The sequence below is a fragment of the Phaseolus vulgaris genome, chromosome 8 (assembly GCF_000499845.2).
Source record: "Phaseolus vulgaris cultivar G19833 chromosome 8, P. vulgaris v2.0, whole genome shotgun sequence".
Classification (NCBI taxonomy): Eukaryota; Viridiplantae; Streptophyta; class Magnoliopsida; order Fabales; family Fabaceae; genus Phaseolus; species Phaseolus vulgaris.
The window spans coordinates 55,463,304-55,604,850 of NC_023752.2; the positions used below are offsets into that span (position 1 = coordinate 55,463,304).

Sequence of the window (141,547 nt, forward strand, 5' to 3'; positions counted from 1 at the left end):
CGTCATTTTTTTAAATTATATTTTTTTTTTCAAAAACATTTATGTTAAGGGGTATCCTAGTTTTGCTACTTGTGAATGTATTTTTCGTGGGAGTATAAGGGAGTTTATTGGTGATTTTTTTGCGTGTTTTGAAGTTCAAACAACTATGATTGTTGAGTTTTATGGAGTTATACATGCTATGGAGGAAGCTCAAAAGATTAGGCTTACTAATGTCTGATTTGAATGTGATTCTACATTGGTTTGTGTTGCGTTTTCTTTTAGGACTAATGTTTTGTTGATGCTTCGTAATCGATGGTATACTTGTCTTAATGACTGTGAGAAAATCAGGTTTAAGGTTACTCATATTTTTCGTGAAGAAAATGAATGTGCTGATAAGTTGGCTAATTTAAGATTTATTCATAGATAACCATTTCATTAGTATAATAGGTTTCCATATAGTTTGTTCCTAAAATTATTTATGAATATGTATAGTCTACCTATGTATAGTTTTTGTTAGCATATGAATTTTGGTATAATCCCCCCATAGTTTTGTATTTTTTTTAATAATATTTTTTTCATGTGATGACAGATGATTGTTGTTATTTGAGGTGTCAACTTAGTTGAGATGTTAAGTTGCATAGTGATGCCTAACATGAAAGCTTTTATAAAAAATTGTATTTTAAAAATTTATTATTAATATATATATATATATTAAAAGTACATTTAATCATATAAATGTTTTCTAAGCTTTTAATTGATTAATTAATGTTTCTCATCAAATAAATCAAAGTAGTTATTAGTTTTACATGTTAAATTATTTAATTATTTTATAATTTATTTTGTAAGTGTTGATGATTTAAGTTACAACAATGTTGTATATATTGCATTCTTTGAGTAATATAATACAAAAAAAAATTAATCTTTTAAAATATTTTTTATTTTAATTTTTAATAAATAAAGATTGACACACTAGTTCATTCCATCTCTAACCAGTGGTGAATTAGACCATGTGGACCAAAACGGACTAACTGACTAAGAATACCAATCAAATCCACCAATTTTTTGCGGACAAATTAACCCACTTTACCACACACAGAAATGTGCATGATATGAGGCTACTTAAACACTAATGCATGTAATGATTACTCTTCACTAATCATATCCCATATCAATATCAAGTGGTATATATTTAATTAATCAAAAAAGTTCTTTAACGATTCACAAAACACCAGTTATACACAATTACACCTTAACTTCAAACAATCTAAATCAGTTTTAAAAAAAAATGTAACTATATCAGCTCCCCCTTGCTTGGAAGTTTTGTGTCCTAATAGCTAAATAGTTTCAAAATATCACAAAAAGTTTAAATTGAACTTGTGGTACTTCCAAGGTTTTAACCTTATAAATCGGTATCTCCCTCAAGAAGAAAGTATGGCTTCGCAATCAATAGTGAGAGCGAATTGGTTGAATAAAAAACGTATTATAATTGAAATGTCTTCTTAAAGCTTTTTTAAAGATAAGTAATGACAAGAATTACAATAAAGTAAGAAAAATAAATAATATTGTCAAATGAAAAAAAAATGCACATAAAATCCACATCGAGTTAAATTCAAGCAATCTTAAATGGATTGTTTCAGAATATTTTTGAACTATTTAGTTGCAATAATTCTTATGCAACTAGAAGAAGAACAATTTATAACCTTTTTAAAAAAATCATTTATGAAGGAACACAAGATATTAAAAGTACTCAAATAGATATAAACATAACACACTTATATCAATACGGAAGAATATAAAGAAAGAAAATATTCCACCCGTTCTTCAAAATAATTTCTATCTTAACAATATATTTTATCGCGAAATATTTTAATTATTTAATAAAAATATTTTTTTTTTAAAATTGTTCCATACAAATGCATTATAATAATGTTTTGTAAGAAAATTATCTCTTATCGTACAAAAGGGATTGATACCCTCCTACCGGTTGAATAATTTATTCATTGTTTTGATTAAATCCGTTTTGGTGAGTCGGTACACACTCTTTCTTTTATTCCTTAGACTTGTTTGGCTTGTCTTTTCTTCCTCTCCTCTTGTTCCTCTACTTCATTCCAACTTTATTTTCTTTATACGTTTTCTTGGTCGGGAGAACACCTGCAAAACATGCTCCGACACTTAAGTGAGTATTCGGTGCTCGATGCAATAAATGCTTAATGACTTATCTTTTTTTTTATTGAAAGTTATACTTATTTATATGTTTGTAACGAGTCTCGTTATTGTGGGACTAAGATTAATGTATGGATCATAATTAGGAGTATACGGCCTAATTTTTTTTTGGTACGATTTAGTCTTAATAATCATCTCTTAATTTTAATACATTTTAAACGTATCGATCGAGGATAATGGATATCAAACCCTATATAACTTGTAAGTTCTCACCTATACGTTATCTTACATCTCCAATTCTACTGTATAAAAAAAACGTGAAAAAAAGGTTAGTTCACATAAGTAATAATTTCTTACAATAATCTGTATATTTCTAACGTGATAAACACTTCTTACACATTACTTCATGTATTTATACCCATTTTAAGCAATAGATTTGAGAAATAAAAATGGTATTTGGACAAGATTAGAAGATGACGATCCTTCTACCAAAACTAGTGGATGGATCCGTTGACGAAAGTCAGTATGTGCAGTGCAGCAGCACCACAGCCATAAATTATTAAACCATTTTGGATACTCCCAACCACTTTAGGTGGTGCCAATAATGGTGGTTGCACAGACTTGGCATTATCACACAGCATACGCCACTCACCAAATATACTCAACTTTGCACACACAATACACCACTTACCATTTTATTTTTCACATTTATATCATTATTTATTGTAATTAATTAAATAAGAAAATTTATGTTTCAATGTAACAACAAGACGTAGAAATTTAATATAAGAGAATTTAGTCTCTTTTATCAAGTCATTAGGTTTTTAGAGAAACAATTATTGTTTCCTCTCTTCAGTGCGTGACATCCGCTAATGACTAAGTACAGAAAATTGTCCATAAAGGGAACATCAAAAGTCAACATAGAAACAGAAGAAAAACACAAAGATAATGTGAAAATAAAGAGTAAAAAAATTAAAATTTAATTAAAATAGTAATTTCTTTTACACCATCGTATGTAGTAAAATTACTAATTTTATAATAATTACTTTTAAAATTATAGCTAATATATACAGAAGTAACATATTTTGTTAAACTAAACAAAATTAGTGGCAAAACAATGGAACTTTTTTTAAAATACCATAAAAAAATACAAGTTGTAATAAATGGTAAATTTTATTTTTGGCCACTGTAAATTTTTTTTCTTTTATTTTTCTCGTTCTAAATCTGGAAATGACTATTTTTTTTATTTCAATATTAGAAGCTAACTGCTCATTTATTAAAAAAAGTGATTATTTTAAATCAGATAGACTAATGTGGTAACATAATAAGAATATGTGACACCTAATAGTTAGCAAGGAGGAAAGCAATGGCTTAAGATTTTATAGCAACAAAAGGAAATTATAAAAATCAAAATTAAAAGATATTAATTTGTTTTTTATAGCTGTAATAAATAAAACTTATTTGAAAAACTAAACACTAATGATAACTATATAGTATATTATAAAACCGAAGCTCGCCATGTTTTACTGCTCTGTGTTATTCCCAAAGCCGATACTTCCTTTTCAAGTCTTTTCTCTCTCTCACACACGAGATTCTTCCCTCTTCCTTCCTCTCTCTCTAGAACTTCGTCTTCTACTTCCTTCTTCTTCTCTGCGCGGTTGTTGCGAACCTACGAATAAGACCGAGAACCCTAACAAGGCGAGGAGAGGTGTTCGGTTGAAGCTCAGATCAACCATGGCAGCAGCAACTTGCACTTCCATGCGTTTCCTCCTCTCCGTTTCCGTAACCCTAACTCTGCTCCGCCTCGGCGCCTCCAATTCCGAAGGCGACGCGCTCTACACGCTCAAACGGAGCCTCTCGGACCCGGACAACGTCCTCCAGAGTTGGGATCCCACGCTCGTGAGTCCTTGTACTTGGTTCCACGTCACCTGCAACCAGGACAACCGAGTCACTCGAGTGTATTCTCTCTCTATCTCTCTCTGTTTTGTCTGTTTCTGTGTTGCTAAGACTAGTTAGTTCCGTTTCCGTGCCCGATTCTTCTTAATTGTTAGCGTTTGTTGCGTTAATGAACTCTACTGCTACTGCCTGTTTTATCTCGCGGTGTTGATTTTTGCCGATTTTTGTTATTTTGTTAATTGTTTTATGAAGTCGAGGGATCCTCCGTGAGGTTGCAGGATTCACTGTTTGCGGTTGGATTCGTTTGTTTTTATATTCACGAAACAGACAAAGCCGTGTTTTCGTCGAATTACTTCCTGTTAATAGTTAGCTTTCCAGACTTGCTTGCTGACTTACCTGTTTGTTGTTGTGGTGTTTATGTGTTTGGAATTTTTTTTATGTAGTTTAATTAGATGCCTTTCGTTGCTGTTTTACTTTATGGGCGCGGGATTATTGTTGCCTATGATGCATAAATATTATACATTATACATGTATAAGTTCGTGTTGAGTAAATAATCTATGTATTGGCAGTGTAAATTTGGCGTCATCCAATCGCAAATTGAAAAGTTTGTTGGCTTTTATAATAATTAGCTTAAAAGTTATATTAGTGATGATTTCTGATTGATATATGGTGTTGAAGTTTAAAATATGTTGGATACAATATATGTAAAGTGCGCATTTAGACGCGTACAAATTCATAAAACATAATAGATATGTATTGCAATTCATGCTTCTATGTGTCATATGTAGCTGTATTAAATTAAATTTTCTTGTTCTTTTATTAGTAGTTTAGATACTTCTTGTTTCACTTGTACGAATTGGTAAAATATTGATGTCTATTGGAGAAGATAGGAGAAGAAAAGGAAAGTATTGTTCTTCATAGATTGTTGCTGTTATAATGGATAATATCGCAAATCTAACTAAAATATGTTGGATTGACTGAATCTGTTAATATTTTCTCCACATTTATGGTGATAATTAAGGTGCTTTCTACAGGGATCTTGGTAACTCTAACCTATCTGGACATTTGGTACCTGAACTTGGGAAGCTCGAGCATCTGCAGTATCTGTATGTTTTCTATTTTTTGCTTAATATTTTTTGGCTATCGTAACTCAGTTGTCTAGGTGTGCTCGTATGATGGATAGATACAATATATGTATTAGATATGATACATATTTGATATTAGATTCGTGATATAGTTAGTCTAAAAACATATTGGCGATATATGTGTGATACCTGTCAACGAAATATGTGCTATGAATCATTATCATCATAAATCATGTTCTATTTTCAAATTGGAAAAAGAGAGGACTTTGAGTCTATTTAATGTGCTCTTATGATGTATAGATACAATACATGTATCAGATACTGTGTGCATCTCACAATACAAATATTTTATAAATCTATCTGGCATATCTGACACATCTAGATATGTATAAAAATATAAAAAATAAATAATAAATATAATTCCAATCATGCAAATCCAATAGAAGACTTCTAGGACATACTATGAACAAAATAAAAGTATAAATTATCGTAATCATAAATTATTTCGTATTGTCTTCAAGTATGAATAATATCAATATCATTTCTCCCTTGAGATCATTCATAGAGGACAATTTCCATTTTTTGGTTCATTAAGGAACGATGCTTTCTTGTTTCTATTTCTATATTATACATTGTTCATATATATGATATGTGGCTATTTAGATTTTCTTGACTTTTTAAAAAAGGCTTGTGTACTTCATAGATATGTTTCATATTGTGCTCATATTTTACTAAAATGACTGATCTATTGGCATTTGCTGTGAACTATAGCACTTCATATTTGTTTGTGTTTTATATGTTTTTATTTTAATTCGATGCAGTGAGTTGTACAAGAACAACATTCAAGGAACTATTCCTCCAGAACTTGGAAACCTGAAGAGTCTAGTTAGCTTGGACTTGTACAACAACAACATATCAGGCACCATTCCGTCTTCATTGGGGAAATTGAAGAATCTTGTATTTTTGTAAGTCTGTAATAGCATGTTAAGCATGACTGGTCTGATCTGTGGCCTTTGCTTCCATTATCCTTTCATTTGAATTTCTCACAAGAGTTTGAATGATGCAGGAGAATTACAAGAACATTTGGATAGCTACTCATGGACTTTGGTGTTTTTCAGTTATACATTTTATGTAAAGTTTGGACATGGATAGTTGTGGGCTTTGTGGTAGATGTTAAGATGTTGAGCAGTAGGGCATATATTTGATGTTAAGACATCTGAATTGAGACAGTAGATATAAAATAAATTGCTTCCAAAATTCACATGCTCATATCGAAATTTATTTAAACCTCACTCATAGGAGGAATATTAACAGAGTGTTTAGTTCAAAGGAAGGGAGAGAAGGGAAAATAAATTTATTATCTTATACTTATAATAGACAAATAAAGCCATTAAGTAAGCATAATTTAGTCCAATCAGTAAAGAAACAAAATCTCCCCCTTAAAAAGAAGGACGGGGATTCATATATATGACTCATGACTGAGTGAAGAGAGGCTTTAGTATGACTCACTCTGATTAGATAGAGATGATTTCAGTCCCAACATTGAGTGGTATGATTCAATCTATAAACAAACTAAGTAACTTAAAGGGTTCCTGTGTAATATCAAAATTCTCAGTCTATAAATTTTGATGGACCATGTCTGAGTAACATCCAAAATTCCTTCATAAATCAAACTATTAGTCAGTGCATGACCTATTGAAAACCTTGAAAACTATTTGCTTTCCCAGATTCTGAAAGGAAGCTAAGTTAAAATCTAAAATATGTAACAACCTTAGTAATTCCATTTTTGAAGTGTTGGAAGCGGTTAGTCTTTCAATATGATATGGTTTATGTTACCAGTTTCTTAACTGGTGAAACCTTTGATTTTTATTTTGTGGAATAAAAGATTCAGCACTTGCATGTCACTCATTTGTGTTTTCTTTGCAGACGACTAAATGACAACCGACTCACTGGCCCTATCCCCAAGGAACTTGCTGCTGTTTCGAGCCTTAAAGTAGTGTAAGTAAAAATGTTGTATTTACATGTTGATCATGATAGTATTATTTGGTGGTATGATGAAGATGTGGGCTTTCAAAGAGACTAACCATTAACTTATTTTCAGGGATGTCTCCAACAATGATTTATGCGGTACAATTCCTACCTCTGGGCCATTCGAGCATATTCCATTGAATAAGTAGGTCCCAAAACATCTGTCCTGTGCCTTTTTTTTTGTTTATTGTTTTGTTTTTGTGTTGGGGTGAGGGAGGGGGAGGGGGACAACGACGAGAAATTTAGTAACCTTTTGTGCCATACACTGCTATATTAATCACTCGGGTGCAATATTTGCTGCTTAATGAGTAGGATGTTAAAGATGTCTTGTTCCCATTCTATTCATGAAGGTCCTGTTAAACTGTTATTCACATTCTATTTATGGACCTGTTAACTTGTGGTGGTAATATTTGATTGTTATTTATTGTTGTGTTATAATGATATATCTGCATGTAATACATTCTCCAATCATTTTATTGGATAATAGGAATGCAAAATTTTGATTTAATTAAATCCGCTGCCCTGTAACAATCAATGTTTTGTGCATAGTGATGGCAGTGAATCTGATTGCATTTATCTGTTCTTTTAGTTAATTATAGTCAGTTTTCCTGCATTTTTCTGGGGCACTGATTCTGAAATCATTTCAAAGTTTGCACTCTAGATTCTAGCTAGAACATGTTTTCTGCTACCTGGTTATCTTTCCTGTTACCCGTTGAATAAGCATTTTTTTTGTTTCAATGCTGTAGCTTTGAGAATAACCCTCGTTTGGAAGGTCCAGAGTTGTTGGGTCTTGTAAGTTACGATACAAACTGCTCGTGAATAACGTGATGTGGTAGGATCTCAATATATATATTCTAAAATTTAAGTGTATTACCTCATAGTGTAATGGGCAGTGGTAAATGTGATCTCTGGTATATGTAAATTTACATACTGAAGAGCATTGGCATCTGTAACAATATTATGATCTGACAATGATGTTGAGACTTGAATATCTATTGATGTAATACTAGAAAAAAGTCGACTTGGTTACTCTGAAAATATCTGATACGCATTCCTCTCCACTGTAAAGCAATACTTTTTGTCAGTTCCTATTGCAAGCCCTGTTATTGTTTCTTTGTCGCCGTGGTCCACTTTTGCTGGGTGACAGGGAATATCTTTTGCACGGCAAAAAACTTTCTTCAAAGATGGTTTACTCTTTAGGATTTGATGCGGTTACTGGATAATGGTACTAGGAATATTCTCTTGTTCTGCTTTTCTTACAAAGGTGACGCTTATTAAGCAAAGGATGCAATGAAAATGGTTAACAGTTGGATGGTTCGAGTTAACCTCTCAGAATTTTAAATATCATATTTAGATGTTTGGGGAAATTAAAATTGCGTGCAGATAGAAGTGGAGGCGTAATAATGGACAATTTAATTTAGGGAGTGATTTACAGGTTTTTAAATAAATGGCTCCTTCCTTCTACATTGGATTTAATTGGTAATTAACTACGAAACAAGGAAACTAATTTGTTTTAGCGAGAAAACATGGTATTCTATCCTTTTTAAACTCACCATCAGTGCACTCATTGTTTGAATTCGTCGTTTCGAGAGTTGGGGTCATTTATCATGCTGAAATCATTCACGTCTCTATAGGGAAGTCATGGCAAGCGCTGGTAATGAGTTGCAATGCAACAACTCAATTGTTATAACATCTTGTTTGGTTACGTTATGCATTTTGTTTGAGTTCTTCCATATGCTTCCTTTATTATTTAAAATAAAAATATCATATTTTGTTTGGTAAGTTGAACCCTTTAAAGTTTAATTCCACTTTATTGGATAATAAGTTGAAAATATACCGGCGTCCTTTTTATTCACTGCTCTTCTAAGTGAAGGCTCGGGTCTCTCTTTTAAAACCATGTTTGGTATTGCAGCATTCAGAATTGTCGCGTTGTGCAAACAAAATTCTGGACCCTGATACAGTAACACCGGTGTGTGTATTTCACTGTTTACTGTGTCAAAGAAAAGTTTTCCGCAAATTTATGAACGCTTTTAGAACGTCGGATTCAAACGTTTTTATTATACAATTCCACTCATGATTCTATCTAAGCTTGAATAAATAAAGTTAATTACAACATTCTAATATTAGAATATAATTAGTTTTAATAAATAGATAAGCTCAACACTATCAATAAGATGTCAGGATGGCCGAGTGGTCTAAGGCGCCAGACTCAAGTTCTGGTCTTCGAAAGAGGGCGTGGGTTCAAATCCCACTTCTGACAATTTTACTTACATTTTGATTTTTATTATTATTTTCATAAAATTTAGTTAAACCCTTTTAAAGTTTAATTCCACTTGAATCAAGTGTTTGTTAGTAATTGGGTAACAAACTTTTAACATTAAGGTTAGGTTCGGTTGAAAAATATTAAACTTACAAATAAATGCTAACCATTAAGAGAATTCTTTTAATAACACCATTAAAAGAATTTTTTAATGCCACCATTTAGAGAAAGTCAATTGAATGCAAAAATGGTGAAACATAGTTTCTTACATTGTTGTGAAGTTAGATAAAATTTAACAAGTATAAATAAAAAAAATTTAAAATAAGAGAGCACATTTAACAAGTGGCTTTGCATATCTTTATTTCCCATCTGAAAATCGTGGCTCATGAATGAAGTGTTGAAGTTTAAGTTTTCAAAATGCATTATAATTTTAATACTTTTGAAAATTAGTTTTAGGATATAATAAATGACGGATTTTATTTTCTAAGTGTTATTTTCTCTTTTATATTAAGAAATCATTTGATAATTAAAGTTATACCAAACAGTTCCTCCAATTTTTTATTTTTTATTTTCAAACTAGTTCCTGAGTGGTAATAAATATATCATTGTATAATCTAAATTTATGAATATTCAATATTTTAAAAACTACTTGTATAATTTTATTATTTTAAGGCCTATTTAGGAGAACATGCCATACTTGATGAAAATTTGATAGTTTTCTCTTTTGGATTATATAAAATATATTTTAAAAACTAAATTATCATATATCTACCAATTAGTTTTCTCTGTTCTTAGTTTGGAGCAAATAACTTGTATTTCGGAGAAGAAAAAAAAGTACATTATGTATGTCTGAATAACTTTACATTATATTATAAGCGTTATCACATTATAAGAGAAACTGCTAGTTTTAGCCTTTACAGAAGAAGAAGATTAACAAATTTGAGAATCTACAATAACTTGTGAAATAAGTTAAAAGAATGTAGTTCAATTAGTTTAACACGATTCATGAATGATGATGTGTTAAATTCTCCTACATATAAAAAATGACATTTTATAGCATTTTTCTGTCATATTAATAAATAATTTTAAAATAAAATAATTAATCGTAAAAGAATGATTAATTTTAATAAAAAACAACACCAGGCTTTTAAAAACGCATTCATAATTATCTCGTCTAAAGACGTAATATCTCTGACCATACATGAAAGCCAACCTACATAGCATGATCAAACCCTTTTCAACTCTCACTTTTTTGAGTTCATTTGTTGCAAGTTCATCAATTGTTGATAATATATCCAAGCAAAAAGCAACATCATTGTGATCTTAAAAGGTCTCACAAGCATTTGGCCGAACTTGTTGTTGTGAGGCATTACAAGTTTGATGTGGAGTACATGATTCAGAAACCAGATTGCATTGAGCACATTGTGATGGGAATCAATGCCCAATTTCCAGGCCCCACTATGTTGGTCACATTATGAGTAAAATATACTATTAAACCTAACTACATTCTGAGTTTATATGTATAATGAATAAACAGTGCATGTATGTTTATAATACTTATAGATGTATCTTTATAACACTTAGGCCTCAACAGGGTCAATAGTAGGATGGGATGTGACCCACATAAATAAAATATATTTATTTTAATTTTTATATAAAAAAATATATTCTACTCATTTATTGTTGTGCCGGTGTATGTGCACTTTTTATTGTGTATCCACACTTTTTATTTTTATCATTATAACACATTTGATACTATTAAGCAATAAACCAGAATTTCATCCTCAATTGTTCAATCAACATTAATCATGAGAAATGTTATATACAAAAGAAGAAAATATAATGAAATATGCTTCTCTTTTATTTGTCTTGGACCCGTAGAGAAACTTAGTCAAATCGTTCCTATCCTTTACCACCACGGTCAACCACTTCCCCTCCATATCCTCCATCACTGTCACCCCCTTATTCTTAATCCTCCCAATCAAATCCCAAAACGTAAGCGTTTTGCTTGTTTGTTCTCCTCTCTCCCGATCCAAATTCTCACTCCTTTCACTCTTAGACTAATGCGCCTCCCCTTTTCTCCTTAAGCCCTCTCTTTCTCATAGACTAACCACTCTCACTCCGACCGACGCACTTTTATCTGGTATTTTTTTTTCCCTTTCAATTTTTTATTCAATGAACAAAATCCTACTATTCTTTAATAGTTTTGTTATAAGTTTGATTAAATTGTTGTATTCGTGTATTTTATGGCACTATTTGCGTCAGCACAATAATAACAATATTGTCATCATACAATACCAAAGACACGCATAAATGAATAAAAAAGAAAAATAAATTCAGACATTGCATTTCCATCTTTATAATTGGTTTAGTAGTTTTGGAAAGAAATTACGACTTCTCATATTTTGAATTTTAAATATAAAAATAGAAAACAAAAAAGGTGTTTAAATGGATAAAAATGAAGATGAATGGGAAAAGAAAAGATGCAATTGGGAAATGCGCAAGCCTCACTTTTGCAATGTTTAGTTTTGAATTTAAAAATAGTGTTATCTCTTCTGTTATGCTTTTGAGATATAAAATTAAACTACTCACAAAATGACAAATATTTCCTCTCATATATTTTTTAAATAATAAAATAAAATTATATAAAATTGGAATAAAATAAAATGGCAGTTAAGAGGAAAATCTCTTTTATATATAAACTAGTGGGCATTTTTCATTTTTACTATTTATATATTCATATAATTTTAATAAATATTAAATTATATGAGAAGATATGTAAATTATCTAAATGCAACATTGATAATAGTTTTATTAAGATTTTATGTTAATTTTTTTATATTTTCATTTTATTGTTTTTGAATATTAAATTTTGATTTAACTTGGGTGTAATCTTGAACTTTGTAAGGTTATCAAGATTAAAATTAAGGTTTAAAAAAATGGACCAGCAAACAATGTCAAAACATAATGCCAATGGTTGTATGTTGGAAGTTGTAGAATATATCACCATATCAATTGAATCTACATCTTTCATGACAAAGAAGTTGAAAAAAATAAAATAATAAACTAAATACAAATTACCAAACTTCCAACTTATGTAATATCTAATAGATCAAAGTATCAGTAGACATAAAAACTTTGCCCGCAAAGCTGGGCTTAGGATTCATACAAAAATATAAAAAAAAATTAAGAAAGCAATAGAAACAAAAATTTTCAAATCCTATAACAATGAGACACGTCTCTGCTTCGAACGCTTTGGGAAATGCGAGAAGGAGGAAACAATGGTGGTTGTTGTTGTACAGTGGTGATTGAAGAGGAAACAATGGTGGTTGTTGTTGTACAATGGTGATTGAAGAGGGACTAAGATGGGTGAGAGTAGGAGAAGAACATGGAGCGTGAAGGAAGAGGGTCAAAATGTGTCAAAATTTATGAGCATTTTTTTTCTTTGGATGCAACTGGTGAAAACTACTCCTTATAAGGAAGTGAAAGAAAGTGGTAACCGCTCAGCTACTCCTTATAAGGGAGTGGATGTAGCTGGTGAAAACTACTCATTCGTAACCATAATCAAATTGTTCACGTTTGGTCACTACTCACATTTCCTAATATTTAACACTCCCTTCTCATTATGCAATTAATTTTCAAAATAAATTATCTCTTTCAATTCAAATGGTTGCTCCATTTATTTTAAATATTTTATTAAATTTATTTCTCTCTCATACAAAAGACACTCTCTCATTATGCAATTAATTCTCAAAATAAATTATCTCTTTCCATTCATAACCATTCCTCCACCTCTCTTTCAATTCATAACCGTTCCTCCACCTCTCTTTCAATTCATAATCGTTCCTCCACCTCACTTTCAATTCATAACCGTTCTTCCACCTCACTTTCAATTCAAAACCGCTTTTCCACCTCTCTTTCAATTCAAAATCGCCCCACTACGTATACCAAATATGGTAGAAAAAATGAGAAAGGGCACAGGGACCATAATACAATAATAAAATATTAATATAAGGATAAAATGGGGAAAAAATTAAGAGCAGTTAAGAGGGGAATAAGAAATCACACGATGACCATAATACAATAATAAAATTAAATATTAATATAAGGATAAAATAGAAAAAAAAAATTAAGAGTAGTTAAGAGGGGAATTCCCTTTATATATAGAAGATATAAATATAGATATTATATTTAAAAATTATAACTTAGATGTTAATCAAATATTAAATATAGAAATTGTTTTTTTAAAGAAGTAAAAATAAATCCACTTATATATATATATATATACATATATATATATATATATTTATTTATTGTATATAGATTATGTTTATACATAGAGAAAACAAATTAGAAAATATGGGTTAAGTCATTATATATATATATATATATATAGAAATGTTTAATAATATATAATATTATTAAAAATATATCATAATATATAATAACATATAATACTATATAAAAATATATCATAATATATAATAACATATAATACTATATAAAAATATATCATAATATATAATAACATATAATAATATATAATAACATATAATAACATATAATAATATATAATAACATATAATAATATATAATAACATATAATAATATATAATAACATATAATAATATATAATAACATATAATAATATATAATAACATATAATAATAATATAATATACAATTATATATTATATATAATATATAAATAATATATAATAAGATCTAATAATATATAATAGAATGTAATAATATATAATAATATACAATAATATATAATAATAAGATATAATAATATCTAATAATATATAATAATATGTAATATATCTAATAATATAAAATATATAATACATAATATATCTATAATATTTAATAATATGTAATATATCTAATAATATATTATATATTATTAGACTTGATCTCCAAATATGAGTGAACTAAGCCAAAAGAAGATGAACATATTGTGAAACACTAATATGAAAAGAACTACGAATGTGTTTACATAACTCGTACAATAAACTTGATAAAATAGACAAATTTGGAACACGCTACTGCATCTTAACAAGTCTAGAATGATCCAACTGAGTATGAATAAGAGATGGAGAATCCATAATTGTGTCAACATCTGCAGAGATATGTAGGTGATAAAGACCATGTCACTCGGTGTCAATAATTCGTCCCGAACTCCAATACTGTAAACAAATAGGATCTTTGGTAAGATAAATAACATCAAGGGAACATGTTAGACGAATAACTAATAATAAGTTGAAGAGAGACTTAGGAACATAAAAAAAATTATCAATAGATAAAGAAGGAAGAAGATGAATAATACCAACATCCTATGATGACACCCTAGAGTCATTAACCATGGTAACATATGGTAAATAACATGAGGTAGACATGGAAGAGAAAAAAAGATTTATTACTAGTAATGTGAAAAGTGGCATTAGAGTCAATAACCCAAGGACCAATAAGATTTGAGTGATTGAGGCTAGATAAAGATGTACCTGAATGTGCAACAGAAGCTGTGGGACTAGAGTTCTGACGATTCTCATACCATTTAAGAAATTTATTGAAAATAGCAAGTTGTCCTGTAGTATCAAATGAAGTAGGATCCATAGTAGAAGGTTGCACATGAGAAGTTTGGGCACTTGAAACAGATCTAGGAGGACGACCATGTAAGATATAACACCTGTCAATTTTGTGGCCAAGTTTGCCACAATGGTCACACTTGTGACAAACTCTTCCTGTCGGCTTATGAGGGCGAGTGCGATCATTATGATGAGAGACTAAAGTTGAAGAGTCATCAACAAAAGGAGGTATATCAGTAGTGGTGTGTTTATCTAACACATGCAGAAGGGTAGAACAAGTTGAAGTAAAATTGGGCGCAAGAGATCCCAAAATTTGATCGCGAACATGAGAATAATCATTAGGAAGGCCGTGTAAGCATAATAACATGAAGAACTTGGACCTTTGCTCTAGTTCTTGAGAAGGAGTGGAGGCAGGAGGCAATAACTCATTAAAATCATGAAGGAGAGCATGAAGTTTACCCACATATTCAACCATTGTACCGTTAAGACGTTTGGAAGCAACAACGGTGATGAGATCTTGACACACTTCATAAAGACGTAATAATTTTGTTTGTTCCCAAACTTCTGAACATGTCTCACATGTATGAAATTTTTTTTTTAAAGATGAATCAATGGTAGATTTGATCATAATGCATAATTGAGCATCAATTTTCAACCAAAGGGAAATCTCGTTTTCATCAACATTAGGACAAGTGAGATGATCAACATAACCTTGACTCTTAAGCCATAATTTGATATTTGATGCCCAAGTGTTATAATTAGTTCCATCCAGTTTGTCAATAGAAAGATGAATATTGACATAATTAGTATAAATAGATGAATCACGCACAATAGGAGAAAAATCCATAGATGACAGGAAAAATTCAATTGCCGACCAATTAGCGGCAACAATAACAATAGCTTTGACGAGGATTCGACTCCAACAGTAAGAAAAAAATTAAACCTAACCCAATGATCTAGATACCTATTAAAATAGAGAAAAAAATAAAACAAATTATATTAAACATATATTATAAAGATAAAATATATAAAAAGATATGGACTAAGTCCATTAAATAGATAGATTATCTAAGTATAATAATATATGATAAAATCTAGCATTTGTTAAATATAGAAATTATTTTTTAAATATGCCAAAATAAATCTGTTAAAATAGAAACGTGATATACAACATGTGCTTAGAAGAATGAAATTAAATATAGCAATTATAATATAATAAAATAATTATTTAACACAATATTAATCATACGTGTGAAAAATAACTCTTAGAAAAGTTTGGAGAAAACTCTGAAAGAGTTATTTTATTATGAAAAAAGAGTGCATCTCTGTCCCTTATTTATATCTATAATATTGTTCCAAAGCAGGTACAACAGGAAATTAAATATTTACAGAATATAATACAATTTTCATCTGATTATATGCGTAATTGACGTTGTATTTTAAATTTTGAAAATTTCTTTTAATTTACATATATTCTAAGCCTTTGAATGAATTCTTAAATTTATTATCAAAATTTTGGCTTGACTAAGGTTAGGAATATAGTAAAATTTAAAAACAATCTTTTACATTTGTACGAAAATATTATTTTCTCACCTCCTTAATAAAAAATATAAAAATATATGAAAAACATTTTGTTTCGATGAATAATAAGGTGTGAGAGTTGTTGTAAAGTATAATGTTTAATTCTTATTGATAAAAGATAATTTATTTTTGTAATATTTCAAAAAGAAAGAAAATAAAATCCGTTATAAAACATATATTTTGTTCATTGCCCAACACATGCGTTAATCACTTAAAACTTGTTGATGGGCCTGGGCCTGGCCTTGGACAAATTTACGTGAAACAATACAATGTCCTTATTTATACAGAGTTTAATAAATATCACATTAGATTAAAAATAATTAATACAAAATTCGAAAACATTTTGAAATATATTGTTCTCTTTAAGAATTAAAGAACTTTCCTACAAATTAAAAAGTTCAAAAAAGTTTTATAAAGTCTTATTTCAATTTAAAGAATATACATTATTATTTAACCATACTATTGATTTCAGTAACGTTTTCTTATTTATGTAATCAAATTAAAATAAAACAATAATTTTTAACGTTCTAAGAAATGATTTAAAACCAATCAAGACCTAAAAAAGAAATAAATATATTTAATTTGTGAAAATTATTGAATAAAAAAAATCAATAAAGCACTCATAAATTAGGACAGTGAAGAATAAAAATGGTGTTATTTTAGATTGAGTTGAGATTTGAAGAGATGAATAAGCTAATATAAAATGTGAAAAAGCTCTTCCTACTGCCCTAATTAAAACTTTGTTTTTAAACTATTTTTCTTATAAGAATAAGTTATTTATCTTTTACGAGTAACTTTTTTTAAATAGACCAATTTCTTCTTTCAAAGAGAATATAAATAAACATAAACACATTATAACTATTAACTTATGATTCGATTTAGTTTCGTCATTGAAAAATATAATCATTAGGGATCGGATAGAAGATATATTTGGGGAATTCTGGTTCTTTGTGTATATATATATATATATATATATATATATATATATATATATATATATATATATATATTATGAAGTAATTGAGATCCTTTTAATTTTCTGTTCGAATTTTCTAAAAGAAATTCCCCTTTAAGTAATCATTCTGTTTTTATTATGATAAGTATTAAAAAACATTATTAAATAAAAATTAATTTAAAATGTTATTTTATATACTAAAAAATTATTGATGTATAAGATAAATTCTGTTATTAGTATAAATTTAATTTCTATTATTTTTAAATAGTTTATAAATTAATATTTAATTAACTATGAAGATTTTTTTATCAAATTTAAAATCTAAATAATTTTGGTAGTTAAAACGTTAGTAATTAATTAAATATTAATTTAAAAATTATTTAACAATAATATAAATTAATTTAAAAATTAATATTTTTTAATTTTTAAAATAATCTCTAATTTAGTTAATATAATAACTATTTTTTTTAAAATTAGTTTTTATTTAATGATTTTATTGTAGACTACTTTAAATATAAATATTTTTTTAATTTATAAAATAATATTTAACTTAATTAATATAATAATAAATTATTTTTTATTATTAAAATTAGATATTATTTAATAATTTTCTTGTAATCTATTAAAATATAAGACTTAAAAGATCAAATTAAAGTAAAACGAAGGTAAGAGAACAGAATTTACTTTATCCAAGATATTTAATGTTTTATTTACTTTTTTTTCTATTTTAACAAATAATGAAATACTTCAAAGGCTAAGCAACTATAGAAGAACTATAGAAGAATGATTTTTTTTAATCTGCAAGAAAGAATTTATACTGAGAGAAGAATGATTCTTACAATGGAAGCACAAAAGTTAAAATAGCTATAACTTTTTTCTGAATGACTTTTTTATACACTTCTCTGTGACTTTATAACCAGCAACTACTATTTTTTTTGTGGACGAAATCAAATACATTTTACCTGCTTCACCACCCCAAGCCAATACAAAAATTTCATTAATATTACCCACTCAATTTCTATGTTCATATACTCCCAAATTTAAATAAAAATAAATAATCTAAATTCGGAAAAAATAGGGTATTTTAAAAAAAATATTTAATAATACAAATATCTAGATACCAATTTAAAACTAGTTTATAAATTTTTATTAATAATAAAAATCATTTTAAATATTAATAATTTTTTAATTGTTTTAAAATAGTATCTAACAACTAACATAAGAATAAATTTTTTATTTTTAAAATTAATTTTATTTAGTGATTTTTTTTAGTGATGGAATGATTTGAATATTTTTAAACTTATAAAATTCTAAATAATATATAAAAGGGTACAGTAAAGACAGCTAGTGTTATATTATTCATCTACCACTATTTTATTTTTACTTTTATGATGTTATTTGTTCTCTTTATAATTTCTCTAAGATATATATTTACACCAAGAAAAGTAAAAATTTGTGCCACAAAAGTTGATTAAGAGGGTGTTTTTTTAAAGTAAACATATTTTTCATAATAAAAGTAAAATAATAAAGGACAGAATCGATTTCTCTATATATTAAAAAAAAAAAGTACATGCTATGCCCTATAATGCAAAAGTTATGCAGTAGATGAATAATTAAGTTGTAATAGATATATGAGAAATTTCCTCTATGAGCAAAAGCAACACAACAATGAGCTTAAGAGGTGTAATCTTGTGGTGTGTTTGGTTGTGTTTGTTGCAACTATCACTGGGAGCTGTGAGGCACTACAAGTTAGATGTGAAGTACAGATATGGTGAGCCAGATTGCAAAGAGCAAGTTGTGATGGGAATCAATGGTCAGTTTCCAGGCCCAACCATAAGAGCAAAAGCTGGAGACACCCTTCATATTGCTGTCACCAATAAGCTTGTCACAGAGGGAACAGTTATTCACTGGCATGGAATTAGACAGGTTTTCATACTATTTTTCTCACTCTCTTCATGCATATACAAAGATGATTTCGACAAAATGTAAACGTGCTTTTTTCCATATCTTCTTTAAAACAAATTCTTGTAAAAAGTTTGTTTTACTACATATTCATGTTTTTTTTTTGGATGTTTTGTGTTGCAGTATGGAACGCCTTGGGCAGATGGAACTGCTTCCATTTCTCAGTGTGCTATATCCCCCGGAGAAACTTTTCATTACAGATTCACAGTTGACAAGGTATGTATATACAACATTTTTTGACAGTTTTTTTGTTGAATAAATGTTGGACCAACATAAACATGGGTAATTTTTATTACATTTTTGTATGAACAAAACTTACATGTGCATATAAGTGTTACATTTTGGTACAACATAAGTTTTCTGTCTCTTTTTTATTTGATTTGCATATGATGTTGAATGTACAAAGTATGAGTATTAGGTGAAATATGGTGCAGGCTGGTACATACTTCTACCATGGACACTATGGTATGCAGAGAACAGCAGGGTTGTATGGTTTTCTAATAGTGGATTTAGCAAAGGGAAAGAAAGAAGCATTTGATTATGATGGTGAGTTCAACCTTCTTTTGAGTGATTGGTGGCACCAAAGCACACATGAACAGCAGCTTGCTCTCTCCTCCATTCCTTTCAGATGGATTAATGAACCTCAGGTAAATCAACCCAAATATATATATATATATATATATATATATATATATATATATTAACTAGTTTACTTTCTATCCAAAAAAATATAGTTTAAAATATTTTTAAATAAATTAAAAAAAAATCTTTAAGTGTATTTAAGTTTCACAAAATTTGTACTTATTTTTTGATTAACTTCATTATTATATATATTTATGGATAATTTGATAATAAGAATCATAAAATCAACAAGTTATAATAAATTTTAAATAATTTTGATATAAACAAATATTTAAGTACTAACTCAACTTATTAAATTTATAAGAAGAAGTTTGTATTCATTTATATACTGTGATATTAAAGAAAATCTAAACTAATAAGATGTAAATAAATTTGAAATGACTGTAATTATTGCTTTTAATTATGATTAACAAAAATTAATTGTGATAGATGGAGAAGGAGACTCTAAGAGTGCCGTGCTTATTCAAATAACACCTTTTTGATTTTTTATGAAGTGGTCCAAGTTCTCCCATAGTACTTTTTAATATTTAATTGATTCCATAGTTTGAAGGTAGGTTAACTCTAAAAGTAGAAGAAAAAGGGAAAATAAAAACTCTACCTATACACTACTTAATTAATTATGAGTTTCAGCTTAGAAAAGGCATCTGAATTGAAATAATTTTGTGACAGTTTGAAACATTTTGCCTTTCAGTCTCTGCTTATGAATGGAAGAGGACAATACAATTGTTCCTTGGCAGCTAATGTTATGAACACCTCCTTGTCCCAATGTAAGTTCAAAGGCAATGAAGAATGTGCACCCCAGATTTTTCATGTTCATCCAAACAAGACCTACAGAATTAGAATTGCTAGTGCAACTTCCTTAGCATCTCTCAACTTGGCCATTGGGGTAAGTTTATATTATTGCTCCATCAATTTTTATATATCTATATCATCATAGTAGTTTTATATATATTTTAATTATTTTTTAAATTTGTTAGTGATAAAGAGTACATTCTCTTGGACAATTTTATTATGAGCTAAATATCCAATATTACTATTTTATTTATTTATTTTAATAATAGATATCACGTCAGGAGAAATATATTATAAATGTGCTATATATAGTATGGTACTAGCTTGCACTCTTTTGCTGATAATATAAATGTATATGATATAAAACAAGATTTGTTTGCTTCAAAAGCACTTACAAGTAATATTCAACATAATAATATCGGTAATAAATTCCTAATAGTTAAATTATTATATTTCAGTTAGATCACCCAAATTTGGATTATATGATTGGATTCCAAATTTAGAAAATTAACCGAATTAAATTTTTTAAAGATGTTGCAAAAAGTTATTTTAATAAAAAAAATAAAATAAAAATAACAACAACGTGATAATACAATAGAGATACGATAGAGATGAAACTTCCTTTATAAGTTTGCGGAATGTCATTATAGTATATAGTAGGGATGTAAAAAGAAAACAAGATGTAAGACAAAAATAAAATTTACTTCTTGTCATTGCTTCCTCTTATTTTGATTTTTAATAAGACATTCTCCTTATCTCTCGACCTATTTTACTTTTGTCAGACACAAGGTTGATAGTGTATTGATAACAAACAAAGTGGTAAATGAGGTTAAAAAAAAAGTTGTCTGATTATAAATGTTGACTATGAAAAAACATACAATTAGTTAAATGAGACTTCTTACAATATATGATGAAAATATTAGGATCTTGTAAGCGGTGGATTAGTTGGATAATAGAACGTGTTACAATTTCAATTTTAGTTAATGACAATCCAACTAAGGAAATAAAATCATCTAAAGGTTTACGATAAGGTGATCCTCTAGCACCCTTTCTATTCTAATTATGGCTGAGGGGATGATAGGAATTGTAAGGCAAACAGTCAAAGCATTGACAAGAATTAAGGTGGGAACTAAGAAACTTGAGATTAACTTCTTATAATTTATAGGTGACACATTATTTGTGAGACACAAATTCATAATATATTGGTCCTAAAAACACGCTAATATGTTTTGAAATGACATCAAGACTCAAGGTAAACTTCCAAAAGACTAAGATAGGAGGGATTGGAGTGCAATGTTCTAACTTAGAAAGATTCTCATCCATTCTTAATTATAGTATTATGCATTTTCCTTCTACTTACCTAGGTATTAGCATGGAGGGAAATCCAAGTACGTATTATTTTGGCAGCCAATAAACTCAAGAAAAAACTTTCAAAATGGAATGAAAAATATTTGACATTTGCAGGAAGGGTATGCCTGCTAAAATTAGTACTTACAACTTTACTTGTCTTCTACCTATCACTTTTTAAGCTTCCAGCAAGGTAGGAAAGAAAATTAGGAAATTGCAATGTACTTTTTTGTAGGGGAGAATAAGAAGATAGCTTGGGTCAAGTGGGAGAAGGTGTGTAAATCAAAACAAAAGGGTGATCTTGGCATTAAAGATTTAAAATAGTTCAATAAAGCTCTCATAGCTAAATGAAAATGGAGATTAGAAAACAAAAAAAAAGGGTTTTGAAAAGAAGTTTTAGAGTCAAGATATGAAGAACAAGACATAGATAAAACCAACAAATAGTTTAGATGGTGGAAGGATCTACAAGAGGTATGTAAAAGAGGAAATGGAAATGAGTGGTTTGAGAAAAATAGAGTCATATATATTTTTTGTTATTCTATAGTGAATCAGGTATGAAATATGTGTTATAAGTGGTTAGACACAAAAATAGTTTCACACTGCCATCAACATATCATTTTCAAAACTTTAATGATCGAAAGTTCAATAAGAAAGGAAACAAAGTGTGGAAAGGAATGTCAATAACACTTATTTGGGGATTATGGAATCAGAGAAATTATTTAACACTCCAAAATGAGAAGGTTGATTTAAAAGAAATATTTAGCGTGGCATAACAGAAAACATGAGAATGGATAAAAAATAAATATTCTAAAGTGAATTTCTCTTATTCAAGCTGCTACTTTGATCCATCGTATTGTATATAGTCCTTGAATAAAAATCATAAATAAAAAAGACTTACTAAATTAATGGGGTACTGTAATACAAAGCAAGGAACAAAACAAGAGGGACTGGATATGGTTAAGGAGGTTTGTTGATACCATAGGTTTTTAGGTCAATGGGGGTAGAGTAAGTTAGAGGAATGTAAGGAAGGTTGCTATCAAAAAATAGACTGACTGATTTTTTTTATAGGATAAGGATGTGCCGAGAACACGAAGAAGTCAATACACAAACAAGAAAAAAACATTGGACGAACATAAATAATGACAATGCAACAAGGAGTACAAAAATAGGGACAATTGCAAGATGATAAAAATATACACATGTCTATTATGCTATTGTGTAAGTCATGTAAGGGTAGAAGATAGAAGGGACTTTTGTTAGGGAATGGACAAATGCGATAAGCAAAATATGTACTTTAATATAGCAAGAGATGAACGCTTTGTAGGGGGAAGAGAAACAATGTTATAAGTTATGAGATGTTAAAGTTTATTTTGTATATATTATGTAAAAAGGTTGGAACATCCACATGTGCCTCACTTATGCATATAATTCATTCTTTTATTGATATAAAAAAACAACATCATTCATCATTCTAAGCTATTATTGTAAATAATTTTATATATCTCACATCAATTTTTTTTATAAAAAACCAAAATTATCCATTTGCTTTGAATTTCATCCCTTTTTAATCTCTAATTTAATAATTTTTAGTGATATGTAACAAAATTCTTTGTATCAATATGCAAAATAAAAATTAATGTCATTGATCATTGTCCATACTCTTATAATGTATTTTTATAGTGTATGTAATATGATTTATACCTATAAATTCATAATCTTTGTGAAAAGTTTACTTCAACATGTATGTCTAATTTCAACATGAGTGATTTGTAGTTAATATTTGATTTTCTTTTGCTTGAAGAATCACAAATTGGTGGTGGTGGAAGCTGATGGAAACTATGTGAAACCATTTACTGTTAATGACATAGATATATATTCTGGTGAATCCTATTCAGTCCTCCTCACAACAAATCAAGATCCAAAGAAGAACTATTGGATTTCAATTGGTGTTAGAGGAAGAAAACCTAACACTCCACAAGGGTTAACTATACTAAACTACAAAACAATATCTGCTTCAATTTTCCCCACTTCTCCACCACCAATCACACCTCAATGGGATGATTACAATCATAGCAAGACATTCACATACAAAATTATTGCACGAAAGGGAACCAGAAAACCTCCTCAACACTATGATCGTAGGCTTCTCCTTCTTAATACACAAAACCTTGTCGGTGGATACACTAAATGGGCCATCAACAATGTCTCCTTAGTATTGCCATCAACTCCATACCTAGGCTCTATTAAGTTTAATGTCAATGGTTCCTTTGACACAAAAAGCCCCCCAGACACTTTCTCAGAGGATCACGACATCTACAAGCCTCCCTTGAATCCTAATTCAAACATTGGTAATGGGGTTTACATGTTCCAGTTAAACCAAGTGGTGGATGTGATACTCCAAAATGCTAATGTAATGAAGGGGCAAAATAGTGAGATTCACCCTTGGCATTTGCATGGGCATAACTTTTGGGTTTTGGGGTATGGAGATGGGAAGTTTCAACAGGGTGATGAGAGGAAATTCAACTTGAAGAACCCACCATTGAGGAACACTGCAGTGATATTCCCGTATGGTTGGACTGCTTTGAGGTTCAAGGCAGATAATCCTGGTGTTTGGGCCTTCCATTGTCACATTCAACCTCATTTGTACATGGGAATGGGTGTAATTTTTGCTGAGGCTGTTCTAAATGTTAAGAAAATACCTCGTGAAGCTCTAGCATGTGGCCTTCTAAGGAAGGTGTTAATAAATAAAAAGCACAACTAAAGTTAGTTTTGTCTCTCATGTTTGTCCTTAGTTAGTTTAGTTTGTCTTTCTTTTGTGTTTTAGTTTGTTATTTTCTTCATCATTTTTGGTGGTATATATTGTGCTTTTATTAAAGGTTAGGTTGATCTTTTGACTAACTTTTGTTGTCTTGTTTTTTATTTTTTTCTCTGCTAATTTGTTTTTGTTATTTTAATTCAAAATGTATTATTCTTACTATATAATTTTTATAATGTACTCTTTATAACATGTTGTTGTGCGAGTGAAATGATTATATTTCAACACAAAACTAGATACAACTTATTTTAAACATAGTCATGTTAGATATGATTAGAATGATGTTAGATAATAAAGTAAAAATGAGTTTTCAAAATAATTTTATACAAAAGAGACTAATTTAAAAATTTATGAGAGGGGCAATACAAAATATATTGTAGAACAATTAAACCAATTAAATAGTATTAATTACAAATATTAGCTTTTTTTTTTACAAATATTTATACAAAACAAATTCTCATCTGAGTGAAAATTTAGTGTCATCTCTACAACATAATTACAATCCTCCATAACACTTTTACTTGGTGGCTTGCACAATTATATTACTAGCTTCCTCTTTGATCGTTTTCACTAAATCCTCATACAACTCATTACCAAAAAATCAGAATTTTGAAACATTAGATGCAAATCCTCAAGTATATTTAGTGTTATTCTCTAATTATTAAAGTAAAACTTTAATTATGATCAATGAGCAACGCAAATAAGTACTAAAGAAATTGCATGTAATTTTTTTTTTTACTATATGATAATAAAAGAAACTGGAAGTGGAATGGTTGCTTTATAATGTTATTTTTTTATCAACAAAAATAATAAATTAAATTAAATATTTATTAGATACTCCAATTCATATAAAAAAACACTATAGACATATTTCTCTCTTAAATAACAAAAAAAAAACATTTCTAACTAACATATCTCTATAAGATAACAAAACACATGTAAGAGTTATATCTTATCAAAACAAAAAACTATTGCAGCTTTATAATGATACTTGTGCACTAATCGATTTTAGAGTTGTAGCAAGAATCAAATTCAAGTTTCATTACAAGAAAATCATGAAATAGAAACTAATTTGTAGAAACCAAAATAATTAGTTGCAATAAAAACTAAATTAGAGACCATTTTAGAAACTAAAAAGAAATTTGGTTTCTAAATTAGTTTCTATTATTTTCTATTATTGTTAAACAATTTTTAAATTGGTATCTAATTAGCAACCAAAGTTTTATTTTGGTGTCTAAAAATTAGTTTCTATTTCATGATTTTCTTGTAGTGTTTAACCTCTTATGAAAAATTAACACCTATAAATAATACGTAACATTCTCATTCTCACTTATATATAATACGTAACATTCTCATTCTCACTTATATAGGACTTTCAAAATTTGTATTAAAAAACACAAACAATGTGATTGATAGTAAAGTAAACTGAAAACTTGTGAGGGATCTTAGTCTCATTTGTCACAAAAGTTTTGTTGTTTAGAATGACATTAGATCATCAATTTTTATGTCTAAGTAGTTGGATAATAACTAGAGAATTAGTCTCTAGAAAATGAATTATTTTATTAAAACTATTTTAAATATTAATACTTTTTTAATTTATTAAATAATATTTAACTTAATCAATATAATGAATATTCTTTTTAAAATTAATTACTATATAATATTTTTTTAGTTACTTCACGACAACAGTTTTTCTAGAGTATATGTTTAGAGTTTAATTTTAAAGGAAAAAATTAAATACGATTTTTAATAAATAGTCTAATTAATAATTTTAAAAATGTAATCATAAATCAATCTACATTTAATAATTTAATTTTAATAAATAGTCTACGTGTACTGAAAGATTTTTATATTTTCGTTTAATTACATGTTATAATAAAAGTTTAATAGTTACCATAAAATTACTTCAGGAGTTATAGTAACGAATTCAAACTGATAAAGTATTTTTACTTATTTTGAGAGAACGTAAATTTATCCTTTAATACTTTGTTTTTTGTAATATTATATAATTATATTCTCTTAATTTCTAAATAGAACGTTATCAGGCCAAATTCTTCCTACAATCCAATATTTTTAACCTGCATTCAACACAATTTTAAAATTCCAAAAATACTCTTTATTTCAAAAATTAAAATTAAAATTTAAAAATAATATATTCCGAAAAAGTATATCAGAAGAGCTTTTTGTGTTTTGAAATAAAAAATCCGAAAAAAAATCAAAAGCCCATTCCAGATAAGAAAATTAATACAAAAATAATATATCAAAGAGCATTTTTGTCTTTTTACTGAAATTGAGTGCAGTGATATGGTACAAGAAGCAATTGTCTCATTATGGTTCTAACAATATTTACAAGGGTCCAACATTATCAACAAAAATGGGCCCATAAATATAAAACCCAACAGCATATATACAACCTTAGGTTAATATGTTTTAAGTTTTTAATTTATAGGTAAATAGTTAAATTGGTTCCGAACGTGGATCTTGCTGATAGTTTCCATTTTTAATGGACAAAAATATAAAATTCATCTTGAAAAATGTTCTTACCAAAGGAAAATTCATGTATACTTCTTTATCAATTTCTAATTTATCCAAGGTATATATGTCAAGACATTTTAACTCTCAAATAAATAAATAAAATTGATCTATTCATTGCATTAATAATGTTAACTCTAAAGTTTGTACCTATTAATGATTTAGTTTTTTAAATCTAAAAAGTGTATACTTTTATTAAACTTTTAAAAATAAATTCCTAAAGAATTAGAAGCCGAGGAACCACCAATTTTGCATTGCTATTTATCCATTCCATAGATAATAAGGTATAAGATGATAGCATTTTGGATCACTGTTAGTCTTTTTTAAAAGTATTTTTAGATTAAAAATATAAAGGGGATCTGTATTTAAAAGTATTTATTAATACTTAAAAGTGCATTTTAGACAAAGTTTATGTAATATCTTCTTATTGGGCCTGGACTGGATCTGAATTCTTGATCCAAAACTTCACAGGCTGCTTCTTCCTGCACCTCTACACCTTCTTGTACCACCCCATAAGTTTTTGTATTTCAAAAATATCCTTCTTTAATATTTCGGATAACATAATCCAGAAGTCTTTTTCTAGATTCAAAATTAGCTTTATGTAATCCGAAAGTCTTTTGTAATTAGATTCTAGATTATATAATTTGAAAGTATTTTCTATACATAAGATTAGCTTCCGAATTATATAATCCATAAAATTTTTTTTTAGATGTATGACGGATCCAAAATTTATTTTAAATTATATAAGAAGATGGTAAAAAAAATAAAAATATATTTTCTATTACTAAGAAGAAAGAGTCACTTCACATCATCAATTTGTAGTATGAAGAAAAAGGGAAACATTATTACGTTTCTTCTCTTCCTTCTCCTCTTACCATGATTATGACATATCCTATTTTATTATTTTATATTAAAAATATCTTATAATTATTTTACTATTTTATTAATATCCTTTTGACTAGGACATTGATGATAATATACCATCCGTGATGTTAACAGTGAATTAATGATAGAGACGTGACTCAATGTTCTAGTTTTGACTTTTTCAATAATAACTATTATTATATAAATCGCACATGTTTTGTATATTTTATTGCACTATGTGTGTTTCACATTAGTTGGCATTTATTTACTTCAATTATGTTATTCATTCAAACAGTTTATACAATAATTTTTTTTCTCTCCAACCCTTCAAATAATAATTTTAAATTGCATCTTCTACTCTTTTTGTCTCTCTCTTGCATTATTATAAAATAGTATTTTTTTATTGAAGTTTTCATCATCAAAATTCAAAAGCATAGGTCCAGAAGCATAATAATATAATATTCCTCTGTGCTTTACTCTCACTTCAACTTGTTATCTTTTCTTGTTCATTATAATTATACCTAACTATCTTTTCAACTTTTATTTTGTTTAAAAAAATTCTCCTTCAACTTCTTCATATTGAAGATACCTTTCAGCTGCAGAAGAATAATCGATAAAACTAGGCTACCTTATGGAGTGTTGGTAGGTTGCATCTACATTTCTTTTAGGACCAAAATTAAGAAAGTAGGAATATTTTTTAGCAGTATAACTTTTTTTCCGTTTATGTATTTTTTTATGTGAAATTGAAAGAATAAAAAACATATTTAATATAATTATTTATTTTAAGTTTAAAATCACTAATTAAATTAAAACAAATCCATACTAGTCATTCTACACATTCAAAAGTGGGGGTGGCTTCAAAATGAAGTTCATATTCATTTGGGTAGTAGGTATGTGTTCCAAACTTACATGACACATAAAATTAAGTGTTAACTGTTTTGTAAGATTCTGAATTTTCTTTTTTTCTTTTTTAATTAAAGACTCAAACTATTTTTAATTATTTTAAACAAAAGAAAAGAATTTACTTGTAAGCTATGAGGTTCAAATATTTTTTTTTAAATAGCGTGTTTGACACACGTATCAGTATCGACACTCGTACGACATTCGTATGACACTTAATAGTGAAGTATTCAATTCAAAAAATATTTATTGGATTTCTAACAATTCTAACACGGTTATAACACAATTTTAAAAGAACAAATACAATAATTTCTAAATCTCAAATTTATTGTATAAATATTTATTATGATTATAAAAATAAGAAACAAATTCTTTTGAACCAATAATGAAAAACATCTTCATGCTTCCAAAATAATATAAACATACTTGTGCACATAAATATTCATTATCAATTTTTATGATATATATTTGTGTTCTCGTGTCCTACATTTTAGAAATTATATGTATTTTCGTATTTGTGTTCGTATCGTATCAGTGTCCGCATTCATGTCTAAATAACTTGTAAGTATCTAAAATTTAAATTTATAAAACTAATTCACACAGTTAGAAAAAAAAAAGTAAGCAGTTTTTAGCAAACTACATAGCAAGTTGATCTAAATTTAATTCATTGACCCTAATTAAAATTTTATCAAAGGAAAAAAAAGTTTGTAATTAATTAAGTTGTTTGATAATCTATTATCTTGATGAAAATCCACAAATGCTTCTAATCAATTAACATAAGTTATTAACTAAATACATGTTTGGAATAATCAATTATATAATTAACTAAATACATTGTACAAGGTGCAGTTAAAGTAAACACTACCGATAAAAAAGTTTCTATTGTGAAATCAATAATTGGCAGAGAAAAATTAATTATACACACCCCTAAATGATTGACACATTATTTAGTGGGAGATTTATTAATTTTGATAATCTAACATTTTTACTATTTTTGGTACAATCTACTTTAATTTTTTTCAATAAAGAACTCAAAAGTTAACTTTACTAATGATACAATGACTTGTAAATGTAGAAAAAGGCAAGACAGTGTTTACTAAATAATTGAGTTTCAAGATAATTTTGTCCTTAAGCTAATTAAGTCAAAAAAAATATTGGTTCTTAGATTTCACACATAATAAAATTGGAATCCTTGATCATTTCAAAGAAAAATATGATACAATTTGTTTTTTAATAACACTTATATCCGATTTTGTTTCCATACAATACAAGAAAATAAATAAAAATTCATTTTTTTTAAAATATAATTAATTGTTATAGTAACTAAATTAGATACTATTTTAGAGACTAAAATAATTTTTGGTTTCTAAATTAGTTTATATTATTGTTAAATAATTTTTAAATTGTTATCTAATTAGCTACCAATATTTTAACTACCAATTATTTAGATTCTAAATTTGGTAACAAAAATCTTGTAGCTAATTAGATATCTTTAGAAACTATTTACTAATTTAGAAACCAACAATTTTTTTAGTCTCTAAAATAATATCTAATTTGGTTATTATAGCAACTAGTTATTTTTTATCTCTAAAATTATTTTCTATTAAATGATTTCTTGTAGTGATAAATCTCCTCAACATTTCAATACAACATTTCTCAAGGTGTGAAAGTTTGAATTTTGTGTTGGTAGGAAAATGTTAATCATCTCCTAGTGTGTATCTAGGGTGCACCTAACAAGATTTAGGATTAAAGCATTTTTGGAGGAATTTTCCTTTTCTATTTTTCAATTTTATTATATTTCTCATGAATTTATAAATATGATTATATTAAATGTTATTATATTTTTCTTAGTTTAAAAATAAAAACCACTATTCTAGCTAACCAACTTCTATTCTAACATTGTTCAAAGTTTCAAGTGAAGTTGGATCAAGAAATATAGATCTTTCCATAAAATGGGTAAATTCTCCTGTCTTCTTTCACTTTTATATTAATGGTAAAAACTTGGATTTAATTTTGTAAAATAAATTTAAATAAAGCATAACATCATTTTTTTTAATAATTATAGTTGTAATTCCACATCTTCATACTTCTTTTTTAGCCGCATACTTATTTTCTAACTGCAATACTTTCATTATTTTTTACTTGTTACATTTGATAGAACAATTTCATTATTTTAACGTGTGAGAGAGTTAAAAAAAGATTAGTTGTATTTGATGTTTTTTTAGTGCTAAAATATTTTTTTTGAGTTTTGTGCTTCATTTTTACACATTTGATTTTTTATTTTTTTTTATCTTATGACTTCTAAAAAAATAAATAAAATAAAAACACAACCACCACTAATAAAAACACTACAAAACTTATTTTAACCATACTAACTTTTACCACCAATCACCACAAAGACGCTCACCACTTAAAAAAAAAAAGACATCACATTGTTCAACACAAGCTATTATATATATATATATGAAAGAGCTGGAAGAGATATGAAGGTGGAGGAGAATTTGTCATAAAATGTTTACACAGTCTTCTCGAAAATGTTCTTCTTATTGGGCCTGGTCCCACTCCCAATTCCTTGTCAGCCATCACAAAGCTTGAATTTGAGATTTTGATTAATAAAAATGATTTTATAGTACCAATGGATAACTGAAAAGATGGTAGAGGGTGATGTGTGAAAAGAGAGAGTGAAAAAGCTTTTTAACTGGAATTTATCTTTTTTCCCTTTGGTTACAGCCAATCCTCAAAATGAATCTAGAAGCAACTCCTGCTCATAAGAGGTCTCTCTAGAAAACTGACATTTTTTACACTTTTGGAATCTCCACAGACCATTTTGATGCCTGATAGAACTTTTTAAATATATATAGTTTAGGTTAAAAGAGAAGAATGAGTGAGGAAGTGAGTAACTCAAAAGGTGAAAGAAAAAGAATTACATCTTTGATATAAAAAGGAGTTTACACTTTATATAAGCATCTGTGGTGGAATTTAAGCTATGATGGTGGCAGTAGCTAGGGAGCCATGATTTTGGGAAAGGTGGGGTTCATCACTGCTTATTCTACAATCTCACTTCTCTAACTTCCTGTTGTCACAATGTGTAGAAAAAACACACCTGCTGCTACACCACCCCCACTTCACTTTCTTTATGCCAAAGTCTATTTCATGCTTTCAATAATTCAGTGAAAAGCTTTATCATCAAAATTTGCTTTCTTTCATCTACACCCTTTTGTCATTTTAGTATGACTTTAATTTCTCTGCATTCAAACTTTATAGGATAAAACAGTTCAAAATTTACAACCATTAATTTCTCAAGTATATAATAAATGAAAATTTATATTAGTCAGAACCATAAATAAGAGAAACAGAAGGTAAGCTTGCCTTTTAGAATATTGTTTAACCTTTGATTAAACTCAACAAGTTTGCTATGTATTACAACTTGAAATTATGCCATGTAAATTATTAGAAGTGCTATATACCTTATCTTTAAAACAGAAGAGATTTCTACACGACCAAACAACAATTAATCGTGCACTGTGTAGGTTTCCCCATATGCAATGATGAATACGTAGTACAATTAGTTATACCACCCTTTCAGTCACTGAATTTGGTGACAATTATGCCACTGAACATGATATTTAGCAACAGATGCTTCTGATATATAAGAAATGAAGGTACAGTTTGCAAAAGAAAGGTGGCATTGGCACGTAAACTAACCAAGCACAGGTATAGAAGCTTAACACTGACAAGTGATGTGGTCCTTTCCCTGTCTCACAAATAGGCAATTTCCCTTTCAGCATTGAAGAGTGAGTGAAGAGGAACCATTGCAATGCACGCCTAAGGATTTGACTGGCGACTACTAAAAGACAAAGACACCGTGTCCCTTTGAAAAGACCCCACCACACATACAAGTCCATCACGCAATTGAACAGCCGTAGCCATCTAAATTGGCATCTGCCAAACAATCTCTGATGGGACCATTTTTACTGTGCAATGCTGGAAAGAAAAGCACATTGAGATGAGAAAGATGCACTCTTCTCATCCCACCTAACTAACTTTTGTTCCCATGATAATTGAGCCATATATTCAGATTCCTTAACTACGAATGTAGAGCATTGAAACTGAATAAAAGACTTTATTTATATGACAGTCGAACTTAAAATAATAAGTAGCATCTTAGGGCTATTACATAAAAACACACATAAAAGGGTTACAATATGGGAACACCAGTGATGTTTTTTTTTTAATCCATAACACCACCTGAGAAAGCATACAAGTGTCTGGACCTAAATATTCAATTACATATATGAAGTAAAAATGCAGCAACTACTTTTGGGTCAAGAGACTTTAGTGTAACCGATTCACACAATGAAAGTCCTAGGAATACTTGTTTCCTCTTCTCATTTTCACTGGAACCAAATGGAAACCTCTTGCTGTTTGTGAACAGGGTCCATTCCTACCCCTTGTATATCCTTCAAATCAAAAGATGACAAATCACACTGTGGGTTAAACATCATGTGGTTGGTATCAAAAGGGGCGTTCATGTTCATGTTCATGTTCATGGTTTTGAACCTCTCAAATTGTCCTTCCTCTCGCGCAAAGAAGTTCCCTTCCGTCACCATTCCCTGGCCAGCGAAAAAACTGTCACGACTGTCCTGTTGGTGTTGCTGTAAGATGGTCTGAGAAAAGTTATGATTTTCTGCAGGTACAAAGTTGTTGGAACTTAAGTTATTGTTTCCTACAACATTTGTATCATAGACTGTCATAAGGTCATTTATCATTTTTTGGCCATCCTCCGGAACTCCGAGCCCAGACACACTAAATGAAGGTTGAACCACACTTGCAGCCTGAGATGTAGTGCTGGGTTGAACAAAAGAGTGGGGGAATATGACTGGCTTAACCTCAGCATCATGGAAGTTGGAACCACCACCATAATCTGCAGCTCTGTTTCTACAAGCACAATTCAATTGATGATTGTCCCTAGCCGACCTGTCAGTGAAACCAAGGCGAGGTTCATTGTAAGGGCATTGAGGATGCTCGCAAGTGTAGATTTTCGGATCCATCATGAGGTTGAAGTCACCAGGAATCTTCCTCTTCCGGATGAAATCAAGGTTTGTGACAACATCTCCCTTAAATGGATGAGAAACTTGTTGTAGCGGTAGTCTTCCAGTGATTCTCTCCATCCCAAGATTAGATGGATGAAGATGGTCTGGCTTCCGGTCCTCCACATCAAAGTTTGGTTCCTCCTCTGCCCCATCAACATCATACTCACTGCAATCATTGAGGACCATGGACCCATTACCTCCACCTGAGGAAAATGGGGGGCAATAGTCAGGATACAGCTCTCGAGCCAAGGCTTCCTCTTGGTTGACGATGGCAAGCCATGTTGCACTCTCCTTCGCTGTCATTTTGTCCTGAAGGCATTTAGACTGTCTTACAAGCTTCCGAATCTTGGCAATATCAGGAGACATGTGCTTGATGACAGCAGTAAGAACACCAACCTTCCATGCCTTCTTGAGGTCATGAGGTTTCTTGTAAGGCGGTGGGCCTTGATCTTTGGGAAGACCGATTTGAGGCCACCATTCTTCATTCCCAGTTGGCCACCATGGTGGAGGAACACCCTTCTCTAATGGGAACCTCCTCTGAGGGGGATCACAGTGCTGCATAAGTGCCGACAGAAGAGAACCCAGTGTTGTGTCCTGTAACTCCTGCAATGTGTGTGGAGTTGGACCAATGGATTTGCAACCATCATTCTTTCCTTCAATTGCATTATCAGTCTGATACTTTGCTATAGCAGCAGGACCATTTCGATCAAACCTAACCTTGTCCTTCCACCATTCACGAAGATTGTCGGATGCTCCAGTCACTGGCTTCCCTTTCTCAGGAATGATCCCATAAACAAACCCTTGTGCTTTGCAGACCTCCATCATTTTCAGCATGTACTTCAGTATTCCATCCTGAGCTCTTGACATCTTTTTCCTCCTAGCTTGCTCTTGAGATTGCCTTTGCCTCACTGCATCTGTCCCTTCCTTGGCCTTGATTTGTTCTTTCAATCGCTTGTGGCGCACTTTGTCCCTCCACATTCGCTTCTCCAGCTCATCCATATCAATTTCTTCATCACTATAATCTTCCTCAACAACAGGATCTGGTTCTATTTGTCTCACAGCAACATCCTCCTCTCCAAGGGGGCAACTTAACAAATCCAAATCGCCACAAAATCCAATGTCCTCGAACATCATCATCTTTTTCCAGACAAAGAAAACAGCCCAAAGATAGACCAAGTCTCCAGGAAAATAGGTTAAATTCAACCAGCAGCTTCAGATGAAGTGAATAATAAACTGACTTTACAACTGTCAAAAGCCAAAAACAAGGAATAATTGTCAATTGATACTGTTCAAAGATCAAATGATACTTTCCAGATGAAGTGAATATCAAAAGCATCAAATATGTAGCAATATCTTATAAGATTCATCAAGCATGTATTTTTGACCAGCAAATTCTTCTCTCCTACTCATCCATTATATTAAACATACAAGCAAAAATTCGATAGTTGAATTGTCACCTACGCTGAATTGATACGAGTATTGAGTTCGGTTCACATATAGGTCATCAATTCTAAAGTATTATTCACCAATAAAATATATTCATATCTGTGAACTATCCGCACAACATGTAAAAAGTACTAATATTAAAAATATAAAAGTAAACTTGAATTTAGATAAATAAAAAAGAGAGATGAGGAGTAAGATGGGAGAGTTTGGGACATGCCTTACTGGATTTGAAAGAAGGAGGAGAGTGATAAATTTTGAAAATTAAACTATTTGAGAGGGATTTCAAACAGAGCATGTTACTGAATATAGATTGGAATCCCCTTAAAAATCACACCACTCTCTTCAAGTGTTTAATCCAAACACAAGTTAAATGCAATATCAAAATTCTGGTTTATATGAAAAACCTAATTCATCAAAAGAAAAACTAGATCAGGACTACCCTGATTGAACAGATCCAAATCAACCACAAAATAAGAATGAAAGTAGAGAAAATATAAACACCAAAAACACATAGCATAGTTCAACAATGATTTCTAAAAAGAAAAAAAAAATCCTTCATCAGCTATAATCAAACAGATGTGGATTGACATGTTATATAGAAAAATATAACTTTCCCAAAACACAAGAGGAAACAAATCAAACCAGTCATGAACACAGGATCTAAGGCCAAATTAATCGCTAGGAAACCCCCTCAACACCATAAAGAGCAACACAAAACAGAACAGAACAGAACATATATTTGGGAAGATCAGAAAGCTATGAAATATTAAAACATAACAACCCAATAGCGTAAAAACATAGTACCAACAAAGAAAGATAAACACAGAACAAGAAAGAGCAGGAAATTGATTGACCAAGCAGAGATCAAGAAGGAGGTGAATTGTGAAAGAAAAAAAAACAGTTTTTTTTGTATGGGGAGAAGGTTACCAGAAGAGGGTGTAGTTGAGAGATGAGCACAGGTGAATTTGTAAAGAAAAAAGAGAGAATTTTGATAGAGCAGAAGCAGGAAGAGAAGAAGAAAGAAGAACAGAGTATAGGGAGAAGAAAGGTGGGAGAAGAGTGAGTAAGAAAAAGGAAGAGGGTTGTGAGCATTATCTTCCTTTTATTTATTATGGAAGATGGTGGTGCTATTGGTGAATGTGAAGTGGGGTGTCATTCATTATTGGTAAGATTAAAACATTGATAAAAAGCCTCAATTGAAGGAAAAAGTGAAGTTCCACATGTATTTATAACAGATGTTAGAGGTTAGGTTAATCCCATCAGAATCATTTTTTATTAATTCATTTATTGTGAGTGACATAATGTATAATGTGTGTGAATATGATTAATGAAGTTGATGTTTTTTATCAGTTACACAATTTTATTTATTTTTAAACAAAATACAAACTTTCTTTTTATTAGTAAAAATATCTAACATTCTTATAACTTCTATTCTCATTCTCCTTCCTCTTCATACATTTACAATTTTTTATCATCATTAATAATTTGTTGTAAGAGTTATTTGAGATTTTCAATCTCAATTTAATCAATGATTTCACTAAGACGATAATCTCAATTTTATAATAGGTGTACAGTTGTGTGTATTTTTTTATTGTTTCCATAAAAATAAAATAATTTATTATATTTTTTCAATATAGTCAAGAAATGTTAATGTTATTATCATTAAACTGTAATTTTTATATTGACTAAATTATTTTAAGATTATTCAAAACATCAAACTTTATAAATATAATTTAAATGTGTATTTTATTAATAAATTTGATTTTTCTAATATCAAAATAAAATAAGCATTTCATATTTCCATATTTTGGAAACTGATTGTGTGAAAACATTAAATAAAGGAAGATCACACAATTTAACTTGTCTTGTGAGTTAAATTAGTACAAGTAACCTCTTGGATGGTTTTCTAAATAAATTTGGAACAAGTAATCTCTGAATCCAGTGTTTAATTAAATAATTTTTTCTCTATTAAATAATATAATCTCAATAATTATATTATAGTAAGAGTAATAGTAATTTACACTAATTAATTATTTTTAATTTTTTAGCATGAATAATATTAACTTTACTATTTTTAAAATGGAAGGAATTACTCAATCTGACAATTTTTTAACACATATAAACCTTGGAACCCTTCCAATCTTTCAAGTGAATATTAGTACTTTAATTTTACAGTATCCCTTTCAATTTATTGAAAAAGGAAATTGTACCTGTATGGATATTGGGGACTGAGTAATGTTGATCCACGTCGATACAAGGTGTCTTCTTCACTCTTGGTTGTCCTATTCTTCAAGTCTTCTTTCTCTTCGCGTGCTTCGGTCGGCCGGCGGGGGTACCTGCGATTGCACTCCGACGCTCAAGTCAGCGATGGTGCTCAAGTGTGAATTCTCTGATAGTATGGAAAACGTACCTTTTCCCCCTTTTCAGAAGTCCCTTTAGTAGGTTGACCTGGGCCTTGGCCATGTGGGCCAATCAGTTGATGGTTAGAGACATGCTTAGTGGTCTTTGGGTCGTGCCTGGTGGTTTCCTGAAAACCAGGGGAGTAGTCTAGAGAACGTGTTTTTACTTCGTCAATGGTTGTCATAACTGCTCTTTTCTACACGTGTAACCACGTTCTGGATTAAATTAGATTTAATCGACATAAACCATTCGGTCGTCCGGCTAGAGGTCATGGAAGGATGAAGAGTCGTATAAGACGCAGGGTTTTGTGATGATTTTACCATGAGTATACTGCGGTCGTCCGGTGCCGACCGGTACACTTGCCCCCCAGGCTCGAGGTCATGGAAGGACGAAGAGTCGTATGAGACGCAGGGGTTTTTGTGATAATTTTACCATGAGTACCCTGGGGTCGTCCAGTGCCGACCGGTACACTTGCCCCCCAGGCTCGAGGTCATGGAAGGACGAAGAGTCGTATGAGACGCAGGGGTTTTTGTGATAATTTTACCATGAGTACCCTGGGGTCGTCCGGTGCACAAAATCTATTCTATAATGCCGCTGGAAGCACAAAATTTCCATTCTATTGGACGGAGAATCCCACCTCTCTTGACCATCGGCTTTGGGAATCTTTGTCTCCCATCGACCAAGAAATTTTGATGGTCGTGAATCAACTACCGTGTAGGCTCCCTACGCGGGAACTGATAGCTCTTTATGGGTCGTCCAAGCAGTAGGCGGAACTAAAAGGTGAGCACCTTCTTCTTGCGGTCGTTCGGCTAATAGCGTATCTGTTTCTTACTTTCGTGTTTATGTTGCAGAGATTGTTGTGAGCATAGATCCGGGTTTGAAGAAGTATATGATTCGGAGAGCCGTAGTTATATAATCTCGACCGAATGAACGGTTAATTAATAAATTGATTGAATTTCTGACCAAGGTTGATGAATAATTGTAATGATATAATTCTGATGCCGGACGAGGCATAAATAATTCGGATTACCTTAAAGTAATAAGATAATTCTGATGCCGGACGAGGCATAAATAATTCGCATTACCTTAAAGTAATAAGATAATTCTGATGCCGGACGAGGCATAAATAATTCTGATTACATTAAAGTAATAAGATAATTCTGATGCCGGACGGGGCATAAATAATTCTGAATAATTCTGATGCCGAACGAGGCATAAATAATTTCGATTTCTGACCAAGGTTGGTGAATAACGTTCAAGTTATAATTCGTTATATATTCTGGCCGAACGAACGGTTAACGAGGCATAAATAATTTCGATTTCTGACCAAGGTTGGTGAATAACGTTGAAGTTATAATTCGTTATATATTCTGGCCGAACGACCGGTTAATGAATTAATAGATAATTCGGATGCCGGACGAGGCATAAATAATTCGGATTACCTGAAAGTAATAAGATAATTCTGATGCCGGACGAGGCATAAATAATTCGGATTACCTTAAAGTAATAAGATAATTCTGATGCCGGACGAGGCATAAATAATTCTGATTACATTAAAGTAATAAGATAATTCTGATGCCGGACGGGGCATAAATAATTCTGAATAATTCTGATGCCGAACGAGGCATAAATAATTTTGATTTCTGACCAAGGTTGGTGAATAACGTTGAAGTTATAATTCGTTATATATTCTGGCCGAACGACCGGTTAATGAATTAATAGATAATTCGGATGCCGGACGAGGCATAAATAATTCGGATTACCTGAAAGTAATAAGATAATTCTGATGCCGGACGAGGCATAAATAATTCTGATTACATTAAAGTAATAAGATAATTCTGATGCCGGACGAGGCATAAATAATTCTGAATAATTCTGATGCCGAACGCGCACTTTTCCGGATTTAAACGCATGCGGTATTGACGCAAGGCTTGAAAAACCTCTTTTAGGTCAGAAACATGTTGTTCGCAAGAGTCTGATTTGACGACGATGTCGTCAACGTATACCTCCACATTCCGACCAATCATGTCGTGGAACACGTGGTCCATGAGTCGCTGGTATGTGGCTCCTGCGTTCTTGAGACCGAACGGCAAGTGTAGCTGTGCAAACGGGGACCCCTATTGGGGCGATGTCGCTCTCGGTCGGTCGGTACTGTGGGGGGACGAATCCCTTTGCCTTTGTTTGTGTTCTCAGCATAAGTTTTTCGATGATAGTCAATATGTTCTTCTATCTGCATGAACTTTGTTGCTCTTGTTCTTAATTCGTCCATATCGCATGGAGGCCGTTTGATAAGGCTTTCTGTGAACCTCCCCGGCAGTATGGCTGAGACCAAATGATGCATGGCTATTTCTGGATTAAGATTACGAATGCTCGTACACACTTTACTAAATCTGTTCATGAATGTTCTCAACGATTCCCCCCTCTCTTGTTTGACATTTAGAAGGGACATGGAGGACGTCCGATGAGGTCTACTTGTGGCATATTGCGTTGTGAACTTCAATTCCAAGGCGTCGAAGCTTGTGATGGAATTGGGTGGAAGGTCAGAAAACCATCCAAGGGGGCCTTCCCTGAGAGAGGTGGGGAAGACTTTACGCCATACCGTTCGGTCGGTTGTGTAAAGGGTCATTTGAGTTCTAAAGATATTCAGATGTTCGTCTGGATCTGTAGAGCCGTCATAAAGATTTATCGTTAAGCCCCTCCACTTGTCAGGGAGAGGAGTGACTATGATGTTGTCAGCGAACGGATGGCCTCTCGGGTTTGTTACCTTGTTTGGAGTTACTGGCTTTACACTCTGATGGGTGTTTTGAATGAGTGACATGTGAGGTGTAGTCTGGGCTATTGTTTTTGTTCTTGATTGGAACGGTGGTGGGGAAGGTGCACGCGAATGCGCTTCGCGTTCAGATTGTTCAAGTCTGTCCAGCAATCTCTTGTTCTGTTCTTTCAATTGGGCTATCTCTTCTGCGTGTTGCTGACGCTCTTCTTCTCGCCTTTTCGTTTCTTCATCCTGGCGAAGTTGGTCGATAACTCCTTTTTGGAGTAACTCCTGTATCTGAATCTGGAGGGTTTGGAGTATGGTCCTATGCTCTTCGGAGATATCATTGTTGTTTGCCGTTGAGTCCATCTTCAAGCGTTGGGATCCTTGGGTCTGGGAATAATGATTACTCGGGCCCCACGGTGGGCGCCAATTGTACCTGTATGGATATTGGGGACTGAGTAATGTTGATCCACGTCGATACAAGGTGTCTTCTTCACTCTTGGTTGTCCTATTCTTCAAGTCTTCTTTCTCTTCGCGTGCTTCGGTCGGCCGGCGGGGGTACCTGCGATTGCACTCCGACGCTCAAGTCAGCGATGGTGCTCAAGTGTGAATTCTCTGATAGTATGGAAAACGTACCTTTTCCCCCTTTTCAGAAGTCCCTTTAGTAGGTTGACCTGGGCCTTGGCCATGTGGGCCAATCAGTTGATGGTTAGAGACATGCTTAGTGGTCTTTGGGTCGTGCCTGGTGGTTTCCTGAAAACCAGGGGAGTGGTCTAGAGAACGTGTTTTTACTTCGTCAATGGTTGTCATAACTGCTCTTTTCTACACGTGTAACCACGTTCTGGATTAAATTAGATTTAATCGACATAAACCATTCGGTCGTCCGGCTAGAGGTCATGGAAGGATGAAGAGTCGTATAAGACGCAGGGTTTTGTGATGATTTTACCATGAGTATACTGCGGTCGTCCGGTGCCGACCGGTACAGAAACAAATATAGAAACAATGCGTTATCCATACTATATAATAATTATAATAATAATAATAATAATTATTATTATAATAATAATAATAAAAGCATGTTAAATTATAATGATCCTTTTCATTTTGCTTAGTTGTATTTGGAGGTTACTTTCAATGGAAGATTGATGTCGAATAGACTAGTATGAATTCGCATTTGATGGGAATATATTTTATAGACATTGTGTAATGTTAATAAATATTGAACTTATTATAAATTTAATGTTTAAAAAATACATGATCTTATGATTGACTAAAACATATTTAATTAGGACTAAAAAATATTTATTTAATTGATTTTTTGAATCTTTATATACTTAATTTCTTTCGACTTTGATAATGACATTAAAATGAAATTTAAAAGCTTACACGACTTTTATTTAATGCTACGGGTCATCTTTTAAAAACGTTCAAGTAAACATGAGGGGAGAAAAAAGTTTTTTTTTATTAAAAAATATTATTTATACTGTTCTCCAGTCACAAATAATTTTTTTTTAAAATTTTAAATATAATCAAATAAAAATTTCACACTAATTCTGAAAGTCAAATAACATTATTTAATTTTACCAAACTCAATTGAAAATGATTAATGAAATATTATGATTTATGTAAGAATGTTGGAGGTTTATGATATACAAAACTATTGGAATTCCTCCTTTAACTACAGAAGTATTTGTTACGAAAGAGTTATTTATTTCTTAATGAATGAAAAGTCACATCTCTTTATAAGAATCACATGTATTTATGAATAAAGAGTCATTTTTATATCTTTAAGTACAAGGGTTACATCTCTTCATAAAGACTCACATTCTTTTCATGAATTACTCCTTTTTTATCCTAAATAAATATTGGTCTATACCATGTAAGCATTAAACCAGATATCATGGTCAATAAACAATATATAGTAGCTGAGAACAATTGAACACACCTAAAATTTCAGTTCAAATAAAATAATAACCAAGTCTTTTAACTAGGTATATTATATTAAAAAAAAAGCTTCTAATAGAATCATATATTTCTTTTAATGATTTTCTATAGAATGAATTTTTACCAGGATGAAAATTTTCTGATGCAGATATGCTGCATAATTGATCATTTCTATCCCTTGAAGATGTTTTTACTTGGTGGCCTGGGCAATTATATTACTCAATGAACTTGCTTCCTCTTTTGCAACTTCCACCAAATCTTCCTGCAACACATTGTCATAGGATCAAAATAAATGAGGATTAAAAACTTGTTATATAATTTCCTAAGTATTTTTAATGTTATTGGCCAATTGCAGTTGGACTTTTCCTTGGGTAACTTTGGTTGATTTTTAATGTAATTTTTTATGATGCAAATTATTAAAATAAATCTTTAATTGTGTGATAGAAAAAAGAACATTAAAAAATGCAGGTGAAATATTTGTGGAAAACATAGAAGAGGATTTGTACCTGTGCACCTATGAGTCTCAAAGTTGTTCTCTTGCTAGTCTCCTGCATGGCTCCAGCTAGCAAAATTTCGTCCAGTATAAAATATGCCTACCAACATCATGTGCAATTTTAACCACATATGCAACATAGTGATTCTAATTTTAATGTTCAATTGTTATGTTTTTTTTCTAAGCAAAAATTCTTGTTGTGTAAATTTTTTTTTGTCTATAAAAAGAGAAGAAACAAAATACCTTATGGAAATTAAAGATCAAATCGAGTTCACAGACCTGATAGGAAAAGTGGGAGAGAAACAAAACCAGGGTATGAGTAAAATTTATGAAGAGTTTTAGAATTCAACAGTATCTGATACTAACACTGCCAAAATAGCGATCCAATGTCTCAACAAAGTGATGAATAATGGCCAAGGTCTCCAATTCATTGTCTTCCTCATCATTGCAGATGCAAAAGTAGAGACTAGCATATCTGATCAATAACCAAAACTAAGTGACTCACAATTTTTACTGTTCAATGTATTTTGTTAACCGTGCATTAAAAAACAATGAAGGTAACAATCTTGATCCACCTTTTATAAACAACTTTGAGTCCCTTCCACTCCACAAAGTTGCACAGCTTTGGAGCTCTAGAGATAATTAACCCACATAGCTCTCTAATTATCTTCCAAAACAATTAAGAAATAGATCAAACAAAAGAAGAAACAAGTTAAACAATGATGTTGTATACACCTAATTTCAATAGAAGAAAAATATGTGTCAGAAGGCAACAAACTACCATAAAAGGTTAAAGTCTTGGCATAAGAGTCATTGCTATTAGATGTTTCATACCTATTATATCAAATAGATTCAATATCTCTTTCGTTTGTTTTTGTCTTATAGTGGAATTGTGGAGATTCAACATGCAGTTTCAGTGATAAAACTACATTGATGACTCATATCTAAATATTGGAGTAATTGTAATTGCCATGAATCATCATTATAATTGGTGACAGACAGGTACCTTGGATCTCTCCTTTTGAGAGTATGGTGAATACCATTTTGTGAGCCTCACTTTTCCTTGTCGACTGATAAGAAGCACAAAGTGGATCTGTAACAAAAAGAAAATATTATTTTTGACATCACTAAGTTATAATATGCATATACGCAAACACATGATCTGCATCACTTCAAATCAAACCCATCTGCACAGGAATGAGATGTGGTGGATATTAAGCCAACAACACCAAACACAAAATGAGGTTAGGTTCATAGGAGGAATCACAAGATGTGTTTTCTACAAATATGTAACATGATTTCACTCATTGAAGGAAAACAAATGAATTGTAAATAATTAAAAGATCACCAACTACAAGAAAAAACATTTACCATTGATGGTTGATTTTGAGATTGGTTTGAGTCTATCACAGATAAAATCTATTTGGGATTGTTGTTTTTCACTTTTCAGAAAGGCACAAGGTATTTTGTGTTATTTAATCCTAGTTTTGTTGCTGAAGTTGAGGGTCAAAGTTAATTACACATTTGATTAGTAACCAAAATTAAGTTTTCAAATATAGATTGGTCATTTACGCAAATGATTTGTTAGTTAGACGTATACAATGGAAGCCTAACCATGTTTTGTTGTAGGATATTTTTATGTGTGTAACTTTTTGTCTGGTTTCTCCTAAATGATAAATGATGTTAATTATGACATTAAAAACAATCTAAGAGAATGTGATTATGCAATCTTTCATATTATAAGATTTTTTTGTATCCAACCACATGTTTTCTCTTGATCCACTCAATCAAAAACAGATTATATTTGAAAATTTGTAACTTCTGTTAATTGGTCAAGTTCTTGCACTCAGAAATTGAATACAATTTTTTTTATGACAGATAATTCCTTAAAAGATGTGGGCATAAATTGTTTGATTACAACCAGCTATATATATATAAGAGGATAATTGATGCACTAAACAAGATATTAAAATCTATTGATGTTATTGACGTGTACTAAACTTGCCACCTAAATGGTTGGCCAACAAAACATGCTATCACACGTTTTATTTCCATTTTTATTGTATATTTATAATAGAATAGGTACGAATAAGAAAAAAATAATAATAAAATGAGTACAAAAAATGATATTATATATATATGATTAACTCTAATACAATATTCATGATAATTATATGTAAATTAACAAGCACATAGGACTAATGAAATACCAATGAAAAAATTGCATGTGACAAATTAAGAATTAGGACCACTTTTAATTAAAGATGAACTGATTCTCCTTGCACCCAATCAATTTAGACTAACTCTCAATTGTTTATGCGAAAATACTAAAATATCTTTAATGAAATTGAAATTAGGTTAACTGAAATCTGCACCCAATCACAACACACCCAATCACAACACCCAACCCCCTTCATTTACCCAGGCAATGCAGTAGCCACCACCGCCTCCTTCGTTCTTCCATTCTTCTGTTTGCATTTCTCCTCAGAGTCAGCGGAAGGTTCACTTGAACGAGCCCTTCAACAAACACAAACCTAGGAGCGAAGGACGTCCATTGTTGTGGTCATTGAAGCATCGTCTGTGAGGGAGTTCGACAACGATAGAGAACGAAGCCATCGGAGAAGACAAGATGAGTTTTAACATGCCATGTGTGTTCCGAATACTTTTATGCGCAAGTGATTTTTGACTTCTAGATTTTCTTATCCGAAAGTGATTTATGTGCTGCGGATGGCTTTGTCCAAAAGATTGTGTGTATATTTCCACATCTCCATATCCAGAACACATTTAACTCTTCCGGATATGTATATCCGGGATACAGAACCCTATATTTTGGATGATCATATCTGTAAACCATTTTCCTTTTACGGACATGAGCGTCCAGAAACTTCTACTGCAAATATTAAAGAAGATAAAGACAAAATGGGATTTTAAAAAATTTATCAAGTACAGTAAGCAATTAATTGGGTGTAGGAAGTAATTGACTTAAACATACTCTACATGCCCGATTAGATAACGTTAATTATAAAAATTTTAAATAAAACCTAATTAACTGTCGACAATAGTGATTTAACAGTACATTTACATAATTATAATTTTGAATTAAAAATCTTATAAGAAAAATGCTTATTACTTTTTAAATTAAAAATTAAATCCGTGATACCTATAATTCAATTATTTTTATTGTATTGTATAGATCAGTGCATATATATATATAAAATTTTCTATTAAGATTATTTTTACTTTGTGTATTTTTATTTTTATTATTATTATATATATATATATATATATATATTAGTATTTTTATAATAAAAAGTATATTAAACAAATTTAAATTTATAAGATAATGTATATAATTATATTAGAACGATTATGTCATCTGTTTCGTTTTTAATAATTGTAAATATTAATTTTGATTTGTTATTAATATAAAACTAAAAAAAATATAATAATGAAAAAAAATGAAAAACTCAAGTAAAATATTTTCTAAAATGTTGGTGGAAAAAATTAAACAAGTATATTTAGTAGAGTTTATGAGTGCATTGTTAGCCACAAACCAGCTAGGTGGAGAGACTATTACACAACAATCATTAACGTATTGCCAACTGCAAACCAATCACTTGTGAGAGCAACCATTAAGATATCATATGTATTTCTAAGAAATGTATATTAGTTATTGAGTGTAAAAGAATCTGATATATATTATAATTTCAAAATTATTTATCTCTTTATATTTTTCTTTTTACTTATAATTAAAAAAAATATTGAGTAAAAACTAAGTTTAGAGAGAAAAAATAATTAATTGTTATTCACTAAATTAGATTTAAGGACTACAAGTTTATTAGTTTAAATTAGTTTGATAAATAATTTTTAAATTGGTATCTAATTAACTGTGGTACCAAATTTAATAATAAAAACTAACTTAGAAATCAATAATTTTTTTAATTTCTAAAATAATATTTAATTTAATCAATATAATAACTAATTATTTTTAATTTTTAAAATTAATTTTTATTTAATAATTTTTTAATATTGAATACAGCGGAGAGTTCTCAATATATTCATCCCACAACTCATACTAAGTTACATTTATTACATTAAAAATAATCTCAATGTAATATGTATTTACTATTATACACATTAATCCACAATTATTATAAATAAATGAAAAATAGTATAATATTTGAGATTTTAGTATTATAAATTAAAAATTGTAATACTTGATATTTCAATGTACATCTATTTTAAATAAATAAATAATAATAAATCTGTAAATAATGTATAATTATTTATTATTGTTAATAATAGATTAATTTGTCTCATTTTGTATGTCTTTTTCCACTGTGCCATGCAATTTTTATTTTTTCCATACTTAGTTTAATTGTTTATTTATTTTTATAAAATTTTCGTGTTAGGCATCATTATGCAACTTGACATCTCAGCTAAGCTGACACCTCAAGTAACAACAATCATCTGCCATCACATGAAAAAAAATATTATTAAAAAAAAAGAAAAAAAAAGAAAAAAAAATATGGGGGGACTAGACCAAAACCCATATGTTAACACAAACGATACATAGGTAGATTATACCTATTCACAAAGAATTCTAAGAACAGACTAGCTGGGAGTCTATTATACCAATGAAAAGATTCTCTATGAATAAATCCTAAATTAGCCAACTTATCAGCACACGCATTCCTTTCATGAAAAATATGAGTTACCCTAAACCTGATTGTCCCACAAAAATTAAGACAAGTATTCCATCGATTCTGAAGCATCCACGAAACATTAGTCCTAGCAGTAAACGCAGCACAAACCAAGGCATAATCACATTCAAGCCAGACATTAGTAAGTCCCATTTTTTGAGCTTCCTCCATAGCATGTATAACTCCATAAAACTCAGCAACCAAAGCAGTTTGAACTTCAAGAAACGCTGAAAAAGCACCAATAAATTCTCCCATACTCCCACGAAAAATACCTCTACAAGTAGCAAGACCAGGATACCCCCTAGCAGCCCCATCAGTATTAATTTTGACCCAGCCTGGTGAAGGAAATTCCCATCTAATAGGAAGAGGACGAAGAACTTTACCACTACGAGTCTTAATACCGAAAAACTTAATCACGTTGAAGTCCAACATATCATTCTTCATTGAAGCTTTAGACGAATTTCCCACTAGACAAGTTAAATCTTTAATTATCGAAATAGCCTTAGAAACCCCAATCTTATCCTGAAATCTAGCATAATTCCTCATACGTCATATCATCCATATAGAAAAGGTTATCACCGCAAGCTTAATCAATTTAACCAAAGGAGTACCATCACTCTTAATAAAAGAAAGTAGATCATCCTTATTAGAGAAATGAGAAGTAAGAAAAATTTGTCGTACCCAACTCCAAATATGCAATGCGTTAGAACATTCAAAAAATAGATGTTGAATAGATTCCTCTTGCTTTTCACAAAGCGAACACATAGAACATATATGCAAACCCTTATTCTGAATATGTTGATATGTAGGAAGTCGCCCATGAAAATTTTTCCTGAGTACTAGAGTTTTGGAAGACGGAATAGATGAAGACCAAATGAATTTACCCCAACCACCTGGAACTCCTGGTTCCAAGAAATAAGTCCTAGCCGATTTAAGAGTGAAACGACCAGACTCATTTAGAATCCAATTAGGAATATCCTGTTCCTCTCTAATCATGATATGATTAAAAAAAAGAGGCATCTGCTGTAAAGAGAAGGGAATATTCCAATCACAACCTGTCCAAAATTGAGAGATTGTATCCGGAATGCTAACACCATCAGATAACCCCTGCAATATTTGCTAAAGAAGTAGTAGAGCACCATTTATCATTCCAGAAATTAATAAAAGAACTTGTACCAACAGTCCAATAAGTATAGTCAAGTATGGTAGAATAAAATTGCTTAATTCCAGGCCAGAGAGAGGAAGATCTATAAACCGTTCGAAATTCATATTTTGATTTAAGAACCCTGGCTTTCAAGAGTAAAGACCAAGGTTTGTCGCTATAAGCAAAGTTCCAAGCAAGCTTAAGAAGATATGCATTATTTTCATGATGAAGATTAATGATATTCAAGCCTCCATCCTCGAGAGGTGAACAAATTTTCCCCCAATTAACGGTAGCAATACCTTTTTTTCAGAATATCACCAGTCCAAATAAAATTCTGACACCACTGATCAACTTGCTTAATAAGTGAAACAGACCACTTATACATATTAAAGCTATAAGTTAGAGATCAAGTAATCACTGTATTGACCAGCTGAATTCGACCCATCATGCTAAGAGATTTACCTTTCCAAGATGCTAGCTTCAATTTAACTTTATCAGCCAAAGGTTGAAGAAACTGACACTTTGGAGCACCAACAAAGATAGGTACTCCTAAATAATGGAAAGGCAAACAACCATGACTACAGGAAAGAATATTTTGAATTTTGGTGACAAATCTTGGAGAATTATCCATGGTGAAGAAACTACTTTTAGAGTTATTAATATATTGACCAGAAAAATCACCATATGTTTTAAGAAAAGAACTCAAATTTCTAAGAGACTTAACATCCCCCCTACAAAAAATAAATATGTCATCAGCATACAAAATATGAGAGGGAGTGAGATAACCGTGCGGACTGGCCATATTTAAAATCTTCTTATCATTCACAAGCTTAGAGAGACCTCTACTAAGAACTTCCTCTGCAAGACAGAAAAGTAAAGGAGACAATGGATCACCTTGTCTTACCCCTCGACTGCAAGGAAAAAAACCCACCAAACTACCACTTATTCTTATAGAAAGCATTTATAAAGTGGGATTTGTATTTTTGATATAATTTGATTTCATCTGTTATATAGAACATTCAATAAACATATATTTAAAATATTAAAAAAAAAGAAATTTAATAAATTAGTATTTTATGATTAAATGAAAGAACAGTGAGAGTGGGAACAAAAAAATCTTCTTTCTTGTGTATTTTTTTTGCTATGATAAAAGATGGGGCACAAAATAGTTAGAGTTGAAAATGACAATACGCGTTTTTGCATTGGATGCTTAGGAAGTAGAAAGTTGTGGTTAAAAGTGATTGTGATGTACTCCTGTAATAACACTAACACGTCTAATTCCTTACGTTTTCTATAAAATTTCACATTGCCAAAACCTTCGGAACAAAACCAAACTCATTCATAGAGTCAAAGGTGCAGCTAACGAGGTCTACTACTTCATTGTATCTGGGACAACAACACACCTTGTCTCTCACAAACCCTTTCTTCCCTAAAAAGTTTCTTCTTCTGAATTCACTTTTCTTATACAAAACAATATGAGAGAAAAAAAAAGAGAAAAATAATTATTACCAAAAAAGTTATAAAAAAAGGAAAAAGCAATTATATATATGACTTTTTTTCAGATATTATAATATTTTCTGTATATGATTTTGTTAATCATGACATGATAAAACAGCAACCTACCTACCATGTTTCTCAGTTAATGTTTTCCTCACTCTTCTTCTTTCATCACTCTATTCTGCTTCTACCCTTCTCTCAAAATCATTACTTTCTCTCAATCATTTGTTTGCCACATTGCATTTCACCTCACTCACCCCCTTGTTCAGATTTATAACCTCATCTTCTCAGAACCATTGGTTTTCCAACAGCAGAAACTTACTGGGGTTTTTTGTTCTGAATTTGTTCTTCTACTCACCTTGGTTAGCATTGTTGCTTCTGTTAGGCGTATATGCTTCATTTACTTCTTGTGAATTACGAGGTAAGAAGGTGAGAATGCATCATTGTTTACTTTTTTGCCTTTTTTGTGGGGCGGGGATTATGAATGTGCAGCAAGAAGCATAGGTTCCTTGTCTAATAATTCTTACATTATCGTTAGTGTTGTTGCATTTAAGGTTTTTGTTTCTCTCTTTTTTACCCGAGATTCGTAATTGTAGTAACAAGAAGTGATTTTCAATTTGCGTTACATTATTATAGAATAATATGCTCTAAAATTAATTTTTTGCCTTCAAATTTCTGTTTACAGTTGCCCCTTTGCTCTCACTTCCAGTGGCACATTCCCTCATACAGTCATATGTATTTGTGTTGTTGATTGATGGTTGGAGTAGGAGCTACAAGGAAAGGCATGCAGGCTATCTGGTTGATGCTATTGCTGTTGGTGTCTATTGCATTGGGGAATTCAGATATTGATGCTCTCCTTGAATTTAAGAAAAGTATTCAGAATGACCCTTCTGGATTTGTTTTTAATTCTTGGAATTCCAAGTCTTTAGATTCGGATGGATGTCCTAGGAACTGGTATGGAATATGGTGTAGTGAAGGCAGTGTTATATCAATCACTCTGGATAATGCTGGTTTGGTTGGTGAGTTTAATTTCCCGGCAATTAGTGGCCTTGCAATGCTTCGCAATTTGTCAGCTGTGAACAACCAGTTCACAGGAGAGCTCACACATGCTGCTACAATGGAATCACTTGAATATCTTGATTTGTCCCTCAACAAGTTTAATGGACCGTTACTCTCTAACTTCGTTCAGTTGCGCAAGTTAGTATATCTGAATCTTTCTTCTAATGAACTTGGAGGCACTCTTACTATTGAGTTTCACAAACTTGAGCAGTTGAAGTATTTAGATATGCACATGAATAACTTTTCTGGGGATATTATGCATATCTTTTATCAGATGAGCAGTGTGCTATATGTTGACTTAAGCAGCAACAGCTTCTCTGGTGCACTGGACTTGGGACTTGTAGATGAATCTTTTCTCTCCTCAATTCAATATTTAAATGTTAGCCACAATTCCTTGAAAGGTGAGTTATTTGCTCATGATGGTATGCCATACCTTGACAGTTTAGAGGTCTTTGATGCTAGTAATAATCAGTTAGAGGGTAATATACCTTCCTTTACTTTTGTGGTATCTCTTCGGATTCTTCGACTTGCCTTCAACCAGCTGACTGGTTTGCTGCCAGAAGCCCTATTGAAGGAAAGTTCAATGATGTTGTCTGAACTTGATCTTAGTCAAAACAAGCTTGAAGGTACCATCTATCTTTTCTGGGTAAATTGTGTTTGTGTTCTTTCTTTAAAGTAAAACATTTTTTATTTAAATGTTAGTTTGTAAACCTAAACGTAAGATGCAATTGAACTGGTAGTCTACTCCCATTGTGTTTCTATCAGTTTTGCTAACTCATTCATAAATGAAGTTTTGGGTGTGAAAAACTACTGCCAATAACCCATATCAAGCTTCTGTATAGTTACTGAAATATGAAACTGCAACTATCTTTCTAATGCCATTTTCTACTATTTTGTTATTTTGATAGACCCATTAGGGGATTATTCTTCTATGGAATAAATAAGATATTTTCCATATCCTCGATGGCTCCATTTGTTCTAGGAAGAAGGTTGTAGAAGAAAGTACTATACGATCACTAAACTGAAATAAAAGTCTATTCTTGATCAATATTGACTGAAATAAAAGATCATTAGTGGACTTCTCAAATTCTTAATATTTCTTCAATTTGAAGTTTCTATACCAGGTTCCACCTATTGATAGATAAGTTAAGTTCAAACGTCACTCTCTGAGCCAATTAAGTACTAACGAAGGCTGCATTGATTACAAAAGACACAGTATGTTAAAAAATTAACTCAAGTATTTTGGTTGCATATCATCAGCATCAGTCTATTATGTTGATGTTAAACCTTCTTTTAAGGGGAACCTTGTGGATAGTATGCCGCCAGGTATGCAACTGTCATCAGACCTTTAGATCTTTAAGAAATTTCATGTGGTAACATATATCTGCAGTGAATTTGGTGTCCAGGTTTTACAGTTTTTATGTAGTCATCCCTTAATCCTTGTAGAGGTCATTTTATTTTGTATAGATATAGACTTTGGAAGTGCTTTCAAATCTGGCCAAACATATGCAACACGTGGTAAACAATCTATTGTACACTTAGAAATCTTGGTCTACTTTGTCTCTACCACATTATTGTGCATTTAACTTATTCATCAATTTTAGTCATAATATTTTAAAATCACACATGGCTATGCCATGCCATGGCTTCCAAAATGTCTTATTCAATGAGTTTCTGCTTACCCTTTTCTTTACAATTTAAACTTTCTTTGTAGGTCCCATTGGAATTATTACCTCGGTGACTCTGAGGAAGCTTAATTTATCTTCAAACAAGTTGTATGGCCCCTTACCTCTCAGGGTAGGCCATTGTGCTGTCATAGATTTGAGTAATAACACACTGTCAGGTAATTTCTCAAGGATTGGATATTGGGGTAACTATGTGGAAGTTGTTCAGCTAAGTACCAACACATTGATAGGAATGCTTCCAAACGAAACTTCTCAATTTTTAAGGTTAACTGAACTTAAGGCATCCAATAACTTATTGGAGGGCTTTCTCCCACCAATTTTGGGAACATATCCAGAACTAAAGGAGATCGATCTTAGCCTCAACCAGCTTTCTGGGGTCCTCCTGCCAAGCTTTTTTTACTCAACCAAATTGATTAATCTTAATCTCTCCAACAATAAGTTTTCTGGATTAATTCCTATTCAAGTTCAACCTCCTAATACTCCACTAGTTTCTACTGAAAATATTAGTCTGGTGTTTCTTGATCTTTCACACAACAACTTGAGTGGGACTCTTCCTTCAAATATGAGCAGCCTTCACAATTTATCATATCTCAATTTATGCAACAACAAATTGGAAGGTACTATTCCTGATGACCTTCCAGATGAGTTGAGAGTATTAAATGTGTCCTTCAATAATTTTTCCGGTGTTGTACCTGAAAACATAAAGCATTTTCCTGAATCGGCATTTCATCCAGGAAATCCTATGCTGGTGTTTCCTCTTTTGCAATCATCACCAAAAGATACTTCCAACCTAGGTTTGAGGGAACATCGGTTACATAAAAGGTCTGCCACTAGAATTGCCCTGATTGCATCTTTGGTTGCTGGTGCTTTTGTGATGGCTTTTGTGGGCATAATAATTTATTATAAGGTTCATCATGAAAAAGAAATTACTTCTAAACAAAATGAAGCAAGAGGCATCACTCAAGAGAGTACTTTCACATCAAATATAGAGGCAGCTTACAGAAATTTGGAAGCATTACCACCTTCTCAAAGGGGCTCTTCTGATGCTGCAAGCAATATTCATCCAGTGGGAGAGAAGCCTATGAATCTTGGCCGTAGTGAGTTAGGTAAGAAGGCGGAAGGAATGTATTCCCCAATGTCTATTTTATCACCTTCAAATCCTTCATCTTCTAAAAGCCATCAGTTTGAGAATCCTGGTTCCCTCCAAGTATCCTCTCCAGATAAACTGGTTGGAGACTTGCATATATTTGATGGGTCCTTGGTACTAACTGCGGAAGAACTTTCATGTGCTCCAGCAGAAGTTATTGGCAGGAGTTGCCATGGAACACTTTACAAAGCGACACTTGACTCTGGTCATCATGCATTGGCTATCAAATGGTTAAGAGAAGGAATAACCAAAGGAAAAAAGGAGTTGGCAAGGGAAATAAAGAAACTAGGGACTATCAAGCATCCAAACCTGGTTTCTATTCAGGGTTACTATCTGGGGCCAAAGGAACATGAAAAACTGATCATATCAAATTACATGAATGCACAATCTTTGGACATTTATCTCCATGGTGAGATTATAGCTTCATGTTTGATTGCAGCATTAAACCTAGGCTTTCTAGTTATTATACTTCTCATGATATTTTTGGGTGTTGAAGGGCGAATAGCCACATAGAATTTGATTTCTCTGCATGGAGCCAGTTTTGTTTAACTGTTTCTTCTATTTTTATTTTTATGCAGAAGTAGATAAAACAAATCTCCATCCTTTGACTCTTGATGAAAGGCTGAGGGTGGCTACAGAGGTGGCGCTATGTCTACATTTCTTACACGATGAGAAAGCCATACCTCATGGCAATCTCAAATCCACAAACATTTTGCTAGAAACTCCCAACAGAAATGTCCTCCTCACAGACTACAGCCTGCACAGGATACTCACTGCAGCAGGTACTACCGAGCAAGTTCTGAATGCCGGTGCACTCGGTTACCGGCCTCCGGAGTTTGCTAGATCAAGCAAGCCATGCCCTTCTTTGACAAGTGATGTTTATGCATTTGGAGTGGTCTTGTTAGAGCTCCTAACAGGAAGAAATTCTGGAGAAATAGTTTCTGGGATTCCTGGGGTGGTTGACCTCACTGACTGGGTGAGGTTTTTGGCTGAACAAGACCGTTCAAGCCAGTGCTTTGATAGGTCTCTAGTGGACAAGCATAATGGGGAAAAATCCTCAAAAGTTCTTGATGACATGCTAAAGGTGGCTCTTAGATGCATCCTTCCAGCATCTGATAGGCCTGACATGAAAACCGTCTTTGATGATCTCTCAACAATAAGGTAGAGTTGCTGATCATATCATAGCCTTAACCACTAACATCATCATCATCATCCTCATTATCTACATAGTTGCTTAATTTGTTCAAGTTGCTTTTCAATTTTGTTGAATTTTGGTCCCTTGATGACAGCACTCAACAGGCATTATAACAAACAAGTCAGGATATGAAACGAAATTCTTTATCAAAGGACATTCATTCTTTTCAACCCTTCAATGGGCAGGTTGTGTATATTGATCATTTTTGCTGTACTGTTCTGTGTAATAACTGATAATGCTAGAAGACGTTAATCCACCATTTTGCCATCACTGCAATCAATGGAGTAATGCTGTGATCCAAACTCAGTAAAATCTCTTCCTTTTCTTCCTTTTCTGCTCATACTTTTGAATTCATTTAAAAGGGCTGCTACATGTTTAATGACTTAACTGATAAAAAAAACTGGAATGTGGTTGAAAATTCATGCATATTAATTAACAATGATTATGTCTTAATTCATGTAATATGATAGTATTCATATACATATACATATACCTATATACACATATGTCCTTTTTTATGCATGTTCAGCCTTGCTTATGTGTTTGTAAATGACTAAATCGTACATGATCCAAAAACATTTTTATCTTTATTTTTTTTTTTAATGTAGTATAACTCGTATATTATTATATCTATGAGTAGTATAGTAGTAATTTTTTTTTACTTGAAATAAAGTTCTATCTAGTTAAGTTAGACACACTCCTACCTGTTTCTTAACTTTTAACAAAAATGAAGAAAATAATTATAAAAAAAGCAATTAAAGAATATAAACAAGTTAAAAATAAATACAAATAATTGAAATTTTAGAGACATACTAATTTTAAAAAAATATATATTTAATTTCCTATTTATAGCTTTTAAAATTTAATTTAAAAACGCAATTATCATTCTTAGTCACCTTTAAATCTCCTAATCCTAAAAAAAAAACAGTTACTCACAATTATTTTAATTATTAACGTCACATTTATGTAATAATTGCGTTACTGAAAACAGATTTGTTGAATGTAATCTCCATATAAAAAAAAATCATAGAAATATTTTGAAGGAAAACAGTGTTTTTTTGGTTGTGTAAACTACCTAACTGTTCTCTATGTGGAACATGAAAGTTAATTTTATTTTGCAAGACAATTAATTTTTTTGGTGAAGTTTTCTCAGTTCCACTTTTTTATATTTTTCTTATTCAATGGATAATTTGAAATGCAAATATTAAAGTTGAATTGATTATAAATTTAACTTCTTAATTGTTATCAAATTAATTATAACGTACATAAACTTTTTAAATTGACGTTGATTTAATAATAATTGAATCAATTATTATGTAAAGTATTAGGAAAAAACACTTGCGGAGAATTGACCCCTGAGACCATTTCAAGAAAAGGGAAAATAAACAAATAAGATTAAAATAATAAAGCATATAAATCTGGTGTAGAATATAAAGGAAATAATCCATAAGAAAAAAACAAAACCGCGTTTGGCAAAGTGCCAACTAGCAAGTACCCAAAAGGAATCCCACTAAAGAAGGTTAACTATCCATTTGGAACATCCAAATACACCTTTTGCTTCTTCTTTCTTCCAAACTTCCCAACTGTGATTGATTCATCACACCGTGAACTGTACTCCATTTCCCCTCTTTTTTTTTATCAATCTTAATTTAAATTACATTTTTAAACTTTTTAAGTTCCACATGTCAAATGAAAAAAAAAAATTTATGTATTTTCTTTTACAATAATTTATTTTCATAATTTAAATTTGGTCTCATACAATTAAAAACTCTATTAATAATCACCGCTCACGGTTTTATTAATTATTTTTGCGAGATTTGAAAAATAAATAGGTCTTTGTGGGTTATCTAAAATAATAAATTAATAATTAATAATTAATGGTGCTTTCAACGTGCAATGCAACATTATGATCTGTGTGTTCTTTTTTACTATCATCATCATCAAACAAAAAACTGTTTCGTTATTAATTAATTTTTTTAATAACTTTTTTTTATATAATATTACTTAAATTTCACATATTAATATCCCTAAACCGCGTGGATATTCCATTGCACGCGTAAACCGTTTGATTCATATACAGTCAAACACAAGCACCTAAACACCGCTGCAACCCTCACTCATTCTTCTCTCTTCGATTCGAAATTCTGATTTCATTTGCATTTACGTTTCCTTTTCAATTGCATTTGCATTTGCAGATAGTTTATTGACTCGTCACTGACTCACTCAATGGCTGACCGAGTTCACCCCCGCGATTCGCCTCCTGTTTCCGCCGAATCACAACCAGCTTCACCTCAGGACTCCTCCGTCGTTCCACAACCGATTCGGCCACCGCCGCCGGAGAAGCCGGTGCCTTCACCTGGAACCTACGTCATCAAGATCCCCAAGGATCAAGTCTACCGCGTTCCTCCGGCGGAGAACGCCCGCCGCTACGACCAATACACTCGCCGGAAGCACAGCCGGAGCCGATTCTGCTGCTGCTGCTGCTGGCTCATCGGACTCCTCTTTATTTTCGTCGTGCTCCTAGGCATCGCCGCTGGCATCTTCTATCTCGTTTTCCGTCCAGAGGCGCCGAAGTACTCCATCGAAAACATCGCCGTCAGAGGAATTAACGTCACGTCGCCGTCGTTCGATGCGGCGATCTCGCCGGAGTTCAATGTCACCGTCAAGGCCGATAACCCCAACGACAAGATCGGAATCTATTATCTGAAGGATAGCTCCGCCGAAGTATTTTACAACGACGCGAGGCTCTGTAACGGCGCACTTCCGGCGTTTCACCAGCCGTCAAATAACGTGACAGTGTTCGGGATGGTTTTAAAGGGTAACGGAATCGAGCTGAGCAGCGAGGACCAAAGGTCGTTGGTGGGTTCGCAGACCAAACGGAAAGTGCCGTTGACCGTTAGTATCAGGGCGCCTGTGAGAATAAAAGTGGGGTCCGTTAAGACGTGGAAGATTACCGTTAAGGTGGACTGCGATGTGACGGTGAACGAGTTAACGGCGCAAGCGAAGATTGTTTCTAAACGTTGTGACTATAAGGTGGACCTTTGGTGATGAAAAGATGGACAACAGAGACCGTTGTTATTATTATTATTAGGACCGAAACATCCTACAGACTATACATTCTTTATATTTCAAATAATATAGTGATTATAAATTGCAGAAATTATAAAAAAAAGTCGTAAATTACGTATATAGTTGCATTTATTGATACCCATGAGTCTGAGATTTTGATTTGGTTTTGCAGAAGAGATTCGATTTTATTGAATAAATAGAGTGATTTGATTGTTCATTCTTCTTGAAAGAGAATTTTTGTTGAGATTAAACGCAGGTTCCTCTACCCACCAAATGAAACCTTCTTTTGCTGACATTTTACAATGCTTTCTCTTTTTTTGCATTATAACATCACCACTAAATTATTTTAAATAAAAAAAAAGTGAAACTTTAACTTCTCCTTTTAATATGCTTTAGTTTAAAACAAAACATCATCTTTTTATTATTGACTAAAAATTATATATTTTGGTGAATTTTTTTATAATTTTACAACTTTTAATAAATTTTAAGTAAATATTACATTGTGTTAAATAACATGTTTTTTACGTCACTCAATTTAATATAGATATCAAATATTTTGATTCATTATTTTATGCAATACAATTCTTTTTTTCATGGTCATTTTCCAAAGTAGAGTAGTTAACCTTTTTTTTTCTATTAATTTAACAATCATGCTACTTACTAAATGCTTAACGATTATTTATGATTAAAAAAAGAACAAAAAACATATAATTTTAATGAAAATGTAATATTTGTTTTATTCGTAACTGAAACGCGCTCGTATTTTTAGTATTCCTCCCAAAGACATAATTCTATGAAAAAACACAAGAGTACTACTAGTCTAGACATACCAATACATTTGAGTTCAATACATTTCTAGATCAACAAAAATACGTATTTCATATTATTTATTGTTTTCAATAACTTGACTTATATAAGAACATTGTTTTTATTATTAACTTCCATATATATGCACATACAAACAACGAAATTAATGAATTGTTTTTAGTATTAAGGGCAATCTAACAAATGAAGGTAATTTTTATTTCTTATTAAACGTGATTGTGCAACCAAAGCCCAACCCTAGTTAATCGTGTATATATATATATATATATATATATATATATATATATATATATATATATAAACAAATCTGATTTTTCATATTTTTCATCAACAACTAAAAGCTAAAATCACTTGTTTTACCTCATTCAGTTTAGAAAAAGAACTACATTCAATTAATAACGTTTCTTGTTTTTACTAATGGGTCAATATTCATGAATGGGAAGAAGTTCAGACTTTGCGTAATAAAGTAGTGGAATTTATGTGCACAAAGAAATGGTTGAATTGAATATACTTTTCATTAGGTGGATGGTTCAGAAATAAGTACTAGACTTATATATTTGAGACAAATTAATTAATGTCTTAAAAATAGTTTAAATTTTTTATGAACATGAATTGTGGGACTCTAAGCCAATAATGATTAATTGTCTCTGTCTTGTTCTATGTTTTCTCTTTTTATAATTTTTTGTTTTTTTTTATATGTCCATCTTATAGTCAGTTGTTTTTTATTATCCAAAATATATTCTACATTCTTTAAAATGTGTAATATATCATATTATTAATGATATACAATTTATTTATAATATTAAAACAATTATAATAAATTATTCTAAGATGTCGATTCTCGGAGACATTCGTCGCATAAGCATTCTTAGTCATGAGCATAGCCGTCCCTACATTCGGAACACATTATTAATACATCCCACCGTAATTTTGGGTGCATCTTTATGAGTCTAAATATTGCAGCATTTACTGTTTCCATGTTTATGTTGTACAAGTGATTGCAGTTTTTCTTCTTCTTTTCTTCCACAACGGCGTATGAAGTTCTAAGTATTAGGTGCAACAAGCTTGGGTTAGCTTGGTTTATTAAAGGATGTTACATACGAAATTTAAAATTATATAAAATAGTTTCTCTTCTCGAACGGGTTTGGGGTCTAGAGAACGATTTCTTCTATATTTTGGTCGGTCACTGACGCTCCAAGCTTCTCGCTTTGCCTTCCTTCTCTCAATCGTCTGACTCCACAGGTGGGAGTGATACCTGCAGAAGACACTCCAACGCTCAAGTTAGTCAAGGTGTCGGCACTCGGGTGTCAGAGTACTGTCGATAATGACGTACCTAGTTTTTGGAATGTGTGCTATTTATATTACCTTAATGAGCCTTTGTCGGTGGGCCGAATTAGGGGGTTGGTTCATGGTTAGGGTTGTACTAAACAACCCTTAATTGTGGATTAATCCTGCTGCCTTGGTCAACCCATAACTCGCTGTCATGGGTCGGTCGGTCACGTGCTCTTCTCATTGTGGTTATGCAGCCGAATGGTCTAGTTCTTGACCGTCCCATTCACACTGTCTTGGTCGTCCAAATACAGTTTCATTCATAATATATTAATATATTTTGTCACTAGTATATATATAATGATAAATATATAATTATATAATAAAAATTCTACATTATAAACTTCTTTTCATAATAATTTATAAATAAAAATATTTTTTATTTTAAAAAATAAGATAAAGTTTGCTGCTCATAATATATTAAAAAATGTTTGTAAGGACTCGTGCTTTTAGTGTCTTAATTAAGAGTGTGTAATAATTCAAAAAGTGGTAATTATTAGATCTATATTATACTTAATTTTTAACTTATTTAATGCAGTGTATTTGTTGTATGAGTGGTATAGATAGTATATGATTTTAGACCTTTAATCGTAGAGTTTGTTTCTGTATTTGGTCTGTGGTTGATTTGAGAATGAAAATAGTTAAACAAATAAAAAAAAGTGAGAGTTGAACTTTTATTTTATTTGGACTAAGAGCAGTTGGAAAACCAAATAGAAAGAAAAAGACGAAATACAAAGAAAAAAATAAAGGGTTTGGTTAAAATGAGCTAGAGTGTTAATACATACAATCACTTTCATTTTTTTTTTCTCTCGTTAAGTTGTTAAAGATTTTAGATATAAGGTCAATTGATAGTATATAAGTGAGTGTAAATCTTATCTTATAAGTTAATTGTATAAAACTGAGTTAGATTTAAAATTTATTTCTTAAAATTATTAGAGTTATATTTAAAATCTATTAGAATGAAAATTTGTTAGATATAGTGCTTAATAGGCATATCAAATTCCTTACTTCAATATTATGAAATTCAAAAGCTAAATGTCATGTTTAGTTTTGTTCTTATTTAATAATTTATAGATATTTGTAAATGTTTGTTTGTTGATATTACATCTTTAACTCAAATGAGGGTGATTTCGCTCAAACAAGCAAAATAATCAAAAATATATTTTTTCTTTAAAGTTTGTGGTTCGAGTGATCTCTTATTAAATGATACATCTCTTGTTATAGTGAGAAAAAAAAAATCTTATTGAATTGAATATATTTTAATTAAGTAATATTTCTATATTTTGTAAGAAATATTTTATTAGTGTAAGTTGGTTTTAAATGCTAAATGATTATATCTATAATTCAAATGTATATTATTACACTTACAACTCTATCTATTCATTAAATTATTTTTTACAAGAGAGGCATAAATGTTTAGTTGAAATATAATATTTACTATATCCATGTATTTAGAATCTAACTTGTGAGGTATTGATAGATATGTATGTAGTTTTAAAATTAAGATAAATATTCATAATATGTTTTATGTGAGATAGAAGTTATCACAAAGCTAATACTATTTTTTGTAAGCATATATTAAATATTGAGTCTAGAGTATTATAGATGGATATCCCAACTTTAAGATAAAGGTATCATATAATATAATATAATGAAAAAACTAATGGAAATTACTTTCATATATTTGTGGATGAGGGTGGAGAATCTACTTCATCTATGTTGGATATTATTTTTACAACTTATCTAAAAATTAAATATATCCTATTGAGTTGTTCCTGTCTTCTCTTTAGTTCCAGTTGTCTTCCTTCGAGGTCCGAGAGGGTGGGGTACCTGCAATGACATTCCGACACTCAAGCCAGACGAGGTATAATCAATTGGTTCAATTTAGAGTTCAAAAACCATTACCTTTCACTATGAGGGTCCCCTCTTATTTATACTTTTCCATTGGACTTTATTCTCTCAAAAGGATTAGCGTAGGCCCCAGTTTCAGTTGTCTTCCTTCGAGGTCCGAGAGGGTGGGGTACCTGCAATGACATTTCGACGCTCAAGTCAGACGAGGTATGATCAATTGGTTCAGTTTAGAATTCAAAAACCATTACCTTTCACCATGAGGGTCCCCTCTTATTTATACTTTTCCATTGAACTTTATTCTCTTAGAAGGATTAGCGTAGGCCCAATGAATATTTAATTACGCTTTGTAACCTTAATTAAGATTAGTGCTCTTAACCTATGATTTGACGTGACTTTGACTAAAAGACCATGTCCGGATTGACCAGTCACTTGACCTTTTGATTAATAATAGAATAAACATTATATGAATAAAATTAAGACCAGAAAATTAGTAATTTGTTCCTATAAAGAATTAAGGACCAATTACATTATATAGATCCAATAATGATAAGAAAACAAAAGGATTTTTCTATAGACAATTTGAAGCTCATATACTATTTTCATGTGAAATATGAAAATATCAAAATTCGTATTCAATTGTAATTAATAGTACTTAATAGCCTTCTCGAAGTTGCAAAATTTAAAAAATATTTGTCTAACTTCTTGGTGTGATTTTTAATATTGTGAAAAAAAAATCTATATAATTATAATTAATATTTATATATTATTTTTATTAGACTTAATTTACTTTGTATGTTAGGTTTCATTTTGAAACTATGATACATACATGAACAATGATGATAATAATATAATTTTAGAATAAAATTTTAAGATATAGTAATAATAATAATGACATATATATTAATTTTTTTTTCAATTTTGAAATACATCAATCTATGTTTCTTTATATCTATTATAACAACAATAAAGCCTAAATCATATATATATGAAAATGTACGTTTGCTATGGTCAGTTTTGAAGACGTTACATATACATTATTTATTTATAAAAATGTTAGATATATTATTTAATCGAATTATGTATTTAAAAATAATTTAATTGTTTTATATTTGTATACTACATTAATTATAATAAATAATAAGAACTAAAAAAAGTTAAAGAGTTAGAAGTAACGAAAAATTTACAGAACCTAAAATATAATAAGATAAAAATTTAAGCTAATTATTAATTTTTACATTACGTATAATTTTAGTATGTTTTAAGGATTAATTCTATATATATATATATATATATGTATATATATATAGTATTACTTTTATCTTTAGAAATAAAATTAAAATATCAAAATAAATTATAAGCACTAACTAAAACATGATTATTTTAAACTAAAAATATACTATTAAAATAAATTTATTAAAAAATAAATTAATATAATTATATTTTTATATTAAATAATAAATATATTACTTGATTAAATTATGTGTCAAAAAACATAATTATTTTCATTTGAAAGCTTTTCTCGTTACCTTAATAATACTAATTAGTATTTTATACTTTTAGCATTGAACTAACTATAGTTAAAGACTAAAGAAAAGATAGTAAGAAAATATCAAGAATTTAAAAATTAATAAATATCTTTGTTAGACACTAAAACAGACTGAATAAAATTTCATTACTTAACTATCCTATTATGTCCATGTAAAAAAAATCGATGTACTTAAAATAATAAATATATTTGATAAAGCAAAAAATATTTAACATTAAAATTAATGATTAAAAAATGGATCAAATTATAATTTATTCAATCGTATTAGATGCTATTGATTAATCGTTGCAAAATTAAAATTAATAAAATGTTCCAAAAAAGATTAAACAAAATGGGTTAGATATTGATTAAAAAAAGAAACACTTTGTCACCCAAAATTGCTGCATCAATGCAGAGATAAAGGATGTTATTCTTTTGATAACTATTTTAATATTTTGTGCCTAAAAAGAAGATTTAATGGTCTTAAAAGCAGCTAGGGGTCAAAATTATAAACACTTTTTGAGACAAAAAGTTGAATGAACAATTTATAAATGCAAGTTGTTCAAAATGACAATGTGAACTGTTACAGGTCTTGGTTATTTGAGTGTTTTATAAAATTCAAATAAATATTGATAACTAATAATTATATACACATAACATAATTGAAAAAATGACAGTAGCAGTGAAAATGAAGGAGAGCACATGTGATGGTAAAAAACCTTTATCACCCAAATCTTCACCATCAGAACCTTGTGATCACTGCTCTTACTGAATCCTTAATCACTCATTCACAATCTCTGCAGATCAATCTATCAGCTCCCTTATCTTCATTCATAAACTAAGGTACTCCAATGCCATAAGGCTCCTTGATATGTGAAAGTATGCATGAGAGAGTCATTGTACACAATATTTTCATTGCATTTGCATATACAAAGAGATTGTTTCTTGATTTGAACCCCAAAAGGACTAAATGGACAGTAAGTGTGGCAATGAATAGGGTCTTTATCACATCCTACCATGCACAAATGCTCCATCCTGTGGACTTGTATGCTAAACACAAACCTATAATTCTGCAATTCCACAATGTTTCATTGCAAATTATCATGTGGATGCTTATTTTCAGACTTGACCACTTGTGATTGTGACTCTGATGGATCAACTTTGGGATTCAGAATTATGTTGTTGACCATCCTGAAACTGAGAATTCAAATTACCGTTTTGAGACTGGGAATTCCAACCCTGATACTTTTTTACCTCCTTAATGCTTTGCCTAAGTTCTGTGTACATTTTGACAGAACAACCAGACAAATTATTTAATTGACTAAGAAATCGAATCAAGCTTCGTCGAAATTGATCAAAGCCTGTTACCCAGTCCTCTGATACGTCATCTGCTAGTAAACCATCAGCTGATTCGCCACCAATATCAGCCTTCCATGTTGACATATGAGGATGAGCACCTTTTCCTTGATTCTTGTCTTGGTGTGGTAAAAACTGGGCAGTATCTGCAGCCAAACTCTTAATGGAGTCTGCAACATCCTTTACAGGTAAGGTATTAAGTTTACTCAACCAGAACTCGCAGGTGACATATATTGGAGGACCATAACGGATAAGAAGGTCAGGTTGATGCCTCTTTTTTCTCTTGGATGATTTTTCTTGAAGAAGAACACATTTGTTAAGCCATCCGCGTATAGCCTCCAGGTAGAATTTCTGAGCTCCCATCCACTTGGTAAAGCTTGATGACAGAAATTGGAGTTCATTTTCAAGATAGGCAGTAATCTGTCTACGTAATTCAGAATCCATGGTGATTCTAGCATGGCTGTTGTTATACGCTGCTGACATGATTTGAAACTGAAGTTTGTGGCATTCATGCATCACTTCCCACATCCTATACAACCTGTCAACAAAGCATAACAGAAACTGATGAAATACACAAGAAAGAGGTTAATATCAATCAACAAAAGTAAATTTACATGTGTGGACCATCCATCTCTGTGACTATGAAAACATAAGTTGCTTACAGATCCAATCTCAATAAACAATTACTAAAAGTTAAGTATAATGTTACTCCAAATTACGAAAAAGGGTTTCGATGTTATAGTCTTCTGGTAGAAAATTCTATACTGTTTAGCAAGCAGAAAAGCCACTATAGGGATTGATATACATCAGTCGTTAAGTTCAAAGAGACATGACCCATAGTAGAAAGGATCTTCTGATTATGCCCTATTGATAAGAATTTAAACAAGGGTGTAATTCAGTCACCTGAGCTAGATATAGAATGACTTTCACATAAGCAAAACAATGTATTTATGTAATGGAGCTTTTGATTATTGACTATTTTTTTTTTTGGTTAAGTAAATTCATAGCTTCAAATGAATTTATCAAATACAGCAACTTTTACTAAGATATAAACAGAAACTTGCTAATAAAATTTCTCATGGTATTTCGTGTTTGGTCTTCTTGGTGCATCTTTTATTCACTCTGGTATTTATTGTATTATCGAGGCAATGCATGTCAGCACGGATTAGATAGTAAATAAAACAACAAAAAGCTACAGAATCATACCCTTCAATCAACTCCTCAAGCTGTGGTTGAAGCTCTTTGTCCCGTAACTCTTCAATCCTCTTCGATATAGAGTCTATCCTGTGAATTGCAACTCTGATTCTTGAGTGCAGATCCTTGACTGTTGCACGTGTTTTATCAACCTTAGAGGTTTTTTCTCCTTTTGATTCCAGTTGTCTTAAGATTTTACATTTCATGTCGTATTCTTTTCTGACAATCTCACTAGCCTGCTCACAGGAAAAACAATGATATTAGCAAACAGACAGAGAATACGACATGTACCAATGTATTCAAAATATTTTACTGTCAACAGATAACTTCAGGATTTGGTCTAAGATCCAAAACAAGACTTCTGGACATACTATTGCCGAAATATAACATTGAGAAAATATACAAAGGTTGACAAAGTTGTTGATAAGAAGTACAGTGTACCTTTACTTCATCATAGAGTTTCCTTTCCCAAGCATATAGCCTATCCAAGGTAGATGCATGGCTTCCAGAGATCATACAAGAACTATCAAAGAGATTATTTGTATGGTCCTCAACATTGTCAATTGAATTTGCTGCTCCTAAAGGGTTTCTGGATGAGGAGGAACGGGATGATGCCGTCCTGTGCCAAGTTAAGTACTTAACCGAGTTTTGAGCAGGTTCTAGGAAGATTTAAAAAAAAGGGAAAGTTAGATGTTGAATTCAAAATCTATGTTTTGAAAACACAGCAATGAACATTGAATTTAGAAAGAAAATAGATAGGAAAACTTTATCACATGGTCTGGTATATCATAAAAGCCAATTCTCTATGCCACAGAATACACAAGAATCAACAATTTCTTGACCAACACCAACAATAGGCAGATTTAATAATAGGATTGGCAATTCGAATCACTCCTGCTGAGGTAAATGTGTACTCTTAGGGAATACTTTCAGTTTCATAACTAAAAGATTAGTTCAACCCCACAAGATGAGCAATGTTAAGCAAAATAAAAAGATAAACCGTAAAAATGGCTCAAATTACCTTCTGGAACCTGGCCTGGGTCTTCTCCACATGAGAAACACGCCTTAAATAACGAGGATACCACAGAACCATCTGTTACAAATAAGAATTCTCTGGTTTAAATCTTAAAACATTTCATTTTGTAATAAACATCCAAATGCTTCTTTAAAACAGAAAGTGAAGTTTTATCTCAACTCAAGGATATCACCAAGATATTTTAGTAAAATATGTAATGTACCATAATCTTAGTTAATGGACATTCATGCAAGGAGTGGCTGCCCGTGGCCTATAGGGTATATTCTTTTTCTATTTTTGGCTAAGTGTCTAGAGAGTATCTTAAGTAGTAGCATGAATATGGGGAAAAATTGCATTCCAAATCTCATCTATATATTCTACTTGTACTAAAAAGTAAGAGCTGCTAATATTTAATATTCCCAGATGAAAACTGATTAACAGCCAGACAGAAAGAAAAGAAGAGAGACAACAAGATTACTTTCTTTTCCTGGGAATATTGGACGAAAGTGAAATTTGTTTGCTTCAAGCATCCTTGGAACCTCTTTGCCAGATTCTGAAGCTTTATTAAAGAGCAGTTCAATATCTCCCACGCTTGAAAAGAAATTCTTAGGGGTGATTTTATTTTCACTATGACTTTCCTTCTCCATTGGTTTATTTGTTTCAGGTGGAGGCAAAGCTGCCATAGGTGCTGTCTTTAATGTAGATAAATTAGCAGAGTTCCCTTTTTCTCCATTTACTGATTCAACTTCAGAAGCTGAATGTCCCGACAGAGGCCTAGTGGTGACAGGTACAGCATCTGCTTGAACATGACTTGAATTAGCTCTATTTAGATTTTCAAATCTTTGGACTAGAGTTTCTGCAGTAAGCTCTTCATCAAATTCATCTTCAGAGTCCCTAGAGTGTTCCCTTCCATGAGATGAAGACTTATCTTCATCATCTTCTAATTCAGGAATTCCCTCCTCCTCCCTTAGTCTCTGTATATCATCAGCATTCCCAATATCTTGATGCATACCCTTCCCATCTTGAAAAGAAAATTGATGGTCAATGGGATGAAAGAGACCAAAAAAGTCCCATTGTGGAGTTCCAGCTGGAAGAGAGGAATCTTCAAATGCTACACTGGCATTTTGTGTAGTAGTACCTGAGGATGTTAGTATTCCAATAACAGGTACAGGTGGTCTTTCTTCAACTTTCTTAGAAGAAATAGTGCTATGTTTCATATGATTTGCTCGGACCTTACTAGAAGAACTAGGAGGGGAAGAAGTTGGGGAGAATGTTTCATGTTCAGCTGCATCTATGTGATGTGACACAGATGGCGAAGAGAATGAGAGGGTCCTTCCAGTTAAAGCAAGTGGTTGCTCTGGCGTTGCATTAGTGTACAAAGAAGGCTCAATTGGTCCCTCAGGTTCTGTGAATTTTCTCAGAGCTGTTCCTGTATTTTTGAGTGATTGAATATATGAAACATGAGCTGCTGCTAGTGAGCAACGCCCATCGAGTGCTTGTCTCACAAACTTCTTTCTATCACGGCATAGCTGCAGTGCCTTGTCATCCTCCATTTTGGAGCTTGAGGCCCCCATTATGCCAAATCTAGCTGAATTTAGCTTTTCCTTAATGGAAATCCTTCACTGAAGTTCTATCTGTAAATTCATCAAACATTGAATAAGCATAATAAACCAGATCACAAATGTCTTTTTAGGTACACAGAAACATGGTTTTATTTGTAACACATTAAGAAACCGGACATTCTAATAAACAGCTGGTGGAGATGATAACCGTGAAATCGAAACAATGAAATGTCACCATCAATTTTCTTCTGGACACACAAGCAAACAAATATTGCTTCTGATCTGAAGAAAACAATGCTAGTGAAACCACAGCAAGCAGAGGCAACAATTGAAGAGGGAAAATCAGCTCAAACTCCAAAAAAAATCAAAGAGAAAGAGCATCCATTATCCAAAAAGACAGCAATTTTGAAAGTTGAAGTTGAAAGCCAAAAGACAGTGTTCAAAACCCAATGAGAGACAGACAGTGAGTGAGTGCGTGGGGATGCAGAAAGCACCCAAATTTACAGCAAAGGAGACAAATTTCAAGGAAGGGATAAATCATCCAACTACAAAATAGAAAGTGGGAATTTTTTGAGTAATTAGCCAAAAGAAAAGTCGAATCAAACCCACAAAAAAAATCATGTAGCAGGAACAAGGAGGGTACCCATAAAGCAGAAATCACAGTGAAAGAGCAAGAAAGAAAATTGGAATTTGCAAAAAGATGAAAAATTTGGTGGGTACCAACTACCAAGGCTGCAGGGTAGCAAAGCTGCAGGATATGAACTTGGATTTCAGCAAAGACCCATGTAAGAGAATCCTTGACAGAAACTGGATTTAAGAATTTTCAGAGAAGGGAGAGAGAATAATGTTATGAATCTTAATACCATTGCTGCTTCCATGCAAAAGAAACATAAGAGACACATTGAATCAGTGATGCCACCTCCACGCGGGTCCCACTGTCTGCCGAAAGTAGAGCGTGGAAACACGCGCCTGGAGCATTCACAACACTTCAATGCACAAGAAAGCAAATGGTACTATCTTTCTTTTCAAAGGCATCTAATTTTCCATCGTTCATTTTCCATCTCAAAAAAGTGTCTAACTTCTTATATCTATTAAGGAACCAAGAGAGAAAAAAAAAAACACAAAACTTTGATAATAAAGTTACATAAGTGTTGTTTCTTCAGTTTAATATTCAGTGTCTAATACAGTTCAGTTCTGTTATCACAAAAGTATTGTGTGTGACTGTCTAACACGTACATGTTTACTTATTTGTCTGTTTAAAAGATTAAAGAAACACATGCAAAGCTTTAATTATGAACAACATATATACTTATAAAGAAAGAGGCAAAAGATCTTGATTTTTAAACAAGCACATGCACACTATTTGCACATATATGACTGTGATTTATAAAACTAGTAACATTAAAATGATATCATAAATTAAGGTATAAAATACTCAACATTTGCAAAAGGGTGAGAGGAGCTTAATGTGGTAAAGTGAAAGATGATGAGAAGAGGAGAAAAAGAAAAGTGTATGAAATGTGGACATGTGATTAGTTTATTTGGCTTGATGATCTTTTTTGGGTCATGCCTCTAATCGATGCATTACTTTTTTCTGCATCCCTAACTCCAAATTCTTCCTTCCATATTGTAGGGTCACAATAAATGTCACCACATTCTTCAAGCATTGTGTCAGCTTCTTCCTTACATTTAATAAAAGGTAATAATGTAACCTATAAGTTTGATACTTTAATTTTTTTAAATAATAATGTGGTAAAAAACATAACTTTCAACCAGTCAAATCAAAAATCAAACCTTAATTCGGTTGAAACATCAACCTAACTATCATGAAGTGTGTGAATCAGAAAAAAAAATATCTTTTACAATAATTCTACTCAACTACACTAAAATTACCACCTTTTATTTTGTCCTTGTCCTCATGAAAAAAAGAAAAACATCAACCTAACAATACTTTGAAAAATTATTATTAAAGAAATATTAATGATACTAAAACTTTTTGTCTTGTACCAATCATGATTACAGTCAGAAATGATGTAAAAAAAGATAATTATAAAAAAATGACATTTCCATCTTTCACCATGTCAAGTTATTTTTAAGAAATTAAAAAAAAAATTAATTTATATTACATAATTTATCAATTTGTTAACTATATAATGTAATAAGAGTTGATGTTCTTCTTCACATTGGTTTAGTTGGTATTATAAATTCATTCTTTTATACATTTGTTTCTATCTATTTCTTTATATTAACGTGATGTTCTTTTTTTTAATCGCTCCTTAATTTAGTGGGACACCATAACCAATGAATATTGGTAATTGATTTATTGGGTATATTCAATGATGGACATTCCAAAGTCTTGGAATTGTGTCTCTCTTGAAAACTTTGAAGTTCAACCTAAACAATTGAAGATAGTATTTCCAATGTATCAATGTGATAAACATTAATTATCCATTATCTCTTTATGAAGAAGTTTTCCTCTCATTCTCTATATAGAGAGAACTTGTGCGAAAGAAAAAATGTAAGCAAAGGAGAAGAGTAACATAGAGAGAAATGAGATAATAGATATCCACTATAATGTGAGATTAAAAATCCTAGTGAGAAACTAGAGATACATTGTATTTCATCCTTGTGGGGTGAGATTAAGTGTTATTCTTATAGAATGAGAGAAAACAATGTTATAATTCTACTTTCATAAACTAGGAGTACATTGACAATCCATTTTCAACTATAACTAAACCAAAGAGGAGTGAGTCATGATAATATAGTTGGTCATGACTACTCCTCATTACACTCATAACGAGAAGTTCCTTACTAGAAAATCCTCTCGGTCAAGATAGAAAACTATAAAAATCCTCCTATATAGACCTAATAAAGTATGAATGATTGAAACATATATATCCAAAGACATTACTTGTATATCTTAAATGACTAATCATTACTTGAATTTGGATTTTCAAGTTGTTAAGTCATTGTTCGGCTTCTTAAATAATGAAGCATAACTTGAATTTTTACGTTGTTAAGTCAGACGGAGACTTTTCATGTCTTATAACATAATTTACATAATAACATCTTATAACTTGCAAGACATGTAAGTTTATCAATAAAAATAGTTTAAAACCTATTTTACCATAATGAAACATATCATTCATCATCACATATATCAATATTTATACACAAAAATCACAACTATATCTCAATTTTTTGAGTATTATTTAACTTATTTTCTACTATATTTTCATAACTTTGATTTTCAAGTTGTTAAGCCGTTGTCTAGGTTTCTCAAATAACTATACATAACTTGAATTTTCATATTGTTAAGTCACAACTTAGACTTTTCATATCACACAATAATTTGTATAACATAATATCTCATAACTTTCAACACATGTATAACATAATATCTCATAGCTTTCAACACATATAACATAATATCTCATAACTTTCAACACACATAAGTTCATCAATAAAAATAGTTTAAAACTTGTATTATCATAATAAACATATCATTCATCATCACATATATCAATATTTACACACGAAAAATAACAATTATATTTTAATTTTTTGGGCATTATCCCATTTTTTTTTATTATGCTTTCATTTCTTAGACTTCTTAAGCAACAAAACATAATTTGAATTTTCATGTTAAGAAGAAAGTATCTTAAAACGACGTCTTCTCCTTATAGATATTTTTTAAAACTAAATTAAATGTCACTAAGTGAGAAAATATATTTCAAACATATTTTCCTATTTCAAGAAAATATTTTCTTTATTTTATTTTAAGATAATGTTATTGTTTGCAAATGTTGTATACTACATTATAACGAAACTTTTCTATAAATAATGGTTATGTTTATTAGTGTATCTTTATGAAATATGATTAATAAATATTGAATATTTGAATAAGATGAAATCATTGATACAATTGTGTAGGAGTTGAGTAATACAAAAATAATTTTATTTAGAATGAATATATTATAAGTATCAAGTTATAAAATATATAGATGAGATATCAAACTTTACTGAAAACCTAAATTATAAATTATACAAATATTTTAAATGGCAAAAGGTAAATAAATTTTTATGCTATTTATTTAAAAAATAAAATTATTGAAATTTAATATATATATATATATATATAAATAAATAAAAGAAATTACCTTAGCATATGTAAATTAGCAGTTGAGATTAGAATTATGGTACAATGTGATGATCAAAAGATATAATAAATGTTAATATCATATGTTAAAACACGACATTTTCTGGAAACTATGTAATTTTATAAATATTTATATAATTTTTTATAATTGTAGTAAATAAAAAATATATACAAATTAAATATTATAATGTATAATTTCCTCCAATCAATTATATTATATTATATTAAATTACTTAACTCTTATATATACTTAGCTTGAGGTGGTTACAAATATAATTTTATATTAATTATGAATAAAAAACAGAAAAATATTTATATTAAATATATTTCAATTTTTTCAAACAATAATAGAACTAATTAAAATTTGAGAAGATATATATACAATAATTTAATTTTTTAATAATATATATATAAGAAATTATCATTATATTTAATAATGTATTAATATCTTTAATAATATATTAATATCGTAATTAATTACACATAATTCTTAATTATATAATACAAAGTTAAAAATAAATATATTTAATGTACAAAATTGTCATTATATTTATTAAATTAAATAAATATTATATTTAATGATAATAACTAATATTATTAATTATAAGCATATATTTATATAGGTAATTAACATAAGGTTTTTGGACATGGACGTAACCAGAAAATATGTATTTATAATTTTTTTTATTAAGTATAAATTAATGGATGAGTATCCAATGTTACACGTGGAAAACAGTTAGTAGATTTTTATGAATAAAATAAATTCAAATGTAATTGGTTAAGAACAGGAATGATTCAAGTTTAATTTACTTTAATTACTTTTTAACAATATATTTAACATATTATAGATATAAAAGTATATACACGATAATATATATTTATATATATATATATATATATTTTTTTTTTGTGTAATATAATTTTATATACATTTTCGAAAATTTATTTAATAAATATATGTTATATTTATTAAAATTAATAGTACATTTCATTTAACAATATTAATAATGCTAATTTTAACAATACAATATAAAAGCAATACTCTCTATATATATTGATTATCAAACAATACAAAATTATTTAAAAATATTTAATGTATATAAATTTTGTATGATTAGTTTATCTTTAATAAAAGATTTAAAATAAAGATGTATATTAATAAATAAAAATATACATACTTATTATTTGTCTATGAAAATATTTACTACCTACACTAATATCTGCTCACCTGTTAAACACATGATTATCATTCATAATATAATATAATAAAAGTAAAACATAAAGGTAAATTAATATTTAAATAAAAAATTATGACTTTAAGAAGATATATTGAACACGTAGAATTTATTTAAGTTATTTGAAAGTTAACAAAATTTAGATGTCTTATTTTATTGATGACTTTATTACTTAACATACATTAAACTTTATTTAGATTCAATTACGATGTACGTAATTATCGTTCACATAAATCCAAAATATTTTATTAAACAACTCAATTCTCACAGATTTTCCAATTTTAAGCATTAAAAAAAACATTCAAATATACATATAAATTTATTAAAATATATTAAAATCATAAATATTAAAATTATTTAAATAATACGTAAATGATTGTTATTATTTTAAATGTAAACCTAATTCAAATATTAAATTTCATAATAACACCTTACACGAAGCTCTTATCTTTTAATTTTTAATAAACATAAGTATTTTTAAATCTCCCTAACTCAACATAAAACTGGTATTCACTGAATAAAAATTTTAGTCAAATGATTTCAGATTCCTTTTACTTTTACCGACATTAAATTTTTTTCACGTGTGAAACATATTTTTAATGTAATTATAAAATATTATATTATTATAATATAATTTAAAAATTAATTTATTATGTAAAAAAATATTAATAAGAATTTATTTTAATAACTTCTTTATTATAAATTAGAAGATCTAAAATTTGAATGAAAAATTAAAATTAATTTTATATCTATGTTTAAGCAAAATATATATATATATATATATATATATTATATTGGTTGAGTCGAGTGAACCCCATCATTTGATATTAATAGTCGACCAATCGAATTAATTTGTTACACTAATAAAAAATAAGAAGATATGTGATAGGTAATATCTTATAAATCCGGTAGACATACGATAAATGAAGTATTTTTTATTTTTATTAAAGATACTTATTAGATACGACTCATAAACAAAATAAAATAACTTACTATTAACACTATAAAGAATCATAGTTATATAAGATTAATGTACGTTTTTTTTATCAATATATCATTTACTTTTATACAGAACACTTACTTTCATCGATCGGGTTAACTCTTGATCAAGTATCAGAGAGCAAGTTCGAAGGAGAAAGAAGAGCAACTGAGGAACCACAAACAATTATTCAAGCCAGTAACAAATACTATATAGGCTATATACAAATACAATATATATATATATATATATATATATATATATAATTGAAACAAAAAACAACAAAACATTCGTTAACTAGATGAGAAGTAGATAAAGAGAAATGCATAGAGAGATACATTACTATTGAGAATTACAAACATAGATATTGGAAAGTGAATTTTAAGCCTAATTCTATTTTATCAAACCGACTCATAAAATAATGTTACACACATTTAAATACTATAAAATTGTTGGATTCCAATAGTAAAAGATGAATTAAAAACATTATTTAACAATTAAACTAAAGAAAGATGTACAACATATAGCATTCAAATGCATAGTGAAAGATCTAATTTTTTCACATCTTCATTCTCTTTTGAATGAGTTTTACTCTTGAATGAAGAAAGTGGATGCTCCCCATCCTTAAAAAGAAGCGACTCTTGCAATTGATTTTCTTCATAATAATTAGTTGAGTCAAAACTCATCCTTGGCCTTTTTGAAGCACTTGCTATGATGTCAATGTCACACAAGGGACGTTTCATTGCCCTCCTAAGAGTTAAATCCTTAGGAGAAAGTAACTCCAAATGTTGAACTCCAATTGGAGGCACAAAAGTTGGCTTAGCAATATCCTTCATGCCATGAAAATTGTTTGTGTCAACCCTATGAGGGTTTAAATAGTTGAACATTAAGGGGTTATTCCTTTGATGAGGGTGACTTGGAAAACCACTTATTTGACCTTGAAAACCAACATCATTGAATGAGAAATTCTTATTTGAGTGTGATGGAAGGCTCAAAAGATCCATTTTAGAGTAACCATTTTTCTCACTTGGAAAAGCTAAAGGCCACATTTTACCATATGGAGTTGCAGCCATTAATGATGCATTGGTGGTGGTGTTGAAGGAGCAACCATAAGGTGCCATGGATTGAGTCTTCACATCTACAATTCAAATGAAATGGTAATTTAATAAAAACAACAAGACTTTAATGAAGGTTTAAATATATTTTAATCTATATAAAAAAGTTTGGAGTGAATTTGGTTTTATCTCTGAAAATTTTAAAACTATTTTTTCTAGTTCATGTAATTTGAAAAAAAAATATATTATAAATCATCTACCAACAAACATTTTATTATGTGCTTGGATAACAATGATTTGGATGAGGTTGTAACAAGGTTTTTCTTTTATATTTCAAAAACTAAAAATACAGATTTTAAATTTGAAGAATGAAAAGACAAATTTAACCAAAATTGGAGAATTAAAAACATATTGATACCTTGCATGAAATTTTGAATTGGGTCTATTTGTGAAGAAGAAGAACCCAGAAGATCAATATTATGATGATAACCAAATTTATCTGAAGGCAACACTTGATCATATCTTGTTCTTGATGCATGAATGTTGATGTTGTTGCTTGAAGAAGAAGATGCATAAGGCATTGTAGATTGAGTCTTCACATCTTCAACACAGGAAAAAAAACAAATTTATAATCAATCACTTATCTTCAACACAAGACTCATGAACTTTATAAAAATATGAAAATTCATAAAAATTGATACCTTGCATGAAGTTGATGAGATGAGGATAATTCTTAGATCTGTGTTTCATATCTTGAAGTGTCTCTGAGTTAACTCCAAGTGATTGATACTTTCTGGATATTTCATTGTAACAATTATCCTTATGAATGCTTCCATTCTTTTGAATCATTTCTCTCTTCGGAGACAAAAAGTGATTCATCATGAATGTGAAAAAAAATAAAATTCTTAGAGAAAACTCAGAAAGAATTATGATACAGAATATTTTGCATCATTATCACCTATTTATAGTACAATATTCTTTCAAAACATGTACAAAAGGAAATTAAATTCTGAGTCATTACTCATTTATTTGCTTATTTCATATAAAAATGATCAAACCAGGAGTAAAACGCGTACCTTAATTAATCTCGAATTTAATAGCGTTAACATTAATTACAATAAAAGCAGAAAAACACCAGAGAATAATTAACTAATTGTCGATTTATATTTTTACATAACTTCAAATATACTTAATTTTTGTCACAACTTCAATATATAATTTGGTAATTAATAGTTGTAACTAAACTTTGTTCCATATAATCCATTTCTTCATTTTACATGAGTTAGATCCAATATCGTGATATTAGATTCTTTCTGAATTAGGATGCAAAATAAATAAATAAATAAATAAATAGAGAAAAAAATTAAAGAATATTATGAGTACATGCATTTCAAAGTTTTGTTTATTATATATTTAATTATATTTTATGTGGAAAATGTTGAGTCTTTTTAAAGGGGAAAAACAATTTTTTTTGGAAATAACAGTAAAAATTTAAAATTTACTATATAAAAAATATACAAAATATGCATATATACAAGAAGAAAAATAAAATTTTAATAATTTTTTAAATTTTGTTTAAATTCTGTTAATTATTGAGGTAATTAGACTTATCTTTAATAAGTGACATATGTTCATTAAAAAGGATAACCTTAATCTACTATCAACCTAGAAGATCGATTTTAAATTTTAAAGTAAAGAGTAAAAGGTCTTCTAATTAGTTAATTACATGTTATTGTTATTTTTTTTAACAAATACACGTGACATTTATTAATTAAATATCAAACACATTTTATATTAAAATTATTTTTTATTTATTTCACTAAATCACTAATTACCGTTTTTGCCTACATATACTATCAATTACACAAAACTTAGTTTCAATTATTTATTTGAGTATTTATAGTAAAAAATCAACTTCCTATGCCATTTGCATTAATAAAATATATTAATAAAGTGATCATATTAGATTAAATGTTAGCATATTTATTTAATAATACTATTAATGTTGATTTTATATCATATTTAATCATACTTCAATTAATAACACAGCAAATTATTCATATGAAAAATACATTAAACACTGTATTAATATTTGTCCTCAAGACTATTCTTTTATTCACTGCTTTAAAATATATTTTAAAGCAATAAAAAAGTTCATGAATATGTTTGATGAATAATAAATAGAACTAACGATTTTTTAAATTTATAATTAAATTTAAAATATAACATAACAGTTTATATAAAACAATATAGAATTTAGTAAAACTATACTGCTCTCAAAACTTTTTGCAAATTTGTTTTATAATAATAATAATAATAACCATAATATGGATATGGATATGGATATGAATGAATATATATTGGTATTAAGTTTTGTAATAACTATATGTATTTTCTAATATATATATATATAGAGATTACACTAATATATATTTCAACTTTTATATTTTAAAACACGTTCGATTATAATAAATTTATAAATTTATATTACATTAAATTTCATTTCGATTAAAAATCACAGTTTATAAATATTTTTAAAATAGTAGAAAGTACTTCATATTTTTAGTGTATAATTTGATTTACATACACGTATTAAATCCTGTAACACTGATTACATTTTTCATATACATATAATCATATAAAAGTCATAAATTTAATTACATACTAAATTAAGTTAATCAAAATATTTGACTTTATAATAATACAAAATAATTATGTATCATGTTTAATAAATATAAAAATTAATCAAATATAACAAAAATATTAATTTATGTACATACTGAATTTATTAATATTAACTAATCCTATGATGTCTGGATTAATAGAATTAATTATATATAATATTTAATTAATATAACAATTAATAAATAGACAAAATATTAATTTATATAAATAATGATTTAATAACATTAACTACTACAATGATATCCGCGGCGTCATTCTGTGTGCTCTATCCAACACAAAGGCAATATCAATTTCCACAGTATTTTATGCTTAGGATTTTAGTTCTTTAAAATATTTTATTAATAATAAAGATAAAAAAATATTTTTTTTCAATATAAATATATCTGTAAAATAATTTATAGAAATTTATTTTAAATAAAAATTAAGAATGTAAATTAAGAGAATATAGGTACACATTTTTACATTTATATTCATATATATTTCAAATTTTCTAGTATAAAATATGATCAAAATAATAATTTATCAATAGAAATATGAATATATTATATTAAAATACATTTCACATTTTCAATTTTAAAATCCACTTTATAGACTACTTTTAAAACAATAATAAAATAAAAAAAACCTTTTAATGTGTCATTTAAAATAAAATAAATAGGTATTAAATTATTTAATATTATATTTATTTAAACATAATAATTTAATATAGATGGACTCAAAAAGTAATAAATTTAATGAGTACATTTAAAATTTATTAAAATTAATCAATATATTCTATTTATAAATATTATTAAAGTTAATTATCAATAATATTTAGGAAATACAATAATTAATTCAATAAACATATTCTTAATTTTATGTATACTACATTAAATAGCACTAGAGAATACATGTATAGAATAAAATAGATTGAGTGCTTCATTTAAATAGACTTGACCAATTTAAAAAATAATAAAACTCAAACTTAGTCTATTTGGTGTCTTAGACTAATTTTTAATATTTGGTCAGACTTTTATTTATTTATTTTGACTTTAATTATTAGTTTCCTTAGCAACCTATTTAATATTAAGTTTTTTACCTAGGTATGTCATATTTATAAATATACTAATTTTCTAATAGGTCAATGGATTTTCATATAACTGAATTAAAAACTACAAAAATTAAAACTACTACTACTCAAGTTATGTTTTATAAGTATTGAGTTTAACTTTTTTACATGTTAAACTTGCTTTACTACTACTCAAGTTTCACAGTAACTTCTTTAAAATGAAAATCAATTTTGGATACAAATTTGTAAATAGAGTTATCCCTCAGTAAAATATAATCTTATAGACTTGTTATTTTTTTTTTATAATGCTATCCTACTTAATATTTAAATACTAAATAATCACAAATATAATGTATTATGAAATTTCTTCTATTAATAATACTATAGAAATTTCTTCTATTTCTTTATAATCAAACATCATTTATTTTTATTATATTTCTCACTTATTTCTCTTATTTTTTCTCACTATTTTTCCTCCATCTATTTTTTTTCTTCCCAACTAAGCACTAAACTTTAGCTTCTCTACATTAAGATTGTGAATAATTTATTTACTTGCATAAATAAATAATCATTTTCTTTATTACACTAAATCAGACAGAATTGGCATATTTGGTGAGGTAAAATAATAGTTTAATTATGTTTTTTTAAAATTTAGGATAAATATTTTTTTAATCCCTCAAATTATAAAAAAATATTCTATCTAATTAAATTTAGTAAAATGTGATTTTAGTTCTTAATACTAAATATGACTAAAATTAGTTTTAAAATATTTTATTTTTCAAATTTAATGTTTATAATTGAAAACATTTTTTTTATCGAGGGACGATAGCAAATATTTACAAATTGGGGACTAAAACCAGAATCATACTAAAATTTCAGGATCTGGAAGCGCTTAAAGTAAGATCTAAATATAATAAGGTATGTGATTACTTATTTATGTAGAGAAGAGGCGCTAAAATAGCGTTGACGATTTATTATTTTAATATTACAAAACTAGTAACTTGTTTAGTTATCCGCTCCAAAGAATTTGTTGAAAAAAAATATAGATTATAAAGATTTAATAAAAATGTCTATCTCAATTGAAAAAAATAGTGGCACACTCCCTTAACACAACAAAGTTTAATAGCACAATAATATGTTAGAATAAAGTGAAATTAGGAAGTGGTCATTCTTTCAGAACGAGACTAAATTAATTGGTAATATGAATATTCATTAACTTCTCACTGTAAACTCCGTATACAAGCACTTAAACTTGACCAAGATGGTCAATTCTCCTGACAGAAACATCTGTTTTCCTTCTTTTCTTTTCTTTCCACTACAAGATGAGAACACCACCTCGGCATGCTCAAAAACATGTAATTACAAAACATTTATAGATCTCAAAAGGAAATAATCTTCCTATGTGAGTGCTGATCTCCAATCGAAATCACGTCTCCATGATCATGATCATGAAAAAGTAGGGTCAAGACTCCAACTAAACACAGCACTGAACCAACAAGAAGTTTGTCATACCGCTCCACCCAGTGAAACTTCAGCTGACTGGCTCCATAAAACGACAGTGCTACCAGCGAAGTCATCACAGTTATTGTGCTGTAAATGAGACAAGTGTGAAGCTTGGTAAAAAGTGATGAATATCTGAATGAACAGTTTTTTAAAACTTAATTGGCATCTAAACCAAACTAGCATCAAACCAGATTAAGAAATTCTGGGCCCTAAAAGATTTTTATTGCAGAACAGCATTCAAAATTAAAATACAAGAAGGAAATCAGGATTCTTACATATTCCATCAAACAACCAGCATTTCAAAAAAAGTAGTCAAGGATGTAGCTACATTGTTAACCATCTTGGTTCAGCTTGGATGGCATGGCATCTCTAATGCAAATAATTTTAGTACCAAATATAGAGGTTCGTCAGACGTGATGTCTTGTTAGAAGCCTTAGTATAAGTTGTTATAAAACATGGTTTGCAGGATGACATGTCATTACAACTTGGTATTCCATGTATTTCCATGCACACTGTAAGCAAATGTTCAAGCCATGGAGAAATTGTTGTCGGAATCCAGACTAACGAGTCCAACCAGTTTTAACCATAAATTGGACACTTGTCCAATTATAATTCAATCTCAACTGATTTGGCAGTCAAACATCTTATGTTATGACCTGTTCAAAACATTCAACATGGTATAACCCGTTCATATGTACTGAAACGTTATATAAATTTGATTTTTTCATGGGAATTACAAGTTGTAGGAAAATGTATTTCCTAACATTGTAATGTAGGCAAATGTTCAAGCAATAGTCACTGTTGTCGGGACCAATAAGATTAGGTGGCCCACTTGGTCTAACCATGAATTATCACTTGTCTCTGATTATAATTCAATCTCAAAACTGAGGAGATGGTCAAACAACTTCAGACAAGTTTAAATCACTCGACCTGGTTTAATCAATATACTTTTTCTAAAAGTTTTAGTGAATTTCATAATGTTTCATGTAAATTATTCTAACGATATCCTAAAGAACTCAACCAGCTAGTTAAAAAGATCAACATGAACTGGAATCTCCCTAATCCCTACCTAGTTTCACTTTTTGGTTCAGTTTTATTGAATAAAATGAATTTCATTAGCTTCTCAATTGAAAAAACACATTTTCATGATCACGTAGTAAAAGATTTCTTAGGGGCTTTTGCTTTATTCGTTGTCAAAATCAATATCAGAATTTTTAATATTGATAATCATTGATACTGTTTTCCAACACATAACATATCACTTTAAATCACAGGCCAACAAAGATCCACGAAACATGCACATGGAAACAGAAGACAAGTATACACATTTGAAAACAAAGCATAAAATAGCAGGAGGGAAAAAATCCTATTGTTTAAGGCAACTGACTCATACCTGAACAATAGTACTATGATGGCAAGCACCATCATGGAAGATGAATTTCCAACAGCGAGAAATACTGGGAGAGTTGTAGCACAAGGAGACAAAGCGGGAACAAGTATAAGTCCAGCTACAGCCATTTTCTCCATTGGTTGGTTGTGTGAATGACTATGGCCACCCTTTCCCATTAGAAACAACAGAATATAACTACCACCCAGAAATACAAGCAAAAGTGAAGCAACCTTATGTACTGTTTCTTCACCAGCAATGGTGTTCGCCATGGTAATTGCCGTTATACCAAGTAGTGAAGTGGATATTACATGCAAAATTGCTCCAAGAGCAGCTGCATGAAATAAAATGAATGGTTAAAAAGCTTTGCAGTCATCTGAATCTTACTATAAATATAAAGGTAAAGTTAAACACCATAATAAGCTACTCAAAAGTTTATTGTCATCCTTAATTGCGGTAGCTGAGTTGATAGTGCCAGAAGTAAGAAGACCACTATGCCAATTGCTCTAGAAGTCCAGATATGAAATGCATTTGGATGGTATTCCAAAACAATTCTCCAATTCTTATATTTAGAAATAACATGACAAGGAAAACGACCATTTCAAGTCATTTAAGCACAATGATCCAGCATCAAATGCAGCCCTAGACAAAAATATAATTGGATGACCTCATGCCTGACCCAGCCTTCGCACCTGCATTTTCCAGACAGCAAGCCAGATTCTTCTGAACCCAACCTCTATTGCACCGTTTTCCCCTTTTGTTGCTTCTCCTCTATTGCTCTGTTTACCCACTCACTGTCCACCAGGCTGGGAAATGAGAACCAACTCTTTTGTCCTGTACGTTCTCTTTTCTTATCATTTTTTTGTGTTTTGTTGTGATTAATTCACGTAAAAAAAATCCTGTTGATTTGGTTTATAGTGTTTTTGCTCACTTTTTTTGTGTGCTCTGTTTTTCTTTATATATAAAAAGAGCAGCAGTTTTTGTTTCTGAATTCACATTTGTTTTTTTCTGTTCTTGTGATTTCTAGCATTCTTGTTCATTCCTTCTTTGCACTCGGTTTTTTTTAAAGCATTTATAATTCAAAGTGCTTTCAACAGTAATGAAGACAGGTACAAAGAAATTTTTGCAATCACTGGTTGAAGATGAGAGTGTCAGCTTTACCATCCATTAGATCCAGCAAGTCATTTCTAAATCCTTAGTTCTGTTATAGCTATCCAATAATTGATCTTGATATTGAAGCAACAGAAGGCACTTTATAAATACAATGGTAAGTTTAGTTAAAATGGAGAAATCATAGGTAAAACTTTAAAGAGCTGGTAATGTATAAGATAGCCAATTGCAAGTAGTCATAAGGTAAATGGAATAAAATGGCTCCTCGTAAGTGAATGTTCATTTTTTAGAATTTAAGCAATAAGAAAAAAATCCATGTAAATACTAATGCAAATAACATTTGTACTACAGTTGAGTAGCAGAGGATGTACGGACCACATATACCAAATTTGTAAAGACTTATTATTGAGCTTGACTTGTAGTTTGCCATAATGTGAGCATGTAGGTTAATATTAAATTATTTAAATTTGTAAAGTTTCATATAACATTACGAAACTAACTTTTATTTTTTCTTTTCAAAACTATAATATAGTTTATTTATTCAAATAAGAGAGGTAAGCATAAAAGGTTGCAAGACTTGTGTAAGAGATCTATTAAGGATACCACAAACTCCAGGTAAAAATCAATCAGTATTTGCTAACAGCGTGACAACAACAATTACAACACTGAATAAGAAATATGGAATCTAATCCATTTGGGAAAAATCAGAATAAAAGTGACTGAGAATGACGTTGGCAGCTCAGAGAAAGGAGTAAAGTGTCAATGTCCGCCTGTCCTTTTCCCCAACCTTATATTTCTAAAATTCTAATACATCACACACAGGCAGCAGCATATTTTCAGTTAGTCTTTCTCCTCTCTATTGCTCCTTTTTAATCCCTGATTATTTGGATCAGTAACCACGCATCCCATTGCTTCAATCGAATCATACTTGCCACCTGTATTGCTGTAGTTGCTGCTATTTTTTGTCATAACAACTTGCTTTGTATTGAGTATGGTATAACCAAGCTAAAGAACACTTTGAATGTCATGATGTAATTGATCTCATTCTCTTAAATGATATTGATGATAGTAACAAGTGGTCAGTGAGAGAAATGGGTGGAGATGGCAAAGATGCTGAAGATGATTTGATCTTTAATGATGATACCTCGACTTGGAAAGAATCTGCAAATGCAGCTGGGGCTGGTAAGCCTTTAACCTACCCTAGGCAGCAAACAAGATTGAAGCGGGCAGCTACATTTAAGCTTGCAAGCACTAGGGTAAAGGGAAAAGAGGTGATAGCAGTGGATGACGAAGAACTAAAAATAAGGAAGACGAAGATATCTACAACTCCAGCAGCAGTAATGAAAACGATAATAAAACAGGCTTAAATCTTTAAGAGGAAGATTGAAGCTTCCTATTAACAATTTTTATTTCAATGTAATGTTTTAATTACTTTAAAACTTGGAACTTTCTTATTACCTTGTTTTTGTTGGTATACTTGTATATTTTTCTTAAAACGTACAACTCTTATTATTAATTATGAATTATGAATATTTCATACTATTTTTTTACTTTATTTTCCAGCAGTGGTACATATGTATAGTATTAATTAATTAACTAATATCGATGTAAAAATACGACAACATTCATCTCTATAGCATTTCTGTGGTCGACCACTTCAAACCGCTATCTGAGATTGAATAGTTGATAATTAAGTACTTGACACAGATAAGACGAGGAAAAGGACAAAGACACACACACGCACACAAAAGTGGGAAAATATGTAGCAATTCAGCAAGCTGTATGCATTCAGATTCCAGATAATACCATCCAAAGGGAAAAGAGTACATGGAAACTCATAATCGCATCACTGGATTTCATCTTTATACAACTAACTCATTTATGAGAACAATTTATTCTTGTCCCACTCTCTTTACTCGCATCCAAGCAAGCAACAGCCGCAACAGAAGAATGCTGAAGAGAACCGCAATACCTAAACCCTAACGAAGATTCGCGCACCATACACAACAATAAACATGCCAAAAGCAAAAAATAAACTAAAACAAAAATGTCGGTGACCTAAGTTGCGCAATTATAGAGAAGAGTGGTGAAAGGAAGAACTTACTGACGATGAGAGTTGTGGAGAGAGTCCATTTCTGTGCGCGACCGACAATGGAGAAAGGAAGCCAGTGAGTAGGGATGAATGAATGGAGGAGAGAGACGGTGGCGATTCCGCCGATGGTGGACAGATCTTCAGCGGTGAAGCCACCCATTGCCCACGAAAATGGAGAATCTATCGTTCAGATCTGTTATGGAACTCCACAAACATGCAAACACTGTTTCCGATTGGGACGAGAAGAACCAAATCTGAATAAAATAGAGAAAAAAAGGTGGGAAAATGTATTCTATGTAACAAAATAAAATATTGCGGGTAATTTTGAAAAATAAATCATATATTTAAATAGTAGTATACCCATAGCAATATATTAAAATAATTCACTTTTATTTTACACAATTTTTACAATGTTATTAATGTATGTTGTTAGTTTTTAAATATTTTTAAGAGTTTTTTTGTTTTTATTATAAATATTATATTATAAATTAATAATATATATATATATATATATTTATACACATTTTAGAGAAAACACTAATTTAAATTCTCATGTTTTCTTAAATAAAGGAAAAACAAAAATTAGTCTTAAGCATCTAAAACTTTTATGTAATTCATAAAAAGTAAATTTTTTGTTAATAAATTTATATATTATATTATAATAATAATTTAATAAATTTATATTTTTTAAGTAGAAAACATAAAATTATAATTACTTTTTTTTATAAATGTTTGAATGTTTTCTTTCTTTATCTTGTCTTTATTGAATTGTAAGGTTTTATTGTATTTTATGTTATTTTTAATATAAGTATAATAAAATTTAGTAATTATTTTGTAATATGATATATAATTAAGTTGAATATTAAAATATACATAATTTCATATGTCACACATAAATAAAAAGGATTATAATTGATTTTAAGATAACAAAAATTATTTATAATTGATTTTAAGATAACAAATTTTTTTATAAATAACATTTTCTTTTGATAAAATTTTCATCTTTTATTTTAAGAAATTATTCTTTAATAAAGAATTTTTGAAAGTTTAAGAAACATTTCTTGATAAAACAATATATAGTGGATTATGACTAAAAACATGAAGTGGAAGATAAATTTTAATGTTGGCTATAATTTGTACATGTGATTTTTTTTTATAGGAATTGTAAAAAATTAGCTTTACGATAAATTATTTCTTAATAAGTTTAATAGGGTGATCGACATCTTCTATTGTTTTATGTTTAATTACAGGTAAGAAATATATTTTTTCAACATTATCGGTTAAGATTTTAACATCCAACATGTTCACGTAGAATTCACAACACATTAATTTTGTCCCATTACATAACCCATGTTTATGGTTTATGTTTTGCAACAATAATAATGGTATACTTTTTTTAACCTTTAAATATGAGGTGGCTTGCCACCTAGAACAATGGAGTGCAAGTACTCTTGTTGATATAAATTATGTGTATCCCCTTCAACTTCATCAAATGAAAGCAAATTATGTTGTTCACCTGGAAAATAATTGATAATAATGTCATTAAGTTTTTCAACATCTTCATTTTTTTGGGTCAATATATGGTTATGCGAACCACTTAAGATGCATTCCATTTATGAAATTCCAATTGTATATATGTTTGTTGTATAAGTTGTTGCATTGAACCATGTCCTTTAGTTGATAGGGTATTTTTACCATGTCCTTCGACAAACGATTAAAATACCATAAATTAAATTTGGTGATAAAGGTGTACAATTACAATTGACATGAATTTAGTCTTAGAGCAATTATTTGGGATGAAACACCCTCCCTTTAAGTAACAAATATGTTGCTTTAGAGACATTAGATCAATCGTTAAAGGACATTCGAGATTGTGATGTTCCATTTAGAAGAAAAAGTGATGATAATAAGAGGAGATTTTTGTCAGATATTGTCAATTGTTTAAAAAGGTACAAATAATTTTTGCATGTATTATTAAGTCTCCTTTATAGAGTAACACAAAGGTATTGCAATTACAACAAAACATTCAATCATTACAAGATCATAGTTTTGCATAATATCTCATGTCCATCCGAGATGAGATTGAAGCTACAAATTTTGATGACATGGTAAAAATACTCTAAAACTAGCAATATCATGGGAAGGACAATGTTCAATACAAAAACATAAACAACAAACATCTTCCCAATTAGAATTTTATAAATGGGATGCATCTTATGTGACTCAAAATGAATCCAGGTCGACTTGGCTCCACTTAAGAAATTTAAATACATTAAATTTAATTAATCTTATTTGAAATGGTTTTCTGTTTTAAATATTTTGTTTAGACAGGAAAATTTAAATTTAATGAATTTTATTTTTTTCATTTAGATACATTATTTCAATTACTAATATAAAATTTATTTAAACATAAAATAATTATTTATAATTCAAAAATATTTGATTCTTTTAGTTGATCTTAGTTCATTTTATTTTCCTATCAAATTTCATAAAAAAATTTCAATTGATAAATTTTTTCCTAATTAACGTCAATTGATTTTTCTTTTTTAATTTTATCTGGTTTAGAAATATTGGAATCCTAAATAAGAATATTCAATCTGTCATTTTTTTTTCTAATGGTTTCTTTTAATATAATATTTGTCTGTTTCTTACTCTTCACCGTATCAGACTATTTTTGGTTTCGGTTCATTATATATTTATTATTAGTTATGCCTCTTAATATTATTATTCGAATTAAAGTATTTTTTATTGTTTTATCTATATTATTAAAATTTACTTATTAAATAGATTTAATTATCGTATCTCCTCTTACAAGTGACTTACCAAAATATAACCCTTTAAATTTTGATTTGAATCATAGTTATTTAAGTTGATGTGAATCAATATTATTGTACAATGTTCATGACAGGGTTAGTAATTGTTACAAAGACCAAAAAGTATTAATTAAATATTATTTAATAAATTATTAAAGATATTCTATATTTAATTAGGAATCTAAAATATAAATTAAATAATTCATTCAGGGACTTTATATTTAATAATGACTTTATGTTTAATTGGGAAATTATACAGAAAACTTTACTATTTTTACTTATAAATAATTTTGGTATGTTATGAAAAAGAGGTTTTTCAATATTTAATAATTAATAATTTTTTTAAAAATTATCTCGGACTTGGTTTCTAATATATCATTTAGATTTAATAATTTATTTAAGAAAATTCATGCTTAGTAAGAATGTTTTGGGATGTTATATAGAAAATTTTATTATTTTGCTAAAAGTATTTTAGGTATGTTATACAATCACTACTAGAAAATCATTAATTAGAAAATAATTTAAGAGACAAAAATTATTGGTATCTAAATTTGTTTCTATTATTGATAAATAGTTTCTAGATTGATAGATAATTAGTTATACCTAAATTTTAGATACCAATTTTGTCAATATAGCAACTAATTAATTAGCTATACCTAAGTTTTAGTTATCAATTATTTAGATTTTGTCAATATAGCAACTAATTAATTAGGTATACTTAAGTTTTAATTACCAAATATTTAGATTTTAAAGTTGGTATCTAATTAGATACCAATTTAGAAATCATTTATCAAAAATAGAAACTAATTTAGATACCAATAATTTTTTTAGTCTCTACAATTGTATCTAATTTTTTCAATATAACAACTACTTACTTTTTGTTTCTAAGATCGGTTTTTATTTAATAATTTTCTTGTAGTGAACACTTATTAAACAAATTTGATTATCATATCTAACAATTTAAATCAAAAAATACTAATTGACAATAATCGAAGAATAATTATATGGACAACGTCTAAAATTTCAAATTCTTACTTTCTTTTTTAGGTGAAATTTAAAATGATCTAATCTTAAATAATTCAATTATTCTATTGATATTCTAGAATTCTTTTAAATTTTTTTATTCAAACAATTTACTTTTTCATAAATATTTTAAATTATCTACAAAATCGAATTATCTTAATGCAATTTCGTGTCGTAACATACTATTAAGATTTTCATTATGGTTTCGTATAAAAAAAGGATCATCAATTAGAATTTGATAACGTGGTGTTGAAAACCAAAATAGTTGAATTGACTTTCTGAGAGAGCAAATGTCAAATAATTTTAGGAATTCAACTGTGAGATGGAGTATATTATTTTTCAAATCCACACGTAACCTAAGCCATTTCCCACGATACGCCCCAATTAACACTATATATATATGCACTACTTATATTTCGTAGATCAGTTTCCAAGTTTTTGCTGCAGTTAAACCATTGACTCGTTATCTTGTTTTGCTTTGGATCGCCATGGAACATAATCTACCAACAGCAACTGAAGGACAACCTTTGAGATGTAAAGGTATGCCATGACATCATTCATGGAAACAAAATGTTCTACATGCTCTCTTTTATTACTTTTTCAGACAGTTTTATCAGATGTTTGAAGTTTATTTGTTATGTTTCATATGTATAAATCCTATCTGTTCTTTATCTGCAAACTGCAGCTGCCATTTGCCGCAAGCCAGGGTCTTCACTGAGTATTGAGGAGATCATTGTGGCACCTCCATTGCCTCGTGAAGCTCGGATTCGTATTATATGCACCTCTCTCTGTCATACTGATGTTACATTTTGGAATATGCAGGTTGCCATCGTGTTCTTTTTCTTTCAATGATTAAAAACTCCAGATATTAAGTCAGTAAACAAGTTTATTTGAGTGAAACTTGTTTCATAATGAATTGTTCATATGCACAGAATAGAGTTTATACTCTAATAATTACTTCTTCATTCATCTTATAGTTTTTCAGTTTGTGATGTTTATTTGGGATGTTCTTGAATTCATTAAGTGAAATTATGTTAAATCCACAACAGAAACATTCTTCTCGGTCAATGTCTTCCCTTCACCTTTTTTTTATTATTTATTCTGTCATTTATATTACTTTTTTTTTTTCTTCTTTTTGCCTCAGCAGAACTTCTTAATGGGTTTTTCATTAACTTTTTTGTGTCTGTGGCTTTGAAGGTTCCTCCTGAAACTTCTCCAAGAATCTTGGGTCACGAGGCTGTTGGGTGAGTGCATTGCCTATTACTCTGTTTAATTCCATAATTTTATTTACTGGATAAAGTTACACACCACTATTTATTTATACACTGTATTGTTTAATTTGTATGGTCTTTCTAAACTTTTTATGCTTTTAATATATAAATGTTTGGTAAAACATTATTGTAGTCCTGAGTCCTTACAGAAATGGTTTCTATTTTCTGTTCCTTATATCGGTTTTTTTACTTGTAGTTAGGTGCAAAAATTGTTTAATGCTAATTCTTAGAGTAGCTATTTTTTTAAATAAAATCCCTAGAGAAAGGATCGGATAGTTATGAGTCAGATTTCAGATTTCAAATTTTCAGCATGGATTCAATAGAAAAGCAAAGCATGTCTGCAAGCCTGCACATGATTTAACATTAGTAGTCTGAACATTGTTTTCAGAACAAATTCTATGACTAATTATTTTGCTTTTGCAACATTAAACCATTTTTTTCTCTACATGTTTCATTTATTATTGTTGAAGTGGATGCTGATGTTTCAGCCAATTTTGACATGATCCAGGGTTGTGGAAAGTGTAGGAGAGGATGTGACTGAAGTTACAAAAGGAGATGTGGTTGTCCCAATTTTCTTACCTGATTGTGGGGAGTGTATAGATTGCAAATCAAGCAAGAGCAATCTTTGTTCAAAGTTTCCTTTCGAGTTCGCTCCTGGGATGCCTAGAGATGGCACATCAAGATTCAAGAATTTAAAAGGAGAGACCATAGAACATTTCATGTTTGTTTCTAGTTTCAGTGAGTACACTGTGGTTGACATTGCCCATCTAACCAAGATTGATGCAGCAATACCACCCAACATGGCATGCCTACTTAGTTGTGGTGTATCAACAGGTAATTGCCTATACTATTCTAACATTAAATAAACAAATAGAGAGGAATTGTATCGGTTACATAATATAAATTATAGTCAAAATATCTGGTCATAAATAAGAACAAGGTCTCAACAACATTCATCTAACTCGATATTTTGATAAAACTTCCATTTTAGGAGTAGGTGCTGCTTGGATAGCTGCAGGTGTGGAGCCAGGCTCTACAGTAGCTGTTTTTGGGCTGGGAAGTATTGGATTAGCTGTAAGGAGATAATGTAACTCTATTTTGTTTGTTTTGTGGTTCATTCATAATGTTAAAAAGCTAATTGCAAGTGAATGGTTTCATAGGTTGCTGAGGGAGCTAGACTTTGTGGGGCAACTAAGATTATAGGTGTGGATGTCAACCCAGAAAAATACGAAATTGGTAATGCTTTATGTGCTTCATAAGAATGTTTACATAAGTTTGTTTGTGTTATTTTTGTGTTCAAATTACGTAATTGATTTTGAATTTGTTTCTCTGATGTATTTAGGAAAAAAGTTTGGACTCACTGACTTTGTCCATGCTGGAGAAAGTGAAGATAAATCTGTGAGCCAGGTCAACCCTCTTCTTGGCTCCAATTTTTGTTTAATTCAATAGCCTTAAGTCTTGAAATTTCCTTCTCATGAGTAGTTGTTTAGCAGGTTATCATAGAGATGACTGATGGAGGAGCAGACTATTGCTTCGAATGTGTTGGCAAGACATCATTGATGGAAGAAGCATATGCTTCTTGTAGAAAGGTCTCTCTCCTTTTCTCTCTTTGTCCCTCTATCAATCTATCTCTCAATCATGCATTGCTCTATAGTTTTTAGGGAGACATAAATATGCGATAAAAACAAGAATTGCATTATAATTTTCAAGTATCATTCTAGCACAGCTTGAAAATCAGCTAAATGTTGCACCAGTAATAGTTTTCTTTTGTACCAAATAATTTTGAAAATCCAATAGAAGTAGCACTTGCAGTTGTAATAGTTTTACAGAATAAATCATGCAAACTTGTTGAGTGTTTAACTTCTACTTTGCCAACAGGGTTGGGGAAAAACAATAGTTTTAGGATTGGAAAAACCAGGATCCAAGTTGAGCCTTAGCTGCAGTGAGGTACTGGTTAGTGGGAAGAGCCTGGAGGGATGCTTATTTGGAGGACTCAAACCAAAGTCTCATGTACCTATTCTCGTTAAACGCTACATGGATAAGGTACTATGTGCAATATCTTCTACTTCTTTCTTAAGTATATGTTCTTTATCTCCTCTGCTTATAATGTAATAATTATGTAAAAATAACAGTGCCATGATGCTAAGTTTATATCTTATTACCTACAGGAACTGAATTTGGATGAGTTTGTCACACATGAGGTGCAGTTTCAGGATATCAATAAAGCTTTTGATTTATTGATTCAAGGAAACAGTCTTCGATGTGTGATTTGGATGGACAAATGATGCTTTGAGCACTTGAATTATGACATCAGAAGTAAAATGTTGGACTCTGCTCTTAATGTGTTAGGATGAAAGAAAACATGTTCAGTGTAGAAACAGCGAATTCGCCAGCAAAGAAGCTACTGTAAAGGTTGTTGGTGGCCAGGAATGCTTCCAACTACTCTTGGTGAAAGATAAATCATACAATAAATATTATCTAAATTTCATACGAAAAAACAAATAAACAATATGTGTGTTTCTTAGAATGTCAAATCACATAATGCATCAGTAAAGGTTGTAATTTATGATATTTCTGTTAATAAACTCAATTATTTTTATCTTTCTTTAAATCCTGAGACGTGTCTACTTTTTTCTTTTGCAATTTTATTTTTTTAGATTTTATTATATTTGTAATCTTTATCTAATTATACGTGTTTTTTTTCAAGGCCCACTAGAATCATAAATATCATATGTTAATATAATATATAACAAAATATAATATAGTTTGTTAAAATAGTTTAATTAAAATTAGAATATAATTACAATTGAATTTTATTCTATTTATATTGTGGCATTATAATTTGCTAGAAAAACTCAAAATCTTTGTTTTATCCTGGTTCTGGATATATTACATTGTTACTTCTAGTTTATCCTGGTTCTGATATATTACATTGTTAACTTCTGGATGAACTTAGGAAGGGAAATTTTATTAGAAATGACTAATTGGATTTTGTTTTCGGTAAAAATTGTTTATTAATGAAGTTGATTAAAATTTTACCCTAATGACATAAAACAACGACAAATAATGCAGAGTAACATTTAATTTATATCTTAAGTGAAACTTGTTATGTTCTTATGTTCTTTAAGTGAATGAGTTACTTATTTTTTTTAATTAATTTAATCGCTTAATGTAACTATTAGCATCAATTGTCTTGCGCTGATGTGCGTTAATACTATAGTATTCTGAACTTAAAAACATTAAAATACATGAAACAAAATTACCTTATATTTTAAGACTGATATGTAAACAAATTTAATCACATGCAAAATAATATAAAACACATGGGACTAGACAAAACTTATGAAAATAAAATTAAAAATTAAAAACTCTCAAAAGTAACTTAAGCAACTGAGAGTTAAAAAAAAAAAAACTAACTAAATAAAGATAAGAAAACAAAAAAAAAAAAATTATCTAAAGCGTAACTCTTATGAATACAACAAAAAGGAATGATTGAATCCAAAAATCCAATCAGATTGACTCTTGTTTGCATTCTAACAACGAGTATAAAATTATATGATATTGATGCATGTCATTACCATTACTTATTATTGGATTTACCTGTTTTGGAGGTCTTCTTATTGACTTTCATTCCAATTTTAGGAAAATGTCCTGATCTATTAAAGGTTTGAATTGATTTATCGTCTTCACTTAATGATTGTTCCATATCCATTTTTTCAGCCCATAACTTATAGACAAAAAATGATTTCTTCTAAGAAAATATCAACCGAGGTAGATTCAAGTATATTCGTTGTCAAGCTGATCGAACATGACTCTTGAGTTTCTTGTTAATCACCTGAAAGATATTCAAAACAATTTTGCAACGTTAAATCTTGATAAACAAATCTAAAGTAACATGTTTGGCAACAACAAGTTTAGGACTTGTTGCATATTTGAGATGAGAGAATCCTTATAAAAGACTAGAATTTTTAAGAGGCAAATAGTCGTTTTTTTTGTAGCAAATCATCTAATTCATGGACATTCTCTAAAGAGTGAATATAAGTAAAAATATCATCCTGAGATCCTTAACCAGCCCCTGTATCAAACAGTTGCAACAACAGATCCAAGAGATGATTCTTCAACAAATTTCTTAGACTTTTGACCAATAAGAGATCTAACCTCCACTTGGCCAACAACAACTTCAACAAGGATATCAAGATTAATAGTAGTTCCCTTAACTTCTACCACCCTTACCTTATGAATAAGTACATCATATATTTGTACAACTACTGCATAATTATGTTTCTTTGTGATACCAACCACTTCCTTGTGAGGGATATAATTAAATAATTTCTTTGATTTAGATAGTCATAGGTTTATACTGCACAACAACAAGTTTGAATAAAACAGTAGGTGATTTGAGTGTGCTATTAATGTTATTAGGATGTTGTCTGCACACAGAAATACCATGTCATATCATTTTGCATGAAAAGCAAAATGGAGGCAACTTCTCAAATTCAATAAACCAAGTATTTTCACCAAAATTTGATTAGGCAAAACAAATATCATATCAATATCAATCAACACTTTAGCAAAAAAAACTCTAGATTTATTCATGGTGCAATCATCAAGAGAAAAATAGATATCAATCCCACTCGCTATAGAGAAAATTGCTTTTGGTTGCCAATTCATAGAAAGATCGTGGATCTTGACCCAACATTGAGTTTTAGATACTTGGATTGAGATTCCAAGACCCCAATATTAAAACTCTTCTATGTCTTCAAGGGAAGAAAAAACAAATTCATAAAATCATTTCCCAATATTAAGTCAATTATATGCTGCTTTATCGAGAGATATTTCTCAAACTTCCACAAAAATCCTTATTAAAGAATGAATAAAAAATGGATTTTTTACCAAAAATGTTGTTTATAAAAAAAATTGTTATCTCAAAATCAAGTATTATCTTTTTTATTTATGTGTGACACATGAATATATATATAATATATATATATATATATATTATATATATATATCTTAATATTATACTTAAGTGTACATCATTTTACAAAATACTAAGTAAATTTCATCATATTTAATTATTATACTAAAGGTAACATTAGATACAAGAATATCTTACCATTCAATGAATATAAGATACAGAAAGAAAACATTTAGACATTCACCTACATAAACATGTAATTGTCAGTATATATTTTTTTGTAATTTTTAATAATTGACATTTAAATATGTAAAATAATGAAACACTTAGAATGATGATCAACCAGTCAATATTGTTGACAACAAGGTAATAACAATTAATTCAATTCTACAATAATACATGTGATGGTTAGATACAATTTTTTTTTTATAATGATGATACCAACGACATTTTTTTATTTGTATAGATCATCTTCTTCATTGTAGGTTTATTGTTTACGAATTTATTTTATTGGATAGGGTCCAGAATAATAAAAAATCAAATTAAACACTTAAATTTAATAAAAGAGATTTTTTCTGTCAAAAGATAAAAATGTAATATATATATATATACACACTCACATGCACTTCTTAAAAAAATTAATTGTTAAAATTTATATATAATAATGTATATTCTAATTTTTTGTTTCTCTAATAGTATACAATACAAGATAATTCGATATCAAATCATAGTTGCTATAATAACAAACTTTTTTAAAAGAAATCAAAAAATTATGGATGATGTGTTCTACAAAGAATTAAGAAGACTCCTTAAAAGATAATTACGTTTTCTACTTAAATAATATAAATTTACTCAGTTGTTGTTATAATTTAATTAATAAATTTATTAACAAAAAATTTACTTATCATATATTACATGACATTTCAAATAGATCTTGAATACTAAATTTTGTTTGATCTCCTACTTAAGAATTTATTGTTACAAAATCACGAGAATGTAAGTATATCTCAAACTTCTAAAAAAATCTTTATTAAAAAATGACACATTGAAATAAAAAATGAAAATTTTACTAAAGATATAGTTTCTAAAGAAATTTTGTTATCTAAAGTATTATCTCTTTTATTTTTTTATCACATATGATGATATGTATATTTTAATATTACTTAATTATACATCATTTTACAAACTATTAAGTAAATTTTATATAAAAAACTTTGACATTTATCTACACAAACCCGATAATTATTAATATATGAATATTTTTTTTGTTTATTTTATAATTTTTAATAATTAATATTCTTACCTAAAAAACTAAAGTTATAAAACGATCAAACACTCAAGGATGAGCAATCAGTCGCAATTAAAGGATTTAATTAAATTATTAATTTTTACATTCCCAGCTTAACCGTCGTGATTTATTATTTATTATATTTTGAAATTAAAATGGCTATGCATTTGGTGTTGGAAATATTTATTTAACACTAACTATTTATTATCTTTAATAATAGAAATGTAATGTTAGAAATTATTTAATACTAAAGTGATTAATTATGTTTATTTAATTAAGTATATTGGTGATTGAAAAGAGAAGTAATTATGCATTATAAGAAGGTGATAAGTTATAAAAATATGAGATGACATGAAAGGTTGAAAAGCAGAATAGAAGGATGATGAATGTTAGCAATGCATTTTACTTCAAACTTCTGTGTTTATTCATTCGTCTCTGAAAGACCAGAGATAAGATACGTGGCTCTTATGTTTTCTCACGTACGAAAGTAATGAGTAAAGCTACACGTTTTAAAAATAAAGAGTTTTGCCTTCTCTTTGTGTCGGCAGAGAAAATTTCATAAGAAAATTAAATACATTAAATTCAAAGTAGTATACTTCAATTTCGTAGATCAGTTCCCAAGTTTTTGCTGCAGTTAAACCATTGACTCATTATCTTGTTTTGCTTTGGATCGCCATGGAAGGTAATCTACCAACAGCAGCTGAAGGACAACCTTTGAGATGTAAAGGTATGCCATAACATCATTCATGGAAACAAAATGTTCTACATGCTCTCTTTTATTACTTTTTCAGACAGTTTTATTACATGTTTGAAGTTTATTTTTTATGTTTCATATGTATAAATCCTATCTGTTCTATGTCTGCAAACTGCAGCTGCCATTTGCCGCAAGCCAGGGTCTCCACTGAGTATTGAGGGGATCATTGTGGCACCTCCATTGCCTCGTGAAGCACGGATTCGTGTTATATGCACCACTCTCTGTCATACCGATCTTACATTTTGGAATTTGCAGGTTGCCATCGTCTTCTTTTCCTTCCAAGGATTTCAAATTCTAGATATTAAGTCAGTAAACAAGTTTGTTTAAGTTAACACTTCAAAATGAGAGAAACTTGTTTCAAAATCAATTGTTCATGGGCATAAAATAGAGTTTAATTCTTCTTACAGACTTTCAGTTGTTTGTGATGTTTATTTGAGATGTTCTTGAATTGCATTAATTAAGTGAATTATGTTAAATCCACATTAGAAGCATTCTTCTTTAGTCCATGTCTTCCCTTCTCTTTTTTATTTATTTATTTATTCTATCATTCTTTTGTTATCTATATTACTTTTTCTTCTTCTTTTGCCAATGAAACTTCTTAACGAGTATTTTCAATAACTTTTTTTGTGTGTACGTATTTTGAAGGTCTCTCCTGAAAATTCTCCAAGAATCTTGGGTCACGAGGCTGTTGGGTGAGTGTATGCCTTTTAGAATTCCATAATTTTATTTTCTAAGATCCACATTAATCATCAGAGATAAGATTAACATATATCTTTATTTTTGCAACATTGAACCATTATATTTGTTCTACGTGTTTCATTTATTACTATTGAAGTGGATGTTGATGTTCCAGCCAATTTTGACATGATCCAGGGTTGTGGAAAGTGTAGGAGAGGATGTGACTGAAGTTACAAAAGGAGATGTGGTTATCCCAATTTTCTTACCTGATTGTGGGGAGTGTATAGATTGCAAATCAAGCAAGAGCAATCTTTGTTCAAAGTTTCCTTTTGAGTTCTCTCCTTGGATGCCCAGAGATGGCACATCAAGATTCAAGAATTTAAAAGGAGAGATCATACATCATTTCTTGTGTATTTCTAGTTTTAGTGAGTACACTGTGGTTGACATTGCCTATCTAACCAAGATTGATCCAACAATACCACCTAACATGGCATGTCTACTTAGTTGTGGTGTATCAGTAGGTAATTGCCTAAACAATTCAAACATTAAATAAACCAATAGAGAGGAATTATATCGGTTACATATTACAAATTATAGTGATAATATCTGGTCATAAATAAGGACAAGGTCTCAACCACATTCATCTAATTCAATATTTTGATTAAACTTCCACTTTTAGGAGTAGGTGCTGCTTCGATAACTGCAGGTGTGGAGCCAGGCTCTACAGTAGCTGTTTTTGGGCTGGGAAGTATTGGATTGGCCGTAAGGACACAACATAACTCTGTTTTGTTTGTTTTGTGGTTTATTCATAATGTTGAAAAGCTAACTGCAAGTGAATGGTTTCATAGGTTGCTGAGGGAGCTAGACTTTGTGGGGCAACTAAGATTATAGGTGTGGATGTCAACCCAGAAAAATATGAAATCGGTAATGCTTTATGTGCTTCATAAGAATGTTTACACAAGTTTGTCTGTGTTGCTGTTGTGGTCAAATTACATAATTGATTTTGAGTTTGTTGCTATGATGTATTCAGGAAAAAAGTTCGGACTCACTGACTTTGTCCATGCTGGAGAAAGTGAAGATAAATCTGTGAGCCAGGTCTACCCTCTTCTTGGCTCCAATCTTTGTTTAATTCAATAGTCTTAAGTCTTGAAATTTCCTTCTCATGAGTGGTTGTTTAGCAGATTATCATAGAAATGACTGGTGGGGGAGCAGACTATTGCTTCGAATGTGCTGGCAAGGCATCATTGATGGAAGAAGCATATACTTCTTGTAGAAAGGTCTCTCTCTATTCCTCTCCTTCTATCTATTTATCTATCTATCTCTTAATCATGCCTTGCACTGTGGTTTATAGGCAGACCAAAAATGTGATAAAAATAGTACCTGCATTACAATTTTGAAGTATCATTCTAGCTCAAAGCTTGAAAATCAGCTAAACGTTGCACCAGTAATAGTTTTCTTTTGTACCAAATAATTTGAAAATCCAATAGAAGTAGCACTTGCACTTGTAATAGTTTTGAAGAATAAATCATGCAGACTTGTTGAGTGTTGAACTGCTACTTTGCCAACAGGGTTGGGGAAAAACAATAGTTTTAGGAATGGACAAGCCATCCAAGTTGACTCTTAGCTGTAGTGAGTTACTGGTGAGTGGGAAGAGCCTCAAGGGATGCTTATTTGGAGGACTCAAACCAAAATCTCATGTGCCTATTCTCATTAAACGCTACATGGATAAGGTACTATGCACAATATCTTCTTATTTTTTTAAGTCTATTATCTTTCTCTCCTCTTTTAATAATGTAATAATTATGTAAAAATAACAGTGCCATGATGCCAAGTTGATATCTTATTACCTACAGGAACTGAATTTGGATGAGTTTGTCACACATGAGGTGCAATTTGAGGATATCAATAAAGCTTTTGATTTATTGATCGAAGGAAACAGTCTTCGATGTGTGATTTGGATGGACAAAGTGAGGATTTGAGCACTAGAATTATGACATCAGAAATAAAATTTTATTAGAAATGAATAATTAGGTTTACGATTATTCATATTTTTTGCATGTGCTGATAAGTTGGCTAATTTGGGATTTTTTCATAGAGAATCTTTTCTTTGGTATAATAGGTTTTCACCTTGTCTGTTCTTTTCGTTTTTATTAACATATGAATTTTGGTCTAGTCCCCGTATTTTTGTATTTTCTTTCTTTTTTTCTTTTGTTTAATAATATTTTTTTTCATGTGATGGCAAATGAAACAAAACTATCTTAAATTTGAAGACCGAAAACATAAGGAAATTTTATTTATTCTGATTTTTATTCATATTGTAAACATTTTTTTATTCAAATGAAATTCTTCCAAAACAAAATTTCTCTTCCAAATCCCCCAAATCCAACTACAAAAATGAAGGACCCAAAATAACTCTTTTGGATAAATTATTAAATTTTTTAAATAAACACATATCCTAAATTATTTAATGTAATTCTTAAATAAAAATATAAATTAATTAATGTTCTAAACAAACCAACATTTATCATCTCTGTCTTTTTCTTCCTCTAGTGCTTAGTTGTATCCTTGCATCTTATGAACACTATTTCTTAGTTATGAGTTTTGTTGTCTTCGATGTGATGGTGCTCTAATGTGATGAAAACAAATTGAGAAAGTGATTATCACTTCTTAAAATTATGCAGTAACACAAAGATATTGTATTTATAACAAAATATTGATAGTTATAAAATCATAAATTTGCATAATATTTCATTCGCATTGCAAATGTGATTAAACCTACAAATCTTGATGACATGGTAAATGTAACATCTATAAATTTGTAATATTTTCAAAAATTGTAATACTATATTAGAAACTCAGATAGCCTAATACACCAAATTTCTCTTATCATATATATACATTTTATTTAGCTTATATATATTTTAAAATCGAGGGATCATCTAACCAGTCTTAATCATGAGATCATTTAAAAATATTTACTAATAATAATAAAAGAAAAGAAATCAGCTTTAAATTTGATGATTTGGAGTTGGATGTCAATATAACTTTAAAAAACTCAATCATGGATTAGACGGTCAAACTTTGACTAGATGATCAAACTTGTTCTAGATAGTTAAACTTAGATTAGACGGTCAAACCTGGATGATCAATTCTATATCAGACGATCAACATGTCAATAGATGGTCAAATGGAGATTAGATGACTAAAAAGACATTAGACGATCTTTCCAAGGGTATTAGACAATCTAAATAAGAATGACTTTTAAACTAATATCTGAATTGATTTATTTGAATTAATTGCTTGATATATTGGATTTGGAAAGATTTAAAAATTTTACCCCACTTAAAATTATTGAAGTGTGTGTGAAATCTGTGTGTGCTATCTATTTTTATTTTCCAGGGAGGTACCCCTAAGTCTCACCCCTTTTTAAAAATATTTTACTGACTTTTATTGTTCTTATTATTAACTTTGGTTGTTCTTTCCTATTGTTCCCATTGAAATTTTTATTTGCTTTTATATAGAGGGTTTTTTAAGTTGGATTTTACTAAATCTACTATATATGAAATCTTCTTACACTAACATGTGTCATAATAGTTCTATTATATGTGTGGCTCACATAATCATGATGCACCTAGTTGGAATGCTTGTTAGTGGTGTTTAAATATATGGCCTTAAACAAAATGGGGGTGAATTGTTTATGAAAGATTTTCGCAAACTTTGAAGGTATAATGAAGTTCAATGCAGAATCACAAATATAGAAATCCAGAAAGTAATCAATCAAAAACTGATTAAGTTGATTGTCAGAAGATCAACCAGTTGTTTTTGCGATTCAATGGATTGTTTTTATCAACAGAGTTAAAAACAACTTAAAGCAAAATTTAAATGATTTCAAGACAAGAGAAAAGCACACAAGCAATTTATACTGGTTCACTCTTATCCCAAGAGCTACATTCAGTCCCCAGAAACCACTAGTATCTACTATGCAATCAAAATCCATATTACAAACATACCACCAAAGAATTGACCTTGAATACCTCAAGTCACACACTTCCTTTGGCACACAAACACCACAGAAATCAGAACACCCTCTGATTCTGCACTTACACACCAGTATTCAGAAATACAAGAGATACATAAAGGATTACACATGATGAAGATCAAATCAAAATATTACAACAATCTTATTCCACTTCTTTGAGAATCATAAAATCTGTTTCTTAAATCAATTTGAAAATTGCTACAATAGTGGAGAGTAATTAGGAAATAACAAAAATAAATGTTCATCAACCCACATTTCAATGAAAAGTTTTATTTGACTCATTCTTTTCAAATGGACATAACAAATATCTTTAATTTTTTATTTAATAAAGAAGAAGATCAAGTGTAAAACAGAAAAGTAACTACCAATATCTTCCCTCTCCTTGTGTCCACATTTAGCAACAAATATTAACAACTATCTTTAAGTTTTTATTTAATAGAAAATAAGATCTTTAAAACAGAAAAGTAACCTAACCAATCTCTCCACCTCCTTCCATTAAAATTTTAAAATTAAAAAAACTGCTTTATTAACTTCTGAAATTATAAAATATCCAAATAAATTAATGAAATAAAATATGAAGTAAAGATAAAATAAGAATTTTTTTAGAGCAGTTAAAGAGAAGAATTCCATTTATATATAGGTATAGATAGATAAACATATTTTTTTTTTCATAATAACTTTTTGGTTTACATAATTTTTTTCGATTTTAATTTATTAACGAAAATTAATTTTATCATAAATTTATTTATGTGTACGTGTATTTTTTTTTAAAAATTATTATAAATTTATAAGATAATATTTGAATTTATTATAAATTTATGTATATTTGTATCTTTTAAATATAATATTATAATATTTTAATTGATTATAAATTTTGTGTATCCATATTTTTTTAAATATTATCATAAAATTTTAAATTTTATGTTTATTAAAAAATTTATATGGATCAAAACACAATAAATATAGTAGTTATATATGATAAATTTATAAATATCATTTTAAATTATATATATATATATATATATATATATATATTCTAAAAAAACACTAATTTAGAATGTCATAATTTTTACAATAATAATTTGTTTTCTTTAAGTAAGAAACTAAATAAATATTCTTATTCAAAATATCTTTTAGCTTTCCTGTCATTCAAAAAAAAATATTGTTGTTAATAAATATATTTATTAAATTATAATAATAATTAAGTAAATTTATATTAATTAAGTAGAAAATATAATTTATATTTGAAAGAGTTTTTAATTCTTACAGGACACATCATCCATACTTTTCTGAGTTTTAACAAACTACATAACAAGAAATTAATGTAATATGACAAGATATAGATAGAAAACATTGAAACATTTATCTACGTAAACATATAATTATTAATATATGTATATTTTTTATTTATTTTATTATTTTTTAAAAACTCAATATTTTTACATAAAAAAATAAAATTTATAAAACAATTCAAACACTTGTAAAGATAATCAAACACAATCAGGAGATTAAATTAAATTGTTAACTTTTACATTCCCACTTAACAGTCTCACTCGTGATGTATTATTATCTTTCGAAATTAAACTCGCTATGCATTTTTGGTGTTTGAAATATTTATTTAAAACTAATTATTTATTATCTTAATGGAAATGTAGTATTAGAAAGTATTTAGATGTAAAGTGATTAATTATGTTTATCTAATTTAGTATTTTGGTGATTGAAAAGAGAAGTAATTATGCATTATAAGAAGGTGATACTTCGAAGACAGGTTCGCCAGGAACGAAGCTTGTACGGTTAGATTGGACAATGTAATGTTTAATTCTATTTCTGAAGCTGATAACAAGTTGTTGGTTGGTGACGTCATTGAAGAAGAAATAAGGGTTGCGGTGTGGAATTGTGACAGTTCAAAGAGTCCTGGTCCTGACGGATTCAATTTTGGTTTCTTAAAGTTCTGTTGGGAAATTATAAAGTTGGATGTGGTGTCAGCAGTGAAGGTTTTCGCCTCCAAAAGTCATTGGCCTAGGGGTTCAAACGCTTCTTTTCTCTGTCTTGTCCCGAAAGTAGAAAACCCTCAGCAACTCGGCGAATTCAGACCTATCTCGTTAGTGGGTTGTTTGTATAAAATTATCTCAAAAGCATTGTCTCTACGCTTGAAAAAGGTAATTAGTAAAGTTATTGATATGAGACAGTCGGCTTTCCTTGAAGGTAGGGGTTTGTTGGACAGTGTGTTAGTAGCTAATGAGGTGCTGGAGGAATATAAAAGAAAGAGGAAAAGTTGTGTGTTCTTCAAAGTCGACAATGAGAAGGCGTATGACTCAGTTAGTTGAGATTTTATTTATTATATGCTTGATCGGTTGGGTTTCTGTGCTAAATGGATTCGGTGGATAAAATGTTGCTTAGAATCTGCTTCAGTTTCTGTGTTGGTGAATGGTAGCCCAACTAGGGAATTTACTCCTAGGAAGGGACTTCACCAAGGTGATCCGCTAGCTCCGTTTCTCTTCCTTTTAGTAGCAGAAGGGTTGGCTGAAGTCTCTAGGATGGCAGAGGAGAAGAGTTTGATTGATAGTTTGGAGGTCGGAAGAGCTAGAGTGAAGGTGAATATGTTGCAATATGCTGATGATACTTTATTCTTTTGTGAAGCTAACACCAAAAGTATCTTCAACATTAAGGCGATTTTGCTCTGTTTTGAGCTTGCTTCTGGGCTTAAGGTGAATTTCTTGAAAAGCAGATTGGGCGGACTGGGGTTGGATTCGAGCTCGCTACAATGTTTCGCGGCTATTCTTAATTGTAATGTGATGGTAACTCCCTTTGTTTACTTGGGTTTACCAGTAGGAGGGTGTCATAAGCGCGGCGCTTGTTGGAACGGGGTGGTTGAGAAAGTCCAGAGTAAACTAGCTAGGTGGAAAGGTAGGTGCTTGTCGATTGTAGGGAGGATTTGTTTGATCAAGTCTGTTCTCTCTTCAATCCCGTTATTTTTTATGTCTTTATTTAAACTGCCTTCTTTGGTGGTTGACAAGTTAGTTCAGATCCAAAGGAATTTCCTTTGGGGGTGGGGCTCTGATGGAAGGAAGATTGCTTGGGCTTCTTGGGATAAGGTGTGCAAGCCTCGGGATTTTGGAGGTCTTGGAATCATTGATCTTAGGATTTTTAACTTGGCATTGTTAGGAAAGTGGATTTGGAGACTGGGGATGGATAGTGGAGGTTTGTGGAAAGAGATCCTCGATTATAAGTACGGAGGTTGGAGAAGTCTGAGAGAAGATAGTAGGTCTAATAGGGGTTCTCTCTAGTGGAAAGATCTGAAGGAGGTGTGGAATTCAAAGGGTTGGGGCGGAAGTTTTGAAGATGGGGTTAAGTGGAAAGTGGGGGACGGTAAGGAGATATCTTTCTGGGAGGACAATTGGTTGGGCTGCGATAATTTGAAGGGAGTTTTTCCAAGACTTTTCTCTATAAGTTCGGCCAAAGACGCAAAAGTGGCTGAGCTTGGTTATTGGTATAATGGTGTTTGGGTGTGGAATCTGGAATGGCACAGATCCTTTTTCGACTGGGAGAAGTCTTTGGTGGAACAGCTAGTTCAGTTATTGCAAGAGGTGAAGTTGACTTTGGGGGAGGCAGACTGTTGGGTTTGGAAGGTTGGGGAAAGTCAAACTTTCTCAGTCAACTCTGCCTTTGTTCAGGTAAGGCGGGGTAGAGGAGGGGAATTTTCTCCTGAGTACAGTAAGTTGTGGAGGTGTAAAGCCTTGCCTTCTGCTTTGTTCACTGCTTGGAGGGTGGTGGAGAATAGGATTGCCTCAAGGGTTAATTTGGTAAGGCGTGGAGTGGCGGTGGAAAATTCCTTGTGTTGTTTGTGCGGGGAGGAGGAGGAGTCGTCGTGTCACTTGTTCTTTGTTTGCAGGTTTGCTTGGCGTATCTGGTGTTTGTGCTTTGAGTGGCTTGGAGTGTCGTTTGTTTTTCACAAGGACCCTAAGTCAAATTTTGCACAATTCAGGATGAGTCAAGCTTCTGTTTCGGTTAACGACGTTTGGGGTTCAATTTGGGTTGGCATTGTGAGCGAAATTTGGAATATTAGGAACTCGGTCATCTTTAAAAGTGGAGTGGCAGATGTGTCTGAGGTGTTCGCTTCATTGCAAGTTAAGGTATGGTCTTGGTTGGATTCATGCGAAATCTCGTTTTTCTTATTTCCCGTATTCTAGTTGGGTTTTAAGTCTTTTGGACTGTATGAGGTTGATTATGTAATGTTGGGTAGTGTTGGTCTGGTAGCCCATTTGACAAACTGGTAGACAGGCGTTCTAATAGGAGTTATTGTCAGGTATTTATGTATAAGGGTTGGACCATCCCTGAAGTGGTCCCTATTTATTTATTTATTTTATTGCTGATAAAAAAAAGACAATTAGTTACAAAACCAATCTTTGCAATGTGAAGGACCATGTACGAATAGATAAACCCAATGAGTAAAGCTAACACGTCATAAGAAATCTAAATACATTAAATTCAAATTAATTTTATTTTTTAAATATTTTGTTTAAAGAAGATAATTTAAATTTAATGAATTTAAATTTAATTTTATTTAAACATCAAATTATTATTATCAATATTGATTACTTTTTTACTCAATAATCTTAGTTCATTCTATTTTTCAATCAAAGTTAACAAAAAAATAAATCAATTGATATTTGCAAAAAAAAATCTCAATCAACATCAATAGAAATTGTGTTTAATTTGATTTGGATCATAAGCTTACATACAATGTTGATGAGTATGGTTTTTTGCCAATTTTTTAATTAATGTCACCTAAAAAATTATCTAAATTAAGATTGATAAAAAAATAATTATGGTTAATGTTAACAAGAAAAATTCAAGTTATCATTAACAAAAGTTTAGTAAACAACTGACAAAAAATAACATACATACAAAAATCACAATAAATAACAATTGAAAAAAATATAATTCACATTCTTGAAAAAAAAAATCCCCTCAACATTAGCTTTGAAGTATAATTAATATTGAAAAAAAATTATAATAAAAAATAATAATTCTAACAATTATTAAATCACAAAATAAAACTTATCAATATCAATAAAAAAATTATAATTTATAATAATTAAAGAATAGTTATCTCTACATTTATCTTTTTTAATTAAGTCAATAATATCCCAACCACAATAGAACAAAAAAAATACAAAAAAGAAAAATATGAATTTGAAAACATGATGAATTTCAATTTTGTCACCTAAATTTATTTATTTTTAATATTAAATAATTCAATTATTCTATTTATATTCTAAATTTTGAATTTTTTTAAAAAAATTATTCACACATTTTAGTTTTTCATAAATATTTTAAATTATTTTCAAAATTGAATTTTGCAATTTCGTGAAACATACTATTAAGATAATAAATAGTAGACATTTTCATAAATGTTTGAAGCCAATTTTGACACGAAGAGATGTGGTTATCCCAGTTTTCTTATCTGATTTGTAAGAATTACATTTTCTTATCTTTGCAATGCATTTTATTCATTCTCATTTTTTTATTCATTCTTCTCTCAAGGACCATAGATAAGATAAGTGCCTCTTGTCTTTTCTCATCTACCAAAATGAGTAAAGCTACACGTTTTAAAAGTGCAAAGTATTTTGCGTTTGTGTCGGCAAAAAAAATTCATAACAAATTTAAATATATTAAATTCAAATTAATTTTATTTCAAATTATTTTATTTTTAAAATATTTTTTTAGTGAATTTTATTTTAAGTCATTTTAATTACTCGTATAAAAAATATTTAAGCATCAAATAATTATTAATAATTCAAAAATATCAATATTAATGACTTTTTTAATTCATTTTATTTTTCAATCAAAATTACTAAAAAAAAAATAATCGATACATGAAGAAAAAATCAATCAACCTCAATCGAAATTTTTTTAATTTGATTTCGATCATAAGCTTATCCATCAAAGTTATTTTACAATGTTGATGACTATGGTATTTTGTCATTTTTTTTAATTAATATCAACTAAAAAAATTATCTCAATTGACATTAACAGAAAATAACCTTACTTAAATGTGGACTAAAAGTTTTCTCGGTTATCATTAACAAAATTAGCAAACTATTGACAAAGAAGAACATAACAAAAATAGTAATCATCATAAATCACAATTAAAGAAAATCCAATTCACATTTAAAAAAATGGTTTGGTATATGTTCTTTTCAGTCACCTTCCTCCCTTTGGAGTCAGTCGGTCACTTTTTTTCTTTCTTCATAGGTTACTTTTGCTACTCCTTCTTCATTTTAGGTTACTTTTGCTACTCCTTCTTCGTTGACTTTGATCCATTTGTATGCTCTCTCGGTCGGAATGGTACTTGCAAAAAGTACTCTAACATTCAAATAAGTTTTCTATATTCAGGGTTCAGTATCATTGACCGATAATAATGTATCTTTGTTTTCAAAACTTCTAACTATATATATAATTATCATAGATTCATTATTATTAAGTTAAATTAGCGTTTGAATCATAATTAAAACATATTATCTAATACTTAAAATAGCTTGGTAATCTTCTATTGAATTTAATAGATTTATTCGACATAAAGTTAATAGTAAAGCCTTTACTGTCCGGTTCCAACCGTTACTATACATTGTGCTAGAAAAGAAGCATCATCAAATAGAATTGGATAATGTCGTGATGTAAACAAAAAGTTAAATTGACTTTCGGAGAGAGAAAATCTGAAACATAATAATTTTAGGAATTCAATTGTGAGATGGAGTCTATTATAACTTTATTTTTCAAATCCACACGTAACCTAAGCCATTTCCCACGACACGCACCAATTAATACTATATATATATGTGTGCATTACACTTGAGTCATACTTAAATTTCGTAGATCAGTTCCCAAGTTTTTGCTACACTTAAATCATTTACTCATTATCTTGTTTTGCTTTGGATCGCCATGGAAGGTAATCTACCAACAGCAGCTGAAGGACAACCTTTGAGATGTAAAGGTATGCCATGACATCATTCATGGAAACAAAATGTTCTACATGCTCTCTTTTATTACTTTTTCAGACAGTTTTATCAGATGTTTGAAGTTTATTTGTTATGTTTCATATGTATAAATCCTATCTGTTCTTTATCTGCAAACTGCAGCTGCCATTTGCCGCAAGCCAGGGTCTCCACTGAGTATTGAGGAGATCATTGTGGCACCTCCATTGCCTCGTGAAGTTCGGATTCGTGTTATATGCACCACTCTCTGTCATACCGATCTTACATATTGGAATTTGCAGGTTGCCATCGTCTTCTTTTCCTTTCAATCATTTCAAATTCTAGATATTAAGTCAGTAAACAAGTTTGTTTAAGGTAGCACTTCAAAATGACAGAAACTTGTTTCATAATGACTTGTTCATAGGCATAAAATAGAGTTTAATTCTTCTTAAAGTCTTTCAGTTGTTTGTGATGTTCATTTGGGATGTTCTTGAATTGCATTAATTGAGTGAATTATGTTAATTAAATCCACATTAAAAACATTCTTCTTTAGTACATGTCTTCCCTTCTCTTTTTTATTTATTTATTCTATCATTCTTTTTTATCTATATTACTTTTTCTTCTTCTTTTGCCTCAATGGAACTTCTTAACGAGAATTTTCAATAACTTTTTTGTGTGTCTGTGTTTTGAAGGTCTCTCCGGAAAATTCTCCAAGAATCCTGGGTCACGAGGCTGTTGGGTGAGTGCATGCTTTTTACTCTTATGAATTCTATAATTTTATTTATTAGAGATTTCACATTAACAAAAAAAATAAGATCAATGGATGCAATCTCACTTTTCAAGTTGGATTTGTAAGCTTCAGTTAACTTTAAAAGTTCATTGATTAAGATGGTATCCGTTCTAACCACCCATAGCATAAACTTTTTGTGTTTTTATTATATAAATATTTGGTCAAACATTATTGTCGTCCTTAATTTCTTACACTAATGGTTTTATTTTACTTTTTGCATGTAGTTAGATATGGTGTTACACGTGCAAAAACTGTTTAGAACTAATTTTTAGAGTAGCTATTTTTCTAAATAAAATTCCTAAGGAAAGGATCAGACAGAATGAGGCAGATTTTAATTTTCAAATCTTGACCATGGAATCAGTAGAAAAGCAACTAATGTCTGCAAGTCTGCACATGATTTAACACTAGTAATCTGAACATTGTTTTAAGAACAAATTCTTTATCTTTATTTTTGCAACATTAAATCATTTTATTTGTTTTACATGTTTCATTTATTACTATTGAAGTCGATGCTGATGTTCCAGTCAATTTTGACATGATCCAGGGTGGTGGAAAGTGTAGGCGAGGGTGTGACTGAAGTTAAAAAAGGAGATGTGGTTGTCCCAGTTTTCTTATCTGAATGTGGGGAGTGTATAGATTGCAAATCAAGCAAGAGCAATCTTTGTTCAAAGTTTCCTTTTGAGTTCTCTCCTGGGATGCCTAGAGATGGCACATCAAGATTCAAGAATTTAAAAGGAGAGATCATAGACCATTTCATGTTTGTTTCTAGTTTTACTGAGTACACTGTGGTTGACATTACCCAGCTAACCAAGATTGATCCAGCAATACCACCCAGCATAGCAAGCCTACTTAGTTGTGGTGTATCAACAGGTAATTGCCTAAACGATTCAAACATTAAATAAACGAATAGAGAGGAATTATATCAGTTACATAATATAAATTATAGTTTGAATATCTTGTCATAATTAAGCACAAGGTCTCAACAACATTCATCTAATTCAATATTTTGATTAAACTTCCACTTTTAGGAGTAGGTGCTGCTTGGAAGGCTGCAGGTGTGGAGCCAGGCTCTACAGTAGCTGTTTTTGGGTTGGGAACTATTGGATTAGCTGTAAGGAGACCACATGACTTTCTTTTGTGGTTTATCTATAATACTGAAAAGCTCATTGCAACTAAATGGTTTCATAGGTTGTTGAGGGAGCTAGACTTTGTGGGGCAACTAAGATTATAGGTGTGGATATCAACCCAGCAAAACATGAAATTGGTATGCTTTATGTGCTTCATAAGAATGTTTAAATAAGTTTGTTTGTGTTACTGTTGTGTTCAAATTACGTAATTGATTTTATGAGTTTGTTTCTCTGATGTACTCAGGAAAAAAGTTTGGGGTCACTGACTTTATTCTTTCTGAAGAAAGTGAAGATAAATCTGTGAGCCAGGTCTACCCTCTTCTTGGCTCCAATATTTGTTTAATTCAATAGCCTTAAGTCTTGAAATTTCCTTCTCATGAGTGGTTGTTTAGCAGATTATTATAGAGATGACTGATGGGGGAACAGACTATTCCTTCGAATGTGTTGGCAAGGCATCATTGATGGAAGAAGCATATGCTTCTTGTAGAAAGGTCTCTCTACTTTTCTTTCTATCTCCCTCTCCCTCTATTTATCTATGTATCTATCTCTCTATCATACCTTTCACTATGATTTATAGGACAGAAATATACAATAAAAGCAATACGTGCATTATAATTTTCAAGTATCATTGTATCACAAAGCTTGAAATCAGCTAAAAGTTGCACTAGTAATAGTTTTTCTTTTGTACCAAAAAATTTGAAAATCCATTGGAAGTAGCACTTGAACTTGTAATAGTTTTGAAGAATAAGTGGTGCAAAGTTGTTGAGTGTTGTTAATTGCTACTTTGCCAACAGGCTTGGGGGAAAACAATGGTTGTAGGATTGGAAAAGCCAGGATCCAAGTTGAGCCTTGGCTGTCCTGAGTTACTGCTTAATGGGGGGAAGAGCCTGGAGGGATGCGTATTTGGAGGACTCAAACCAAAATCTCATGTACCTATTCTCATTAAACGCTACATGGATAAGGTACTCTATTCTCTTTATCTCCTCTGCTAATATAGTAATAATTATGAAAAAAAAATAGTGCCATGATGCCAAGTTTATATCTTATTACCTACAGGAACTGAACTTGGAGGACTTTGTCACACATGAGGTGCAGTTTCAGGATATCAATAAAGCTTTTGATTTATTGACTGAAAGAAAGAGTCTCCGATGTGTGATTTGGATGGACAAATGATGCTTTGAGCACTTGAATTACGACATCAGAAATAAAATGTTGGACTCTTCTCTTATTGTGTTAGGATAAAATAATGTTCAGTGTAAAAGTAGTGGATTCCCCAGCAAATAAACTACTACTGAAAACGTTACAGTGACCATGAATGCTTCCAACTACTCTTGGTGAAAGATAATCATGCAATAAATATTATCTAAATTCCATATAGAAAAACAAATAAAGAAGGTTAAGTTCTGTATCAAATGTGTGTTTGTTAGAAGGTCAAATCACGTAATTCATTAGTAAAGGTTGTAACCTATGATATTTCTCTTAATAAACTCATATTTTTATCTTTATTTTGCTTTGTTTGGATTTTATCTTTATTTTGCTTTGTTTGGATTACAGGCTGTGAGAAAATGAAAAGTTGAGGGTGTGGAGGAATGGATGTGAAAGAAGTTTTTATTGAAATATATGAGTAATGTGATGATGATAAAGATATTTTGAATTATTTTTAATTGTGTAAATTGTAATTATCCTTGTATATAAAAAAGAAGAAATAAATGATAATTAATTTTGTGGACATTTTTTAATTAAAATAAATTAAAGTTTTAATTATAAATAAAAGAAAAATAATTTAAAATTCAAATAAATAAATTTTATATTTAATATAATTTTATTATTTTCCATTTTATTAATTTAAATTAATTTGGTTAGTTAAGTTAATTTATTTAGATAATTTTAATATTATTTATGTTTTTCTAAATTATGTTATGTTATATATACATATATAAATTATTATTAATAAGGATTTCCATTATCATCATTAACAAAATCAATATATTTTAAAAACTAAATGGTTATTTAGAACATATCATGAATATTAAGTAGAACAGTGCAACTAGGTAGAACAATGCACATGTCAACAAGATCAAAGTGTGCTTGAAAAAATATTAAAAAAAAAACTCATAAAATCAAAAATCTGGAAAACCATGAACATAATCGATTATCATTATCAGTTGTCTTAAAAAAATCACATAATCGATTATCCAAAAAATTAAAAGGCATTATCGACTTTTTTTGCAGTTAAAAATCTAACATAATCAATTACGCTCATAGATAATCGATCATATTCAAAATAACATAACTCTCATAATCGATTATGCTTGACAAATCGATTATCAACTGTTTTTAACTACATAATCGATTATGTAATACGTTCTTTTCCAATGATAATCGATTATGCATGAAACTAAAATAAAAGAAAAACGTAACATTAGGCCAAAGATGAACTACCAAACTCACTCTTCTACCTCTATGCTTACGGAAGACTCTCTTCAAGAACCCTATAGCAATACAACTCTATGTGAGAAGACTAGACCGATGTGGTGTCTATGGTGCTTGTTATTGTTACTCCATGCAAAGGTGTTGTACCGGCCCGTATCCGGGCGTTGACAAAGTCAAGGTCAAAGTCAACGTCGGGGGTCAAAGTCAATATAAGGCATCGCCTAGGTGAGGAGACGCCAAGTGCAAGCGTCGCCAAGAGGAAGCGTCGCCAAGGTAAGACGTCGCCTAGGCGAAGGCATCGTCGAGTTAAGGCATCGCCCAACTAGAGCGTCGCCAAGGTCAAATGTCACAAAGGCAAGGCAATCACAGTGTGACTCCCCGATACCCATGGGTAGGAAAGACCATGGAGGGAGCGACATCGTGGGAAGGCGTCAAACCCCGATAACCCGGGGATAGCAATAAAGAGAAGAGAAAGATGGCTTCAAGGCCATAATAATAGCGCCAGTGGAGAGCAATTTGACTCGTGAAGTGCCCATGTCGCCCCAGAGAAGCCCTTGGGATAGATACGACTCACGAGAGGGTCACGCCCATGGGTAGCCAGGTGCAGGGTACGAGAGGAAGATAGATACGCTCTCAAAGTGAGTGACTAGAGGTTTGGGGGCATGAGTTGGCACCCAAAAAGTCACCCCTTGCGCAGTTGCACTCCCAGGTAGGAGGACTCACGTGAGGAAATACCCCCAAGTGGGGTCACGGTGCTGTGAGGCCCTCCACGTGTAATAGCAGCCAAGTCAGAATAGAAACATCAGTTTGTTAGGTACAAGGTAATTAAAGCTATTTAATAGAGTTTACGTTTCGAGCGTTTAAGGTACTATTAATGCTCCAAGCGGTTTAAATGTCTTAAAGGCGCTGAACGTTTCATAATTAAAGGCACTTTAAGACGCTTTAAATGCTGGAGTAGTTTAAATAGCATCTTGAATGTTGGGAACGGGGTTCGGACTATTGAGAGAGAGAGAGTTTATTTTGACCACCTTCAGAGTGTCATTCACGGTGCTCCGACACGGAGGTGCAGAGTTTTTGGTGTTTCTTGCTAGCTGACTTGAGCGTCGGAGTGCAAACGGCCGCTAAGGCGCCCTTTTGTCCTTCTTTGCAGGAACCCACAGGTAACCAGTGGGAAGGAGTCCCTAGCTGACGGGTGAGGCTGCGCACAAAGACGTCCCAGGTCAACCGGCCGGAACAGGTGTAATGACAATATGCAACCGAATAACGTAAATAAAGTAAGGGGCATCATGGTATTTACCCTGTATGATACGGGCTTTCAACAAAATTCACTCTCACCCTAATACACACTGGCACCCTAATCCAAACACTAAGTAAATCTTGAAACGTGCCTACTTTTTTCTTTTGCGATTTTATTTTAGATTTTATAATATTTGTAACTTTATCTAATTATACGTGTTTGTTTTCAAATAAACAAGCAACAGTTATCATCTCATCGTCTTTCTTTCTCTAGTGGCTTAGTTGTATCCTAGCATCGTATGAACACTATTTCTTAGTTCTGTTCTATTGTGTTCGTTGTGATAGTGCTCTGATTAGAATTTGATGAAAACAAATTGAGAAAGTGATCATCATTGCTTAAAATTAAAATGTGGCTCTGTTAGAAGATGACAGTACAAGGAAAACAGAGATAAACAAATAATGTTTCGAACGAAACAGAACAGAAGAGAAATAAAGAATCAGAGAATGAATGTGCGCGTGCGTGTTTCCATAACTTTAGACCTAACCAAGCTTCCAATGGTATTGATGAGAAGCTTGGCATCATCCAAGGGTCTCCCAGGCGCCAACTTCTTATACAAGTAGCTCTCAAAGGTCATGCGTTGCACGTACTCGTCCCCACAAAGCTCCACCAGAGCCTCCCTGCACGCGTTACTACCGTAGAAAACCCTCTGCAAGAGATCCAAAAACCTGAAGGTGGTAGAAAACTCCGTGTCCCACGGTTTCAGGTACTCTCTCCTAAGATCACACTCGTCGATCATCCTCTCCCCACCCTCCGAAGCCTTTACGACAGCGTTTCCGCACATGCGACCCGATTTCGCCGCAAAATAAATACCCTCACCGGAACACTTCGTCACGTAACCTGCAGCGTCACCAACGAGTGCCACGCGTCCCTTCACCCGAATCGGACGCGGGTGCTCAGGAATAGGGTGCGCTTCCACTTTGATCACTTTCCCACCGTTGATCTTCGGCATCACTCTTTCTCTGATCCCGCGCTGGTACATCTTAATATCTTTCTTTGAACGCACCGTACCGGTCCCCACTGCCACGTGGTCGCACTTGGGAAAAACCCACGCGTAGAAATCTGGCGACACGTCGTCACCTACGTACATCTCCGCGAGATTTTCGTAGTGCGCCATTTTCTCGTCTGGTAATGTGATCCGTTCCTGGAACGCGATGGCGCAGGCGTAGTCACCGGCGCCGATCGACCTCGCTACGCGACTGTTGGCGCCGTCGGCGCCGATCACGACGTCGACGGCGAGCGAGCGCCGTGGGGAGCCGTTGGTTGTGTAGTGGATTGTGTAGGGCGCGGCCGGCGCTGCGGGGAGGTCGAGGCCTGTGACGAGGCCGGTCACCGCGGTAGCGCCAGCGGAGTGCGCGCGGGAGCGGAGGAACGAATCGAGGACCTCGCGGCGGAGCATGGCAATGAACTCGTGGGGTTTAAGGGTTTTTCCGAAGTCGACGGCGATGTTGGAAGGGGAGAAGATTCGCATTTGCGTCACTTGACGGTCGATGAGGTGGTGAGGGATGTTGAACTCTTCCAGCATACAGAGAGGGATGGCGCCACCGCATGGCTTCGCGACGGACGGAGGGTTGCGTTCGAAGAGGAATGTTTCAACGCCGCCGGAAGCTAGCGCCTCCGCGGCGGAGGATCCGGCGGGACCACCGCCAATAACTGCCGCCCGGAGCTTTCGGCCGGAGATGGATTTGGAAGCTGAGACGGTGAAGGATTTTAAGTAAGGTTTGGGTTTTGAGGTTGGAATGGAGAATGAAGGAAAACAAAAACTAGTTTGAATCTTGGCAGCCATGGAGAATGACGAAATGATTTGGGATTTTGAATTTTGGATCAATATCTGTGAATTAGGGTTGGTCACTTTACTCATTGTCCAGAGATATAGTATTTTATTACATACTTTAAATCGATTTCAGGGGACAAATACAAATGATGTCAGAAACAATCAGATTCCATATTGAATTCAAATAAAAAATTGTTTTCAGAATATACGAATATATTTCTTATTCTACTGAATGTGGGTTAGCTTCAGCTTTGCAAGTTGTGTGTTTAGTTTTTTATGATTTTTACTTCTCTACTGTTGTCAAAACCAGCAATATTATATATTATAAGATGAATCAATAGGAAATGCTAGACTTTCATGCTGGCCAGTTGATGAATACTAATAGGACGACAAAGATCAGCAATTGGTTGGCCAGACCAAGCTGCATCAGCTAGGATTTTGTTGACTGCTTGTGTAGGGTTAAACAAATCCCACCAAACATGAGTTGAAGCTTGATCACAGGCCATGTCCATGGAGATGCACCCAATCATGGCACCATTCAAACCAAGTCCGCAACATGCACTCTTCACGTCTTCAAAACCTGCATAAAGAACGCTTGGTACAATTGTTTTAAGATGCTAAACATTCAGCACAGGAAAATCTTCAATGCAAAGTTATCGAGGGGTGGAAAAACATACCATAAAGCCTTGGCTCGTTGATAATCTCCATCATTCCATTGTATACATCACAGAACACCATCTGAGCATCAGGAAATTCTGTATTAAGCTTGTCTATTTGTTCATCCAGCAATCTATTGTATTCGAAGATCATGTCATTGACATGTTCCACACAACCGTTTGCATTATAATCTCCGGCTGATGACGTGCTATTCAACTCCCAGGCCATGCGAGGTGTGCATCCCAAAGGCAGGATTCCCAAACATGTGATTTTCCTTGCATTAGCATTATAAAGATACCTCGCAGCATTTGCCATTTGGTTGACCAAAATGGTAGCAAAATGTTGGGCACCCCGCTGCAACGTTTGGTTGGTACTGGAAGAGTTATGGAGGAATAGCTCAATGTAATCTTCTTTGCCAAAGGAGAGAAAAAAGATGGAGGATTTTGTAAATTGGAAAGCAGTGTCCTCAGTCAGCTGCAGTTGCAATAGCTGCATAGTTTCAGAAACCTGGCGTAGTTGTTGGTTGAGAGACTGGTGGCTGTTGCTTCCTTGGTTCATGATTGTAGCTTGTGTTGACCCGAAGTTGAGACCACCAAGAACCTCCTCTAGAGATCCATTTTGACCATAAAATGGCCGGATTGATGTCAATCCAATCTTCTCAGCTGCAACAGAATGACTCCAGTGCATAAATTAGTATTGTTTGGATTATGGAGGTGAAATCTGACCAGTAAAACCTACATAACTTCTGTCTAAGAAGACATGGTTTCATTTCCCTCCAATAGGACTTGTTAGAATCACTAAAGTAAGGTTTCTTTTATCTTGTAAAAAACACGGTATTAGAATCTTACTATTCATACATTTTGACTATTCATTGGTTTTATTTCAATATGAATTTTAAATGATTTTATATCTTTATTTATATATTTGTAGATATGTGTATGTAATTTTATCATCGATACAATTCAATTGTCCATTTTTTTCTTTTTCATTTTCATCAATTCTTACGATAAAATGGAAAGTTGTGAGAGTTGTGTGAGTTTAAGCTTGGTTTCAAATTATAACTTCTTGTATGTTCTATATATGAGATCTCATCTAGTTCTGCCCAATTTTCTTGAATTACAAATGCAGTCCAGTGATGAGGAAAAAGAAAGATAAGGAAAAGTACCAAGAAGTTGAGGAAGAAGGGTGGCATCAGAGCCGTTGCATGGATACAAAGAGAGACGAGCGTGAAGCAAGGGGTAGAACAGAGTGTTGTTTCCACAGTCAACCGAGGAATCCCCTAGCACATACAATGCCGATACATGTGAGTCGTTCTTCTCATTAGGAGGGGCAATTGGTTTCTCTGTGTGCTGTCCATGAACAATGCTGAGAATGCCCATTAGAACAACAGCAATAAACCTGCTCATACTGTTTTCCCTTACTCCCCTCAAATTGATTTGACCTTCGTTGTAAATATTTGCTACTTTAACATTTTGGTGAGCAAGGGAACTTATTTTATCGGATTTTCTGGTGCAACAAGGATGGATTACACAAGAAAGTTGCAAACTACTACAGATTTATGTTTTTCTAAAAATGTTACCTATTTGATCATAGACGAAGGAAAATAACTTCATTCATAACATATTGTTGTCAATGAGAAAATTGTGTACTTTCTCCCTTTTTTTAAATGTCACGTTTTTTCGATTTCTCAACAACCTTCATCGACCAACAATTTATGCTTTCACTCCTTTTTTTATTAATATCTTCTTGAAGTCCATTGCAATTTTGTAAAAATTCAAATTAAGCTTCCAGACCCAAGGTTTCCATTAAGAATGGACAAACACACCCACTTATCATACACACTACTCTCTCTCCATAAAAAAAATGGTAAATATATAATTGCATTCTTTTTACCTTAGTAATAACTTTATTTTGAAGACCGTCGCAAACATTTTGTCATGCTTGACACGATATGACATAGCACAAGATCTAAAAATATCACACGTCAAGACACAAGACAAGGTGACTGTAGGATTTTCTTTAAAACATTTCATAAATTCATAAAAGGTGACCGTAAAACATTTCATAAATTCATAAAAGGTGACTGTAGGAGTTTCTTTGGCCATCACATTCATGGGATCTGATATTAATGGGCTTAGGGAAAAACTTGGATATGAAATCACAGAATTTGCTATCTCCTATTATATTGATATGAATGGAATTTTGATAACAAGATTTGTTATCTCTCACCAAATAACACTTCATCCAACTAACTCGTCTGACTAGGGTTTCTTTGTACACAAAAGTAAAGGAATTATGATTTATTTGACTATTGACACATCACAACCCAATTAAAGGTTAATTAATTCACCAAAGGAAACTTGGGGGTGTTATTTATGTTTTCTTTGACTATTGACAACGCAATTAAAGGGGGTTAATTCATTCATAATTTTTGTGTTACCAGTTAAAGTTATTGTATAACTTTATTTTTGAAGACGGCCGAAAACATTGTGTCTATATTAGCCTAATAAAAGGGATTCGATGGATAATGAGTATATCCATGTACAAGCTTATCGTCCAAAAACATAAATGAATGTGTATAAATCAATAGTCCATACTAGGTATCAAACGCACTTAGAATTCTAGAACAAATATCTTGGGTAAAAACAATTCTAGAAGAGAGGCTCTGTCATTCTCAGATACCATTGAGAAGTAGATTGAAGTAGTCTGATCTGATCACTAATAATATCATAATAATAGAGATAAACATAAAATTCGTCAATTTAACTGCTTGAAACTAAAATATCGTATACATGAATTTTGTAAAATAATGACAGTTGGTGAAAGTAAATAAAGCAAATCAGATGGCCAAAATCCGTCACTATGCTTTCAGCTTTCCGCTCATCCCACGTTTATTGGGCCAAATACAAGTGACAGAATTCTTCTTGGCAGCAACTGAACATTGATCATTGCTAAGCTCTGTTTGGAGCTTCCGTCGCCTCATTCTGTTCTCTAATCGTATTCCTCTTAATTTGCGGGCTCTTCGCTCAATTTCCAGAGCTTCTGTGAAATTCCAGATCCTGATAACACCTTCTTCACCTCCACACACAATTCGATCAGCTCCTATATCCACAGAGAAAAGGTTGCTCTTAAATCCATGCAACATCCTCTGTGGAGGCTCAGCTATGTCTCCACTCAAATGCTTTACCTTTGAAACTCTCTTACCAAGAGCTCGTTTGCTAGACTTCAACAGCTTTCTCACATCAATTAGAGCTAGCTTGCCATCACTTGATGCTGAAACAAGCCATGGAAATTCAAAGGCAAGGGAATACACAGCAGCCGAGTGAGGAACCCAAGTACAAACATGCCAAGCTTCACACTCATAACCATCATTTACAATCTCATACATGTGAATTGCACCATTTTCACCTCCAGTGAAAAGGAAGTCCCCTGTATGGCTCCGTGCCAAAGCATAAGTGTTACCAACATGAGCATTAGAAACAATGGTCATCAAAGCCCCACTACTAGTATCCCAAATATACACATCTGAACCTGAGGTGCTGGCCACACTTGTATCATGAGGGACAAGTGCCCAGACCCAGTCACTGTGCCTCAGCACTGCAGTACACTTCATTGAATCACGGTCCCACACTCGAACAGTAGTGTCCCATGAACCACTGTAAATCCTTGTAAGATCTAAAGCAAGGGAAGTTATAGGACCTTCGTGTCCCCAAAGTCGAACCTCAGTATTCTGATGATTCTGTGAGGCTCTGAGCTCAAACAGGTGAGGCAGTCCTTCTACAGCCCTCCAACAAAGAATAAATCCATCAGTACCGCCAGCAACCAATAGTTTTCTATCCGCTGCAACGGCTCGAATGGTGCAGCCAAGGGGTCTTGATGAAGCAATCGACAACCCATTCTCCATGTCCCACATCCTCACAACAGAGTCATACCCAGAGGTAAATATGAGCTTCGCAGAAGCCAATAGGAAAACAGTCTTAACTCCCTCAGTATGCCCATACAACACTTCCATACTATATCGTCCCATAAAAGTCTTACTCCTAAACTCCCTTTCCACGAAAATCTCCTTCCATGACTTATCATCATCCACAGCCAAGGAGGCAGTTGGAAGCCCCCACCACTGACAATAGAAATGCTTCCAAGCATGGTGCTCGGATGCAACCCTTTGGAAAATCGTTGAGACACACGAAACAATGCCCAGATCCTTGGGGTCAAGGCAACTCAAAATCTCAGATATCAACGCCGAAGGAAGGTCAGTGATGGACAAACCACAATTTAAAACCACATCACCAGGAATTGATGACTGGTTCAAACCACTTCCTGGAGCTTTGATTCCCTTCTTGGAACTAATCTTGGATGCTCCCTTAAGCTTCACGCTCTTCCCAGGTCTGCTATCTGGAAAAAGATTTTTCGTTGCCACTCCTTCGGTGAAGGATTTGGAACTAAGCTGATTAGGTTCAACTGTGTCTATGTCTGGATTTGCTACAAATTCTGCCAAATTTTGAGAAACCCCAGTCCTATTTAGGCACTCAAATGCCATAAAAAATGTGGATCCTACTCTATGAATCAAAAGGGTTGAAAGCTCAAACCCCCGCAACGACGTAACAAATACAAAATTCCCAAACCGAAGGCAAGAAAAATAGCAAATTGCAAACCCTAAAGTTAACCTAATCTGAGGAACAATCAGTGACCAAACTATGGGTAGAGGAATTGTAAAATTGAAAAAGAAATTGGGAAAAATAAGAACGATTGAAAGGAGAAAAAAAGGTTAGAGAGGAAAGAAATACCTTGAGAAGAGAAGAGAAGAGAAGAGATTGGGATAAAGAAAATGTAATTAGGATTAGCGTTTGTGTGGTTAGGTCTGCGACGACAAAGAATGAATTGAGATCCACAGGTTCGATTTGAGAAAAGGAATCTGCCAAACACACCACCCCTTCTCCCGGCCTTTCCAACACAATATTATTATAAAAATAAAACACAAGTTTAGTCAAATTTTAATTTTAAACACTAAAATAAATAGGATTCTAAATTATAAAACATATATATTACATACACTTGTAACATAATCTACATGTAAAATATAAAATATATATTACATCATTGATTATAAGAAATATTCCCATAAAGTATTTGGGCATTAAAACATAATAATATGTAAAAGATGGTTTATATATGTATATATTTAATCCTTCACATATGGTATCATGAATTAACAACTTTATTTATTGTTCTATTAAGTACTATTATAAAATATACATATATATAAGGATAACATAAATTATTTTATAATATATCAGTAGAAATAACTATAAAACCATTATTCAGACAAGGAAGTGTACATTGTTGTTTGCCATATTAACTAAATAATCAAATTTTAGCAATATTTGAGATAAATCTATATGAAGGACCAATTTACATTAATAACTATCTCAATTATTGCTCTGAAAAGTTTTCATGAAACCCAATAAATATATAGGAGGAATAGAAACACAAGGTAGTTTATTTGAAGTTTTAAAACTAATAAGGTGCAAAGAGACAAATAACCTCTTTCAAACCGAAGAAGAAAACTTCTTAAAACAATTAAATGATAAGGAAAAATCAAATAAAATATATAAAGGATGAAATAAAATACTAAAGGGTTGAAGAAATCCTATAAAAATATATTACAAAATTTTTAAAAAATAGAGGAAGAATTCAAAAAGAAGTCTGTGTAGAGGTCCCTACAACTTTTTGTCATAGAAATTCATTTACCATAGAACTACCATACCATATGTATTTCCAAGAAAACCAAATCCCTACAAAGGCAAAACCCTAGAATTTTGTAAAAGAAAATTAAATAGCTTTTTGGAGAAAAAGTTAATAAGACTATAGGAGTTGTGCAAGTTTTTGTGTCAACAATGTAAATGAAATAGAAAGAGGAGAACCTCATATGGTAATTAATTATAAAACCTTGAATAATGTTCTTAAATGGATTATGTATAATCTACCATGAGAAAGATTTAAATAATAAATTATACAATGCATTTTCTCTAAATTTGATATGAAATCAAGATATTATAAGATAAAGATAAAAGAAGAGGATAAATATAATACTCCCTTTGTGGTTCCCTTTGGCCATTATGAATAGAATGTAATGCCAATGGGATTAAGAAATGCTCCCTCTGAATTTCAAAATATAATGAATAATATATTTTCCCCATATTCAAATTTTACTGTAGTATATCTGGGCAACATTCTAAAATTTCCAGAATCCTTAGAAAAACATATAAAACACTTAAAAACTATTATAAAACAAAAGGGTCTAGTAGTATCAGCTAAAAAGATGAATATATCACTCACAAAATATAAGGTTTTTTGGACATGAGACCTTGGAATTCATAATCCTGAAGCCTCTAGATACTAGAGTCTCATGCATCTAAAATAAGATATGGAGGAATTCTAAAACAAAGGATAGAACATCAGAAAGAACACATAATTAAATACCATTGAGGAGTATGAAACGATCACAAAGTAAGTATTGTACTGTAAAAAAATGCATAACTAAATTCCAACATGAATTAATAAATAAACTATTTTATTTCGAATTAATTGTAAAGCAGCAAAACAAATTTTGGAAAAATATAAAAAAAAATAAGTATAAATATCTTTTTAACCCTACATTTAGAGTTTATATTCAATTTATTATTGTGGTTTTTAAAAAAATCTATTAAATCATAAGTTTTGTTAAAAAAAATCTAACATGTTTATTAACTCATGCATGGTATCTGAGACGTATTCCTAGTTATATTGCAAATCTTTTAGATAAATCTCTAAAAGAATTAAAAAGTATAGTATATGGCGATGTGTGCTTTTATTAAAAAATTTATTGTACAAATTTCAAATGAGAAACCGTCATTTCAGTTAATTGGGATGCCCTGAATCTGACATGTCTCTTGGGCTGAATAACATGAAGCTCAAAATTATGGTTGATCCCTTATGTTAAATTGATATAGACGATGTTAAATGATGATTACGTGGCACACTATATGGCACAATTGTGCATAGATGGATTCCAGGTATTATGTACATTTATAATTAATTATTAATTATATTTATATTTTAATTTTTTAATATTATTTCTCCTCTGCACAAACTCTAAACTCAAACCCATAAGCGAAATCACAGGTGTAGTTTCAATTTCTCACGGTCCTATCTTCTGACTTGTCAAATAATATGATGTTGATATGAAGTCCATTTATTATTGACGCTTTGGGCTTTGGAGGTGAATTTGAAGAAGAGATCAGGTCCCAGAGTGAGCGTGGATGGCGAGGCAGAGGGCGTAGTAGCGCAGAGAGTTAGGGAATTCAGGGGATTTAGGGTTTAACGGCAGGACAATGAGATTGCACTTCTTACATTTGAGGGCCATGAGATTGCAAAGACAATTTGTGTTGAGCAATGTGCAACTACACTATTGCAATTAAAAATTCCTAATCTCAATTGCCCATTTACTCATTGCAATTCAAAAAACCCTAATCCCCCAATTCAAAAATCCCTAATCCTCCAATTGAATTTTCACTAATATGTCAATTCACTCCAATTGTCACTACACAACACCTAATATCACTTCTTTCCGCCACATAAATAACACTTGACGCTGTAATGTGGAATTTAATAGAAAGAATCAATTTAGATACTTTTTAAAAAACATAAAAACAAAATTATTTAAAAAAAAACTATATTTAAGAACCAATAAGATAATTATACCTAAAAAGTATTGTGTGTAAACAGATTTTTTCAAAACATGTTTTGATTTTGAAATTTATCAAAAGGAAAGCATAATTTTATTTTAGGTTTTCTAACAAGGAAATTTTTACAAGTTGTTAAATAGAAAACTCAGAAGTTGCATTTGAATTTCTTCGGGTTGTGTAAGTTTTATCCTCCTTATCATTTTCTTAGGTTCTACCCACTTATTATGTCATTAATTATTTTTTACACACACCCATCAATCCACACACACTCGTACCTACACCCCACCCATATAATTTAAAATTTATTCATACTAGTCTTTATGCTCGTGAAGGACATAATTTTAATAAAAAAAATATTTTTACTAAATATATAAACTGATTTTTGCTAATACGATAATTTAATACAACATCATATGTTATCTTACTTAATATTTAATCTCATCATATAGTTAAAATGATAAATTTACGTATCAAGTATCTTGTATACAATTTACTAGTAAAATATAATTATTGCATGTGTATATTAAAAATAACTAAATCATATTAAAATATAAACATTACTAGTAATAATATCTATCAATTATACCACAATATCCAATTTTACTTTTAAACATTATTCACAAATTATCCAATTTTACTTTTAGATGTTGTTAACAAAGTAAGAACAAGTTAAAATATACAAAGTTGCTAACAAAGTAAGCATAAAAACCATATCACTCACAAAAATCAAAGTCAAAGCCCACAACTTAGTTTTTATCAAGCTTATATGTTCTTTCCTTCTTCTTTTCCCTTCTCTCTTATTTTCGTTTATAAAATTTTAAGTATACTTTACAAAAACGTGTTGAATAATTGAATTATACATAATATATTGATTACAATTTATATTATCCCATCGTGCATGTGCCAACTATTTACCAATAACAACAATTTTTTAATTAATTCGTATCTTTGACTTATTTTTGTATCCATGAACGTTTTTTCACAACTGTATAACGTTATTAATCTTAAGTGCACACTGTTTGTATCACGTTTTATATTCAAATTAAACAACATAATAATATTCATCCATAATAATAATAATAATAAGTAAATTATAATAATGATTCACTACCCGCGAATAACGCATAAACGGAAGAATGAAAAACTTTCCCATCTCAGATCTTAATTTTGGTACATCGTATCATATAAAAAAAAATATTTATAATTTTTTTCTTTATCTCAACTGAATAAATTATTACCATGAAGTTGATTTTGTTTCTGATTTATATATTTTATACTAATTAAAAAAAATAAAAAATGTCACTCACTTGTTTTATAGCGAAATATAAGATCCTATTTTGGCTCCAACCGTTGAGTTTTTCTATCTCTCACAGAAGAACTCATCGCTAATCACAATAACTACGTAATCCTCTCTCCATCACACCACAAACAATGTCCGGCGACGAAGCCACCACTCCCTCCGCCAAACCCAAAGCTTCCGCCACCGCAACGGACTCCCCGTTGAAAATGCAAACCGCCGTGGACTCGCTCTCCTCCATCGTCCCCTCTCTCTCCAAGCTCACCCCTGCCTCTCTCCTCACCAGCCCCGACCTCTACTCCAAAATCTCCGCCCTCCTCCGCCAGCCCAACTCCGGCGCCGGCGACAACAACCTCTGCCGTTGGCTCTACGACACGTTCCAGTCAGGCGTCGTGGACCTCCAGCTCCTTGTTCTCCGCTTCCTCCCCGTCATCGCCGGCGTCTACCTCTCACGCGTCGCCGACCGGAAACCCCAAGCCGGCTTCGAAGCCGTTCTCCTGGCCCTCTACGCGTACGAAACAACCTCACGCGCCGGGAAGCCCGTGTCCATAACGATCCCCGACCTCTCACAACCCAGCGTGTACCACGAGGCCACCGCGAAAACCCCCGGCAAAGGCCCCGCCAACTCCGCCGCCACCGACCCCGAAATCGCCGTGGTCTCCCCCGCGCTGGAGCCCCACGGCACCGTGCGGTCCACGCGCCGTGCCCGCATTGTGGGCGTGGCGCTGGAACTCTTCTACGCGAAGATCGGGCACATGCCGGTGTCCTCAAAGACCGATTTTTGCGAGTTTTGCAAGGTGTGGGCAGGGCAAGACGGTGAGATGTATAAGAATTTTGAAGAGGGTGAGATGTGTAAGAAGTTGGAAGACGGCGGAGCGAAGGAAGAAGAAGAAGGGGTGGTTGAAAAGAAGAACAGGGTCGAAGGTCGAGTTCCTCTGTCTTGGGAACTGTTGCAACCTGTTATGAGGATTCTGGGACACTGTCTGTTGGGTCCCAATAACAACAAACATGTTGAGCTCTGTAACAAGGCCAATGAAGCATGCAGATCCTTGTTTTCAAGGAGCATGCATGATGTTAACCCTAAAGCTATTCTACCTATGAGAAGTCTCTTGAGACTCTCCAAAACTGTTATGCCCAACCACCCTGATCCCACTGAACTACCTTTCTCTGATGTTATTTCTCTTTGAATCCTTTCTTTTCATTCATTCTTTCTGCACTTTCTCTCTTTATCACACTCTTCCATGGAAACATATATCAACATTCATCCTATTATAAGGTTAAGTTTTAAATTTATTCTCTAAAATCATATTAAACTCATGATCATGTTCATTTCACCAAATCTTTAAAAAACACAAAGCTTATATATTAACTTACTTCAATAGTATAATTCAACACGTGAAACAATAGTGTCCTTTTTTGTTTTGATATGTTAATGTATATAAATATAAAATGAAAATTTTGTAATACGTGACAAATTTGTATATAAAGAGTTAAGAATTAAATAAGGTTTTGGTATGTTTTAGTAATTTTGATAGGGACGGTTTATAATTATATGATTTACGTGCTAATTTTGTCGTTAATGTATCTAAAAAATTACGTTCAATTTAAAGTAAAGTTATATCATCAAAGTCAAATTCACGTATTTATTAAATGTTGAGTATGAAAAATACTGAAATTATCGTGGAGGTGTCAATTTTAATATTTTTCAATTCTATAAATATTAAAAACTTGTTTAACGCATAAATTGATTATATTTAGCTGTAAAATACATAAAGAAAATAAATATAATTAAATTGAAATAAGAGAATGAGAATCTTTTGTGGCCACTATAAAAACGATTGTATTTTAAAAACGTAATAATACATGTATATTTAGATATACCTTATTTTTTTTATCTTTATTTGAATTTGAAAGGTTATTAAAAAGAATAATCAGATATATGCATATAATTTATAAAACATGCAATATGATTAACTATTTAGAAATTTAATTAATAGGAAGGTTATAATTAAAATGAACAAACTTATGTATATGCTATTAGATGACAGCATACTATTGATAAATAATTTTACTAAAGTATATTAAAAGGAATGTTTAATTGTAGTTTGGTTCTCTTTATTTTGTAAAATTCATAATTTTGTTTCTTATTTTCTCATTTTTTAACCCCATTGTGTTTAATTTTCAATTTTCAAAAAGATATGGAAAACCTTTACAATTCTGAAAGAAAATAATGAGTATTACACGTTTTTCTTTATTTTATTATGTCCTAATAATAAATTTTGACGAATAGTTGAATTGGAAATGTAATAAATTATGAATAATTAAAAATTAAAGAATCAAGATTATGTTAAAAATATTTCAGGATATAAAATTATTGAAAATTAAAAATAAACAGCTAAAAGTTTTAGAAGGAGGAAATTGTGAATTTTGAAAAATATAGAATGGAAAATTATAATTAAGCCTTGTAAAATAATACAATCATAAAAAGAACGGACGGTGGAAATGTTACGTGGAGCCAGAGCGATAGATGGATGATGGATGGTGCACAGTGCACTCAAGAAATCTCACCACAAAAGGCAGAAAAATAATCGAAGTTCCAATTTTAAATGGATTGAATGATAACCGTTAGATTTATATCAACGGTTAATATGACGTGTGCACTCATATCTAACATATGCAACACTACATCCACCCACTGTCACGCTCCTTCCTCCTCCGTCTCTGCAACCGCCCGGAGCTGCTCGACCACAAACCCTAGCACTTTTCAAAACGCACCCGTTTCGTTTTCTCGACATTCGTGCGTTTCTGCGATTCTTCAACCCCGATATGGAGCACTGAAATTATTTACGGTTCTTATTAGCGCCATACTCGGTATTTATTGCTGTAAGCTCGGACTTCTTATCTCTCGTTTAATTTTTACAATGAATTATGTAATAGTTACTATTTTTATTGATTTTTTATTTTTATTTTTGTGAATTTCACTGAAAGTTTTGCGACTTCTATTGATTACTTCATCTCTAGGTATGCATTTTGACCTATTTGTGATAACTAATTGTGATAATTAATTGAATGTTAAAATTGTGTATTGTAGTTATGATGTTTAGCTCAAACCTATTTGACATTGAACCTTTGTTCCATTTTTGGCTATACCAAATATCTGATGATGTCTGGTTTTGATTTATTAACGGACACTTTGTGATAGGACTGAGTTTTTATTCGTGTCACTTCATATGACGTTAATTTGGTAAATGAAAATTTTCTTTTAATCTGAAGAAGTTCACTTTTTTTTCTTCTCCTTTCTATGGTTCTTTTCTTTGTTTTGCAACATTCTATTAATGAGAATATTTGAGATAAAACGCTGCATTTTTTAATTTTGGATTTACTTGCTGCATAGGTAATTTAAGACAACGCCTTTCTATTTGATAGGATTAAAGCATGCAACTTTTGCTTCATACAAGTGATAAACATGGGAGAAGGAAGTGACCATCAAGCTATGGCAGATGATGGGAATGTTGAACATATTGAAGGTGGAGTTAATAATGCTGAAAACAACTCTGGTTCTCATGTTGAGGTTGGGGTTTCTGAGCCGTATGTGGGTAGGGAGTTTGATTCTGAAGATGCTGCAAAGACTTTCTACAATGAGTATGCCAGACGAGTGGGTTTCAGCTGCAAAGCTGGCTCACATGGTCGTTCCAAAGCCGATGGGGAAAATATGTACTGGGAATTTGTCTGTGGCAGGGAGGATTTGAAAAGAAAACTTGCTGAAAGTTGCACTGCAATGATTAGGATCGAGAAGAAGGGTCAAAATAAGTGGGTTGTTACACAATTTGTGAAGGAGCATAGTCATTCCATGGCAAGCCTTAGTAAGGTGCATAGTATTAGGCCGCGCAGACACTTTTCTAGTGTGGGAAGAACCATGCCTGAAACTTACCAAGGAGTGGGGCTTGTTCCAAGTGGTGTGATGTATGTATCTATGGATAAGAATTGTATTCCCACTAAGAATATCCACGGGATTAGAAATATTCCTGCAGTTGCTACTATTTCTGAAACAGCTCACCTTGTTAAAAGTCCGTCAATGATGAATTATGCTGTTAGGCCAACTATTCAAAAGAGGACATTAGGGAGGGATGCTCACAACCTGCTGGAGTACTTTAAGAAAATGCAAGCTGAGAACCCTGGTTTCTTCTATGCAATACAACTTGATGATGATAATCACATGTCTAATGTGTTTTGGGCAGATGCGAGATCAAGGACTGCTTATGGTCATTTTGGTGATGCAGTTACTATGGACACAACTTACAGAATAAATCAATATAGAGTGCCCTTTGCTCTGTTCACTGGGGTAAACCATCATAGTCAGATGATTTTGTTTGGTTGTGCACTCCTCTTGGATGATTCCGAGGCTTCTTTTGTCTGGCTCTTCAAGACATTTTTGACAGCGATGAATGACCGTTACCCTGTCTCTATCACTACTGATCAAGACAGAGCTATACAAACAGCAATTTCACAAGTTTTCCCTCAAACACGCCACTGTATAAGCAAATGGCATGTCTTGCGAGAAGGCCATGAGAAGTTGGCTTATGTATGCAACATGCATCCAAATTTTCAGATTGAACTATATAATTGTATTAATCTGACAGAAACAATTGAGGAGTTTGATTCATGTTGGAATTTTATCATGAATAAATATGAACTCACAAAAAATGATTGGCTTCAGTCATTGTACAATGCTCGTGCACAATGGGTTCCAGCATATTTTCGTGATTCATTTTTTGCAGTAATATCTCCTAATCAAGGAATTGATGGCTCTTTTTTTTATGGTTTTCTCAACCATCAGGCAACATTACCAGTGTTCTTTAGGCAGTATGAACAAGCTTTAGAGAACTGGTTTGAAAAAGAATTAGAAACAGATTATGAGACAATTTCCTCCACCCCTGTCCTGAAGACACCTTCCCCAATGGAGAAACAGGCTGCTAATCTCTATACCCGGAAAATATTTTCAAAGTTTCAAGAAGAGCTAGTCGAGACCTTTGCTTATACAGCCAACAGAATTGAAGAAGATGGAGAAAGTAGCATATTCAGGGTTGCAAAATTTGATGATGACCAAAAGGCTTATGTTGTCACGTTAAACCTTTCTGAGTTGAGAGCTGACTGTAGTTGTCAAATGTTTGAGTACTCAGGCATTCTATGTAGACATGTTCTAACTGTTTTTACTGTAACTAATGTACTTACGTTACCATCTCATTATATTTTAAAACGGTGGACAAGAAATGCAAAAAGCAGTGAACATGCTGGTGAATCGCATGTACACGATTCTTTGGCATCACGATATAGCAATCTTTGTTGGGAAGCCATCAAATATGCTGAAGAAGGGGCAATGAATGTGGAAACACATGATACTGCAATTGGTGCTCTTAGAGAAAGTGCAAAGAAGATTTCTTTCATGAAGAGAAGTGTGGCCAAAGTTTCCCCACCTAGTCATCCCGTCAGTTGGACTGCTTATGATGACAGAAAATCCCCAACTTCAACAGCAGATACAAACCCTCTTTTGTGGCCACAGCAGGATGAAACAACAAAGAGGTTTAACCTTAATGATGCTAGTACTCCTGTTCAATCAGTTGCTGATTTAAATTTACCGCGAATGACTCCAGTGTCTCTTCAGCGCGATGATGGTCCACCTGAAAACATGGTATGTGAAGGAGAACCTCTTCCCCTTTTTTTATTTGACATATTCTTGGGATTGGAATTGGACCGCAATCCAATAAATTGGTCCTTGTGTTCTATTCTGTAGGTGGTCTATCCCTGTCTGAAATCATTGACATGGGTAATGGAAAACAAGAACTCAACACCAGGGAATAGAGTGGCTGTTATCAATCTTAAGGTGTGCTGATAATTATATGAATGATGAAAACCTGGTAGTAATACTCATGATTTAGTTTAAATTTGGTTTAGATACCTGTGCTTTTGCATGAGAATTTTCTGAGACACAGATAACCTTTAATCCCTTTATGAGTATATGAATGTCTTATGTAACATCTGATCGTGTGAGGTTATCCTGCTTTTATCCTCTTGCATCAATTTAACAAATAACGAGAATGTGAGGATCCTAAGTCCTTTAAGCTTATTTCAAATGCAGTTGCAAGATTATAGCAAGAATCCATCAACAGAATCGGAAGTTAAGTTTAATCTGTCAAAAGTTACTTTGGAACCGTTGTTTAACCATATGGTCAACATCAGAGATCAGCTTTCTGCGCCAACTAGGAAGTTTGCTGTATTAAATCTAAAGGTCTGTGATTTTGTTCCATTAGACTTATTTTTCTCAAATAGGCCCTGTCCTTATGCTTTGTTGCTTTAGTATTAGTACTAGAAAAGCAGGGATTGATGCTGCTTTGTATTGTCATATTAAATTTCCTTAAAGCACTTCTCTTCTTACTGAGTGGCTGTAAATGGGGGTGGTAGGATATTTATTTTGATTTATATTTATAAGGTTAGGTTTTATTTAAGGAGCACATACTATTAATTAGGTTTCTAAGGAAGAAAATTTTAATTATTTCAATTGGCAAGATACATAAAGGGAACAGAGCTAGACTGTTGTTTTTCAGAGGCTGGTGGTATAGGTAAATGACATTTATTATTAGGGAAAATGGTTAGGTATGAGCATATTCATATTGGCTATTAAAGAAAGTAGGCATCACGCAGTTGAAAATATAGCTGCTTTATAAAAATGACATGATGCTGTTGAGGTAGATAACTTGTAATATAATGTTACGACAATATACTTGATTTTGACTAAAATCTTATAATTGATCTTACCAAATTCAGTTTAAAATATGAAGAACATACATATGGATAAATACTTAGCTTCTTCCTTCGTATCTCGAGACTGAACAGGAATTGATATTCTATCTTGGAGATCATATTTGATGCAAAGAGCATATATGCAGAGTAATGATTGTGTTAAATGGAAGTTTCTAGCATTTTTCGTCGATTAGGGTGAAAACATTGTGAAAATGATGAAACATCTATACATTGATAGGTCATGTCTATATAAAAGAGTGTGTATTTGTTTTTATTTTCTTTATTTTTCCCCTCACTGGCTTGTCTCACCCCCTTCCGATTAAAAAGAGAAGAGAGATAAAGAGAACAAAAGCAAAAGATAATTATTGTCATCAATTGTATTATTCTTACTTCATGGGGCTTTTGTGGGGTTGATGCATCTTTCTTGCTTGTTTAAGATGTTATCGTATAGAAATCCCACTTTCTAAAAATGTTCCTTTGAGTTTTGGTCTATGTATTTCGACAAACTTTTAGATTGTTGAAATTCTTTTAACTGTTTCAGCTTCCAGTTGCCGATACAAATACTGGTGCGTGTGAAGTCAAGTTTCAGGTGTCCAAGGATACATTAGTTGCTGTACTACGGTCAATGGACTACATACGTGAGCAACTCTCTGTTCCTGTAAGTTGTTTATTGTTACCTAAACAAGTGCCACCAGATGTATCAATGTGTTTTTAATAGTGTGGTATCAACCATCCAACTTTAGTTTTCAATCAGGAAACTAAGGCTCTATTTTTTATTAGCACACTAGGGTGCTTTTTTGTGTACGTAATGTTAATCTGTAGGGTAAATTTTGGCAGGGCGATGCGCAAACAGAAGCTATATCAAAAAGACCTCGGAAGTGAAGCAGCGAAATTTTTGTTTTATACGCATAGGTTCGTGACTATTAATCTTGATGGCCACATGGTGAACACTGAATACACAAATGGCTTTTAGAAAAGTAGTGTAGTAAAGTCTCTCTCCTTTTTTGTGCGTGTTAATTTTGTTGTCTAGGATATTTATTTGTACATGTAGCATATCACAGGCAACAGAGTTACTTTAAAGGAACCGTTTGGAAGATCCTTACCTCTTCACTGGGGTGAAGTGGAGGAGCATTCTCAAACGAATAACGAGTAGAAATGGATTTAGGAATTTGGAAATGGAAAAAAAAAGGCAAACAAATGCAGGAGTGGAAATTATATATTAGTTTGGTGACGAAATTACCTTATGAATCCTATTTTTTACACAAAAAGTAATGATAATTATAGGAGTTTTTTAGTTTGTCATATAAACTTTGGACGTAATATTTGGCTGTGAATACTTATTTGATTTCAAATTTTCATTTGTAAGAAATTAGTTAATTTTTATAATACATGTGTTAAAATTCAAGTCATACTTAATATGATTTTTTGTTGGATGATACCGTGAAATTTTAGTCAAAATAGTCATTGACGTAAGTCCTGTTTGACTGAATATCAACAATTTCTTATATTTTATATTTTTCGATGGAAAAACACATTTTGATGCAGTTCATTATTTTTTCTTAAAGATTACAATTTTGAATGTGAAACAGGAAAACAGGAATAGCGGTTTCACTAATAAAATTCTGTTCCTAAAAAAGATTTAATATTGACGATGATATAAGCGAAATATTGCAGAGATCGCATTAGCTTTTGTACTCATAAAATATGGTTGAGTTAATATATATACTTAAAAGTTAATACGAGGAGATCATGCTCATTCACGTTTATATTGTTTTGAAATCATCAATCCAATTAAAAGGCATGAACTTGTGATCTTCTCAGTGACATTATGAAAGTTTAGTGGTGAAGGTTGCAGAGGAGTTTAACAAGAATGCTTAAGTTGGCAACTTCATTGTTATTCAAATTCTAAATGTAACAAAATCACAGATGCTTGGGTGACAAAATGGTTGTAACAAGATCATCCATTGCTCTTACCGAAGACCCTTTTTCTTCCCCATTCTCTGTTGTGGCATCTCTCATGTGAGCTGCAATCTCATTTGCCTTCTCCTTCATCTCCTTTCCCTGCTCTTCTTGGTCCATCACTATATCTATGACCTTCTTAACCTGCTCTCCTGTAATGGTGGTTTCCACAGTTCGAGTGAGCTCCACAGCCACACCCATCTCCTCCACCAACATCTTCACATTATATGCTTGCTCTGCAGCTAGTGGCCACCCAATCATTGGCACCCCGTGGCCAAGGCTCTCCAACACAGAGTTCCACCCACAATGGCTTAGAAATACTCCAGTGGATTTGTGCGACAAGATCTCCAATTGAGGTCCCCATTTGTGTACCAACAAGCCACGATTGGTATCCCTCATTCTCTCTTCAAATCCTTTTGGCAACCACTCTTCTCTGAAGTCTCCATTCATGTCAAAACCAACAGGGGGCCTTATCACCCAAAGAAACGATCTCCCACTCCTTTCCAACCCTTCAGCCAACGCCATCATTTGGGAGGCACTGATTGTGTTCTGTGATCCAAAAGAAACGTAGACAACAGAATTCTCATCCTTCAAATCCAGCCACTCCATGCAAGCTTCAAGGGCTATGCCAGATTCCTTTCCTGCACGATGTTTTGAACCCTTGAGTGCAGTAGGTGGTAGAAGAGGCCCCACAGTCCAAACAGGACTTTGAAGATACTTCCTCAGAAGCTGCAACCCCAAAGGCTCCATCTCCTCAACCGTGTTGCAAATCCATCCGTCGGACTTCATAGAAAGAGCAATTGCTGGAATGAAGAACTGTGACCATTCATCAGTGCCATCAGCTTGTCTTAGAAATTTATGCAATTGAGTACGGTGGAAGCGGTAGTTTTGAGGGAACCCCGGAACCCAGAACTCATCAGAGTCTGTTTTCCTGTGAGGAAGGTTGGACCAGATAGAGATGTAGGCTAAAGTTCCATAAGCACCACAAGTGGTGAAGCATAGATTCCTAATACCTAAGCTGGTTGCAACGTTGTTAACCCAGCCAAGGAACACGTCAGATATTAAGCAAAGTGGAGGGTAACCCTCTTCTTCTGTGATCTGTGATATGAGGGAGCGTAGAGGAGCCTCAAGGCTGAGTGATGATTTAAACAATTTGCCTATGAGATTGAGAGGAAGCTTTTCTGTGTTCTCTATGTTTGGTGGCAAACCATGTTGGGTAGAGTTGAAATGTAACTCAGCAAGACGGATTTGATGAGGGGAAGTGGAAGAAAGTGCAGATCGAAGATATTGAACGTTGAGGGGTGTGTTGGCTATGGTGATGTTGAAGGTTGTCTTGTGTTGGATTTGGCGTGCTAGTTGGAGGAATGGGATGATATGGCCTTGTGCCATGAAGGGTATCATCACGATGTGGCCATTCTTCTTTGCTGCCTCTGCCATTTGGGCTAATAGCTTTCTAGTATTTGTTTCTGATACAAAATGTGTCTATGAACTACAGTGAAAGCTTAAGATGAAGGAGGTCAAGCTCTGACATTTTAGGCCAAACATATGTGAACCTCTGCAATCCACGTTTGAAAGTAAATTGATGCAATGCGCATAGGTGCCTTTTCGGTGCTGTGGGACCTTTTCAGAAATATGCATAGCCTTTCGTGAATTATGATGATCATAACTGATATAATAGTATGTTCTTCTTTTTGTTATTTTTTAATTTAAGATATATATTCTAGAATTCATAAAATCTATTAAGGAAATGATATTCTAGAATGGTTACGACTGTTCTTTTTGAAAACAGGATATGGACTGTCTTTTCCAAAATATAACATGCATGCCCTGCACTCCCCCTTTTCATTATAGATTTATCATTTCCAAAAATATTATGGATTACCAATTCCATAAGTAAAAAAAAAAATGAACCCTACATTTCTTATTTGACGAACACGTTTTTAAAACCAACCACTAACCACCACAACACCGCCATAAATCACACATGTTTGACCAAAATTTATCAGAATACTCATTGTTGCTTGCTTTGAAGAGTAATAACAAAAATGGCAAAGAAGAATGAGACGTTTTACTAGGATTCTTAAAACCTCTTTTTGTCAATTCATATTTCTGATAGGGTGTATGAAGAAAAGTAAAGGTGCAATAAGAAAATACCCTTGATTGGGATCACAATTCACTATTTCCTAAATAATCTATAAAAGGTTTTACCATTTTTTCATATGTTCTCTCCAAAATCATTTATAAAGATTTTACCTTTTCTTTTCTTTCGTTTATCAAACATTTTAATTTTAATTAATATTGTGTAAAAATACCAATTTTAATTGTGAAAATAAGATGCCATGTGTTATCCATTGTCTATTCAATGTGATTTAATAAGGACATTGTTATGGTAATATATGGAGTGTCTTGCTATGTCACTAAAGTAGAAAAATATTACACATCTTTAATGCAATTTATTTATTTATTTTAGTGTTTTTCCCACTTAGACACTTCGTGGGTAAAATATTCTCCCACACGTATCTACCAACCGATGAAAAAAATGAAAGGAAGAACGAATATCTACCATCCTATAGCTTTATGCTTCTTGTTCAAGAATGGGACAATTTTGTTGGGTTTGATTCTTGTAGGGTTTAAGAAATAATGGTAAAGATTGCTCAGCAGTTTATAAGAAATATTCTTACAGAAACAACTTTATTATTCAAATTCTAAATGAAGAGAATCACAAAGACTTGGGAGATAGAATGGTCCTAACAAGATCATCCATTGCTCTTAGAGAAGACCCTTTTTTTTCCCCTTTCTGTGTTATTGCCTTTCTCATATCAGATGCAATCTCCTTTGCCTTCTCCTTCATCTCCTTTCCTTTCCCTTCTTTGTCCATAACTATGTCTATCACCTTCTTCACTTCCTCCCCAGAAATGGTAGTTTCCACAGATCTAGTGAGCTCCACGGCCACACCCATTTCCTCCACCAACATCTTCACATTGTATGTTTGCTCTGCAGCAAGTGGCCACCCAATGATTGGCACCCCGTAGCTAAGAGCCTCCAACACAGAGTTCCATCCACAATGGCTTAGAAACACTCCAGTGGATTTGTGTGACAGAATCTCCAACTGGGGTGCCCATTTGTGCACCAACAATCCACGCTTGGTGTCCCTCATTCTCTCCTCAAACCCTTTTGGCAACCATTCCTCCCTGAAGTCTCCATTCACGTCAAAACCAACAGGTGGCCTTAAAACCCAAATAAACGATATCGCACTCTCTTCCAACCCTTCAGCCAAGGCCATCATCTGGGGGGCACTGATCGTGTTCTGTGACCCAAAAGAAATGTAGACAACAGAATTCTCATCCTTCAAGTCCAGCCACTCCATGCATGCTTCAAGAGCCACGCCACATTTCTTCCCTGAGCGATGTCTTGAGCCCTTGAGTACAGCAGGTGGAAGGAGTGGCCCCACGGCCCAAATAGGAAGTTGAAGATACTTGCTCAAAAGATGCAACCCCAGAGGCTCTATTTCTGCAGCCGTGTTGCAGATCCACCCATCAGACTTCATAGAATGTGAAATCTGTGGAATTGTGAATTGTGACCAGTCATCAGTGCCATCAGCTTCTCTTAGATATCTATGCAATTGAGTGCGATGGAAGCGATAGCTTTGAGGGAACCCGGGAATCCAGAACTGATCAGAGTGTGTTTTCTTGTGGGGGAGGTTCAACCAGAGAGAAACGTAGGCCAAAGTTCCATAAGCACCACAAGTGGTGAAGGTTAGGTTCCTAGTGCCCAGACTATTAGCAACTTTGTTAACCCAGCCAAGGAACACGTCAGATATCACGCAGATTGGAGGCTGACCCTCTTCTTCTGTTATGCGTGATATCAAGGAGCGAAGAGGAGCCTCAAGCGAGAGTGTTGAATGACAGAAATTTACCAGTTGAGTGACAGAAAGCTTCTCGGTGTTCTCTGTGTTTGGTGGCAAACCGTGTTGGGAAGAGTTGAAGGGTAACTCAGCAAGACGGATTTGATTAGGAGAAGTGGACGAAAGTGCAGACTGTAGGTGTAGAATGTTGAGAGGGGTGGTGGCTATGGTGATGGTGAAGGTTGCTGATGTAGTGTGTTGGATTTGTCTTGCTAGTGCGAGGAACGGGATGATATGTCCTTGCGCCATGATGGGTACCATCACTATATGCCTCTTCTTCTTTGCTTCTTCTGCCATTGTAGGGAGCTGAAGCTGAAAACAGAACAAAAGTGTTGCTGGTGATAAAAGAAAAGTGTTCAAGAGCATATAAAGGAGAGGAAGAAGTTTGCAGATTTTCTCTTACATGTCAAAGTATCATGTTTTGATTCCTATTTGAAATTCTCATTAAAAACCGTAAATAATAATAATAAATGAAATTAAATTATTTAATTAAAATATTAAATATAAAAATAATAGAAAATGTTTTGTTAGAGTGACAATTGTTAGAGTATGAAGAGAAATCAAGATCCGAAATATGTACCTAGCCAATGCATGATGTTAAAAACAGATAATACTTTAACACTCTTATCTAAAAACCAACCTTAATAATATAATAGTATATATTAAAAATTTAATTAAAAAATAAATGAATATTTTTTATCTTTTAATAATATTAAATAAATGTATTTTGTTTTTTAAAAACGTTTTGTTACACCTTCTGTCAAGTTACACACTTTTGACGCTGCAAACGTGGAAACAATGGATGATATGGTAAGGATATTGTTGTAAATGTCATGATGGTGATGTGGCTTTGGGAGAGAGAAAGGAGAGAACGTAGGGTTTGAAAACCGTGTGAGAAGTTGAACTTTCTCAACACGAAGGAAGAAGGCGGTGTTGGAATTGGGAGGTTGGTGGTGACACTGAGGTCGGTGGTGACGTTAAGCGCCTCGTCGAGATCGTCGTTGCTACGCTCGACGTGACGGTCGCTGTCGTGGATGATGACATGGAACTGATTGGCGTCGAAACAAATCCACACAACTCTCAGAACGCTGTTG

General features: G+C 31.4%; 20 protein-coding genes and 1 non-coding gene across 32 annotated transcripts; 11 read left to right on the top strand and 10 right to left on the bottom strand.

Annotated features, from left to right (window-relative positions):
- The first annotated feature begins 3,637 nt into the window (after nt 1–3,637).
- Nucleotides 3,638–8,190, top strand: LOC137826745 (leucine-rich repeat protein 1). Its single transcript, XM_068632878.1, has 6 exons — nt 3,638–4,100; nt 5,074–5,145; nt 5,946–6,089; nt 7,051–7,122; nt 7,226–7,297; nt 7,899–8,190. Exons 1-6 carry the CDS (start codon nt 3,661–3,663, stop codon nt 7,969–7,971), a joined length of 873 nt encoding a protein of 290 aa, XP_068488979.1. The 5' UTR covers nt 3,638–3,660; the 3' UTR covers nt 7,972–8,190.
- A 1,138-nt stretch (nt 8,191–9,328) lies between these two features.
- Nucleotides 9,329–9,412, top strand: TRNAL-CAA (transfer RNA leucine (anticodon CAA)). Its single transcript has one exon. It is a non-coding gene; the product is annotated as a tRNA-Leu (tRNA).
- Nucleotides 9,413–19,185: 9,773 nt separating this feature from the next.
- On the top strand, nt 19,186–25,058 carry LOC137827070 (L-ascorbate oxidase-like). Its single transcript, XM_068633280.1, has 5 exons — nt 19,186–19,464; nt 19,624–19,716; nt 19,935–20,147; nt 20,834–21,028; nt 24,083–25,058. Exons 1-5 carry the CDS (start codon nt 19,186–19,188, stop codon nt 25,040–25,042), a joined length of 1,740 nt encoding a protein of 579 aa, XP_068489381.1. The 3' UTR covers nt 25,043–25,058.
- Nucleotides 25,059–33,495: 8,437 nt separating this feature from the next.
- LOC137826847 (ETHYLENE INSENSITIVE 3-like 1 protein) lies at nt 33,496–37,131 on the bottom strand. The gene is made up of 2 exons (XM_068632994.1): nt 36,859–37,131; nt 33,496–35,730 (listed from the first exon to the last, which is right to left on the bottom strand). Exon 2 carries the CDS (start codon nt 35,620–35,622, stop codon nt 33,787–33,789), a length of 1,836 nt encoding a protein of 611 aa, XP_068489095.1. The 5' UTR covers nt 35,623–35,730; nt 36,859–37,131; the 3' UTR covers nt 33,496–33,786.
- A 3,223-nt stretch (nt 37,132–40,354) lies between these two features.
- On the bottom strand, nt 40,355–41,452 carry LOC137825370 (uncharacterized). The gene has a single exon (XM_068631041.1). The coding sequence runs from the start codon at nt 41,450–41,452 to the stop codon at nt 40,355–40,357; it is 1,098 nt and encodes a 365-aa protein (XP_068487142.1).
- A 1,585-nt stretch (nt 41,453–43,037) lies between these two features.
- On the bottom strand, nt 43,038–46,312 carry LOC137825492 (AP-1 complex subunit sigma-1-like). 2 transcript variants are annotated; one of them, XM_068631162.1, is made up of 7 exons: nt 45,945–46,312; nt 44,530–44,616; nt 44,099–44,190; nt 43,890–43,998; nt 43,767–43,802; nt 43,537–43,623; nt 43,038–43,292 (listed from the first exon to the last, which is right to left on the bottom strand). In XM_068631162.1, the coding sequence occupies exons 1-7, from the start codon at nt 45,999–46,001 to the stop codon at nt 43,221–43,223; spliced, it is 540 nt and encodes a 179-aa protein (XP_068487263.1). In that variant the 5' UTR covers nt 46,002–46,312; the 3' UTR covers nt 43,038–43,220. The 2 variants fall into 2 exon arrangements, with proteins under 2 accessions (XP_068487263.1, XP_068487264.1); XM_068631163.1 differs by lacking the exon at nt 45,945–46,312 and adding an exon at nt 44,895–45,175.
- A 4,399-nt stretch (nt 46,313–50,711) lies between these two features.
- LOC137825732 (probable inactive receptor kinase At5g10020) lies at nt 50,712–56,281 on the top strand. Of its 4 annotated transcripts, none has more exons than XM_068631488.1 (5): nt 50,712–51,288; nt 51,553–52,552; nt 53,641–55,167; nt 55,337–55,919; nt 56,048–56,281. In XM_068631488.1, exons 2-5 carry the CDS (start codon nt 51,622–51,624, stop codon nt 56,064–56,066), a joined length of 3,060 nt encoding a protein of 1,019 aa, XP_068487589.1. In that variant the 5' UTR covers nt 50,712–51,288; nt 51,553–51,621; the 3' UTR covers nt 56,067–56,281. The 4 variants fall into 4 exon arrangements, with proteins under 4 accessions (XP_068487589.1, XP_068487587.1, XP_068487590.1 ...); XM_068631486.1 differs by having other exon boundaries at nt 50,750–51,288; nt 56,058–56,281; XM_068631489.1 differs by having other exon boundaries at nt 50,965–51,296.
- A 1,632-nt stretch (nt 56,282–57,913) lies between these two features.
- On the top strand, nt 57,914–59,239 carry LOC137823312 (NDR1/HIN1-like protein 13). The gene has a single exon (XM_068628394.1). The coding sequence runs from the start codon at nt 58,180–58,182 to the stop codon at nt 58,999–59,001; it is 822 nt and encodes a 273-aa protein (XP_068484495.1). The 5' UTR covers nt 57,914–58,179; the 3' UTR covers nt 59,002–59,239.
- Nucleotides 59,240–65,068: 5,829 nt separating this feature from the next.
- Nucleotides 65,069–70,738, bottom strand: LOC137824322 (protein ALTERED PHOSPHATE STARVATION RESPONSE 1). 5 transcript variants are annotated; one of them, XM_068629907.1, is made up of 6 exons: nt 70,543–70,738; nt 68,596–69,751; nt 68,124–68,195; nt 67,544–67,761; nt 67,115–67,338; nt 65,069–66,446 (listed from the first exon to the last, which is right to left on the bottom strand). In XM_068629907.1, the coding sequence occupies exons 2-6, from the start codon at nt 69,689–69,691 to the stop codon at nt 65,708–65,710; spliced, it is 2,349 nt and encodes a 782-aa protein (XP_068486008.1). In that variant the 5' UTR covers nt 69,692–69,751; nt 70,543–70,738; the 3' UTR covers nt 65,069–65,707. The 5 variants fall into 5 exon arrangements, with proteins under 5 accessions (XP_068486008.1, XP_068486005.1, XP_068486006.1 ...); XM_068629904.1 differs by having other exon boundaries at nt 70,400–70,559; XM_068629905.1 differs by having other exon boundaries at nt 70,407–70,557.
- Nucleotides 70,739–82,029: 11,291 nt separating this feature from the next.
- On the bottom strand, nt 82,030–87,248 carry LOC137824178 (uncharacterized). The gene is made up of 3 exons (XM_068629661.1): nt 86,945–87,248; nt 83,737–84,064; nt 82,030–82,430 (listed from the first exon to the last, which is right to left on the bottom strand). The coding sequence occupies exons 1-3, from the start codon at nt 87,090–87,092 to the stop codon at nt 82,220–82,222; spliced, it is 687 nt and encodes a 228-aa protein (XP_068485762.1). The 5' UTR covers nt 87,093–87,248; the 3' UTR covers nt 82,030–82,219.
- Nucleotides 87,249–90,983: 3,735 nt separating this feature from the next.
- Nucleotides 90,984–94,650, top strand: LOC137826210 (alcohol dehydrogenase-like 7). Its single transcript, XM_068632096.1, has 10 exons — nt 90,984–91,308; nt 91,454–91,590; nt 91,966–92,012; nt 92,548–92,873; nt 93,031–93,113; nt 93,200–93,275; nt 93,382–93,446; nt 93,533–93,628; nt 93,918–94,082; nt 94,208–94,650. The coding sequence occupies exons 1-10, from the start codon at nt 91,257–91,259 to the stop codon at nt 94,322–94,324; spliced, it is 1,164 nt and encodes a 387-aa protein (XP_068488197.1). The 5' UTR covers nt 90,984–91,256; the 3' UTR covers nt 94,325–94,650.
- A 3,903-nt stretch (nt 94,651–98,553) lies between these two features.
- On the top strand, nt 98,554–101,849 carry LOC137823313 (alcohol dehydrogenase-like 7). Its single transcript, XM_068628395.1, has 10 exons — nt 98,554–98,972; nt 99,118–99,254; nt 99,645–99,691; nt 99,873–100,198; nt 100,357–100,439; nt 100,526–100,601; nt 100,708–100,772; nt 100,859–100,954; nt 101,246–101,407; nt 101,531–101,849. The coding sequence occupies exons 1-10, from the start codon at nt 98,921–98,923 to the stop codon at nt 101,654–101,656; spliced, it is 1,170 nt and encodes a 389-aa protein (XP_068484496.1). The 5' UTR covers nt 98,554–98,920; the 3' UTR covers nt 101,657–101,849.
- A 3,678-nt stretch (nt 101,850–105,527) lies between these two features.
- LOC137825371 (uncharacterized) lies at nt 105,528–107,993 on the top strand. The gene is made up of 6 exons (XM_068631042.1): nt 105,528–105,921; nt 106,117–106,424; nt 106,882–106,917; nt 107,004–107,608; nt 107,702–107,849; nt 107,907–107,993. The coding sequence occupies exons 1-6, from the start codon at nt 105,528–105,530 to the stop codon at nt 107,991–107,993; spliced, it is 1,578 nt and encodes a 525-aa protein (XP_068487143.1).
- Nucleotides 107,994–110,442: 2,449 nt separating this feature from the next.
- LOC137823314 (alcohol dehydrogenase-like 7) lies at nt 110,443–114,115 on the top strand. Its single transcript, XM_068628396.1, has 10 exons — nt 110,443–110,713; nt 110,859–110,995; nt 111,386–111,432; nt 112,028–112,353; nt 112,512–112,594; nt 112,672–112,747; nt 112,855–112,919; nt 113,006–113,101; nt 113,405–113,572; nt 113,667–114,115. Exons 1-10 carry the CDS (start codon nt 110,662–110,664, stop codon nt 113,781–113,783), a joined length of 1,167 nt encoding a protein of 388 aa, XP_068484497.1. The 5' UTR covers nt 110,443–110,661; the 3' UTR covers nt 113,784–114,115.
- A 2,538-nt stretch (nt 114,116–116,653) lies between these two features.
- On the bottom strand, nt 116,654–118,464 carry LOC137823341 (geranylgeranyl diphosphate reductase, chloroplastic-like). Its single transcript, XM_068628431.1, has one exon. The coding sequence runs from the start codon at nt 118,196–118,198 to the stop codon at nt 116,777–116,779; it is 1,422 nt and encodes a 473-aa protein (XP_068484532.1). The 5' UTR covers nt 118,199–118,464; the 3' UTR covers nt 116,654–116,776.
- On the bottom strand, nt 117,773–120,174 carry LOC137825373 (GDSL esterase/lipase At1g71250-like). Its single transcript, XM_068631043.1, has 3 exons — nt 119,934–120,174; nt 118,789–119,430; nt 117,773–118,691 (listed from the first exon to the last, which is right to left on the bottom strand). Exons 1-3 carry the CDS (start codon nt 120,172–120,174, stop codon nt 118,459–118,461), a joined length of 1,116 nt encoding a protein of 371 aa, XP_068487144.1. The 3' UTR covers nt 117,773–118,458.
- Nucleotides 120,175–121,464: 1,290 nt separating this feature from the next.
- Nucleotides 121,465–123,737, bottom strand: LOC137823340 (F-box/WD-40 repeat-containing protein At5g21040). Its single transcript, XM_068628430.1, has one exon. It carries the CDS (start codon nt 123,306–123,308, stop codon nt 121,629–121,631), a length of 1,680 nt encoding a protein of 559 aa, XP_068484531.1. The 5' UTR covers nt 123,309–123,737; the 3' UTR covers nt 121,465–121,628.
- Nucleotides 123,738–127,785: 4,048 nt separating this feature from the next.
- On the top strand, nt 127,786–128,980 carry LOC137824473 (uncharacterized). Its single transcript, XM_068630125.1, has one exon. It carries the CDS (start codon nt 127,927–127,929, stop codon nt 128,977–128,979), a length of 1,053 nt encoding a protein of 350 aa, XP_068486226.1. The 5' UTR covers nt 127,786–127,926; the 3' UTR covers nt 128,980.
- Nucleotides 128,981–130,272: 1,292 nt separating this feature from the next.
- LOC137824073 (protein FAR1-RELATED SEQUENCE 3-like) lies at nt 130,273–135,838 on the top strand. Of its 4 annotated transcripts, none has more exons than XM_068629517.1 (6): nt 130,273–130,675; nt 131,219–133,481; nt 133,584–133,673; nt 133,929–134,078; nt 135,132–135,248; nt 135,428–135,838. In XM_068629517.1, exons 2-6 carry the CDS (start codon nt 131,259–131,261, stop codon nt 135,470–135,472), a joined length of 2,625 nt encoding a protein of 874 aa, XP_068485618.1. In that variant the 5' UTR covers nt 130,273–130,675; nt 131,219–131,258; the 3' UTR covers nt 135,473–135,838. The 4 variants fall into 4 exon arrangements, with proteins under 4 accessions (XP_068485618.1, XP_068485619.1, XP_068485621.1 ...); XM_068629518.1 differs by having other exon boundaries at nt 130,304–130,675; nt 131,187–133,481; XM_068629520.1 differs by having other exon boundaries at nt 130,456–130,663.
- Nucleotides 135,839–136,464: 626 nt separating this feature from the next.
- On the bottom strand, nt 136,465–138,185 carry LOC137824074 (UDP-glycosyltransferase 92A1-like). Its single transcript, XM_068629522.1, has one exon. It carries the CDS (start codon nt 137,984–137,986, stop codon nt 136,511–136,513), a length of 1,476 nt encoding a protein of 491 aa, XP_068485623.1. The 5' UTR covers nt 137,987–138,185; the 3' UTR covers nt 136,465–136,510.
- Nucleotides 138,186–139,193: 1,008 nt separating this feature from the next.
- Nucleotides 139,194–140,847, bottom strand: LOC137827055 (UDP-glycosyltransferase 92A1-like). Its single transcript, XM_068633263.1, has one exon. The coding sequence runs from the start codon at nt 140,817–140,819 to the stop codon at nt 139,269–139,271; it is 1,551 nt and encodes a 516-aa protein (XP_068489364.1). The 5' UTR covers nt 140,820–140,847; the 3' UTR covers nt 139,194–139,268.
- Nucleotides 140,848–141,547: the final 700 nt, after the last annotated feature.

What these genes read in the sequence shown, in the direction of transcription:
- LOC137826745 (XM_068632878.1), top strand. Translation starts at nt 3,661, where the DNA reads ATGTTTTACTGCTCTGTGTTATTCCCAAAGCCGATACTTCCTTTTCAA. An exon ending in CTCGAGCATCTGCAGTATCT is followed by an intron (nt 5,146 to 5,945) that starts GTATGTTTTCTA and finishes AATTCGATGCAG; the next exon opens with TGAGTTGTACAAGAACAACA. An exon ending in TTGAAGAATCTTGTATTTTT is followed by an intron (nt 6,090 to 7,050) that starts GTAAGTCTGTAA and finishes TTTTCTTTGCAG; the next exon opens with ACGACTAAATGACAACCGAC.
- LOC137827070 (XM_068633280.1), top strand. Translation starts at nt 19,186, where the DNA reads ATGAGCAAAAGCAACACAACAATGAGCTTAAGAGGTGTAATCTTGTGG. An exon ending in ACAGATTCACAGTTGACAAG is followed by an intron (nt 19,717 to 19,934) that starts GTATGTATATAC and finishes AATATGGTGCAG; the next exon opens with GCTGGTACATACTTCTACCA. An exon ending in CTCTCAACTTGGCCATTGGG is followed by an intron (nt 21,029 to 24,082) that starts GTAAGTTTATAT and finishes TTTTGCTTGAAG; the next exon opens with AATCACAAATTGGTGGTGGT.
- LOC137826847 (XM_068632994.1), bottom strand. Translation starts at nt 35,622, where the DNA reads ATGATGATGTTCGAGGACATTGGATTTTGTGGCGATTTGGATTTGTTA.
- LOC137825370 (XM_068631041.1), bottom strand. Translation starts at nt 41,452, where the DNA reads ATGGACTCAACGGCAAACAACAATGATATCTCCGAAGAGCATAGGACC.
- LOC137825492 (XM_068631162.1), bottom strand. Translation starts at nt 46,001, where the DNA reads ATGCAAACAGAAGAATGGAAGAACGAAGGAGGCGGTGGTGGCTACTGC. An exon ending in TGATCTTTAATTTCCATAAG is followed by an intron (nt 43,624 to 43,766) that starts GTATTTTGTTTC and finishes TGATGTTGGTAG; the next exon opens with GCATATTTTATACTGGACGA. An exon ending in TGAGACTCATAGGTGCACAG is followed by an intron (nt 43,293 to 43,536) that starts GTACAAATCCTC and finishes AATGTGTTGCAG; the next exon opens with GAAGATTTGGTGGAAGTTGC.
- LOC137825732 (XM_068631486.1), top strand. Translation starts at nt 51,622, where the DNA reads ATGGTTGGAGTAGGAGCTACAAGGAAAGGCATGCAGGCTATCTGGTTG. An exon ending in TTTGGACATTTATCTCCATG is followed by an intron (nt 55,168 to 55,336) that starts GTGAGATTATAG and finishes ATTTTTATGCAG; the next exon opens with AAGTAGATAAAACAAATCTC. An exon ending in GATGATCTCTCAACAATAAG is followed by an intron (nt 55,920 to 56,057) that starts GTAGAGTTGCTG and finishes AGCACTCAACAG; the next exon opens with GCATTATAACAAACAAGTCA.
- LOC137823312 (XM_068628394.1), top strand. Translation starts at nt 58,180, where the DNA reads ATGGCTGACCGAGTTCACCCCCGCGATTCGCCTCCTGTTTCCGCCGAA.
- LOC137824322 (XM_068629907.1), bottom strand. Translation starts at nt 69,691, where the DNA reads ATGGGGGCCTCAAGCTCCAAAATGGAGGATGACAAGGCACTGCAGCTA. An exon ending in CCCAGGCCAGGTTCCAGAAG is followed by an intron (nt 67,762 to 68,123) that starts GTAATTTGAGCC and finishes AAATCTTCCTAG; the next exon opens with AACCTGCTCAAAACTCGGTT. An exon ending in AACTCTATGATGAAGTAAAG is followed by an intron (nt 67,339 to 67,543) that starts GTACACTGTACT and finishes TCCTGTGAGCAG; the next exon opens with GCTAGTGAGATTGTCAGAAA.
- LOC137824178 (XM_068629661.1), bottom strand. Translation starts at nt 87,092, where the DNA reads ATGGGTGGCTTCACCGCTGAAGATCTGTCCACCATCGGCGGAATCGCC. An exon ending in CTCCACAACTCTCATCGTCA is followed by an intron (nt 84,065 to 86,944) that starts GTAAGTTCTTCC and finishes TATTTCATGCAG; the next exon opens with CTGCTCTTGGAGCAATTTTG. An exon ending in ATCATAGTACTATTGTTCAG is followed by an intron (nt 82,431 to 83,736) that starts GTATGAGTCAGT and finishes TCTCATTTACAG; the next exon opens with CACAATAACTGTGATGACTT.
- LOC137826210 (XM_068632096.1), top strand. Translation starts at nt 91,257, where the DNA reads ATGGAACATAATCTACCAACAGCAACTGAAGGACAACCTTTGAGATGT. An exon ending in TTACATTTTGGAATATGCAG is followed by an intron (nt 91,591 to 91,965) that starts GTTGCCATCGTG and finishes GTGGCTTTGAAG; the next exon opens with GTTCCTCCTGAAACTTCTCC. An exon ending in TTGGGTCACGAGGCTGTTGG is followed by an intron (nt 92,013 to 92,547) that starts GTGAGTGCATTG and finishes GACATGATCCAG; the next exon opens with GGTTGTGGAAAGTGTAGGAG.
- LOC137823313 (XM_068628395.1), top strand. Translation starts at nt 98,921, where the DNA reads ATGGAAGGTAATCTACCAACAGCAGCTGAAGGACAACCTTTGAGATGT. An exon ending in TTACATTTTGGAATTTGCAG is followed by an intron (nt 99,255 to 99,644) that starts GTTGCCATCGTC and finishes CGTATTTTGAAG; the next exon opens with GTCTCTCCTGAAAATTCTCC. An exon ending in TTGGGTCACGAGGCTGTTGG is followed by an intron (nt 99,692 to 99,872) that starts GTGAGTGTATGC and finishes GACATGATCCAG; the next exon opens with GGTTGTGGAAAGTGTAGGAG.
- LOC137825371 (XM_068631042.1), top strand. Translation starts at nt 105,528, where the DNA reads ATGTTTAATTCTATTTCTGAAGCTGATAACAAGTTGTTGGTTGGTGAC. An exon ending in ACAGTCGGCTTTCCTTGAAG is followed by an intron (nt 105,922 to 106,116) that starts GTAGGGGTTTGT and finishes AATGTTGCTTAG; the next exon opens with AATCTGCTTCAGTTTCTGTG. An exon ending in ACTGGGGATGGATAGTGGAG is followed by an intron (nt 106,918 to 107,003) that starts GTTTGTGGAAAG and finishes GGTTCTCTCTAG; the next exon opens with TGGAAAGATCTGAAGGAGGT.
- LOC137823314 (XM_068628396.1), top strand. Translation starts at nt 110,662, where the DNA reads ATGGAAGGTAATCTACCAACAGCAGCTGAAGGACAACCTTTGAGATGT. An exon ending in TTACATATTGGAATTTGCAG is followed by an intron (nt 110,996 to 111,385) that starts GTTGCCATCGTC and finishes TGTGTTTTGAAG; the next exon opens with GTCTCTCCGGAAAATTCTCC. An exon ending in CATATGCTTCTTGTAGAAAG is followed by an intron (nt 113,102 to 113,404) that starts GTCTCTCTACTT and finishes CTTTGCCAACAG; the next exon opens with GCTTGGGGGAAAACAATGGT.
- LOC137823341 (XM_068628431.1), bottom strand. Translation starts at nt 118,198, where the DNA reads ATGAGTAAAGTGACCAACCCTAATTCACAGATATTGATCCAAAATTCA.
- LOC137825373 (XM_068631043.1), bottom strand. Translation starts at nt 120,174, where the DNA reads ATGAGCAGGTTTATTGCTGTTGTTCTAATGGGCATTCTCAGCATTGTT. An exon ending in CCTTCTTCCTCAACTTCTTG is followed by an intron (nt 119,431 to 119,933) that starts GTACTTTTCCTT and finishes ATTCTGTTGCAG; the next exon opens with CTGAGAAGATTGGATTGACA. An exon ending in CAACGAGCCAAGGCTTTATG is followed by an intron (nt 118,692 to 118,788) that starts GTATGTTTTTCC and finishes TTCTTTATGCAG; the next exon opens with GTTTTGAAGACGTGAAGAGT.
- LOC137823340 (XM_068628430.1), bottom strand. Translation starts at nt 123,308, where the DNA reads ATGGCATTTGAGTGCCTAAATAGGACTGGGGTTTCTCAAAATTTGGCA.
- LOC137824473 (XM_068630125.1), top strand. Translation starts at nt 127,927, where the DNA reads ATGTCCGGCGACGAAGCCACCACTCCCTCCGCCAAACCCAAAGCTTCC.
- LOC137824073 (XM_068629517.1), top strand. Translation starts at nt 131,259, where the DNA reads ATGGGAGAAGGAAGTGACCATCAAGCTATGGCAGATGATGGGAATGTT. An exon ending in TGGCTGTTATCAATCTTAAG is followed by an intron (nt 133,674 to 133,928) that starts GTGTGCTGATAA and finishes TTTCAAATGCAG; the next exon opens with TTGCAAGATTATAGCAAGAA. An exon ending in TTGCTGTATTAAATCTAAAG is followed by an intron (nt 134,079 to 135,131) that starts GTCTGTGATTTT and finishes TAACTGTTTCAG; the next exon opens with CTTCCAGTTGCCGATACAAA.
- LOC137824074 (XM_068629522.1), bottom strand. Translation starts at nt 137,986, where the DNA reads ATGGCAGAGGCAGCAAAGAAGAATGGCCACATCGTGATGATACCCTTC.
- LOC137827055 (XM_068633263.1), bottom strand. Translation starts at nt 140,819, where the DNA reads ATGCTCTTGAACACTTTTCTTTTATCACCAGCAACACTTTTGTTCTGT.